General features: G+C 36.4%; 4 protein-coding genes and 1 non-coding gene across 8 annotated transcripts; 4 read left to right on the top strand and 1 right to left on the bottom strand.

The window, feature by feature from the left end:
* Nucleotides 1-24,059: 24,059 nt before the first annotated feature.
* On the top strand, nt 24,060-49,270 carry LOC129276009 (uncharacterized). 3 transcript variants are annotated; one of them, XM_064109794.1, is made up of 8 exons: nt 24,060-24,252; nt 26,677-26,769; nt 32,835-38,847; nt 40,499-40,593; nt 41,130-41,484; nt 42,161-42,550; nt 42,958-43,443; nt 43,668-49,270. In XM_064109794.1, the coding sequence occupies exons 2-8, from the start codon at nt 26,722-26,724 to the stop codon at nt 44,366-44,368; spliced, it is 8,088 nt and encodes a 2,695-aa protein (XP_063965864.1). In that variant the 5' UTR covers nt 24,060-24,252; nt 26,677-26,721; the 3' UTR covers nt 44,369-49,270. The 3 variants fall into 3 exon arrangements, with proteins under 3 accessions (XP_063965864.1, XP_054768430.2, XP_063965863.1); XM_054912455.2 differs by having other exon boundaries at nt 43,665-49,270; XM_064109793.1 differs by having other exon boundaries at nt 24,213-24,508; nt 43,665-49,270.
* A 4,856-nt stretch (nt 49,271-54,126) lies between these two features.
* On the top strand, nt 54,127-70,722 carry LOC129276746 (beta-mannosidase-like). Of its 2 annotated transcripts, none has more exons than XM_064109240.1 (17): nt 54,127-54,466; nt 55,448-55,566; nt 56,349-56,495; nt 57,308-57,456; nt 58,159-58,358; nt 58,769-58,836; nt 59,612-59,811; nt 60,650-60,806; nt 61,260-61,564; nt 61,867-61,946; nt 62,539-62,729; nt 63,580-63,759; nt 65,178-65,275; nt 66,223-66,367; nt 67,003-67,208; nt 68,153-68,353; nt 68,840-70,722. In XM_064109240.1, exons 2-17 carry the CDS (start codon nt 55,461-55,463, stop codon nt 69,068-69,070), a joined length of 2,664 nt encoding a protein of 887 aa, XP_063965310.1. In that variant the 5' UTR covers nt 54,127-54,466; nt 55,448-55,460; the 3' UTR covers nt 69,071-70,722. The 2 variants fall into 2 exon arrangements, with proteins under 2 accessions (XP_063965310.1, XP_063965312.1); XM_064109242.1 differs by having other exon boundaries at nt 54,359-54,466; nt 55,493-55,566; nt 68,840-70,651.
* A 723-nt stretch (nt 70,723-71,445) lies between these two features.
* On the top strand, nt 71,446-80,948 carry LOC129276011 (inhibitor of growth protein 4-like). Its single transcript, XM_064109358.1, has 8 exons — nt 71,446-71,565; nt 73,466-73,537; nt 74,017-74,183; nt 75,168-75,273; nt 75,490-75,601; nt 76,572-76,716; nt 77,844-77,905; nt 78,610-80,948. Exons 1-8 carry the CDS (start codon nt 71,529-71,531, stop codon nt 78,647-78,649), a joined length of 741 nt encoding a protein of 246 aa, XP_063965428.1. The 5' UTR covers nt 71,446-71,528; the 3' UTR covers nt 78,650-80,948.
* Nucleotides 80,949-85,854: 4,906 nt separating this feature from the next.
* TRNAP-UGG (transfer RNA proline (anticodon UGG)) lies at nt 85,855-85,926 on the bottom strand. Its single transcript has one exon. It is a non-coding gene; the product is annotated as a tRNA-Pro (tRNA).
* A 284-nt stretch (nt 85,927-86,210) lies between these two features.
* LOC129276747 (neuralized-like protein 4) lies at nt 86,211-123,956 on the top strand. Its single transcript, XM_064109233.1, has 28 exons — nt 86,211-86,415; nt 91,493-91,838; nt 93,156-93,715; nt 94,095-94,206; nt 95,082-95,170; nt 96,717-96,857; nt 98,856-98,970; nt 99,499-99,595; nt 100,035-100,183; nt 101,136-101,254; nt 101,966-102,128; nt 102,724-102,993; nt 103,604-103,682; nt 104,166-104,335; nt 104,877-105,005; nt 106,241-106,386; nt 107,090-107,302; nt 107,739-107,837; nt 108,263-108,403; nt 109,172-109,336; nt 109,973-110,131; nt 110,952-111,131; nt 111,886-111,961; nt 114,150-114,260; nt 115,050-115,194; nt 115,824-115,939; nt 116,517-116,658; nt 117,865-123,956. The coding sequence occupies exons 1-28, from the start codon at nt 86,215-86,217 to the stop codon at nt 118,067-118,069; spliced, it is 4,638 nt and encodes a 1,545-aa protein (XP_063965303.1). The 5' UTR covers nt 86,211-86,214; the 3' UTR covers nt 118,070-123,956.
* The last annotated feature ends 18,449 nt before the right edge of the window (nt 123,957-142,405 follow it).

Below are 142,405 nucleotides of genomic sequence, written 5' to 3'. Positions count from 1 at the left end.
ACACACATATTTTTATACAAGGTTTTTTTTTTATTCGTAATTTGGATTATTTTTCTTATATATTCCTGTCGTGTCTTTGGGATGAAAGGCTTGATCAGCTGAGTATGATTAGTAAATTTGCATTTTACCTTGTGAAAATTTATGTAGTTAGGTGAATTATAGGAATAGCAATACTCTCTCGAATGATAGCTTGACGGGCCGTTTTAATCATTAAGAATTGATACATAATATGAGGTATAATAATATTATTCTTGCCTATTATTTTATCATTGTGATTTAAAATCCAAAAGTGTACTTATAGTTATAAATCATAAATTACATAATTAAAGATTCTTTTTTGGCCGAAATTCTATGTTTATTGTAATAAAGTTCGTAACAGATATATAAGTTCTGTTTAAATACTAATTTATTATAACTTGAATTATGTGGGGGGAAAATGATTATGCGTGGAGTTAAGAGTACAGTGCATGAGTCGGAGAATGGGATGGTAGTTGTGTACCAGCATAAGAGGAAATGATATTACTGTAGGCATGATGAAATAATGTTTAGAAGTTATGTGTTTCTTGAAGAAGAGTCTCTTGAAAATATGATTTACACAAACCAAAAGCAAGTCTGTTAAAAAACTAAAAAAAATGTCTCCAGATTTATTCTGCATTATGCCATCTGGATATTCAGTACCACTTCAACGTAAAAAAATGCCATTGACGTGATTGATAATGTGATTTTCATGATCAATCATTTACAATAGTCAATAAAATCAATCATAATAATCAGCTCACCAATCAACATAATCATTTCTTTATGTCGCATGACCCTTGATGTGTTCTGCTCGGCAAATTGCCAATTCGTCCACTGCCAATTCGTCCACTCACCACGTGGTCTACCATCATTTAGTCTAATGCCAATCCGTCCATCAACAATTAGACTAAATGAAAGTAGACCATGTGGTGAGTGGACGAACTGATGGGAGACCAAATGATATAAGACGAGTTGGCAATTGGACGAATTGGAAATAAACCTGCCCCCCACTCAGTCTCTTCTGTCTCGATGTTAATAGCTTTATGAAAGCAATGTCATCTCGTCTCCATACTATAACAGCGAAATGAGGATAGTTTAATCTAACACCTACATGTAAATGAAGAAAATTTCATTTTCCTTTAAATCAAATGAAGATGTTCCTTTAACAACTGGAAGAAGATAAATCCATTTCTTCTCCTTTTTTTTTCTCTCTCTTTTTTTTTAATTCACTCCGACAGTTCTCTCTGTAGTGCTGATTACCAGTGGGACTTGCCCGGCAGACAGTATTTTGTTCAACTCGTTCTCAAGTAGTAGCCCCACTAAGGGACGGATCCAGGATTTTCCAAAGGGGGGGGGGCACATTTTTCCGAGGAAAATTTGACAAGAAAAAAAGCTTTTTAACCAAAAATTAAGGATCTCTCGTCCCCGAAAAAAGTTTGACAAGCAAAAAAAAAGGTCTCCACTTTCAAGGGGGGGGGCAAACTCTTGTTTTTTACACTATTACATTACAAATTTCAATTTTGCTTCTCAAAGGGGGGCACGGGCCGGTCCCCCCCCCCCCCGAATCTGCCAGTGGCCCCACTGATCTTTGAACCAAATCCAGTATCTGAAGTAACAAAAATTATTTTCCTAATGAAATAAAAAATTAAAAAAAACATGCAATGAAAAATAAATTTATAGTGGATAGGACCTATTTTATTTGCTGTTCAGAGGAGGGGGGGTCGTAAAAAATCACACTCTTGGAACTGAAATTTCTATGAAATGAGAGGATTAAGATCTACATGGCTGTCTGCAAATAATGGGGGTCTTCGATAAAAATGACGCCTAACATGAGGAGCATAGGAACGGAGGAAAGCGAGTTGGCCAATGAAAAGAAAAAGGGTGATCTGCTTGGGAACGGCTGCCAAGGCGTGAAGGGGACTGGTGGTGGTGGGGGGGGATAAGGGTCGCTCATACTCATACTGCCAATTAATACGTGAGTGCCCCCCCCCCCCACCCCGGTCCAGACTACAAGGATATCACTTTGAGTAATCCCTGATCACTTTGGCCCGTATTCTGAAGTCAGATTTAACTTAGCCCACGGTTTAACTCTGCTAAAATTATGGGGAGCCAAAAATAAAATAAAAAATTGTTTACATTGTATATTTTTTGTTTACTATTTTGTTTCATTTTGCTTTCATAATGACAAAAAAATACTTCAGTATCATTCCAAGATGATTATGAACAATTTGGGTGTCACATTTGGGATTTGTGCCTCAATTAGCTCTCCATATGTAAACAACTTCAGTATTTAATTTAAACCCGATTTCAGAATAGTCAATACGGGCCTTTGAGTTGAAACCAGACTGCCAGATCACGCTCACAAAAGTTCCTCCATATACCAGTTAACATTTTCTAATGTCTGAGGTTTAGTTTTGCCCCGTTGTTATTTTTTTTTTTAATGTTAGTGAGGGCCATGCACTTTCATAGCATGGATCCTACCAACACCCCCATATACAGAACCGATAAATAATTTATTGAAAAAAGGGTTATTTTTAGATGCTTCCGAAATTGCTACAGACATTTTTCTTCATTAACCATCTGAACATGATGATATAAATAAAGAATGCACTCTTATTGATATTTATTCGGTATCAAATTTTCGTGGAAGTCTGGTTCCTAGTCAAAGTTTTCCATGGTTACTTTGTCTCGAAATTGAAGGATTTTCAGCCGATGCTTCACCACTTCGGAATCTGTGTCACTTAACCATGTTAACTCGAAGTTGAGGTAACCCCTAGCTGGCGCTATCCCGAATCTATATTGACACCGCATAAATCTCTCTTTTTTTTCCTTTCCTTTTTTTGGGGAGGGGGTAGAAGCCGTAGAACCAATGTTAATCAGGGGCCTGGGACAGTGGGGAACGATCGATCTTTTAAAGGTCAAGTCCACCTCAGAAAAATGTTGATTTGAATATAAAGAGAAAAATCAGACAAGCATAATGCTGAAAATTTCATCAAAATCGGATGTAAAATAAAAATGCTATGACATTTTAAAATTTCGCTTATTTTTCACAAATAGTTATGTGCACAATTTAGTCACATGCAAATGAGAGAATCGATGATGTCCCTCACTCACTATTTCTTTTGTTTTTCATTGTTTGAATCATACAATATTTCAATTTTTACAGATTTGGCAATAAAGACCAACTTGACTGAACCATAAAATGTTTACAATGGTAATTCATCATGTTCAGGGCGAAATAAAACTTTATTTCACAGGACATGAGAAAATTAGAATATTTCATATAATAAAATACAAAAGAAATAGTGAGTGTGTGATGTCATCAGTTCCCTCATTTGCATACCGACCAGGATGTGTATATAACTATTTTGTGAAATTAAGCAAAACTTTAAAATGTCATAACTTTCTTATTTTACATCCGAGTGTTATGCTTGTTGGATTTTTCTCTTTTTATTCAAATCCACTTTTGGTTGGGGTGGACTTGTCCTTTAAAGAACAAACTGAACAATGTTGTCGTTATTTTGATCGTTGCATATTTACTTTTAACCAGTATTATAATGAATTAAGGCACGAGATAAGATGAAGAATACAGTTCAGTATAATGTGAAACAAGTCGCGATGATTACAATTTCTCAATGAGACAGGGGCGGCGGAGAGAAGTTGAAAGTGGGGGCAGTAAAAAAGGGTACATTTTCTTTCGAAAAGGGTATATAAAAACAAAGAAAGAAAAAGATTTATCGGCCAACCTATCTGACTTTTTTAAAACGAAAATCCAATTTTGTAATAGATTTTGACATATCTTTTCAGAAAATAATATCATATTTCACCCTTTTCTCTTTCCTCTTCTCTTTTTCTTGGTCTTGGTTTTTTTTTTTTGGGGGGGGGTAGCATCTGTACGCCAATATCTACCCCACTCACATGACTCAAGAAACATAAGGCACGTAATATTCTTACTTGTTTTTCCCCTTCATAATTACATGTACAGTAACATATAAAAAATGAAAATATTCGTTTCTTGTTTCAAAGGGGCGCTCATTAATGAAAATACGGGTCCTTTTCAGGTGAAAGGGCACAAAAAGTTCGTAAGGGGCACTGATTCGAGAAAGGGCACTTGCTCACATATAAAACGGGTCCTTGTCAGATGAAAAGGGCACAGTACACGTTCGTGTTGGGGCATTTTTCTTATCATAAAAAGGACACCTTTCTTGCGTAAAAAGGGCAATTTTCAGTGCTTCAAAATGTGGGGACACTGTGCCCACCCCCAGGATCACCGCCCCCGCATTATAGTTTCCTTTCACTGGCGGATCCAGCCCCCCCCCCCCCCTCCCCTGCGAGCCAATTAAAACTTGTAATGTAAATATTTAATATACCGCTTTTACCCAAGAGTGCCCCCATTGATTTTTTTTTGCTTGTCAGATTTTCTAAGGAAAACGTGCCCCCCCCCCCTGGATCCGCACCTGCTTCCTGTTTATACTTCCTGTATGAGTATAGGTTAACTACATTAATTAGGTATTGATAACATTGTGTTATTGAATGTGTGAGTTAGGTCTTATCATCACCTACCAAATGCAAGTGGGATAATTTAACACTGTATGGCTTAAATTTTTAGCGTTGTCTTCCTATAGACACAGGGTATAGTTTTGACACCATGTTTGCAGGGATGCTATCAGCGATCTTGCTTTGCAAGGGAGGAGGGGGTGTAGGGGTGTAGGTAAAGAGAGAGAGAGTGGTTGTACATGGAACGGGTTTGAAATGAGGGGGGATTTAAGGGTTGATTTAACACCATCCCAATATCTATATCGGTCCACACCAGAAAAGCGTTGAAACAACACCAGTTAAGAATCAAACCGATAGCGGTTTAACACTAGTTGGTGTTGCTCAAATGCTGCTGTTAGCCTAACGCCAAACAACCGGTGTTGTACGTTTCAACACCTCTCTGGTGTGGACCGATATTGATACCGGGCTGAACTGTTGGACGGCGTTTTTGCAGTGCATGTTCTCATTTTTGTATCATTATTGAAATAGGAGGGGGCTCATGCCCGAAGCCACACCCATATAAACCGCAGTTCCATGGCTCCTGAGACAAATTAATGGAAAGTGAAGGGGAGGGGTGGGTTGGGACTATATAGGTCAAGCGAATGTTAATAGTAGGTATAACGGAGAGTCGTTAGGGTGGATTTTTTTTTCAAACTGTGATTGAAAGCAGCTGCCTCATTGATTGATACTCGAGAGTCTTTGCTGACACTTAAAGGTCAAGTCCACCTCAGAAAAATGTTGATTTGAATATAAAGAGAAAAATCAGACAAGCATAATGCTGCAAATTTCATCAAAATCGGATGTAAAATAAGAAAGTTATGACATTTTTAAATTTCGCTTATTTTTCACAAAATAGTTATATGAACGAGTCAGTTACATGTAAATGAGAGAGTCAATGATGTCGCTCACTCACTACCGGTATTTCTTTTGTTTTTTATTGTTTGAATTATGCAATATTTCAATTTTTACAGATTTGACAATAAGGACAAACTTGACTGAACCATAAAATGTTAAACAATGGTAGTTCCACATGTTCAGTAGTAATAAAACTTTGTTTCACAGGACAATGGGGAGAAAATTAGAATATATCGTATTTCATGTAATAAAATACAAAAGAAATAGTGAGTGAGTGATGTCATCAGTTCCCTCATTTGCATACCAACCGAGATGTGCATTCTATATAAGTGTTTTGTGAAATGAAACGAAACTTTAAAATGTCATAACTTTCTTATTTTACTTCCGAGTTTGATGAAATTTTCAGCGTTATACTTGTTGGATTTTTCTCTTTCTATTCAAATCAAATTTTTGTTGGGGTGGACTTGTCCTTTAAAATGAATGAATCCAGAAACATTATGCACCCCGGATGATATCGTTCATCTTTTATCTTTTATCCTTCATTCTTTTACGAGTTAGTATTTTGGTAATAAAGTTTTGATAAATGAAAGTGAGTTGCCTTATCCATCGAACAGTCGCCAATGGATGCATGGGTCAGGTTATCGACAATGGTCATGGGAATATAGACGGAGATTATTTTGTGATGGGAAAATGTGGGAGAAAGTTCTTTTTTATGATTGTCTTAAATATATATACAATGGCAAAAAGAAGCTGCTGAAAACTGCTTATCTAATAAAAGAGAGCCAATGGAGTAAATTAGAAAGTCAAAAAGGGGCCTAAGCTTTCGATCCTAGCAGAATCTTCGTCGGAGGCAAAATATATATATATATATATATATACAAATACATGCCATGCAACGATTATTTAGATTCCAAAATCAGAGATGTAAGAATTATCTATTGATCATACTCGATATCTTTTTTAAAAACACCTTCATTGAATGAAAAAAATAGTATTATGTAGAAGACCAAAGAGAAGAAAATAAATTGGCAACAAAGATGGGGACTCTAACAATCCATTAATTCTCTAAATTGGAAAACTTAAATATTAGACCAATAATAGGAACCCAGAGCCAGTCATCCACCGGATAGGGGATGGGGGGGGGGGGGGGGTGTTTAGGGAGGGTCGGGGGGGGGGGGTGGTAGGTAGGGTTCAGGGCCGAGATTATGTTGTTAGGATATGAAATATCTGAGTAAAGAGGCCGAGGTGGTGGGTTTTTCTGAATAAAATATTTGTTAATGGCTTCAATTCGTCTAGATAATATGGATTTGGCCTCGTCGCGTCCGCCGCAGAGATTTCCTTGTGAGCGCTATCAGCTGCATTTCTTCTCCGATCATCTTCAAATGTGGCATGAAGGTTAAGTGTGGTGTAGCAAAGCCGCCTATCGATTATGGTGCGGGCGGAGACATCGTTGCCATGGTAACGAGTTATTGTGGAAATAGCAGAGATGTCCTTGTGAGCGCTTTACCAGCTGCATTTCTTCTCCGATCATCTTCAAATTTGGCATGAAGGTTGAGTGTGGTATAGCGAAGCCGCCTATCGATTTTGGTGTGGGCGGAGATATAGTTGCCATGGTAACGAGTTTTTGTGGAAATAGCAGAGATGTCCTTGTGAGCGCTCTACCAGCTGCATTTCTTCTCCGATCATCTTCAAATGTGGCATTAAGGTTGAGTGTGGTATAGCGAAGCCGCCTATCGATTTTGGTGTGGGCGGAGACATCGTTGCCATGGTAACAAGAGCTTTTGTGGAAATAGCAAAGATTGCCTTGTGAGTGCTCTACTGTCTGCATTTCTTCTCCAATCATCTTCTGATTTGTCATGAAGGTCCATTATGGTAAAACAAAGCCGCCTAATGACTTTGGAGTGGGCGGAGACTTGGTTGCCATGGTAACAATAGCTTTTGTGGAAATAGCAGAGATTTCCTTGTGAGTGCTCTACTGTCTGCATTTCTTCACCAATTATCTTCTGATTTGTCATGAAGGTCCATTATGGTAAAGCAAAGCCGCCTAATGACTTTGGAGTGGGTGGAGACTTGGTTCACCGCCATGGTAACTATCTCGGCCCGCCTAACCCAAATTCAATATTTTTTGCTCCAACATATAATCAAGAAGTTATTGATATCGTATCTGGTTTGAAAAATAAAAAAAGCCCTGGCTTTGATGAAATTAATAATTTTATTTTAAAATCCGTAATAAATTCTATTGTTTCCCCACTGGTGCACATATTCAACCTTTCCTTAGAAAATGGTACAGTTCCAAATCAAATGAAGATAGCCAAGGTAATCCCTTTATTTAAAAAAAGGTGATAAGTTGGATGTCGGTAATTACCGACCTATCTCTCTTTTGTCCACATTCTCTAAGATCCTTGAAAGAATAGTATACGTTAGAACCGAAAATTTTTTGTCAATGCATAATATTTTATCTGATGTTCAATTTGGGTTTCGCGAAAAGCACAACACCACTCATGCCCTGATGAATTTTGTCAACAAAGTAGTTAATGCTCTAGATAAATCTAGTCACCTTGTGGGTATTTTCCTGGACTACTCCAAGGCCTTCGATACCATCAATCATGAAATCCTACTTAAAAAAATGTCTCACTATGGTGTGCGAGGGAAGGCCTTGGAGTGGTTCAGGAGTTACTTATTCAACAGACAACAATACGTGTTTGTTAAAGATCATAACTCCAATTTAAAATATGTTAACTGTGGAGTCCCTCAGGGTAGCTTATTAGGCCCACTTCTTTTCACAATTTATATAAATGATTTCTGTAGATCATCCAAAATATTGTCCCTTATCTTGTTTGCAGATGATTCGACCTTATTTTTTTCTCATCAGAATCCACAAACTTTAGTTGATGTTATCAATTCTGAACTGATTAATGTTACTGAATGGATAAGAGCCAATCGATTATCTTTGAACCTTAACAAAACAAAATACATGTTATTTAGTAATTCCATAGACAAGTTACCGATGAACATTATGTTTGATAATACCTTATTACAAATGGTACCTTACACCAAATTTCTTGGTATAACAGTTGACAGTAAACTTTCTTGGAAAAATCATATTGAAAATATATCCAAAATAATTTCACGAAATATAGGTATTATTAATAGGCTAAAATTTTGCATTCCCTCCACATCACTAATCATGCTCTACTCATCCTTAATCTTGCCTTATTTAAACTACGGGATTCTTATTTGGGGTGATACCCATCAATACTTATTAGACAAATTGTTGCTTTTGCAAAAGAAAGCACTTCGTATTATTTATAGTACATGTTTCCGTTCTCATACGGACCCACTTTTTCTAGAAAGTAAACTGTTGAAAGTCAAAGACCTGTATTTACTACAGTTAGGGCACTTCATGTATAGTTATAATAATAATGCACTTCCCCATATTTTTGATGCCATGTTCCCTAAAAATCAATTTTATCATAACTACCCCACGAGACACTCTGACGAACTTCACATTCCACTTTACAGAACTTTACTGGCCAAAAATACATTCCTTTTCAAACGGTCCTAAATTCTGGAACTCACTAGCTAATAATATTAAAGACAGTGTCTCCTTAAATTCATTCAAACATAAACTCAAAATTATCCTGCTTAATTCCTATAATTCTTCGCAACGGAACTAACACTTCATTATCTTGATTTTAATCATTACATTTTTCACTTTTATTGTTTTATCTTTTTTCATCTGATATTGTCCAGTTATATCATCTTTTGTCATTTCACCAGATCAAGCTGGTTCGTGGTCAGCCCTTTCCCATTCTTAGTATTCCTCCTTTTATAAAGTAGTTATCTTGTCTTGTACTGTCCTGTCTTTTGTCTTGTCTTGTCTTCTATGTCTTGTCATCCCCTCTCTCTCTTTCTGTTATTTTTTCTTTCTTTCCTTTCTTCTGTCTTGCGCAACACATCCTTTACTACGAAGACCTCTTTGTGTGAAAAGCTTTGCATTAGTTCAGTAATTATATTTGCATCCGTATGATTTCTTTTGTTCTCTTTTTCTTTCCTGTAATACATATAATTATGTACGCATAATATCAGAATAAGTCTACTATACTTTTTTCATTTCCAAGGGGGATCCACACTTTACAAGCTTTGCTTTTTAGTGGATCCCCCTCATTTCCATTTATGCTCTATATTATACTGTTTTTTCTGTTTTTTTTTTTTACGAAGTAAGAATGCCCTTCTGTAAAATTGTACTTGATTTGTATTACTTTATATTACTTTGTATTATGTTTTTTGAATGGAAATGAAATAAAAAAAGAATTGAACCATATTTTTGTGGAAAATTTTGTAAAACCTGTAACGTCTGCTTTTTTCCAGTTTGTCATAACAGTTGGCACACAGAAGCAATATTTGAAGGTGAAGCGAAGATGCCTATTATTTTTGGTGGGGGGGGGGGGGGTCTTAGGGTTAGGTTTATAAAATATATCCAGATTACTCTATAATTGTATTCCCCAACAGGTGATACTGGACAATATTTTAGGTTCTGCAGAGTCATGCTGCTACATCATATTATTGTCATCAAATTTGGTACCCACAGTAAAAATGTGGGCAGGGTCATTGTCGCCATGACAATTGTATTTATTTGTCAAATATCTGTGTGAGCTCTATATCGCAATGACGGATGACGCGGTGGGTTCAGGGGATACATGTGCTCGGCCGCGCGACCCGCCGAGCATCTCTAGTTAATTATTCATTTTTGTGTATTTGGAAAATCTCTTTTTTATGTTTTGTTTTGACACTCGAAATGAAAATGAGTATTTAATTGAGTTTATAAGTAGAGTTTACACTTATAAAATTATTTCCATCATTTAATTTATAATCATGTATTGGAAGATAGTGTGATATTGTGTTTTTATTGTATCACTCAATGATGTGATACAGTTTTAATCCATACATAAACGTATTTAAGAATAAAATATATAGCAAGTTAAAGAAAAAAATGTAAGTGCTTCCAAGAAGAAAGAACAGAAAATGAAAAGTGTTAATTATATGAGTTGTCAATGTATGAGTTGTCAATTTGTAAAGATCATATTTTATTTGCTATATGTATTTTATTTGTATATATCAAGAATTGAAGTTGTTATCAAATCTTGCCAATAGGGGGTCTACTTTACTTTTTTTTCTGAATCACGCCAGTTGAATTCTAACTTTATGACATCAATAAACTCAATATTAGGACATTTATGTTTCTGTATTATGTTTTATAAAATAGGTGTATTATTTCAAGCATCGCGATTGGCCATACGCGTCACATGGCATCCAACTTGTTTTGTGCATGCACGGCAGTGCAAAAGGTGCGCAACGAAAATTGACATTGCACGCTCAAGCAGACCAGCCCCGGGAGAAATCCAACAATCTGTGTTAATTGCTATTTTATAAAACAAATAATGCACTTGCTCTGTCGTGCGTAAAAGTAAATGCAGAGAAAGCTCGGTTTCTTTAGATGGTGCACACTGGGCACTCGCCGCCAGCGGCTCGTGCACAGTGCGGCACCTATATAAAGAAACCTCGTGTACTCTGCATTTCCACTAACGCACTCGGCTGCATGCATTATTTGTATATTCTATCCATCCATTCATATTTTATTGTTCGAAGTAGACATGAAATTAAACACTCCGAAAAATTTGATTTGCACAAATGAGCTATTCCGTATTTCCTGTGATAGCTCATTTCATTCATATTAATCGAAGTCATTAATAGAAACAATGTTGATAGATAGCGAAAAACTCATGGAATATCAAAATTTAAAAAACTAGTTCATCAAAATCGATAAAATAATTTCATCACTTGATGAAAAACTTAGTTTATGAAGAAAACTCTGTTTATAATATGTTGATGAATAGATATTTTCAGGAAAAAAAATATGTTTAGGCCTATATCGAGCAAAAAACTGAGTTTATCGAACGAAGAACTGCTGTTTCGGTCAAACCATGGAGGCAGAAAGATGGGACAAATGGCGCGCCATACGCTGCGCGTACGGACATATGCGTAACGGTGCGTGCGTACCGTGCGTACGTACACGACACGTGCGCGCCAGCGCCCGCGATCGATCGACGCGTTATATATCGAATTCAGAATTTTCAGACGGAGATATTTTGTTGAGGGGGAAAAGACGTGTTCTACGGCGGACTACGCTCAGACCGTTGAAGGATTTTTACTTTTGGAATAGATCCACATCTAACAAAAAGTTACGGTAAGTGCAATCAAACCAATCTTTCATAGCTTCATGTGCCTGAATTCCGATGCAAACTTTGATCTAACGTTACTAGATTAACCGACGGTTCCTTCAAAAACTTCACATTCGAGCGCGGCGCGGCGCGAGCGAATATTGGGAGACAATAACCCCGTCACCACCGGCACCGGGCACCGGGTCAGCTGCTTGTGGTTGGCTGACCTGCTGGACTGACGTTTGAGCTAGAAATGTTGCTCAAGCCCACCTTTTTATTTTTGCTTGTCATTGTCAAATTCTTGGGACAAATATCAGGATCTCTTAGGATCAGTTTCAGGATGTGTCAAGTCAGCTTTGCATTTTGTTGGACAAGAAGAAAAAAAAAACAAGATCCTGGATCTTGAAATGTAGTAGATTCGCCAGGCCAGCATAATATTGTTATGAATATGCAAGATCAATCCTCAAGGCTCAACCTGATCACCTAATATTCAATGAACAAGGTTATGATATAACTTGATGAAGAACTTGATGAAGAATAGGAGTTATAGTTATTAGAGGATGTAAGTTACTATTGACTATTGTAAGTTCTTGTCAAGTCACCTTTCTCTTCTCTGCTTGACAGACAATGCCTCACCATGTGATGAGACCAAGAAAATATGAAGATGAATGTTGACTTATTTTACATGTACATTGTTGAACTTAAAAACTTGTTTTATTTTTTTTAAACTTGATTTAAAATCAGAATAGATCTACATGTAACTGTAAGTGATAATCTTTGTCATGATGAAGTCCAGAATTTGAGTTGTTGACCTTTTTTTTCTTCTATTTTCTGTTATTGATGTGTAGGCAAATCATATCAGATTATCAGTACAGTTGTTATGTATCTCGCATTGTTGGCTGTTTGACTTTTAGCCTTCACCCTTTGATCCTGGCATTCAACTTTTCAGTGCTGAACTTAAAGTTACATGAAGAGGTCCATGGGATGAAAGTCATTTACTGTGTGTGTAAACAGGGGAGTGATGTAAATAAATGTATGTTTGACCTCTGAGAATGTTTACTCTTGAAGTTGGTTGTTCGTTTTCTCAAAATAAATTTTAAAAAATTGAATTGCCAATGCAGTCTCAGGTAAGCCTGGTCTCAAGTTGTGGCATTTTCAGATGTGAATGGGCGTTATGAATGATAAACATTTGAAAGGATTTTATTTAGGTAGGTCTGTACTTGGTTTTTTTTTTGTTGTTCTTTTTTACAAAATTATATTTTACAAAAGGCATCATGGTTTTATTGTATAGCTATGTCTTCTTTGATGAAGATAGAATTTGTTTGTTGATGTGACAGTTTTTTTTTTTAAATGCGAATAGACAAATTTATTCACAGTGTAAAACAGGGCAGGACATGTTGCTCAGTTTGCGACAAATTGCAAGACAAATGCCAGTACCATATGATTTGAAAGAGTTATTAATAAAATGATGCATATATCTGGGCCCGGTCTTACAAAGTGTTGCGATTGATCCTTGGAATCAACCACAACTATGGAAAGCAACATAGAAAATGCATGTTCGAAATATTGTATAGATATGCTGTGTATTCATACATCCTTTGCTTTCTTGAAAATTTAGTGTGCTTCTCTTTGTTTACAAAGGACAGTGTGCAAATTTCCTTTATAAAAAAATATGACATTGATGGATTTCCATACAGTTGAGGGCTTGAGGTTGATCGGATCAATCGTAAGTTGTAAGATGGGGCCCCTGAGAAGTTGAGACAGGGGTGTTTGAGACTAGTCTGCAAGCACTGCATGTGCCTGTACTAAAAGCCCTGGACCTTTGGTTTGCGCATAGTGCATAATGCATATTAAATGCAGAGTCTGAAGTAGTGAGACTATATTCAATCATGTACAGAGGCTGTTGTGTTGGCCTGTATTCTGAACTCGGGTTTATAAACCCTGGTTTAAAGTATCGTGGTTGAACTATGGAGAGGCAATTGGGGCACAAATCCTTAACAGTACACACTACACATCCAATTAAACTCATATAACACCCAAATTGTCCGGGAATGAGATATTAAGTATTTTGAAGTATTTTTTTTTCATTACGATTTCAAGCGAAAATATTTAACATATTAAAAAGAAATATACAATAGAAAAATAATTTTTGAATTTCTGGCTCCCATAATTTTAGCACAGAGTTAGATCATCATTCATGGTCTATAAAGTTAAACCTGACTTCAGAATACGAGCCAATTGAGTTTAGAGTTTAGTCTCCACACCAGAAAATAAACGGTGTTTGTTAAACCAGGGAAGTCTTCCCTGGTAAAACTGTCAAATTTGAGTCTGCGCATAATATTACAAACTACAAAGCCTCCCTTGTATTTCCATTTCAGCACAAGTGAAGTGCCTCCCACTTTTTGTTTTGAGACATGTTTTATAGAAGATAAATCATGAAAGGAATGTGATCGGTCAGCGAATAAATGGGAGAGCTGATTGGTCATTTACCATCCGTGTACAAGGTCATTTCACTCAACTGATCGTGGATGCAGACACTGGTCTGGATTGTTCCCAACGCATCCTCACCTGTATGTCTGTACATAAATATTCCCTTTAACCATGTGTTCAAAGCTCCATGCTTTATTCCTTCATCATTATGCCATGAATGAAGATGTGCGGAGTCGATTTCATTTTTCGCCACCGGATTTTTTTTAAACGGTAAAGTGCCGCCAATTATATAAATCATGTCATTGATCTGTGCTAAGTTCATAGTTAGCCCAACTCACTGCCACTTCCTATATACAGTTTATTGTAACCCCGTTCCATCTCATACATGTTTATCATATCTTTATCATATGATATCTCTATATGTTCATTCTTAATACAGGCTTAAACATTTTCAATTTTTATGCATTGATCTATACTAAAAAATGCTTGATTGAGAGGCTTGTCAAACATCGCAACTATCCGGGGCAACAAGTAATGTTCACCAACTGATTTCAAAATGTTACAGAGTTACATATGAATAGTTGAATACCTTGCCCTAGGTAAGAATTTCATGACTATTGTTGTTGTTTTTTACACAAGGCATTTGTAAAATGGGATTCGATACAATGGATATGTACAACACGCCTATTTGACTCTTTTTGCAGACTGTTAATCTTGCATCTCAGATCTCAGTGATATTGTCTGTTTTTCTCAATAAATTCTGTCGAGGACATTGTACACGAAAAATGCAACTTTGTGTTGACGAATATGTGGTCTCTTATTTTTGTTTATCAATGCATCTTTTGTCTTCAAATGTACGCCTTAATGAATAACCACTCAACAAAACAGCAACGCTCGAAATACGTTCTTAGACATTCTTACAACGTATAGGCCTTTTGTTTCTTTTGACGCAAGACATCTGTAGGTGATTACAATGATCTCTGCATTTCCTGGTGTCCGGAATGTATGGAGATATATTTGCGGAATGTTTATGATTGTGATTGCGTAACTCATGCCATAGTGACACACTTCAGTGAGTTCAGAACTCGTTCGTACAATTCTTTATGCTCTGACTCTGAGCTCTGGCTGCTTCTTTACATTCTTTCATGGAGCTTTAAAACACAGAGCTTGGTCCATGGTTTTCTCGTGCACAACGAACTAACTGGTTGGCATTCATGGTGCCCTCATGGGATATCGAAAGAGATTTTCATGCTCTATTACATCATGGACCTACCATGATTACATTTACAAGGAGCTCCGAAACAAAGGAAGGATGAGCGGGATGAGCAACATCTACCGTACGTCTTCACAAGATGAAACTGCCAACTCCGTGATACCCCCATCAGGAGTTTGTGATGAGCGATCTTCTTTCCTGTCTATTTTTCAAATGTTGTAGATCCATCAGCGTATTTAAAGGTCAGTTGCAGACGCAAACCGCTCCGTTTGACGTACGTGGTCCGTATTCCCGAAGTAAAATCAGTAATTGTGAAGTATGTAAAAAAAAAAACATGTATAAAATTTGTAAAGGTTTTAATACAATTTAAGCGTGGGGCCTATATTGTATATTTTACACTCCACTTGGCTGATATCAGCTGTGACGTGACCGACCGCAAGTACATACGAGTAGATTGTTTAGTAAATAATTTAAGATTTAGGCTCCTTCGTGGTTTTCTTTTTGGACAAGATCCTGCCTGACCCCCACATAATCAAAGAGAGGGGGAGTGGGGTGGGGGCGAAGGTTTGATCCAAAGACGTTTTGTAGACTTCCAAGTTCCAACATCCATGTTCTCTGCGTGGACTAAAGAGAATTTACTATTTTCATGTGATACTGATAGTGGTACTCAAGTCGTCCAATATGTACATGTAGGGATGGGGCTGGATTATCAGGAGTCTGGGGAAATGTGTTTGCATCTAGTCCATGACTTTAGTAAATATAATACATGTAAATATTTTCAATTACCATTGATGATTCCGTATTTACATGTGTCTGCTTGTGAGTTCATAAAAAAGGTCCATCGGGAATTGTTGGCAGCAACGTGCTGGGAGAGTGGGTGAAAGGGTTGGGTGTACATGTCAAGCGAATGTTTTAGTGGATGCGGGACTGGATGAAATATGCGTTTCGACTTTCAACACATGCTTCAAAATATCAACGGAGCTTAAGCTGGAGAAAGCTTTCTTTGTACTTGTAGGCGAGGAGAAAACACTTGTGGAGAGTTCGGTCATGATTTTCAAAGAAACTGCATGAAAGTCATCGCGGTGATGGATGATAATGGGATGCGTCATACCGGGCGTCATACGTTTGGGTGCGATGACCGATTGCAACGCTGGTTTGTGTAAATGTAGTACTAGTAGTGTCCATTGCGAGATCATAGACGAAGATACCAAGGAGGATTCTGTTGGGGGAGGGCACTGGCGTACCTAGGATTTTCCAGAAGGGGGGCAAATTTTTTGGAGGATATTTCGTTCGCGAACATTTTTTTGACAAGCCCCCCCCCCCCACAAAAAAAGGTCTTCAACCCCCCCCCCCCCAAATGATTTCTTACCAGAAAAAAATTTGACAAGCAAAAAAAAAGGTCTTCAACAACAAAAAAAGATTTCTTACCAGAAAAAATTTGACAAGCAAAAAAAAAAGGGGGGGCAGGGATGCGTCCCCTGTATGAATTCAATTGTGACTCGTCAGGGGGGCAGTCTGCCCCCCTTACATGTAGGTACGCTAGTGGGGGAGGGTCGTGCAATAAGCCCGAACCTTGTAAACTCAATTTGACGGGGGGGGGGGTGGGTTCTAAATTATTATTTACATGTACACGTTCACTTTTTTTTTTCTTTCAAAACAATACCCTTCATATCGCGACTTACAACACTCGAGAACATGCAAAACTCTTCCAATTTCCCTTGACTTTTTTGCAACGTTTCATATTAGGCATGCCTAATTGGATAAGAGAGAGAGAGGCCAAAAAAAACACGGACAAAGTACTTGCATTAGGAGCGTGTTATAAATTCCACCCTTTATTCCGTTATCTCCCTTGCCCCTTCATGCCCTTTGCTTGGATTATGCAAATCAGAGATTGAACCGCATGAAAAGGAGTGTTGTCTTTGTGGAACATGACAACCGCTATTGCGTAACTTTTTGAACCGTGGATAGATATTTCCCAGCTCCCTCATGTTGCAGTAAAATGGTAAATAACCCCCCCCCCCCCCCCCCGTCGTTCAGGTGATGGCAAACAGCTGATGAGGGTTTATTTGCCAGGCCGGAGTCGATTCATAATAGTATTTCATCGAGTTGAATCTCCGTGTTTACAATATATATCAGTATTCGTAAAACAGGGAGTTGGGAGGAGCTCCGACACCAACCATGGAGCTCCATGCTACACTAGCTTGGGAGATGGCAATCCGTGCTGACACCTGTTTAAAAAGTTTCACTTTAGCCCCGTTTTAATAGACAGTGTCCCGGCAGAGGGCGGGTAGAAAAGGGAGTGGAATTCCTCAATGAGGAGATTGCTCCGTCACTTAAAATCCTACCCTTGTAAAGTTTCCATGGTAATGAATGCCCCCCCCCCCTCCAAAAAAAGACAGAGACAGAAGAACCATCTGGAAAATGGGAGAAGTAAAAGAAAGAAGGGGAGAGGGGGAAGGAAAGAGGAAAAAAGTGAAGGAAAAGAAAGAAAGGGGAGAGGGGTAAGGAAAGGGGGATAGAGAGAGAGAGAGAGAGAGAGAGAAGGAAGAGAAAGGTATGGAAGATGGGAAAGAAAAGGAAAGAAAAAGAAAAAAAAACATGAAAGGGGGAGTGGAAAGAAAGGAAGAAAAGAGAAGGGAAAGACGGAAGAAATGGCAAATGAGAAAAGGAGAGGGAGAGAAAATAAATATGAGAGAGAAAGAAGAGAGGACGAAACTATTAAAGGGAAAGAAAAGGAGAAGTGAAAAGTAAATGGGAGTGAAGAGGAAGGAAAGAGAGGAGAGGAAAGGTGAGGGAAGAAAAACGATAAGGAAGGGAAGAGGAAATGAGGAAGAAAAATGAATGAAGGGAAAGGGAGATTTGGAATTTCAAAAAAAGGAAAGATAAAAGGGGGAGAGAACGGAAAGGAGAAAGGGGAGAAAAGAGGGGTAAAAAGAGAAATGAGAGAGGAGGCAAAAAGGAAGAGGATAGAGAGAGAAGAAGAAACATGCTTTAATAAGAGGGGGAAAGAAAAAGAGAAGGGAAATGAAGAAGGGTGAGGAAATTAGGAATTGAGAGAAAAAAGGAGAAAGGAGTGGAAGAGGGGAGAGCTTTTCAGACAGACTGCACCCCGATCGCGTCTTAAAGGGATGGTCCGGGCTGAAAATATTTATTTCTTAATACATAGAGTAGAATTCACTGAGCAAAATGCCGAAAATTTCATCAAAATCGGATAACAAATAATAAAGTTATTGAAGTTTAAAGTTAAGCAATATTTGGTGAAAACAGTCGTCATGAATATTCATAAGGTGGGCTGATGATGTCACATCTCCACTTTCCGTTTTCTTATGTTATTACATAAAATCATAATTTTTTCATTATTTCATACTTGTGTGAATAAATGTCTCCCTTATAATGAAATAAGTTGCAGCAATAAATATCTAATGCACTAAATCAGTTGTCATTCCAATTTTTCTACTTCTTGGAGGAAAAAAATTCAATAAACCTCATTTCATATAATAAAATACAAAAGAACAAGTGGAGATGTGACATCATCAGCCCAACTAATGAATATTCATGACGACTGTTTTCCCCAAATATTGCTAAACTTTAAAATTCAATAACTTTGTTATTTGTTATCCGATTTTGATGAAATTTTTGGCATTTTGCTCAGTGAATTCTACTCTATTTATAAAGCTATAGATACTTTCAGCCCGGACCATCCCTTTAACAGAACATGCGTTCTGGCATTAGCAGGGTAGAGTTGTTTTGCTACCTCGCTTCCACCCTGGTCTGAGCATCTGAGCAGGCCGAAATTTGGAAAAATCCATCCGACACAGTCCTGCTTTTCTCCCAGTGCGATTTCTTTCGCCCTGCTTTTATCGCGGTAGGGCAGTCAGAAAGGTGTCTGTTAAGACGGGGTATTTCTCTGGATTTTCGTTCTTAAAGGCATACTACATGTACATCGATTTGACTTGAAGTTTAAGAAGAAAAAAAAGGAAACATGAGCCGCAGGTCCCTCTTGTCACCTGTGTCTCTGTGATATGTTTGGTATTATGTAGTGTACTGAACTTTTGAGGGACAGCCAAATGTTAAAAGATATAATAAGCTGGTGAATAAATTTTAAATATAGCATGTATAAAAAGCAAGGTGAGACCAATTAGGGCAAATTGGGAAGGGAAGACAATTTGAAGCCCAATGTTTTTAAACCCCAATAAAAAAGAATAAGTAAAAAAGTAGCACCGAGATGAACTTTAAAGTTGGTTCTTATACAATATTGGAGAAGCAATGATCCGATTTTATTGGGTTCATGATGCGCTCAAGGTCCATTGTCATAATGTTGAAAGATGTATTGAAAATATTGTTTTCGCATATCCCCGTTTCTAATGATCAGATTGAGTTTGGGAACAACGAGTTCGAAGCTCAGAGGTGCCATTATCTTAAATGTAATAGAAGTTACGTACAGGAATATTAATAGTAATTGCGGATGAATAAATTCCGACTGCATCCGTGCTGTTTAGGACCGGGGTTTATAGGACCCCGACCAAAGAGAGAGAGGGAAAGAAAGAAAGGCGCAGTACATGTAGTCATGTACGCCTATGTACTTCCTTTCCTCCAATTTCCTGTACCTTTTTCAGTACCTTAATATAAAAAGGCCTCCCCATGTTGCGTTCGCGAAGATTTTCCCGCCAGGTAAACCGACAAATCAATAATTACACAATATTGTGACTTCCGAAAGTGTTCTAGGTAGAACTTATCTGCGCCAGAGCCAAGAGGCAGACCGTGTGATCATAAGTTTTGCTATTTCTTGCCCGTTTGGGACGATTAGTGCCCTTTTGGAACTTGATCGTCACCGAACAACTATCCCTGGTTTTCCTGTGATAAGGGATTACATGTAGTGTAGTCTCTGTGTTTATATCCGTGTTCCGTTTATTTATTTATTCATCATGATAGTGATAGTTCATGTACTTGATAATCACACATGCAAATGTACGGTCATTATTAAAACCAGAGGGAGTTGAGAGGTAATTCCGTGGAGGTAACTCCGTGTAATAGAACCATATTGCAACTGTATAAGCCCGCGGGTTTTCATCTCACCGGAATCATGTAGTATTGACGTCATGCACGTTTACGATCGTGATTCTGATCAAACGTTTTAATACAAAAGTTTACGTACGATCAGCGTTCTGAAACGTCGTTAAATGAAAGAACATGTAAGCAATGGACGCAACCGTGTTTTTGTGTCACCTGCGAAGCGGAGTGAGACTATATAGGCGCCGCTTTGGCCGGGGCGAAACAAAAGTGCGCCAAAAGTCATTTTGGGCAATTTCAGATTTTTAATTTTTGTCATGCCCAGCTGAAAGACAACACTTTGAAGAATACTTCACCAAAATATTTCGTTCGGGAATTTGCATAAAGGTTGTTAATTTCCTACCTCAAATCGTAAAAATAATGTGACATTTTGCGAAATGCCGCGTGTATGACAACTTAGTTGAAAAACAAGCAATTTCACGGGAGATTTTTCATGTAGGAATCTGAAATGGCACCCACATAATCCTGATATATTCTTTTTTTCGTGTGAAATGGTTCAAATTAGATAAAAGACACATTTCAGGAGGTTTATAGAACAATTATTCCTCGAAATAAGCTGATAATCCATGTTTTTACCATTTACATTAGAAACGTTTATATTTCCGTGGATTTCCGTTTAAATTCTATCATCATTTTGCCAGATGTCTAAGCTTTAAGTCGATACCAAATTTAGCTGCCCGTTTTTGCCCGTTTTCATGTTAGAGCCGATTTTACTTGGCACAACACCCCCAAAACCTGTTCAAAAACGGTCATTTTTATACCGCGCAGTCATCGCAGCGCACCGTGTGGGGTGTACATTGCCGTTCATTTTTGCACGGCGAGGACGATTCCCCCTGGCCCCTTCCATTCCATGAAAAAGACATGAATTCCGGGCATAATGCAAACAAAATAAAGGTTGATAACGCATATAAGGGCTACCCGCCCCTCTTCCAGAGATAAAATTTACTTGTAGAATAATTTCAGCCAAAAGCCCTCCTCACAGTAAAACATTTGTGGTCCTATATACTCTGCGTTTTACCCAAGTCTACACCGCTTGATAAAGCACGGTTAATATTTTTCAGATTTTTAAGTATTTTTTTAATCTAATGATCACTTTGATGCCATATAATTATTTTTCAGGATCTCATACACACTTGTTAATAGGCATGTGAGAAGCATAAACCAACAACACATATTACACAAAGTTTATATACTCCACATTGTTTAGCGTAATTTGTCTTTTCACAGATAGGTTTTAAGTAACCAATCAAAATTTGGTATCAAAGTGACGTCATATCGGCTTTAAATTATGTTCAGTCGATTCTACGCCCAAAATTACCCTTAATCAACATGTTACAGTAAAAATATAAGACGGAATATAATTTTGGCGCACTTTCAACTCATTCTGGCCCACTGTGCGGCGGCGTCAACACCAAATCTTAACCGAAGGTTAAGTTTTCGAAATGACACCATAACTTAGAAAGTATATGATCCTAGTTCATGAAAATTGGTCATAAGGTTAATCAAGTATTACTGAACATCCTGCCTTAGTTTCAGGTCGCATGACCAAGGTCAAAGGTCATTTAGGCCATTTTAGGGTCAATGAACTTAGACCATGTTGGGAGAATAAACATCAAAATCTTATCCTAAGGTTAAGTTTTTGAAATTTCATCATAACTTAGAAAATATTGGACCTAGTTCATGAAACTTGGACATAAGGTTAATCAAGTATTACTGAAAATCCTGCTTAAGTTTCACGTCACATGACCAAGGTCAAAGGTCATTTAAGGTCAATGAACTTTAGCCATGTTAGGGGTATTTGTTGAATTACCATCATATCCGTGTAAGTGTATTGGTCTAGTTAATAAAACTTGGACATAAGAGTAATCAAGTATCACTGAACATCCTGTGCGAATTTCAGGTCACATGACCAACGTCAAAGGTCAATGAACTTTGGCCATAATGGGGGTATCTGTTGAATTACCATCATAACTTCAAAAGTTTATGGATCTGATTCATGAAACTTGGACATATGAGTAATCAAGTATCTTTGAACATCCCTTCCGAGTTTCAGGTCACATGACCAAGGTCAAAGGTCATTTAAGGTCAATGAACTTTAGCCATGTTAGGGGTATTTGTTGAATTACCATCATATCCGTGTAAGTGTATTGGTCTAGTTCATAAAACTTGGACATAAGAGTCATCAAGTATCACTGAACATCTCATGCAAGTTTCAGGTCACATGACGAAAGTCAAAGGTCATTTAAGATCATTGAACTTTGGCCATTTTAGAGGTAATTATCATATTGCGGTCATAACTTTCAAAGTCTATAGATAGTGTATAAAATGTGGATATACATGTAGGGGTAATCAAGTATCACTGACAAGTTTTAGGTCACATGATCAAGGTCAAATATCAATGAACGTAGTATTGTATCATTAAATGAATGGAGTTCTTTGTGAATAATTATTTTATAGTAGTTTTCAAAGTCACCACTGCTGCTATATTGAATCGCGTGATGCAGGTGAGACCGCCAGAGGCATTCCACTTGTTTGGACTATTCACGTACATGTATGAAAACGCGAATTCTGGCTAGAAAAGTGGAAGCATAAACACGCCCTTTTGTTGATGTACCATGGAGATGATACACAATATACAGTGCGCCAGCGTGGGTGTACTGTTTATTTGAATAGAATACTTTTTTTAAACTGATCACGACTTGCAGTACTTTTTCTTTATAAATATATATATTATAAAATAAAAAAACACACACACAAGGCACAATCGGGGACTATTATAATTGAGTACGGTAGAGTACGGAAGAGCAGCCAGAATCATCTTTCCATGGAATTGTTACACCCACGGTCTTCCTAGTCATGGTAGGGTCCATGTTCTAATGAAACGGGCGTGGGTGAATGACGACCTCTTCCCAAGTTTATTATGGTCAAAAGTCAAGGAATGAACTGCTTTCTATTATGGGAGAGAGGTCGAGAAGGAATGGTACTACTGTTGAAAGTCTGCAGGGACAGTCCTTCATTCACCATGCCTTGACTGATCAAGACCCACGATAATTATGTAAACCCAATCCAGATCAGAATAGGCAATAGCGTGGACCTGGTAACAAAATTTGTGTTTAAATTCGAAAAAAAAATGAAGTCTGCCTTATTTTTCTGAATGCACAAAGAAATAGTTCAGAATATCGTCATGGCAACATGCCAACAGCGAGTGATTAACCGGGGTAATTAAGCACCTAAAAGATTTTGAACAATAGTTCAAATTATTTTAACCTTTTTTTAAATGGAATTCATGAAAGAGTTACCGGTACCCACTTTAATAATTGGACTGTGATATGAGTTCATATTCAAAGGCTTTTCAGAGGGATTCAAAATAAAGTACACCTGTACCCTGTGAAAATCATATTTTTGCAAAACTATAGTGTAACTTCATATTATGTCATAATTATCAGGCGGCGTCCTTCAAAGGCCTACTTTTACAGTGTGTTTTAGTTTTGAAAAAAAGCTGCTTGAGCCTTTCTTCATTCCAAGGCTCAAGGAATTAATGTGTTAATTTCTATTTTATATAAAATCAAAGCTTATTTTTTCTCTAGAAATATTTAATTGTCTAGAGCTCACAATACATGCAGAAGTGAAACATTCCTCAGTTGTGAAATTCAGAGAAAAGAAGAATAAAACTAAAATGTCATACAAAATTCCTCTGAGGTCAAACCACTCCTTGCATTGAGTCACATTTCTTAGGAGTGTCCCTCAAATGGAAGCCTTTATACAGTATGACCATAAAATGTGAGGAATGTGATTGTTTACTATACACTGATGCATCCACCTTGGTCAGCCATTTCCAAGAAGGGCATTCTCCCACCCTTCTGTAGTCTGAGGAAGTGAAAGTTAATTCTTGACCAATCAGATGTAAGGGTGAGTAATCGGTGACCAGGCAAAGGCCAATGATATTTCGGATGCCATAAACTTTCTTGGATTTATTATTTCTCATAAAAAAACTCTTGACCATTTATTGTCAGAAGAAAATCACTTGAGCTCAAGTTGCTCAAACATTGTAACTCAGAAGTGTACTGCGACAGAGAAGATCTGTTACGTGTTGTTCATCGGAATAGGAAGCAGCATACATCAATAATAATACAAGTAAACACCAACAGGGGGAAGTTGTGGGACTGTGAGTGTATACATGATCCTGTAATATGATATTATATCATGTATGACTTATTTTAATATTGATATTTTGATTGTTTTAATTCCATAATTTTAATGTCATCTAGTGTAAGGCCTACTAGTAATTATATATGTATAATGTTAGTATTATAATATGATATCTGACTGGGTTTCAATGTGCTAAATTTGGTTGTGATTGTCATTGTAATTTTGTATGCTGTGTTTTAACTTTTGATTTAAATTTCATCTTGAATATTACTGCATGTATCATACAGTATGTTAAAAATTTAGAAGTTCCCCACCATCCTGTAACAAAGTGGTTGCTGGGAGGAAAATAATCAGTTTGAACATGACAATATATGTACGCCTATTTGGGTTTACTTCAATGAACAAATCTAAAGAAGAGAAGAGAAGAAAGGCGGTGCTGCACCATCCCGAGTTTGCTCAATCTCAAGATTTTAGCCCGATTGACCCTCGATTAATCTCGAGATTCAAGAAACCCCGTCTCCACCATCGCAAGAAGAGCGATTCCTGCTCGAGCGAGGCATCGATGCTTTATGGTCTGACGCCGTGAATAAATAATCCCGAGTGCGTCTGCACCTATGAATTAGCGTGATAATTCGTTAAATAGCGCGCTATTTTGCAAATAATCCCAAGATGACTTGGGATTGCAATCTCGAGATTAATCCTACGAACTAGCGCAATAATTGCGTCTCCATTGCAAATAATCTCAAGATTGTTCAGATCAGGATAATTTGCCAGATCAGAAATAGCGCGCTAATTTGAAAACTCGGGATGGTGCAGACGGCCCTGAAGAGACAGCTATTTGGGTATAATACATTTGATCTAGGTCTGTTGGGGAAGAGTACCATGAATTGGTGAGGCATTGGCTAATAATTGCTAATGATTTTATGAATTCTTTTTTTCAATGTTTGTACATTGTTTACAATGCAAACATATTCCTTAAACCCAACTGATGTGACTTGGTATGTTCTAATGATAAGTGTACAAGAGACTGGGAGTGGAACCATACAAATGTATATGTTCACTGCATGATATTGATAAGTTTGTTTTTCACGTTGTGTATCAGGATTTTTGTTTTCAATTCTATTATTAGTTAACATTTTTAGTCTTCTGCGTACATAATCCGAGTGATAATTATACAATATTGACTGGCCTGAAGGGAACATCAAACATATTGCCCGCAATTGAATCATATCGGTCTGAGTCGTTAGACGAGTGCAATATGGTACTTGTAAGGGCAATATTTTTATGTTCCCTCAGAGGAAAAGCCAGTCAATATTTATATTATTATCCAAATCATATCTAGAGCAAAAATCGTGAAAATTTACATATTTTACAGTAGAAGAATGGGAATTTATTTTGTCATGTTGAGCAGACTGGGCCTCTGAACTTTACCATTGAAATGACGCGTTTGTGCCATGATGGGGACGCAGTAGGCCAGCATTGTCTCAACTTGATCAACATTATGACGTATAGCACTGCGTGGTTCAATATGACGCGTAGAATACGCGGATGGTAGCTTTGCGTTATTGCCCGCTACATTTCCACGCATTTTCTCGTTGACTTTCCTGAGCGGGCAATAAATTTGGTTCGTGGATAAACAATTGGAAACTTATTGACCGACCACTCTTGATCTAAGTCATCGCAGGCAATTAAAGTTGCCCTGCTCAGATGTCTGATGCGGTTAAAAGTTTCATATACATGTACATTCAGAGTATAATGTGCATGTTCATCCTTAACTATTGAGGAAACCAAATTGTATTTGTTCATGTGTAGGTCTATTCATGGTCAGTACTCTTCTGTTAGACTCAATACATTAAGTGACTTGATAGCCTACATGTATGACTTATATTGTTTTGAGATATTTATTAGAACTCACAAACTGATGATTTTATAGCCACTGGAAAGCCTACAGGTTTGTTTGGTCTACCATTTTATCTATTTTGTCTGAAGTCTCAACAGGGACCTGTTTCACAAAAATTCTACTGAAATCATGCAATTTGATTAGCTGATACCGAGCTGATGTGCATTTGTTTATATGAAACAGGGCTGACTTGTGTCTGTCTGTATTTTGATCAAAGTGATAAGCCTCTATAAACTGATAATATTTTTCATCTTTCTATCTTTCTCTTCTTTTCATCTATGCAGGTCAGAAGATGCTTTGATTATCAGTATATCATGTAAGAAATCACCATGACTGCCAAAATCAACTTTAGCAATGATCACCTAGAAAAATTGAAGGCAAGTATTTTTATTGAAGATCTGAATTTGTATAATTTGTGTTTGCACCATGAGATCATGGACCTACATGTTCTAGGGGCCACTTATAATGATGAAAAACCTCAATTGGTGCTTCGCCTTTTCAAGGGGTATCCAAACTTTGTAATTATATTATTTTATAAAGAGGATAAATGAGGATTAACAGAATGGTGAAAGCTTGAAACTTTTAAGAAAACAAACTCAGAGTAAAAAGGCATCAATTTTTAAACATAAGAAAATAATGACGACATTCTGTGAATCAAAGTAGCAATTTGGTGATGGAGTTCAACTTGACTATACCGTATGTGAATGTAAACCCAGCCAGATCTGGATGTATAAAGTTTCCTCAAGCCTGCATCCAGCTATCAATACATGGGTGCAGAGATAAAACAATCATATCATAAACAACCCTAAGCCTAAAGAATAAATAAGTTTTCAGGGCTCTCCCGAAGAATGGAGAATTTCATAAAATGTTTTTTTTTTGTAATGAAAGGCTTTTATTCGGGCTAGTTTTATTTTTGTTTTACAGTAGGTTATTAAAAGCCTCTCCCTACATTTGATGGGAAAGGGGTAACCAACAGTCCACATATTGGTGCATGTGGATGGAAGTTATGAAACACATGTGGGCTAGAAGATGGCCTTAGCTTACAATTACAGATTATGATGTAAGATGGCTATTCGGATTCCAACCAGTTACAGTTTCTTTGAGCTGAATGGGAAGGGGAGTAAACAATGCTGGAGAAAGGAACTGAAACCATTTTCTGCTACATGTACAAAAGCTATGGGATGAGGTCACAATCGGAAAACTTTCAACTCTCTCACACAGATCAATGGCAAAACTAAGCTTACTGTAAGTGTCCAGTCAAAATACATGGAATACCATTGGAGCTAAACTTGATTACTGGCCAGGGGCAGTAATTTTCAGATAAAGGCTTTGAAATCATGGTTAATTTTTAATACACATAGCAAATGCTTGTGCCTCAGTAAAGATTGATGAAGGCTACATCGGTTTATGTAAGTTTGGTTTATGTGCTTACTGTATTAATTGTAAACCAATTCCTGCAAAATTCAATGAAGTTGCAGACTGAACCCAGAGTACACTGAAAAAAGTCATACATTGGTGTGTTATACTTTTAGTTGAAAATAAGATAAAAATTACAATAATTTTTTTTAATGGATTGAAACTTTAGAAGAAACTTACTTCAATATTTCAATTTGGGATAATTTAAAGTATTCATAATTATGAGAGAAACTATTGGGTTACAAATAGGCCTGTTACGATTCAGTCACAAAATTAATGAAAAATTGATAAGAATTTAAACTATAATTTTAGTCAAGTCTGAACTCATTGTGTTCAATGTGTTGAGAAGAAAGTCTATCCCAAAAGTAGAATTAATGAAGAAAAAAATCAATCTTTTGAAGGGAAAGTCCACTCCACAGTAGAATTCAAATTAAAAAAAGGAAAATAAAAGACACATATTTTAATAGTTTTTATGAAAATCCATGAAACTAAAAGAATCACATGTGGGTTACTGGGTAGCTCCCATGTACATGTAAATGTCTCATATTTTCTTTTTAAAAAAAAGAAAAAAAGTTGAACCACAGTATACATGCAAGACCATACGCCATACACACTGGTTTAAAATGTTTTATCTGATCACATCTTGTCACAAAATCAAAACTTGGTTTTCTTTGATGAATTTTCATCAAATCTTAATTGTAGTAGGGGACCATGATATATTAGACTTTGAGGCTCGTATTATGAAGCCGGGGTTAACTTTAATAGACCACAGTCTATTAACTCTGTGCTAAAGTTACAGGGAGCCAAAAGTTACAAAATTATGTTTTTATTGTATAGTATTTCTAATGTTTACTATTTAGTTTCATTTTGCTTTCATAATGAGGAATAATACTTCAAAATGCATTCAGTTATCATTCCCAGACAATTACGAACAATTTGGGTGTCAAATTGTACTTGTATGGGTTTGTCATTTGTGCCCCAATAGGCTCTCCATAGTTAAACCACAACTTTAAACCAGGGTTTAGTTTAAACCCTGCATTCAGAATACGGCCTATTAAAGTATTCAATGTATTGTGTGAAAACAGTTACTTCATATCCAACATTATAGCAATGCATTTCCATTACAAAAGCACCATTTGAATGTGGGAAAGCGAATACAAAGATCACATGTAAATTACATGTGATCTTTGTATTCGCTTTCCCACATTAGTTTCATCCTGTTTATATAAGAGGATCACAGCTCATTTTGTGGAATAATGTCATTGTTACAATGTAGCCCTCAGCATTATTTTTGTGCCAAGTAAAGCAATCCACATGAACTAATTCATAGAAGGGATTAGTCTTTAATTGTTTCCAATACCTATTAAAATTGATCATGAAAAGAAAAAAAACAGCTTAGTGGAATGATAATGCAGGCTAAATGTGTTGCATAGGGGGATAAGCAGTTGCGTGACCTGTAATCCAAAACAGTTTTATGAATGTATCTCTTCAGGGTGAATGTGTTCGTGGATAATGAGGTTGTTAACCTGCATCTCATGTATTGTAGTGAGTATGTAAAAAACTACCGGTACTGTATGGGGGTTGCTAGTACCAGATCAAAATTTCAACTCAAAACAGTATTTCAGGGAGAGTGTTCATTCTACAACTTGCCCCTTGATTTAAGCACACACCAGTGACTCAGATCAGTGAGTTAACCCAAGAAGTAGATGCCAGCCTTGGAGATTGTGTCTGAACCAGAAGGATGATTGAGATCACTGTTACATTCGATCAATTTTTAATGTCTGAGCTTCTGTATACATGTACTTGCTTTCTCCACCTTTTTTTAAAAGCATTTCATGTTTGGATATAAACTCCTCAAAAAAAGTTTGGAAATCTGACTTTGATCAATAATCCCTCCTCAGTTTTTAGTAAATATCAATGTGTAATTAATATCAATGGATAGATCATTTAATTTTCTTTAATATGACACCCTACATGATATGATTATGGTTCACATGGAGGTGCAGTGCCTTGAAACGTGGGGCAAGGTCAAAATTCAAAAGCTGCAAAATGACACAATATTGAAAGTCACTGTTCCCTTTTCCGAGGTGATAAATGAGTTTCTCAGCGATTTCTTTTGATTCTGATCGATAATCCCTCCTCGGTTTTAGTAAATATCAATGTGTAATTAATATCAATGGATAGATCATTTAATTTTCTTTAATATGATACCCTACATGATATGATTATGGTTCACATGGAGGTGCAGTGCCTTGAAATGTGGGGCAAGGTCAAAATTCAAAAGTTGCAAAATGACACAATATTGAAATTCGCTGTTCTTTTTTCATTGGTGATGAAAGAGTTTCTCAGCAGTTTCTTTTAATTGTTTTCATGCACCTTAACATCAACATTAACATGGAATCAAACACACCTCTGCACAAGCAAACTCATAACAAACAAACCATCACTACATAAACCATAGCAAAGCATAAAAAATGAAGAAGCAGGGGCTGCCGCTAGCTTGATTTGAATGGATTTTCATCTCTATTGACACAGACAAAAGAATCATGTTCTGTTGACCCTTCATGACGAGTATTGCTCATTTTGCAGCTTTTCAGTTCAGACCTCATCCAACACTTTGTAATCCTGCTATTTTCGTGATGGCATGATCATAACAAGCGTGGTATCATTTTAAAGAGAATTAAATTATCTTTTGAATGATATCAAATATGCATTGTGTATTGGAAGTTGGGAGATATTAATGGCCGAACTCAGATTTCTATAAAACTTTTTTGCTCGTTTTGCAGCTTTTCAAATCATACCTCATCCAACACTTTTGAATCATGCTCATTTCATGATGGCATGATCATACAAAGCATGATATCATTTTAAAGAATATTAAATTATCTTTTGAATGATATCAAACATGCATTGTGTAAAATTGGGAGTCGGGAGAAATTAATGGCCAAACTCAGATTTCCAAACATTTTTTGAGGGGTTTATATACTATTTATTTTCACATTCAATTAAAATTGAATTTAATTGAATTCAACAGTTATAAATGTTTTTGGATACTTCAAGGATTGTAATTTGATTGATTGAACACAGCACCTGCAGATCACGAGTATCTGATGGCTGTTGTACATGTATGTCATTGCTTTAATACATGGGAATAAAGTCATGTGTTGTGATGATATAACAATTAGATGATAAGACATACCTCACATATGCAATAATATTACAATACTTAATCAATACTTCTACAGGAAGTATAATAACAGGAAATCACATGTTTACCAAGTATTACTCATTCTTCTTCCAGCTAAACTGCTGATGCACACACATTTTATGGGTTTTTTATTCACTACATTCCCCCTTCTCACTAAAAAGGTCCACTCCCCCCCCCCCCCCCATTGAGAGTAAAGTTATGACATACACTCTACAGATTGGTCAAGCATCCAAGGTTGACCGACAACACCTGTTTGGCTGTAGAGTCTTGACCAGACCAATATAAAAGGAGTTCACTTTTGCACCCAAGTCAGATTGGTTATTGAATAGAGATTGGAGTTAGATTTTAGAATGGTTTAGAGAGAGCTACAGAAGAGTTTAGATTTTATATTACATCAGTTTGCAGGGTCTATACTTCAGAGAAGAGTCACCATTAGACTTACTCATGTTCCTGTACTGTCATCATCAACATATTTATAATCTTCAATAAATGTATGAACTGTACATCCTGCCTTGCATTTTCTTCATTTAAGACTGGTTGAAAGTAAACTGCAATAGACCCCAATGACAACATAACACATGTATATATCACAAAATTTGAGACTGAGCCTCTTGTATTTTCTGAGCCCTCATTTTTTTCATTTTCTAAATTTATCTGAATCTGGCACAATATACCCTGTACATATCAATCAAGCCATTTGAAGCCTCTTCCAAAGACTGTTTCTATGTTCTGAAATTGAAATTCACGATTGCTATCAATTTTTATCTCATTCTTGCTCAAATTGAAAGAAATCGGTGACAACTAGGCATTATGTTACCCTAGAAAATTTAACCTAATCAAACTCATACATGTACAACTCACCAGGCCTAAAAGCAAGCGGTTGAAGTGTTGTAGATATATCAACCTAAAGTACGTATAATTCAATATCAAGATTTGTGCAGAGTATTGATTACATTATACAGCCCAATTAACTATACAATTCATGTAGAGTATTGATTATACAGTACATGTATTTACCTTTTTCCTAGAAAGGCAAACACTTCATTTTAACTTTATTAATGTTTGTTTTTCCCTTGTACGCTTTTGTCTTTGTATGTTCTATTTTGTATCCCTTCTTTTTCTTTCTTTACTGGGCTGGAACTTCTAAGATCCAACAGATCTTTAATGCCAGTCCACACTCGAAGCCTGTTTTGTACACTAATACTGTATTATCATTTTTTGTTACTTTATTTTGTTCTTGTCATTATGTATTTCTTATTTACCTGTATATGTTATTTTTATCGAGTGAAATAAATGAATTGAATTGATATATTTCTCTTTCTTACAGTATTTACTGATAATATATTTCCCTTTCTTACAGTATTTACTGATATATTTCTCTTTCTCACAGTATTTACTGATATATTTCTCTTTCTTACAGTATTTACTGATATACTTCTCTTTCTTACAGTATTTACTGATATATATCTCTTTCTTTCAGTATTTACTGGTATATTTCTCTTTCTTACAGTATTTACTGATATATTTCTCTTTCTTACAGTATTTACTGATATACTTCTCTTTCTTACAGTATTTACTGATATATATCTCTTTCTTTCAGTATTTACTGGTATATTTCTCTTTCTTACAGTATTTACTGATATATTTTTCTTTCTTACAGTATTTACTGATATATATCTCTTTCTTACAGTATTTACTGATATATTTTTCTTTCTTACAGTATTTACTGATATATATCTCTTTCTTACAGTATTTACTGATATATTTCTCTTTCTTACAGTATTTACTGATATATTTCTCTTTCTCTTCAATCTTCAGGTGTGGTTTGACATCAATCCCAACCCTGGAAGGGTGCAAGTAGATCACATAGCATCTCAGATTGGATCCTTGTCAGCCCATGTGTGGATATGGTTTCATAGACAGCGCAAGAGAGTGGAAGCCAACCCGGAGGCCAGTCCACTGAAAGCAAAGACAATATCCAGGAGTAAAGGAACATCATCCTCTTTGCACAATACAGACAGCTTAATAAGTACTAGATCTTTCTCAAAGCGATTGGAGAGTAATTCCCGTAGAGATCAAGATGTTCGGAAACATGGAAAAGAAACAGTGGATCCCAAATACAGGAAACAAGAGAGGTTGAAAGCAAAGAAGGGGGTCGTAAGAGGGATACAGAGAAAAGCAGATACAAGGCAACGGGTTGGTCTACGTTCTGCGGAAGGTTGTTTTAAAGGAGCTGAGAGAGAAGTTGGGAGAAGGCAGGGAACGCATGTGACATTCGCTGAAGATGTAGAGGTTAGCAGAATGCAGGAATCTGGTGTGATGCAAAAACCTGACCCTGTGCAGAATTGTAGTGAGAGAATTGACAAAGTGGTAGAATCTCTGGAACACAGAATGTTAAGGTCTTCACCAAGGAAGAGCACAACAACACCAGTAATAGGAGATCGCCAGGAGCTCTGTGATACAAAACTATGTGAAGAACATGTGTACACAGGAGACAAAGACTCCCATTATCAGGGTTCTGCAAGGAAATCGGCACCAGGCAGCATGAGCAGGATAGTGAAGGAGTTCGACAATCAAAAGTCTATGAGAAAGAAATCCATGCCCATGTCTGAAAAGAAAGTACTCAGAGAAGCAGATTCACAAAACTTTGGAGTTCAAATGAGCAAAGTGAGAAGAGAAAACATTGAATCCCGGGAGCATTATCGTGTTAATAGGACGACTCAGGATGGCTTTAGCAGGGCAGAAAAGGTGTTGATGAAAAAACATAGTGCCTTAATAAACTTTAAGAAAGCAGATCATGTGAAACAGTGCCTACCCTCTGACAAGACAAAGGCCAAAGTTTTTGTGAAGAAAATGGATGCAAGTGGCATAAATACTCATGGTGGCCACAAAAGAGTTATAGAATCAGAAGGTAAACATAGAAAAGGATTGATCACTCGTTCAGCTTGTATTGATGAGACAAGCAAAGCTGAGAGAAAAAAAGAAAGACAAATGAATGTTTCAGTCAGAAGAAAAGTCACAGAAAATTTGAAGTCTCCAAAGAGTGAACATCATAGAGCAGCTGAATTGAATTTGAGGCACCTGAAGCCTCAACAACCATTAACAAAGGTATCCTCATCCTCCAATAGCAGAGTGAAAAGCAAATCTAAGACAATAAAAGAAAAGGCAATCCTAGCTAAGAAAACAAATCTTTTGAAGAATAAGATGAAAGGTGATGATGTGTGCCAGGCAGCCATAGACTCAGGAAAGCCAAAAGTACCTTCCATTATGCCAGTGGGAAAGCGTAGGAGCCGTGAAGGACTATTTTCTGCTATTTCAATGCCACAGGCCAAGGCTCAAGGCGATCTGTCTGATTCTTCAGATGCCGAAGACTTCCAAGATGATCGTTATAAGAAAAATCACAAGTTGAGCAAGAAAAAGGTGGTCACAACAGATTCTTTGAACAAAGGCAAATCAATACCAGTTCTTTCAGGGAAGAGACAGAACATTGCTCTTGCGGATTGTTCTAATAGGGTGACAGCAGGTAGGAACTTAGGAAGAATTCCATTAGAATCTGCAAACCAGATGCATTGTGCAAATAAGAAGAACAAGAAAACTGTATCACCAGTTAAGTGTGGTGTAAGTTCAACTGTGTCTAGTCAGTCATCTGTGATTTCTTCAACAGTAGAGGAAAATAGTGTTCCCCGGAACTGCTGTGAGGATACTTCCAAACCTCCATATCCTCCAGTTAGCATTTCTGTTGGAAAAGACAAACCATGTCTGTTGCAAGAAAAGAAAATCAAACCAAAGGAAACTGAGGAGGAGTTTGTAAAGAAAAGTGGTCCTGTAATTTCTTATGATAAGATCTGGAATCCGTACAGTGGCGAATTTCTATTCAAAAGGGAATTGTCAGTCAATTTGATCAAAATCAATCTTTCCTCAAACTCGGACGAGAGAGAGGTAATGGTCTCTAGCAAGATGAATCCCACCAATCAAAAGGAAAACAAAGAGGACGACCAGTTGTGGAAAGATGACAGAACTGATATTAATTCTAATATGTCTGAGAACATGTCCACCCAGCCCAAGGTAGTAGAAAGGTCCATCTGGAATTCCATTGCCTCCTCTGTTGAAACATCATCAAAGATATGGCAATCAATTGCATCTTCAACAGAGGCATCACCCAAAGAGATACCCTTCATTGATGGTTCATCTTGTCTCGACAAGAAGTCAACAGACTTGTGGAGTTCAATTGCATCATCGGTTGAAATGTCCCACAAGGATATACCATTCATAGAGAGATCAATATCACCAGAGGGGGAATCAACACCGTCTTCATCTCAGGATACTGTAGCATGTAACGAGGACCCCTCTAGAGCAAAGACAAAGGGCATGTTTGATGAAGACAGTTGTGAAGTCAGTTCTTCTGTTGATCTTGAGAAGGTTCCCTCAGATTTGTCTGAAGATGTTGATAGTATTGAGGAGTCAGAGGAGACTTCTTCGTCAAATCTGGTGGAAACTAATGAAGGTGAGGATATTGCAGCAGCTGTGATGGAAACTAAAGAAGACAATGTAGAGTTTTCTGAAGGAGATACAAAATCCATTAACAAAGTTGAGAAGATTTCAGCCTCTGAGCAAGAAGTAAATGTGGAAGAGCATGAGAAACCTGCTATAGATGTATTATCAGATAAATATGATAGCAGCAAAGTTGATTTGCTGAAAACCAAGAAAAACTTTGGAAAAACAACATTGGCATTCATTGAAAGTAGCGAAAAAGCTGAGACAAGTTCTAATGATAAAGAATTTCATGAAACTCCTGAAGAGTCACCTAAAGTAATGGAAATGGACAGGAAAGATTTGCTGAAACCGGAGAGAAATGCAGGGGGAATCAAAAGGACTGGAACACTCGAAGAGGTATCACCAGTGGAATGTAACAAAATGTCTGCAAATGTGATGGAGAACTCTGAAATTAGTCCTGATGAAGAGAATGCAAGTGCTGGTGAAAAGCCTGCAAGTCCAGTAGATGATCTGTACGAAACAATAGACTCCCCTGATTATGACATAGGTTCACCCTTTGTGGTGGTAGATGAAATTGGTGGCAGTGATACAGAAGAAAATAAGTCAAATGGGAATGGAAGACAAGAGGAATCTTCAGAAGATCTTGACTCTTTGAATATTTCTGTAAAGCCTATTCCAGAATTTGTGAACATAAGTACGAAGGTAAGTGAAATCATTGACCTTGATAGTAGCGATGATGATGAGGTGGTATTAGTTTCATTAGTACCACGTAAGAAAGCAAGGAGGATTCCTATTAGAGATAAATTGTTGAAAGGTCATTTGTCCAGCCATAATAAGAATCAACTTGAGGTCATAGACCTCGACTGCAATAGTGAAGATGATGAGATGCAGGTCTCCACAGTGGCCCCAAACACTCCAACCTCTCTGGAGATTAAGACTTCAGACTGCTCAAATGTGACGGAAAAGCAGAGCATTCAAAATGATGTGCCATCAGTGGAGGTAAATGGCACATCACCCCATCCTCCAACTGTGGAACACGAGCAATCAAAGGAACAAGTTGTATCACAAAGCACAGGGACAGAGAGTAGTAAACATGATGCTGTGCTTGACATGACCTGTGAAACTGTATCAGTTGAATCCAATGGTTGTGTTGATAAGTCACCAGATATTTTTTATGCATCAACACTGAACAATGAATGTAATGAGAGTCTGGAAAGTAAAAATTCATCATCAGATGAACTTGTCGTAGACATGGAAAAATGTGATAAAATGGACTGTCCATTACAAGAACAAGACGTTCCAACTTCCCTAAAAGATGTTCGTGATGAACCGGTAGACCAGAGTGATGGAGGTAAAGATTCATCATTAGATGAACTTGTCATTGATATGGAAGCATGCCGTAAGATGGACTGTCCACAAGAAGACCAAGGTGTTCCAACTTCCTTAAAAAGTTATGTAGGTGACCCAGTGGAGCAGAGTGTGGGACATAATAATTCACCATCAGATGAACTTATCATAGACAGGGAAACATGTAATAAAACAGACTGTCCACAAAAAGACCAAGGTGTTCCAGCTTCCCGTAAAAATGCAGTTGATGACAAAATAGGACAAACTTCTGGACTTAAGGATTCATCATCAGATGAACTTGTCATAGACACTGAAGCATGTGATAAAATGGACTCCTTGCAGTTAGACCAAGGTGTTCCAACTACCTTAGAAAATGCTGTTAATGACCCAGTAGTGCAGAGTGTTGGACATAAAGACTCCTCGTCAGATGAACTAGTGATAGACATGACACCTTGTAAAAATTTGATCTGTCCCTGCCCAGACCAAGGTGTTTCAAATCTAGAACATGATGATGCTGCAATCCTTAATCCATCACCGTTGGGCATTGGAAATAATGATTCATCAGCAGATGAGCTTGTCATAGACATGGAAGTATGTGAGAAGGTTAACAATACCATCCAAGACAAAGGTATTCCAGCTTCTCTCAAAGGTGCTGATTTGCCTGATTATCCATCACAGGAGAGCGTCGAGTGTGATGATTCCAACTCGGATACACTTGTCATAGACATGAAAGAATGTGATAAGATGGACTCTCTGCAATTAGACCAAGGTGTTTCAACTTCCTTAGAAGATGACCCAGTAGAGCAGAGTGTTGGACGTAAAAATTCATCATCAGATGAACTAGTGATAGACATGAAACATTGTGATAAGGTGAACCGTCTCTGCCTTGACCAAGGCATATCAGCTCCTCTAGAACATAATACTACAAGTCTCAATCTATCAGAGCTGGGTGGTGGACACAGTGATTCCTCAGCAGATGAGCTTGTCATAGACATGGAAGCTTGTGATAAGATGGAATATCTCCCCAAAGAACAAGAGGCTCCAGAAGGCACTAATTATTTCCCAGTTGACCATTTAGAAGACAATATCCAGCACAAGTTGCCAGATTCATGTGAAAGTAATCCTGGCTCTTCCGCAGATTCGAGACTTGGGGCTTTAGAAGGTTTTGTTAAAGATAAATCAGACAAAGTAGAGCAAGATGCAGAGATGGAAAAGTCAGACGAGAGTGTCAAAGGGGTGAAGGTATGTGGGGAGTTGATAGGTCTCCTCAAGGCTATGGACTCTCCAAAAAGAACAATTCCTACTTTCTCAAAAATAAACACACCTCAATGGGGGAATGAAGTTGGGGACTCAACATCCACTAAAGGTGGACCAGTGGAATCTTCAGTCACAGAAAACACTCCTTCAAGAAAAAATGAAGCCACATCCTCAAGTGATGCTATTGAAGATAAGTTGGACCCAGCCAAGCAACCTTTGGTTCATGATGATGCAACATCTGACGACGATGTCCTCATAGATGTGGTCACAGCTGATCCATCTGAGTGTCCACTCAGCATTACCATGTTCAAAAATGGTGCAGACACATCACCTGACAGTCTCATTCCATCAGCAGCCAAGACAAGTGCTTCTGTTGAAAACTCCAAAAGTTTGGTTGCTAATGTACTAGATAAGGATCGGATGGAAGATCCTGTGACAAACCGCTTGGAACCATCAATAAATAAAGAGACTCCTGGAAATGACACTACAGATCAGGGTGAAGATCAGGATCTTACATCTACCAAAGACTCTGCTCTTTCATGTTATGATTCAAAGTGTCAAGAAGGAGACTCTTCTTCCTTAGGCTCATCTGCAACCATAGGAGGTGGTCCACCCCAGGCAGTTCTCTCAAGAGACACTCCAGAAAAGCAGCTTCCGGAAAGTGGCATCCAAATCAAATCTGAACCTGATGCGGGAGCAGTGGAGGACACCCCATCTGGAAGCATAACTCCTGGTAAATATAATTTTTTTTTTAATGTTAACTCAGAAATGTTGAATTTCTGAGTGCTTTATTGAGAGTTAGACCTTCGGGGGAAATGTCCAGTTGATTAAAAAGAGAGGACAGAGAGAAGCAATTTAAAACGAAGTTCAATCTATATCGGCTATGAAATGAGAAGCTATGCAGGTTTGAAATGTCTAATTAATATCTTTGTTGATCCTCAAATTTGCAATGCTGCCTTAAAATGGCAGTTTTATCAGCATTATTCTCAGTATATTTTATTTAAAAAATACATAATTGTCAATTATCTCTAGTATATAGTTGGTTTTTTTGGTGAAAATATCTAATGTATCAAGTACATTTTTGCATTATTTTTCCTAAGGTAAGGATTCAAACTTGGCTTTATTTCCGTCAATTTTATTTATCTATTAGTTTGGAAGGGTATTTAGCCCCAAAACTGTTAAAATTTTCTTAGAAATACAAGGTACCCATGTCTTGGGATAGTGAAGGCTTCCAATGAAACTTTCTTGTTCGAAGTTGTACAGTAAATATACCCACCAGTAACAATATGCTGTTCTGAACTATTCAATAGCAATTCATACTTTGTACACAATCTTTTTGTCTTGTACCAGTACTCCATGATAATCCATCCATGCATGATAATGAGACCTGATATAAAATTTGCAGGTGATATTGTGTCAAGAAACTTGCTATTGAATGTGAATGCCTGAACCCCAGAGCATGCTTATTACACTGTCTGGACTCTGGGGATTTGTTCATTCTTAAAGTTCCAGCCATACAAACACCTTTTATGTCTTGCACACAAGAGGCATGACTGGTATGTTTATTGTTTAGCTGAGCTTATGCTCATACAAGATGGCATGTGCTCATGCAAACTCTATAATATCTTCTCATTGTCTTTGTTTTCTTTGTGAAGAACATGGTACCTACTTTGTTAGTGTTCATGTATTAAACAGGTGATTGATCACTAGCTGTTACACAGAACCAGTTTCTCAAAATGGCAGTTGATGATTGATGAATGATCTCTTAAATGAGGAAGTTATTTCTTGAGCATTGATTTTACAGAGTTATAGGGGAAAATATTTAGTTAAATCCATTTAAATGCTTTCAGATGTTAACATGCAAAACTAAGAGATAATGAGCTTGAGAATATCCAACTAGCAGGAACTGATTTGCATGTGTATGGCAGGGGCCTTGAAAGAGATTTGGGGCCCTTTTCACAAAATATTGCGATTGATCAAATAAATGCTACATGTACAGTAAATATGGAGAGTCATATACTGTCATAATTCTTCACTAAAGGTCAAATTTTACATCCAATTTTCTATGGCATTTCCCTTTTTGCTGAAATCAATATCTCGGAGTGAACTGTAAGACTCCATTCCAAGCAAAAGGGATCCTGATTGGTACAACGTTGATATACACGTAACCATGGGTTTTTGTCACAACTGAAGAACTTTGAAAAGACAAACATGTATTTCAAGATGATGTCCATAAATGTAGCTCTAGCTTTCCATAATTCAGATTATTTGATTAATGCCAACTCTTTGAAGATGGCCTGGCTCTGTATCACTATATAATTAGTACACCATGTACCATTGTTTTCTAATCTTGTTTCGTTCATTGTTTTATCCTTGTGTTCTAGATGAAGATTCAAAGCAAGCAAACAAAGAGAATCCCCAAGAAAAGATGAAGCGTCCAAAAAGTCTTAACCAACTGGTATCTGCCCTTACGCATAGGGTATGTCGCTATATTTCCATTTACATTTTTTTTTCTACATTTATATATTACATGTGCATTTAGGCAGGGTTAAAGTGATATTCTGTTTGTTTTTAAACCAATCTAGGAAACTGTGCCCTCTTAGTTTCTTTTTATTATGGATTCAACGCTGATTGAAAATATATTTTAGTTACACTCTTAAATACATGTTATCAAATCCTGGATTTTTCAAACATATTTTTTCCAGTATGGACTATGGATTTAGTCATTAATTATAGTGCTTAGTATCAGTACAGTTCATTTTGAATGCCTGCTTGCAAATAGAAGAAGTAGGCTGATTGAAATCTGAATTATGAATATGGATATATGCTCTTTTGATAGAACCAGTGGCAGAAGTTGGAATACCTTTCATATTTTCAGTTTTATTCATTTTACATTTTTTTTTTAAATATAGGTATATATTTTGCATCCCTGATTCCTGTATAAATTACTGTGAAGGTAATATTTACACATGTTGGTTCCTAAAAATAAACCTGTCTCCATATTTTCAAACACAGCTTGGCCTTATAGCCAAATATGTAACACCGTCAACAAGTAACTTGGACCTTCCCAGAAGCACTGTTGGCATAAACCACAAGGCCTCCCATTCCAAGCCATTGTCATCCTCACCTACAGAGGGAGCCCTCCAGCCACCCAAACCCATACAGGAGCCAAAGCGGGGCACCAAGCGTCGCATGATCACCAACAAGAACCTGAAGAGGCCCCCAATACCAGAGAAGGTACAGATGAGAATCCAGCAGTTGAACCCGTTCCCGTGTGATCATGGGTGGCAGCATAATGCTGCCGTGGTGGAGTTAGCACAGAGGGAGGTTGAGCTGGATTGCCAGCCAGGAGAACATATTGCCTTGACAGGTAAGATCGGCAAGGGGAAATCTGGGGGCCTTTTTGTAAATCTGTTCCTATTGTTATGTACAACTTTTTACACAACCAGTGACCTTATCTTGTGTTAGACAAGATATCTGTGTGTAGATGAATCCAATCGTACGTAAAGTCTGGTGTAATTTTAAGTACAGCTGTATGAAAGAAATGCTACCCGTTCGGCTGTTGCAGAAAGAATTGCATATTAACACAAACTTAAATAAAATCAAGCACAATTTTCAAATACGTACTCTGACCGATTAAACCAAGTTGTGATTGATAACAATTATTTTAGCAGCAGGCCCCTGGGTCTTGTGACATGAAAATAAAATGGAATCAAGTTTACAACTGATTGTATTTGCAACTCTATGCCAAACCAAACCAAAGGAAAAGAAAATATAATCTATTGATATTATTGGTATCCCTTGACATTACAGGTGCATAGAAAGAACATTTCACAAATAGGTTTTCTGTGTGTCGCAATTGTTAATTATTGAAGACATAAATAAAAGCGCACATGGGACAGTATCTTCTATTAATGGATAGACCTTGCTTATTGCCTGCATGTTGCAATTTATAAGGCCTTATTGTAAAAGTTATTCATAATTCATCATATCAAGATTGTCTATTGATATTCATTTTTCTTTATTTCTTTTGTTATCGATTTCAGGGCCACCCATTGAGCAGTTGCTTGGTACCAGAGGCTCTACCTCTGGGAATGTGAACTTCTGTTATCAGCCTGGGATGGACCCAGTCAATGCTACCTCTAGGGACACAATGACTGAAGATCTCCTTGGAGTCCCTGTTAAGACAAATAACAATGAGTCAGGTAGCCTACCTGTGTCTCAGGGCAATAGCAGCCAGGTGGTTGAGTCACATCCACTTCTCACAGGAATGCTGTCAGGAGCGGATGCCAGAGGCACTGAGCCTCTGAAACGGAAGCGATCAAGGACCGCAAGTGGCAATTCCAAGAAGGGCAAGAAGTCCAGGAGGAGGCGGAGAAAGTCTTCTGATGACGTTGCTTGGGAGATTTCATCCAGGGCTGATGCACTTGCAAATGGTGAGTGTCATAGTATAACACTGGTCCCCAGTGAATAATCTTTATGTTTGATACTGAATATTTTGCCTTTGTGAATTACAAAAAGGGATAATGCTTATCTCTTCCCAAGGGAAGAGAAAGAAAATAATACTCCCATCCCCATTCTGTTATAATAAGAAGCTTCGCTCACCTTTCCTTTAGGAAGTATGGACATCCTCAATGTAATTTGCCACCATTGAATTCTTCATCCTGGCAACTTATTAATTCCTAGTAGAAAGAAAGTAATTTCATTTCATTTATTGCTTTGGTCCATTCACAGGGAGCTAACCCAAAGATTGGTAATCTTATGCTATGAACACAACAGTTAGTCCTCCTTTATGTAAATGTACCATAATTAAAACACTTTTCATCACATTTTATCTGCTCAGGAACTTTTTCTGAGAAAGACATTCGGGAAGAATGGATGCAGTTGCTGAAGGTCATGGAGGAATCTACACAGTCTGGAAATGAAGAACAACTGTCCAACTCTGAAACTATACTTCCTTCATCATCAATACCTGCATCTGCTTCAGAGAGGCTACCTGGTCACCAGGCTGATGGCCCTGTTGAGGGTCTACCTTCTTTGTCTGTCCAGGAATCAGATACATCCTCAATTACTGACACTGCATCTGAGAAGGATGACCTCTCTGGTATGCCATTGATCTTAAGGGTATTCTCACTGCGAGACGAAGAACCGGAAAATAATCTTGCTCTGGAATCGACGGGTTTTAGTAGTTTCGATCTTGATTCTGCTAGAATAATTGAGACTCAGGATGCATCTCAGGTTTATTCTATGGCAGCTACTGCTGCTGCTGCTACAGCTGCCAGAAGACATTCTCAGGAATCCTCCAACCTCACTGTATCTTCCCAACAAGGTAAGATTGCAAACAAGACAGTTTGTTAAGCAATACATTACAGAAAAAATAAAGAATAAAAAATCGGTTTTATCATAGCCTAGTCACAAGGATACAGTATAAATGATGACTACATTTTTGTAAAGCTTAGATTCTTCCCTTTCTTTGATGCAACTTAAATGATGTATATTTCAAGATTTTACAATAATCCTGATTTTCATTTTCTCCCAATTTTTTTCCAGAAGTGATCAGGAAAAGACGTTCATCACAAACATTTGGTTCTGCTGATGGTGTTCCGCCATCAAAAGTGGTAGCAGCAGGATCGAATAGTGCTGTCGGGCAAGTGATACAGACAAACCCTATCATAAGCTCCCAACAAGTGCCATCTAGGGTCTGTAATCAGAGTGGCAACTTACCAGATACTGTACAACCCATGGCTGCAAGTGGTATGTCTCAAACTGTGTTGAACTCTCCTTTGATGAGCCCATCATCCTCAGGGATGCAAAACTTGACAGTTCTGCCATCGCAACCTGCTTCCATGTTCATCCCCGTACAGCCAAAGCCTTCGCAGCAAGTGTCACAACAGAGGAGAAGTAGCCTTGAGTCACTTCTGAATCCCCTGATACTCAATCAGCAGATACAAACCTACAGACTCAGTGCCAGTCCTCCCCTCTGTACCCCTTATCCCACCACCTCTGGGCCTTTAGTACGCACTGTCTTGGGCCCGTCTGCCCCTTCAGGAAATATCCAAAACCCTGGGATTGGATACCTTGGTGGGAGCATAACGCTTCCAACTGCGAACGTCCAGTGGACAGAGGCGCCACCAAATGTTCAACTTGCTCCTGTTACCACACAGTCATACACCAATGGTGTGGACAGTCGGTCAACTATTTTCTACACTCCTCAAGTTTCTACAGTTACCTATCTCACAGGGTCACCACAGTGATGTCATCAACGAAGTTGTATTGTCAGCATGAAGGCTTGTGTTTGACTGTCCAGATGTGATACGTTATGTTTTATGGTCATATGTAAAACTATGACTTCTTGATAATCCGTGCTACGCCGCTTTACCGTGGCATTAAACAACTTCCTTTTAAAACATTTATGTGATATCCTTCGACTTAGACAGTAAATTTGATAGCACTTCTCTTTCAGTAAAACAGTATCATCATTTGATTCACCTTGATGAAGGCATACCTTGAATATCTAGAGTGCATACCTTGCATCAGGATTTAATTATCAGTACTTGTATACTTGGATTCCACCAAATATCCTTTCTAATGAACATTGTATCCCAGTTGTTTTCTCAAGCCATCTTGTAACTTCAAAGACCTTGACAGTTCTTACTACTTTTATGTCATTTGAATAGGTAGTACTGAACAGTTATTAGTACGTCTCATAAAAAGCGAATTTAGTTTATACATTCCTTGGCCCCGTGACATAAAGCTTAGCGATTGATCACGAGGCTGATTTGTACGATTGATCATTACACCATTATCATTGCAATCAATCATAGATCCAGCCCCTTGATCAATTTGCTAAGCTTTATGTTATGAACCCTTATATGTACATGTATATACCTATTGATACTTGCCAGTGTAAAGGGTGAATAGTTTTGTGCTTGTTTTGCTAATTGTTTATTTATTCTAAGAATCTTTTGGTGTGTGAAGTTTCATTGAGATCCATATGTGAAAAAAAGAAAAAGACTGAGAATTCTAGAAGTGCAAAGAAGTGGCATCCAAATTGGTGCCAAAGTTCTTAATTAGGCAGATAATAGGAAGCAATATTGGGTGGCAAAGTTTACTGAATAAAAAAAACCCAACATATTCAGTCAAAGTTGGAATAAGCTGCAATATACTGGTCAATATATATTCACAAGGTACATTTCACTTCTTATGTTTTATTTATTTCAATACAGTGACTCGTACCTGCTTTCAGCTGCAAGTATATTTTTTTTCCATAATGTACAGGTATTCAGTTGAATATGGATTACACAACGGGCAATTGTTGTTGTATATACAAATGTACATGACATGAACAGATATCTTACTTAATTTACCAGATAGTGTTTTCTTTTTACTTCCAGCATTATACCTTGTTTACCTCAGAAATATATTATTCAATAACTGTACATGTGAAAGTATGATAATGTATTCCAACATTGCTGTAACAGATGGAGGATGTTTCAAATATTATGTCTGTTCTGAATATTGTCCAAGATTCCCAGTGAATTTGTAAAAATCAAACTTAGTCTGAAACAAAGGTATTTATTTTTTATATCATTTAATATGGATGGTGTTCAAGTAAAAGTTTTTTTTTCTTTGTCCTCAATACATTCAACCTATGCTATTTGAGTGACAATTATAGTAAGTACCTTCTTCGTTTATACACTCCAGACAGTCGTTCAGCTGTTGCTTTTTTTAAACTGAACTGAACAAAATTCATAAAAGTTAAGTTATGTTTTTACACTTAAGAGATGTTTCTTGTAATGTTCAATGTTTTCTAATGTTATTTGCAGATACAATATGAATGATAAAACTCTAAAATGCCAATATTTTTGGCTGAAGTAGCCCACGTTGCAGGGATAAATAGGGTGATTTAAAGTTTGAAGTTTTAAAGTTGATGTTAGTGTTTGGATATTGAATTGGGCTGCTAAGCTTGGCATCAACACGGGTTTGCAGAAGTAATACCAATCACATTATTGAACACTCAGTCTTACCAGCTCCAGCCTCTATTTGGGTTTTATGTTGTGATTGGTGCTAATCCGACACCAGATTTATTGAAAGAATTCAATGTTTTACGTGTAGGCTTGATTCTATGCAATGACCAGTTTGTTACATGATGGTCAGTAAAATGTGAATGAGGGACTTGACATTCACCCATGTGACAATTGCTCCTACCTTAGTACCTTGATTTCTCAGAAGATAGCCGCAAGGTGTAGAGTTAGGTGTCGGGTTAGGGTTTTATAATTAATTATTTTCAGAAGAGCAAGTTACTGGAGAGAATGGCATGGAGCCATTGTACAATGATAGTATGAAACCATCCTTTGATATGACTGATTTTGTATACACACTAAAAATAAAACTGCATGCAATTCATTGAAATAAGTATTACTTTACTTTTCACCAGATAATTCTTCTATTGCAGGGCTTCCCTTTTGAACCTTTCATTGAAATCCTTTAAAGGGCCATGCTGAATTGGATGTTGACCCAATCTCAGTTTCCAAAGTAGCTAGTGTTTACCATATTTGCTGCGATGTGCTGATAATGTTTGATAATGTGAATCTTTATTTATTTTTGGTAGTTTTACGGTTAAGTTGGATCTTTGATATTCAAAGAGGGGCATATTCTAAAGTCCTTGCGAGCATTTCATGAAGCACCTTGTCCTTGATTACGAAATTCCTACCAGCCAATCAGGTGCTTGGATTTCAGTAGCTTGTAACAGTGGTCACTGAAAAAGAAAAAGTTCTTAAATGTCATATATTTCATGAACAAGGTATTTTGCTAATTTGCTTTAAGGTGGATAGTTCATGAGAGGATATTTTTGGTCCATTAATGTATTTTCATTCACTTTGTATATGAATGCTATGTCAGGAATTAGAAAAAAAGTTAAAGTTAGATATTTGCCAAAATTTTACCTAAAAAATGTTCAGCTTATACAGTTACTCTTTTGTGATACAGATGTTATTTATGGTTGTGCTGATTTTAAATGTGTTTGATAAGTATTCTTTATGTGTCATGTGGCATAGAGTTTGATTTGACATTGAAAAAGATGTCATCTGTTCCTGTTCCAAGTGTTCTTTTTGCAAGAACAACAAAATGATACATACCAGTAAATCTGCCTAAGTCAATTCTCTGGGGACCAAAGAAATACCTTTGGCTTTGGCAAAATTGTAAGACGATTAAATGATTAGATTTGGACTGTCTATCATTCCAGTATTTTGAAGCTGACGCAGTAAAGTTCTATCATCGGCTAATGGGCAAGTTACTGAAAAAGTGAGATGGAGACGGTTACTGGCTGATCTAGTGGGTATTTTCAGATAGAGGCTGTTCTCACTACGTTCCTAAAACTAGTTTACTGGAAACTAGTTTAGTGTAAACTAGTTTAACGCATAGTGAGAACGGTCGAAGCGGTCTTGGAAGCGATCTTCCAAACCAGTTTGGAAAACCACCTCGCGATGTAGTTTTCAAGATCGCTTTGCCTCGTTAAACTGGTTTTAGCGTAAGTGAGGACACAACCGTTCTTCGGGAAGCGATCTTCGCACATTTTGAGCGCGCTACTCCACACGACAGGTGTAGAATGCCTATGCTGCGGTTTCGAATTTCGCGCGAAACGTGTCACCCCACTGAGAGCGTTTCCACAGCAACTAGAGCGCTTTACATAAAGTTATTTTGAAAATCACTTTCGTGTGATCAAGTGGGAACGCTAGCAAAGCGATCTTCCAAAGTGGTTTCCTGAATCGGTTTCCAGTAAACTAGTTTTAGAAAGCGTAATGAGAAGGGCCTCTTTGTTACTCTAATACTCTTAAGATATAGCGTTTCATGAAAGGATTTTATCCGACAAGTCCTGTTTTATCCGACAATTACCATAGTAACAGTACCTCTCAGCCAATCAGATTCAAGGAAAGTTGTCAGATCTGACAGCTTGGCGGACTAAAATGTTGATGAAACGCTCAGTTCTTCAGTTCTTGATTATTTTACCACGGTACTATGCAAATTGCTTTTCCCTTCTGATATATTCATACCAAGTTCTTCCCACTTATTAGGAATTTTTGTCTCTTGTTTCCACTAGGAAAGGTGGGAAGAGGAATTATCTGAACTAAGTTTTATTTTGATATTAATATGATCTTGAAGCATAATCCATATGATGACAGGAGTCTATGTTTTACCTAAAATCAAGTTATTTTTAACTTCAGATGTCCTAATAGGAAAATAAACTTTGTGTTCTACTGCTTTTTGTATAGAATCACAAGTTTGTTTTATGCAATAATGGCTGAACTTCCATTTCACTAATCCTGCCTGTATTATCCTGCCAACTTCAATCATATGCTACAGTTTATTATGTTTATTAGTGATGTATCTGTGTACATGTAAATGTTCAAAGTTTATAGAATATCTTTAATGATCTAACTAATTTTTCTTTCATCTCTGATTGAAAAATCATTGAAATGCTTTGAAAAATGTTCTGCAACACTGCATTGAATTTCTATTTTATCGCCAAGGACCAAAGAATCAATATTGTGAATGTTCTTCTTTGTCAATATTGGTTACCAAATGAAGAGTCAACCATTCCACTTTGCAGTGAATGGACCATTGGCAGGGGGGGGGGGGGGCTAGGCCCTCACTCTAAGGTTGCCCACCACTGTATGTACTATGCAAGTGAAGACATCACCTTTTCTCATACATAAAAAACAATTTCTTTTGTAATAACCATTATTATTTTTCAGTATTTTGTACTTTTATTACTTTAAAAATGTTATGTTATTTTGTATTTACACAGTATTTTCATGAAAAGTCAGAAGTCTAGACTGTGCGTGACATTTTCATGTTCAACACTCTTAAATACCAAAGCTTATTTTATCCATTATCCATGATACTGCATATGATATTTTTTTATTACATGGTATTATAGGATTTTGTAAGAAGTCTTACTCAAATTTCACAGACGTATTACATGATTTGGTAAGGATTTGAACTCGACTTACACAGACGATTGCTACAAAAATGGATCGCGACAAATGATCGCTATGACAATGATGTAAACAACGGTTATAGAAGTGCCTTGTTTTGAAGGCTTTTTCATTGTTTTTTGAAGAAGTTTCATTAAAACTTTTATATACAAAGTTAAAGTGAATTTGCTTTGAAGTCGGTTATATCTTGCGTATTGATATTGTTGAGAGATTTTGAAAATGGTGATCCTGTAGTGTGTGCGTGGCTATATAATAGGCCTATGCATTTGGGGCAGTCAACTTGCACAGAATAGCAAGGGTTGGTGACAAGATAGTGACATGACAGTTTCATAAGTAAGGGAGGGAGGAAGAAGACAGAGGGGGGAGGGGGGGGGGGTCTGAAAGTGCAGATGTGCTGGAAGCATATTTTCAAATGTGTTAGATACTGCATTGCCATGACATTGACAAATCAGGAGAAAATGCCAGTCTAATTTGAAATGTTCTTACCAAAAGGCCAACTTGATCCGGTAAGGGTAAACATTCTGCTATATTTCCCTTTTTACCTCCCATTTTTTTTTCTTCATTAAATTGAGATTTGAAGATGGTTAGATTGTAAATAGCTTGTAGGCAGTTAAAAACCTAGCCCCAGGGGCGGATCCAGGATTTTCCAGGGGGGGGGGGCATTTTGTAAAGGACAAGCAAAACAATTAAAAAAACACAAGAAAAGGGTCTTCACTACCAAATCGAGGTCATTTTGTTACAAGAAAAATTTGAAAGGCCAAAAAACAAGGGTCTTCACTTGCATATGCGCATGGCATATTCCCCTAAGTAAAATGATATTGTTGGTGCCTCTCAAAGGGGGGGGGGGGCGGGGATTCGCCAGTGCCCTGTCCTCTCCTTCCTTGACATTTTTCACTTTTCTTTTTTGAGCCTGCATATTGGGATGGTGGTGTGTGCATCATAGATTCACAGTGAAGCGTAATGTAGAGTGTAAACACGGCACGCCAATAGGCTGAATTCGAGAAAAAATCTAAGGGCAAAGGATTCCGAAGGGGTATAGGTCCGACAAACAAATGGGTTTTTCACAGCTCTAATGGTTTTTTTTTATAGACTGAATGGCAGAGCAAATGGATAGATATGTCGAGAATATTGCAGTGCCCTGGACATTCTGTTATTGAAAAAGAGCAGGTGTCTGTCTTTCAGTAGTATCTCGACAACAGAGGATAGAGAGACTCCAGTGTACCCACGCTGAGGCGCTGATCAGGCAATGGGATATTTTCTGTCATATATTTCCCTTTTCCCTCCATTTTTTCCAGTTAAAGGTCAAGTCCACCCCAGGAAAATGCTGACTTGAATAAATAGAGAAAAATCACACTAGCATAGTGCTGAAAATTTCATCAAAATCGGATGTAAAATGAGAAAGTTATGACATTTTAAAATTTCGCTTATTTTTCACAAAACAGTGATATGCACAACTAGGTGAGTCAGTCGATGATGTCCATCACTCACTATTTCTTTTGTTTTTTTATTGTTTGAATTATACAATATTTCATTTTTTACAGATTTGACAATAAGGACCAACTTGATTGAACCATTTATTATTAAACAATGATAATTCCACATGTTCAGGGAGGAATTAATCGTTGTATCACTTGACAATGAGGAGAAAAATATAATATTTCATATAATAAAATACAAAAGAAATAGTGAGTGGATTATGCCATAGTCTCCTCATTTGCATACCGACCAGGATGTGCATAAAATGTCATAACTTTCTTATTTTACATCCGATTTTGATGAAATTTTCAGTGTTATGCTTGTTGGATTTTTCTCTTTTTATTCAAATCAACTTTCTGTTGGGGTGGACTTGTCCTTTAACATATTTAATTGAGAATTCGAGGATAGCGATTTGAGAGTTTATCACGTTTAGAACACCTCGCCCCTTCCTACCTTGATATTTATCACTTTTATACTCATGATATTGTAATTGACAATCAAAATTTCACCAAGACCTTGTCTCATAAGGGTGTGTGATTGATCCATTCAATTGTAAATAGTAAGGGCTGACACATCGAATCTGTCATAATATAGTTTTCTGAAACGTATATATCAGCAGATCGAACCATATACGCCTTTTGACTTGAACATGTGAAAAAGCTCTCTGTTGCGAGAGAATCCACTGTCAATCCCTTCTGTAAAGATTATAAAAAGAACCAAATGAAAAGAGACTTCCAAGAGGCCTGATTAATTTATTTACCCGAGTTATTAGTGTAATCTCTGAGTGTACGTAAAATAACCAGGGTGGACAAACCAGAGTGTTTGCATACTTGGAAATTGAATAACCGCGGTTCAATTAGGAAAGTTCTAAGTAAAAATCGATGAGAAAGGTGAAATACACGCTTTGTTGAAGAATTAAAGTGAAATAATGAAAGAGATTTGGAATTTTCTACCTTTGCCTATAGTTTACGTGTTAATGTGGCTAAAGCTACTGAAATAGTACGTTTGTTACTTTTTTCCGGGAGCGGAGGGGGGGGGGGGGTTCTATTTTACAACATGAAGAATCCAATTTCAATTTTTATTTTGCGCATTTGCCCATACTTTATTGAAAAGAAAAAAAATATTTAAAAAAAACAACGAAAAAGCCTATTTTTTTTATTTCAATCCACGAAATCCTAAACAACTTTAAGTATTTTCCCTCATTAAATGCTCTGTGCATTTATCACTTTTATAATTACCCTGCCCTTTCAACAGTAATTAGATATTCTCATTCAATAGCATCTCAAAAATTTACTTTCTTTTTAACCATGAGGTAGGAGCAGTGGCGTACCTAGGATTTTCCACAGGGGGGGCAAAACCGTCCGCTAAAAAATTTGACAAGCAAAAAAAAAAAAAAAAAAAAAAAAGTCTTCGATCACAAATAAAGGATTCCGTACCAGAAAAAAATTGAAAGGAAAAAAAAAAAAAAAGTCTTCGATCACAAATAAAGGATTCCGTACAAGAAAAAAATTGAGAAGCAAAAAAAAAAAAAAAAAAAAAAAAAAAAAGCTCGTCAGGGGGGGGGGGGCAAAAAAGGTTTTTGGAGCCCGTCAGGTGGGGCAAAGATACGTCTTTTGCATTGGCTGTGACTCGTCAGGGGGGGGGCAGAGTGCCCCCCTGCCCCCCCCCCCCCACCCGTAGGTACGCTAGTGGGTAGGAGTTTTAAGCCTAGAAGTTAATCCTATCACAAGTTGCAACAATCTGCTCATGGCTTATTTTGTATCATGGATTATCCTGGTGGTTGTGATCATCATTTCTCAGTGTTATTATTTTTTTATTTACCACTCACGAACAACAATGTAGGCCTAATTACCTTTCCAATGAGAGTTATTTGGAGAGTATAGGGCTCTACAGCAGTAGATCTAGGATTGTATCGCTTTGTATACGTGGAATTCAAGAGGGGCACAGTAATGTTTTATTGTTGGAACTGTTATGTTGTCGTTGGATCTAATGTTCTTTTATTTTCAACCAGTCTTAAATGAAGACAACGCAATGCAGGATATACAATTTATATATACATTTATTAAAGATGATTATAACTTGATGATGATGATGATGATGATGACAAATACATATATAAGTCTGATGGTGACTGTACTCTGAAGTATATGAAATAGACTCTGCAAACTAATGTAATATAACATGTAAACTCTTCTGTAGCTCTGTCTCTAAACCATTCCAAAATCTTAACTCCAATCTCTATTCTGTAACCAATCTGACTGGGTTCAGAAGTGAACCCCTTTTATATTGGTCTGGTCAAGACTCTACTACCAAACAGGTGTTGGTCAACCTTGGACGCTTGACCAAAACAATCTGCACGTTATAACTTTACTCTGAATTGGGTGAGTTGACCTTTTCGGGAGAACATGAAATGTAGTGAATAATAAACCCATAAAATGTGTGTGCGTCAGAAGTTTAGCTGGAAGAAGAATGAGTAATATAAAGTTGGAGTTGGTATACTTCCTGTAGAAGTATTGATTATGTATTGATATATTATTGAGTATGTGAGATATGTCTTATCACCACATAACAGAACCATATTGAGAAAAAAAAAGAAATAAGATACGCCCCTCAGATTCATATAGGCCTATACCCTTTCGATCATTTTGGGGGAAAAAAACAAGGGCCAGTATTCCTGTCTACAATTGACTGTATATCGCTCCTGAATATGCAGTGTTCAAGTTTTCTCTGTTTGTACATTACCCCCCCCCAAAAAAAAAAAGAACGTGGAACGCGTTCGAGCTAATAAATGATTTTACATAGAGCGAGTATCTAAACAGAAAATTACAACAAAATATGTGAAAATGTGATTGCATGATCTGCTTGATGAATATATGGAAGGAAAATTTTCAACATTTTAAAAAGCCACAGAAGATTATGAACTAAATGTGCCCCATCAATTCTCATCAATATTTTTTGCTCACATGAATTTAGAAATCCATTAGCAATTATGTTTCTAATAAATTACAGGTGATAATATTATTTACTTTCATATAAGAACGTAAAATAATTCAACAAAAACGAGTTATCCGACATTCACAATAGGAACTGTGCCTCTCAGCCAATCAAAATCAAGGAAAGTTTATGAAACGCCCCCTGAATCCATCTCTAACTCTTAAAGGAGAATGAAACTCTTGGAGCAAGTTAGCTTTTGTGAAAGCAGAAAAATCAAAGAATAAGATCAACAAAACTTTGAGTAAAATAGGACTAGCAATAAAAGAGTTATGAGCATTTGAATGTCGAGATCACTAATGCTATGGAGATCCTCCCATTGGCAATGCGACCAAGATCTGTGATGTCACACACGTACAACTCTCCGGGACACTGAAAATATACCCCAAAACATCTCTTTTTGCTCATTCTAATCATATGACAAACGATTCATCAATGATATAATGTTGTGAAACCTCTGTACTTGTCATCTCATAAAGAGAACACCTCACCTTGTGATAGACTCTATAAAAGTGAGAATATAAGTGAAATAAGTACTAAAGTAATGAGGGAGTTGTACGTGTGTGATATCACAGATCTTGGTCGCATTGCCGTTGGGAGGATCTACATGGCACTAGTGATCTCAATATTCGAATGCTCATAACTTTCTTATTATTCATTCAATCTTCCTCAAACTTTCAACAATATGTTTCTTTGATTTTTCTCTTTGATATGGATTCAGCTGGTTTCAAGGGTTTCATTCTCCTTTAATTACTAGTATCATGTGACTAGTCACATGATAATTATTAAAGTCGGAGATTGATTTTGAGGACTTGTCGAGAAACCAAGCAAGGGCAAAGTCGGCAAACCATCAACATTTGGGAATTAAGTTCTCTCAGCTATCACATGGTGAGTAAGCATAGCTTCAGTTTGGGAACAATTGCAGAATACCCCACCACTTTTAACGGTTAGAACGATATTGTGGCGCTGACAGTGACACATTACACTTTCGCATGTTCTCGATCTCAGTCTCGGCTGAATTGAGCCGCCGATCTGCACAGCGCGAGCAAGATGGACGTGGAAGGTGTCAGGTTCCAGGCGTGGTGCGAAAGTGCACTTGTGCCACTGTTGTTAATTTATTAATTTGGGCCTGCTAGTGCTAGTGCCAATCGAAACCAAGGTCAAGGTTTCAGTTCCGTAATGAGGCCATTTGAGTTTCATAACTTTCAAGAAAGAAAAGGAAAGGAAAAAGGTTAAATATTTATCTTCTGAATACTGAATATTGTGTCAAAATCTATCACAAAAATTCAATTTTCATTCAAAAAGGTAAAAAATTTAGCTTGCTTGTGTTGCATGCTCATGATTTTTGATTTTACTAAGTGCTGATCACTTTTAGTTTTGGGAAAGTCCTTTTAGTCAGTGTGCCACATATTTTTATTTTGACAATTTTGTGGCTGTCGGTGAAAAATAACACAGAACCCACAGTAACTTTCAGTCAATGTTACAGATCGTTTGTGTACTCCATCCAAACCTCGTAGGACTAATGGGTGATGGTGCCAGAGAGTATGATGGTCACTGCAACAGTAAGCTTAATGGTCAATGTTTCAGGATATTGTTTACAGTTTACAGAATGATAGGAAGGATAATGTAAACACTGTTTGATACACAAGTGCTCCCAAACAATCAGCCTTTCATTGTTTGTCATAAGATGACACATAACAGGTGTACTTGTATATTGATGAAATTGGAAGAAAACATTGAAAATTTAACTGAAAGTTTGCTTGGTTACAACACATTTTTTTCTGAAGAAGATTACAATTAAATATTTACAATTGAAAAAGGTCTAAAATGAGCTACTATTCTGTTTATTTTTCAAATATTTCTTACTAGGAGGAGAAGAAGGATGCTTTTCTTTATTTTAATTGTTCTTGCCAGTTGTTGGCTGCAGACAAATGGAGAATTGACCTTTGACCTCAATGGGCAGTGGAAGCTGACCAATTCAAATGGCAGTAAGTAGAACTTTAATATATCCATAATCAATTCTAGTTATGTCTCAATCCATGCATGAAGTTTCAAAATTTTCTTTTTATTTCAAGGATTGTTTTCCTAGATTTCCTTTTATGAAGAAAAATATTCGCATTTAAATATACATAGTGGAATATACTTGTATATCAAAAGTTAGTGTATTTTTTAAAAGGACATTTTCAAAAGTAGAAGGAATAACAAACTTGTTTTACAATGAAAGTGTGATTGTTGAAGGGGTAGTAGCATTTACATTCACTGACAGGTTTTGCCCCCCCCCCCACGCTCCTTTTTTTTTTTTTCAATGTTGAAATGGCAGCTAATATTTTAGTGTGCTTTATTCTTTTGTTTTAATTACCATTTTAATCAATCAAGTGAATTTCCTACCCCAAGCATACATTTTAAAGCTTATACTAGTATTTCAGTTATCTTATTTAAGTGTTCAAGGTATTTATTTTAATTTTGTAAAGGAAAAGTGGTATGTAAGAATAAACATGACGTCGTAGGTATCGTAAATAAAAGCAGCGAGTTGGAAGCTAGATAGGGTACTTTATTGTGGAACAAATAAACAAAAATATAGTATACAGGTTTTGCCTTATATTTTTGAAGGAGAGGAGATTAAAAACTTTTATTTTACAATGTACATGTAAGTATTTGTTTGTGTGATGTTGAAGGGTTAGCAGCTTTTGCATTTGCTGGCAAGTTTTGTTTCATTTTATTTTGCTTTTTTCAGTGTTTTATTTTCTTTCTTTAACATGTTGTTTTGTAGGTATTTCCATTCCTGGTCAGGTTCCAGGGAGCGTTCACACTGACCTCATTTCATCGGGTATCCTGTCTGATCCATACTATCGATTCAATGATGATCTCTATAAATGGGTAGGCAGGGAGAACTGGACCTACACTCACAGCTTTACTGGTAAGCTTGTAGAAACTACCGAGCAGGGAAACAATTGCATGGGGGATGATTTTGCTCCCAAATGCTCAAAATAGCCGTTAAAAATTATTTTTTAAAACCATTAAAATACCCATTCACTCCAATTTATTTAAGGTTATCCAATGATTGCAGATTTAAGCTGTAGGTTTTTAAAAGTAGCCCCCGAAATAAAAACTTTGCCTTCTTCTGAAAGAGGGGTTAGATAATTAAATTGATCCAAGGCCATTGAAAGCCATTTCACCCACCCTTCTCTCTTCTCTAAACTCATTTAGATTATGTAATCATTTTTTTCTGATCTTAAGAATATTTCATGTATATTATATTTCCTAGTGAATTGATGAAGAAAACCAATGTAAAGCCAGTGAGCAAAGGGAAAAATCGAAAGTGTGTGCCTCCTTTTTACAAATGATTAACACCAATTACTTATAGTCTTTACAATTAGTTGAAAATATTCTGTTGATTCATATTAACCCCCGAAGTATTAATGATTTTATATTTCTTCATGCTTTGTATATTTGTATACCCACTATTTTGATACTTATTATTAAGTATTTCTGTAGATATGTTTTATATTGTTTTTTTTTAATGTAAAAGTTCGTACAATTCAGCTCTTGCTGCGAAGAGTCTTGAAATAAAATACCATTAGTCAAGATTTTAAAGCAGTGGCTGAAATATTTGAATTGATGAATCATTGGGATCTCATTCCATCCCACCGTGTCCGCTCTCTTTCATTTGGACCTTTTACAATGTTAATTTGTTTTAATCTGATGTGAATATTTTATGTTTTATTTCAGTGCCGAGTGAATTGGTGAAGAAACACAATGTAAAGCTGGTGAGCAAAGGCCTTGATACGATTGCAAACATCACTCTCAATGGCATTCCAGTTGGTTCATCAACAAACATGTTTGTACGTCATGTGTGGGATGTGACACCTGTATTGAAGGTTTGTTATTTATTTATAAATCAACAATCAATTATACTGTCTCCGTAAAATCTCATCTTCTTACATTACAACTCTATTTGCCATTGTTTATTTGAAGTAATCCCATTGTTTATGTCATAAATATTAATATTTCTTTATCACTTTCTATATGTATTACTCAAGTAAAATGTGTAACAATTCAGGATTGAAAACAACTTTGAATTAACTTTTTATGTCAAATTCATAGTTCTATTGCATTGAGTGTTTTGTAGCAGCCTTTTATTAATTTTGCATGGAGAAATTGGAACCAGGAAGACTGGAAGGGAAATCATGCTGAGCGGGCTCACTATTATTTTAGGCTCCTTATGAATTCATAAAGATAAACTGCATCTTGTGTTGTGCAAGATGTAGCCATTTGCTGCCATTGATTGCTAATAGGGAGCACTACAGTATCTTTATTTTGTGCTGCACCAAGAAGTCAAATTCAAGTTTATTCAATTTACTGGAGACTGTTTTGATGTTCAGAATGATTGAAAATACTTTATTTTATATCCCCCTGGGGATTGTTTCATGAAGCATCTCATTGATAATTTTCACTGACAAATTTTCTCTTAGCCAATCAGATGCAAGCATTTTGGTACCTTATAACAGTTGTCAGTGTAAGTCAATGGTAATCTGTTTCATGAAATGCTCCCCTGAACTAAATTTATCCCTGAAAAACAGGTTGGTGAGAATATCATCCAGGTTGCGTTTGAGTCACCGATCACCTTCTCGGCTACCAGGTTCAGCTCATACCCCTACGACGTACCCCCTGATTGCCCTCCTCCCGTACAACATGGGTTCTGTCATCCAAACTTCATCAGGAAAGAACAAAGTTCCTTCTCATGGGATTGGGGCCCAGGCTTTGCCCCTATCGGCATCTGGTGAGAGGATGTTTCTTCACATTTACCTTGAATGATCATTGGTTTTGTGTATTTTATTTAGCCATGACTTTTAAATGGATTTCAATGATTATTAGTGATATGTTTATTGCAAATCAATATATGCACTAAGTTATATCAGCCATTACTCATATAGGCCCTAATACTTCATTTGTTTTATACCAAAATTTGTATCTTACTTTCTCTCTATTATTGTTTTTTTTTATCATTACAAGAGATCTCTTTGTTTCTTTTAAAGCTGCCTCAGAAAATGTTTGCAAACTTTCAAGTATAATTTCAGTTTGATAATGGTATTATATTTGATGTTGTCACCCTAGAAAATTGCTCCTTATGAATTTAATTCAACTGTTCTCTAATTTCACATATATTGTTTGATTTGTTTTTTTTTCTAGGAAAGACATTTATTTGGAAGCATTTGATGATCCCATCCTCAGAGATGTGACTGCCATTTCATATGAATGTAAGTTTGAACATATATGTACTTAAGTGTTGTCAGTTGTGAACTTTTTTTTTTATAAAAAAAGTATCACTGTCAAAGTAGTAGTGTTATTATGATTTTATTTGACATATGCATGTTATGGTCCTGTGGTAAGTCTCTGGACTTTGAATCACAGTTAAATACATGAATTAAAAACAAGCGTGGCCACATGTTTCAAGGCAACCCCTTTATTTTTTCTTATCAATTAATACAGTGTAACACTTAAAATACATCCTCAAAGTAAAGAATTCAAGTTGCTTGAAAATCCAGTCCAGGTTCTGTTAAAAAGATAAATGTCATTTGATCAACTTATTAGAGAATGATGATTTTTCTTGATTTTGAGACCTTTCAGAGACATAGTATTGTACCATACTTATTTGACAAGTTAAACTCAGGAACCAGGAACTACTGTTTTGTGTCTCAATCATAATTAAGAAAACATTTATATGCCACAATATATTCTAACACAGTATCTGTTTTCCTTTGATTTATATTTGTGGAGGCGTGATAGCTCAGTCAGTATAGCAGGGGTTTTGGATCCGGTGACGCAGGTTCGATTCCCACTAGGTGCGCTAGTGCCATTTTGTAAGGCATTTAAATCCTCATTACCAGGTCTCTTGGAGAGGACCTTTATAGCTGTCGGTTCTCTGGTTGCTTGCTTACAAGCATTCATGCAATCAGGTAAAAAAAATAGCACCATCTTTCTTAAAATTATTGATTAATAACAAATCACCACTTACTTTTTATCTATTACTAGCGGGAAATTCTGTCTCCGAACCCCCAAATCCAGGATGGCTGAATATCACCATGTACTTTGATCTTGGGAACCTTCCCTCCAACGAGAGCATTAATGCCACAGTGCTGGTGTGGTTTCCTACCATGAATTATACAAAGATATTTGACATTGAGATTGATATTGACCATGACCAGATCAGCAAGCAAGTCTTTGTCCCAAAGGTAAGTGAGGCTGATTATTTCCTGATGGTAGATTAATCATAGAGGGTGTTTGATAAAGCTGTTCATTTACTAAAGACTTTAGATGCAACTTTCTTGGGTGCTTAATCAAATCTTCTATCTATTTTACCCACAGCATAAGTTAAAATACAATCTTTAGATGAAAATTCTTGATGTTAACAAGCATCTAAATGCAATGCTTATTATTTCTTAAAAGTTGGAAATTCAAACACTCATTAAAATTTTTGGTATCTCCCTAGGACGTATACTAGAAATCGGAAGTCTATGGTAATACATGTACAAAAACCTGCAGTCATTTGTAAATGTTACTGGGTAAGCTTATCTTCCAGTTACGGCCACACATAAACCTTGTTAGCCTAACAGAGCTATAACAGCATAGCCAGTCACATCTTTCAGAAGTGATGTCAAACGTTGATCCAAGCTGACGTTAGGCATCGCTGCAACATTACTGGTTGTAACCTTGTCTCTGTTAGCCCATTGTTAGAGTAACAATGTTTCTATGGGGCTGGTACAGGTCATTAGTTGCAAGTGAAGTTGTGTGGAAAGTTGATGATGATGGTGGTGCTATTATAATGAGAATTTTTTTACTAAAGAAAATCAGAGATGATGTTAGATATAAATATTCAGTAAGATCTGATTATGAGTGTTTGTATTACCCATTTTTTTATTTGATCCCTGGCATACGTACCTAAAAATCTCTGTTTGCAAAAGCATTTCATTGAATGGGGGGGTTGGTTGTATTTTGTTTATAGTTTCATGTTTCATCTTGACTTGTTTTCAGTTATATACTCACATTCTTAACACCTGATGTCTTTAACAGGCAGAATTATGGTACCCTCATGGGTATGGCTCCCAGACCCTATATCCTCTCAATGTCACCTTGAAGATTTCAAGGTCAGGTGAGACCAGCTCAAGGTCAATGAAGGTCGGATTTAGAAATGTGGAGCTTGTGCAAGAAAAGATTGCTAATAGTACAGGTAATGGTATTTCTTTATTTTATTTTATTTCATGAAATGGAGTGTGAGTTATGCTTCTCTTTTCCAAGATGCATGCTACATTGACCATGGAAGAGAGGTTGTTTATGTATGCATATTGGAAGAAAAATTTGGGTGACAAGGTCGCAGGTCGCAGAGGCCGGCACAGAGGTTATATGAAAAGTTTAGTAGTTAAAGGTGTATACTGTATTTCTGATACGGCAATGGTGGAAACGTAAGTTTTGACTGCGCATTTAAGATTTCATCTACTTTTTCCCCCCAATTTTTCTGAAAAGATTCCATGATGAGAGCTGGCTGTGTAAATCTTGAGAGACCATTTAATACTATCACAGCAGCCATGTTGAAAGGATCAATCTCCCAAGGAGTTCTCTGTGTCAGTGTAGCAAATAGTTTACTTCTACCATTGCACAATTTCTCTTTCTACCCCACTTCCAGGATTGTCCTTTTACTTCAAAATCAACAACATTCCCATCTTCATCAAGGGTTCTAACTGGATACCAGCGGATGCATTCCAGGAACGAATCACCCGCAGCAACCTGACCGGCCTCCTCCAGTCGGCAATTGATGCCAACATCCACGCCCTAAGAGTCTGGGGTGGGGGCGTCTACGAGCGAGATGAATTTTACGAGCTCTGCGATGAGCTTGGGATTATAGTATGGCAGGATTTTATGTTCGCCTGTGCTATGTATCCAGTTGATGAAGTGTTCCGTTCATCAGTTGCTGAAGAAGTCCACTATCAGGTAAGCCTTCTACCAACTAGGGGACCTATTACACAAAAGTTTGCAATCAAACAACTTCAGATATCGAACGCAACTTGATTTCAACCAGTCAAAAGAGCATATTTGGGATCTGCACTCAATGTTTTTGGTTGCATTCAAACTGTATCTGCAACAGATTTTGCAACACTATCATTGCTTAAATTGTTTGCTCAAGACATCAACATAAGTTTTGCCTTTAATTTGTCATATTTTGGTCATGAGTATGCATCTAAATGATTCTCTTTTCCTGTCTGTACTTATTATCTCTTGTCTTTGATTTTCAGGTGCGCAGATTGAGCAGTCACCCATCTATCATCGCATGGAGTGCAAATAATGAAAATGAGAAAGCATTGAGAAAAGATTGGTAAGTGACGTAGGACTTCTGAAGTTTTTAAATTACAGGAATAAGGTTCCCTTACATTTCTTAAGTTTGTTTCCAAATAAGCTCTGTGTAGGAAGTAAAACATTGCAACCTAATCGTGCTATGTATAGTTTGAAGATTGATCCATGTTTCATCTCTTCGTAAAGCTTATAATGAAATATGAGGAGGAGTATCGTGGTGTAGTGGTTCTGGCTAGCATTGCTTCATGAAAGGGTTGTGGGTTCAAATCCTACCCAAGGTATTAAATTCATTTTTTTTATGCTTGACTCAAGCCAGGTGAGTTACATGGGGACCTGGCGGGAATATGTTCCTCGATATTCAGAGAGTATAACTGCTGCTCTTCTTAAGCCAGGGTTATTGTGTTGTTTTATTGTAGAGCACTTAGGGAATTCTGATTAAGTGTTAATTACTATATTAGCAAGTAAGATACATGTAATTACCACAAATGAGATAACATCTAGCTTGCCATATACCAGCCATTCACAAAGTCATGCCCAACTTCACAAGCACCTTTATGAATCAGTCCCTTAATTTCCTTTACCTTGGTCTCCGTCCCATTACCTCAAACTCTTAGGTATGACACCAGCAGGAATTTCACCAGATATGAGAATGACTACATAGCCCTCTACATTGGGGTGATAAGAGAGATAGTCCTCTCACAAGCAACTGGTCTACCGTTTATGAGTTCTAGTCCCTCTAATGGTCTACTGACTGAGATGCAGGGCTGGGTGGCCAAGGACCCGTCTTCTGTGTATTATGGTGATGGTAAGAAACTTGGCGAAGGGGGGGGGGGTAGAAGTCTACTGGGCAAACCCGTCACTCGAGTTAATGGTCTGAATGTGCAATCTATAATGCCTTGTGTACTGAAAGCCCTGTCAAAACAGCAAGTCTTATATATGTGCTAGTCTTTGCTGTGAGACCCACTTGTTGATCAGGGTTTCAATCAGGGTATGTGCCTGCCGACTGGGAGGGGGAGTGCCATAAATCTGATTGTAAGTTACAAATGACTTTACAACGACTGATGACACTTCCTTATAGAAAATCATAAACTCTAAATTGTCATTGGAGCCATGATTTATCAAAGGAGCGAGCCTATTAAAAAAAAAATTGGAAAAAGAGAGAGGTTATCACCACCCATATGAAGAATTTGCCTGTGTCCTCAATGTTCCTAAAAAAAGAAGGGGCTCCACCCCCTCTGAATCCACGCTTAGTTTTAATCAATCAAACAGATTGAAGTTTGAAGCAAACAGACTTTTAACAACATAATAAATCAGTGAAAATCAAACGGTTAAGTGGTGTAAGTTATGGTGTCTTGGAAAACCGCAGACTCACATTTGAAGAAATTATTTTGAGGAGAATCATGATCAAGAAAATCCACTACAAGGGAAGGAGGTATAAAGAAAGGGAGGGGGCATTGGTAAGGTATGAAAGTAATAAGGTTTAAGTTTGAATAATTTTTTTTAGAAAGAAACAATAATCTTTTACAACTTATTGATGCAATTATAACTCCTGGGAGATACAGGTATACCCTGAAAGAAAGTGCACCTTGTTATTACCAAATGGTTTATTTTTTTTTCTTTTTAGAAATATGATTTGTTTTGTCTTTCCCCGTTAGTCCACTACTACAACTATAGTGCAGATTGTTGGGATGTATCCAGCTATCCTAAACCACGTTTTGCCTCAGAGTATGGAGTCCAGTCCTGGCCGTCGTTCAGGACACTCGGTCCTGTTTCCATAGCAACTGACTGGTCCTACTCCAGTGCATTCAGTAACCACAGACAGCACCACATGTTTGGTGAGTGATATCTGATATTGGAGCCTAAAACTCACAAACTTAGCTTTCAACTTCAGCCCCTCGATACTTAAGCTTGCATTTTTTGGATACATTATGTATAGCTTTCTTCGGAATAGTATATTGTTGCAACAAGTTGCATTTTTTCATAACTATATGTTGGAGCCATTAATTTGTCTCGCCTGCATAGCGAGACTATAGGCGCCGCTTTTTCGACGGGGACGGTGGCAGTGGCGTCGTCAACATTGAAATCTTAACCAAAGTTAAGTTTTTGAAATGTCATCATAACTTAGAAAGAATATGGACCTAGTTCATGAAACTTGGACTTGTTTCATTTTGTCATGCTATTTTTCAATTCATTTCATTATCCACACTGTTTTGAATTCATGTAAATTCATTTAAAATGTATGTACAAGTGAAATGTGGACATAAACTGAAATTGAAACTGAATGCTGAAAACAGAGCTGCCAACCAGAACAAGAACATTTCAGTATTTTCAAAGCTGAAAATCAGTATTTTGGTGATGAAATCAGTATTTTCAAAGAAATACTATAGGACAACACATAAAACTGAAACTTTTGCAATCAGTATTGTGCATGAAAGCATCAGTATTCTCATCTTCAGTACTAAATACCCCATTTTCAGATCACCAGTCTTGTGTAATTTACTTAAAGGTCAAGTCCACCCCAACAAAAAGTCAACAAAAAGTCAATTTGAATAAAAAGAGAAAAATCCAACAAGCATAACACTGAAAAATTTATCAAAATCGGATGTAAAATAAGAAAGTTATAACACTTTTAAAGTTTCGCTTAATTTCACAAAACAGTTATATGCACATCCTGGTTGGTATGCAAATGAGGAGACTATGACGTCATCCACTCACTATTTCTTTTGTATTTTATTATAGGAAATATGAAATATTCTAATTTTCTCCTCATTGTCAAGAAATACAACGATTAATTCCTCCCTGAACATGTGAAATTAGCATTGTTTAATACTATATGGTTCAGTCAAGTTGGTCTTCATTGTCAAATCTACTAAAAATGAAATATTGTATAATTCAAACAATAAAAAACAAAAGAAATAGTGAGTGATGGACATCATCGACTGACTCACCTGTTGTGCATATCACTGTTTCGTGAAAAATAAGCGAAACTTTAAAATGTCATATCTTTCTTATTTTACATCCAATTTTGATGAAATTTTCAGCATTATGCTAGTTTAATTTTTCTCTATTTCTTCAAGTCCGCATTTTCCTGGGGTGGACTTGACCTTTAAATTCTGAAACTCCAATAAAAATTGAAAGATGATATAATTTCTGTTCAGGCCTCACATTGGCTGTTTATGCAAGGTATGCCAGTTGGAGACTACATCCATCTTTGAATTTTCTTCTGACATTATTTTCCATTTTTTTCTCGAAGGTCAGGCCCAGATATTGGCTCAGATCCAGAGACATTTCAACCTACCATCATCAAAAGATCACCTTGTTTACTTCAAGGATTTGCTCTACCTAACACAAGTATGTTTGGATTCAATGTTTAATCCTTTTTCAAAAGCTTTGGGATCATGGTCTTAAATCCATGATGTCATACTATTCAAGAGAGGGGGATAGAACAATAGATCATCCCCCTGAACAATAGGTTTACCGCTTGGATTTACACCAGTGTTAGCGATTCATCTTAGCATCTCTCTTAAATATGTATGATGAAGAGAAATAATAACAATAAAAAACAGAGAAACAGGGAAAGAATTGAAAAATCTAAAGTAAAAAAACAAACAGATGAAGAAATACTATTAAAGACTTTTAATCCCCTATGCTGACCGTGAATGGCATCTCAAAGCACTTTATATCTCACAGAACAGATGCTATAGAAATACCAACTATTATAAATCAATATAATGAATTTTTGAAGGGGGCAAAAGCAGAATATCATGAAAGACAGGAAACAGAAATCACAGGGAAAATGGTTTTTGCTCAAAAGAATGTAATTCCTCTCATAGAATTTGTCCAGCTGTTATGAAGTTAGATTTTCATTTTGTTTACTATTTGTGTGATAAATATAATATACTGGTATCTTACAAAATGAGGTCATCAACAAAAGGTATTTTATGAGTTACCCAACAATGCATGTAGATGCAATACTGATATGACAGTAGATCACTTTTAACAATAACATATGCATACTTTTCAAACAAAGGTGTTCTCAACATCAAGAAAACTTTCCAGAGACTTGTCAGACCTAGCAACAAATAAATTATACATAAAACTGGATCCCAAGTATTGCAGCTTCTTAGGTCTTTATTATTACTAAAAAGGTAAAGGAATACCTAAGAAGATAAACATCCATAACTTTGTTTCACTTTGTAAACAGCCCTATTATAGTGATTAATGACATGTTTAATAGATTTCTTGTGCAGATATAACCCAATATAGGTATTAGCGTGACTGATTTGTTTTTTGTGTAGGTATCCCAAGCCTTGTGCATCAAGTTTGAAACAGAGCATTATAGACGGCTTCAGAGCATCTTGGTCGATGGTCAAGGTCACTGTATGGGGGCGCTCTACTGGCAGCTAAATGATATCTGGCAGGCTCCCTCGTGGTCATCAATAGGTCAGTCATTTATCACCCACATTGTAAACATAAAACTTATATTGGCCCAGAGACAGATTGTCAACAAGATTTGTACGTAATAATTGTGAAAGAGCATTCCCTCACAACTGAACCATTTCCCCCATTTCCATGAAATTTTGAGAGAATAACGGATGCTTTGATGAAGTTTTAGCCAGCTTATACCAGCATACATAATTTTTTCGTGTAATAATAATTCTTAATACCAAGAATCACCTTTTGAAAATAATACAATAACCATTTCTTGTATACGAATGTCAACATACTCATGGTAAAATGTCAATAAGTGATGTCCCTTTTGAGGGAATGCAGGAATTATTCTTGATTTAGATACATTGTGTATATTCAGATACTTTTGTGATACAGTGATTTTCAATTGATATTTTATCAACTTGTCAGTTTAAGGATTTAGTGATGATACCTTACTTTAGTAAGATATTTTCTTTTTGTCTTATTCCATAAAAAAAAGAATTTGGGATGTGCTTGAAATCATCTGATTATTATTTTGCAAATCTCAGGAAGAAGTATTGAAAAAAAGACAATTAGCATTGGTATGTGGTACACACATTATTGATATTGAATATTAGCAAGCACTGATTTGACCTCTGACCCCACAGAATATGGAGGCCAGTGGAAGATGCTTCATTACTATGTGAAGGATTTCTTCTCTCCCATCCTTGCCTCGGGCATGATACAAGATGAAGAGCTGTATGGCTACTCAGTCACAGAAACAGACAACCTTGTCGATGCTAGCTTCGTCACCTCCATCTGGTCTTGGACAGATCTGAAACCAAAGTATCAAGTTACCAATCAGTTTTCTCAGGTAAGTCCTTTGAAATTGGACATTCAATCATTTATTTCAGTCATCATAAAAATAAAAGGAGAATTAGCATAGACAATCAGAGGTAAGAAAACAAGAAAATACAATTACATAAAACGATTTTATGGGAATTGGAGACAACAAAAAAGAGAAAGAAGCCTAATAAAACACTGACTCCTGTATACAGACTCAAAGCAAGTACATTGTATATATTACAAAATAAACACATTTAACCGACAAACAGAGGGGGAGGGGGAGAAATTACTTTACTAATGTTGAGATTATATGAAGAATATATTTTCAGTAAAATTTTCATTATAGCAAAAAATTACTCTGAATTACGGTTTCCTTTTGTCTTTTCTGGGATTCACTGTATATCATATCTCTATCATGAGTTGGGACAAATCAATATTGTTCAAAATATCAATATTTTATACACTAGTAGATGAGTACTCTACAGGAACTAATTGTTATTATATGACACCAAGATAGATCCTTGTCATATGATTGGTTGTTTGATATCGATAATTCAACCCATTTTACATTGACATCATCAACTGTTTAATTTTGGATCCATACAATTTTGTCCATTCCACGCGCGCACCACCGAGACTGCAGGCACCACAAGTAAAACCACTCCTGTTTGCAGTGCACATGTTGTATGTACGTGATAATCAACAGACTGAGCTCCCATTGCATGACCATAGTTTGCATCGAGATTCATAAATTCTATATGAAAAAGAATCTATTTTTAGGTGTCATATAAACAAATAATTAATGTTTATGAGTGCAATAGACAGAAAACTTCATTCGGTGAAAGATGAAATGAATGATCCATTCAACTCGGCTACACCTCGTTGAATAGATCATTTCATCTTTCACCTCCTGAAATATTCTATCCATTGCATTCATAAATATTAATTATCATTTCATTTCATCTTTTCCAGAATGCACTATCATCTAAGATGGTCCTCAGAATACCCCTCGATGACCTCCTTCAGAAAGCAGCGTGTGGTTCAAACCCTCTTCCCACTTGCTTTGTAACCATGGTGATATACCATAACAACTCCACCCAACTCTCACCAATCAATCCTCTCTTTCTGTCATCCTTCAGTGATGTGATTGGACTAAAGAAACCAGTTATAAGAGTAAGTCATCTGTCTTGTTTTGGTAAATTACCAATTTTTTTCCTACTTTTTGTTTGGTCTCATCTCCATTGTCTAATCCTAGTCTCCGATCAGGTTGTCTAACAAAAAGAGAAAGAAAGGAAAACCATATTCTATATATACTATGATCATATGAATTGCCTCCAAATTTCGTTATTTCATTCATTGGTAACGGATATTTAAAAGAAAATGATCATTAAAAATCTGTTAATTGGCAACCTGATGTAAAATTTCAAAATCACTGTCTCTCCTTGCCAACCTGCACGTTTCCTACTTCAAAACATGATAACCTTTATGAAAGAATGTCAAGTACTTCAGGTATATATATTTCCTTTCTAGTGCAATGATGAAAGAAGAATTCTGGTGTTGCCAACTTGAGAAATGAAATGTGTTCACCTCCAAGTATGTTCTTTTCACTAATGGTTTGACTCTTTTTCTTCTCCTTTTTTTGTAATTGTCCCTATGTAGATCTCTTCTGTCAGCAAAGTTTTAACAGATGAGTTCCTCATTACCCTCAAAACCAGCAGCATTGCTCCATTCACTTGGCTGGACAGCGGTGGTCTTAGAGGGCGCTTCTCACAAAATGGCTTCCTAATGATGACGCCCTCGATATCGGTGACTTTCTTTGCATGGGAGTCAATGTCTACCGAAGAACTTGCCAACTCACTCACAGTTTCATCTTTAATGGACTTGTATTGAAGAATGATTTTGGATTGAAACTGGTTTAAAGCTTTTGACAGTCTTGTCACACATTGCATTGTAGGAGTTTTTAGAGATAAACAAAGCCTGTTACAAATCGCAATCCATGCCTTGCAGTGCAATTTTTTAATACTTTTTCTGAAGTAAAATCCACTTTGTGCAATCTTTACTCTGATCAATGGATGTATGGGTTGGAAATGATTATAACTATGTTATAAAAGTAATGAATTCCACCTTCAGAATTCAACCCTTTAGACTTATTTGTTTTCAAACTAAAGTAGAATTTTTACACCATTTAAAATGATGTTATTGTTAATGGTGTGTAAATTGAAATCTGAATTAAAAAGATTAAGAAGTAATGATGTTAAATATCTTAGCACTAATAAGTTTACTTGTACAGATGTCCAGGCTCAAATCCCTCAAATATTGTTGGGATGAATTTTGTAGCATTTTGATAGAAGATGATGATATTATTAAGCATGTGTAATCGCAGTATTCTTTCATCTAATGTAATTGTATGTTTATTGTTATGCAAGTATTGTTTATTGTTGCCTACTCCTGGTCAAATGCTTCCAAACAATATTTGGCAACTATTTTGTTTAGTCATTAATCTGTGGATCAAGTATTATTGTTTGAGACGGGGAAGCCACTAGAATTATGTTTCTAGTATTTTATCTGTTTTTAGTCTGCTTTCATAATGAGTTCAGACAGAAGAGAAACTTTGATAAAGCATTATTTACCATCATTTTATCATCATAAAATTTGATAAAATTCTATAATTATTTGTTGTTTATTTGCTTTATCGTGGAAATTTCAAAATTGACCCCTTCAGCATGTGCTGCTGGTCAACATATGTGAATGTATATATACTGAAATATAATAACGCATGACTATTTTTGGTATATTTCACTATTTCAGATCTTTTTATTAATCTCTTTTTTTTCATACATGTGTATAAAACGATCTTCCTTGTTACAAAATTGATTACAGCAATGGTGTTGGCAGTCTAAGTTTTTACACCATTGAAACATAAAATGCGAATCATTGTAATTTCATATGATAAACCAAAAAAAAGATATTGAGAAAAGACATCTGCTTTCTTATTACATATTCATAATGGCATGCATAGAAATAAAAACCTTTAATAACTTTGTAATTACTCATCTATCATAATGAAATGCTCATATTTCCATTAATTTCCATTGGAAAATTTCTTATTTTTAAATTCAAATTTAGATTTGAATTATCTTGAATTGTATTTTTTAAACAGTACTAAGTTGCCTGATGTGACTTAATAAATTAATATGCAGATTGATAGCATTGTGTGTTTTACCCTACTGATTTTAAGTAAATATTATAGCACTTCCTTTTTTGGTCCTACGTTTTATTAAAAATGGTATAACCCTTTTTGACTTGGAGCCACCGTTTGCGCTTGTCAGATAAATTCTAAAAGATCCAGTTTCAAAATTAACAAACTTAAAGTTTCTCTTCTTTTTTCAAAATCTATGCTTTTAGTAATTTGATTGATTGATTTTAAACATATAAAAATAAATTACACAGGGCAGCCCAAAGGCTTAATATAAATCTCATGAGTTTAAGAAATAGAAATGAAGTCAGCTACAGCTACATTTGTAGTAATCACAATAAAAAGGGAAAACATTCAATGCATAATTCATATAAGGACAAAGTACACCTTAAGAGAATAAATGAGAGGTTGAATAATGATTGGCAGAGGGAGATAGAGAGAGAGAGAGAGCAAGAAAGAAGAGAGAAAAAAGGAGGAAAAGATAGAGATGGTATATATGCATTGAGACAGCTGCTAGAAGGAATGTAGTTGAGACAAAGTTGTGAGTACGCGAGAAGGAAAGTATGAAGAGAGAAAGAAAGTGTACAGACCTGGTAGATCAGAGAGAAAAGTGAAACCATACATAATATTCAAGGTATAAGAAATATCTTGCGTTAAAAAATCACTTGAAGTAAAGCCTATGTATTTTTTTAAAAAGATGCTATAATAATCATATTACTATAATCGTATTCTTGTTTTTATTCTTATTCCTATTCTTCTGTTTCCGCCTCCTCTTATATATAGCTCCTCATCCTGATTGAATTATCTTAACTTTGGAACTTTTACCAACTTTATGTTTTCGTCCTCGTTCCTAAACTGAAAATCTTCATTGAATGTCAGTGAATTATCTCTGTTACATTAATCAATTATTAAAAATAACTTGAAAACAAAATGAAAGGAAATACGAACAGCTCTGTAGATATATACCTCCCGTGTATATTTCTATCGACAACCCGGAAGTATCCTGAGACCTCGATTTATTGCAATTATGCACGTGACGTTTTGAACAAGCCGCCAATCCGAAAACACAATGTTAATCAGTCACGTGACACCGGCATCGAAATAAACTCGACTCCGACATGATTTTATTACGCGGGAACTCATTTGACAACCATGGCTACAGCACTTTATCTCGAACAGTACCTCGACAGTAAGTGGAAAATTTCGCCTTTTGTAGGATTTGACGGAATTTGATGTGTGAATGGTTTGATACTTTAGAATTTTCTTATATGGCGTGGTTGAATTGTTTGTATGTCCATTGAAGAGAAGTGTGATTTTATTGGTCTCAAATGTGCCTCATTATGTATTCAAGAAGGTGGTTCGCATTCCTTTAGACGAGTGTACGGTGCCCGTGTATACTGCACAATGTTTGTATACGAACTGTGCTGAATGAATGAGTCATGGAGCGATATGGGCGCCGTGTGTTCAAGTTGTGTGTGCGGCTATTGCCTATGCACTGATGCTGTGTGGAGCGATGGGGCCCCTGGCTGAAGCTGACTTGGCCTTGCAGAATCATGATTGTGTGTTACGGAGCTGTAGCCCTCGTTCATCGGGGAGTTGCCCCGTGTGAATACGACTACGAGTGCCTGCTGGACTATTGCTGCTTAGCCTTAGGCTTTAGCATTGCAGCATTAAAAGAAAAATGAATTCATAAACACGATGAACGTATAATTCAAATTCAAAGAGCAAAGCTGAAGCAAATCCAGACGTCAGATTCAGACAATATTGATTGATTTTCATGATTTTTCTTTTTATTTAAAAATTAATGAAAAAATGAAATTAATTTTTAAAAATGTCCTCTTATTCGGGGGAGGGTTTGTTGCCCTATAATTTTCTCACATTCCAGGGGCTGCAGAACATTTTTGAAGGGGGGGGGGCACCGGGGCTGACCATGCAAAAAATCACAATTGAATCTAGAACTTAGAGTTAGACTGGGTGGTAATTTTTACGTTTTTGGAAAAAAAAGTGTGGGGGGGCTGAGGGGCTTCAGTCCCCCCCCCCCCCCCCCCGGCATGTGGCCCTGCATTCCTTAGCCTTTTTTTCAGATCTGTCAACTTAAATTTGAAAAAATAAAGAGTCTGCAAGGGCAAATTTTAAAGAGGGGCACACAAAGAAAATTAAAATTTTGTAGATTTTATTTCAAAATTTTTTTCAAGCATGTTTATAAGGCAATTCTTGTTAGTTTCACTTTCAACAGGGCGAGAAGAAAAAAAAAGCAGTCCCCAAAACCTGACTTTACTTATCCAGACTAAGCTTATATGCTATCAAAACGGGGTGCCAGTCGAAAAATGAGGATCATCTTTGATTCTATGGTCATCTTCGTTTCTGGGGATTTCTCCACCCAATAAATCTAGGAAAGTTTGTTCACTTTTCAATACCCTAATTGAGTGTGCTAGTCAAAGTAAACCTTGGTTTTCATAACAAGTTCCTGGGGAAAATTGCAAGAATTGAAAAAGAGATCAAACTATTGGGGTATTTTGCGATACCAGGAAAATTATTCCCTGAAAACATGTGTCATGGCTGCAATTAAGTGAAATTTCAAGCATCTTTGTAAGAACATTGTGGTAAGAAACTGGCCAAAGTTTACCAAAAATATACAACTTTGATATAGCCTAATCTGAGCCATCTTTAATTGTACAAACCAACAATTTTTACTTGTGTACCAAATTTGTTTTTCAAAAGCAAAGAAATAAATATATTTAAAAAAAGTGCTCACCAAGTAGCTAACCCTTGCTGTTCACAACACGTTTTGTCTTCATTTAAAGCATTGGTGTGTTATCCCAAACACCAAATTGCTTATGGTGGCTTGATTGGAACTACATTTAGGAGTGGTTTCAAACTAGATTGGCAGTTATTGTCTAATAGAGAAAGAGGCAGGTCGCATGAACCAAAAATGCCTCCACCTTATTCGTATCCATTTCAACTATCAATAATACCCTTTAAGTGGCTCTAAGTTATTGTATTTCTTGAAGTTGTGCCATGTGACTTGAATTTAACAGTAAACCGTAATACCGTATATATCACAATTTATTTGTTTTTTTTTCTTCCAGGTATTGAAAATCTTCCTTTTGAGCTTCAAAGGAACTTCACACTGATGAGAGATTTGGACCAGAGAACACAAGGTATTAAAGAAGGAAGCTTAATTACATCCAAATGTGCCCCCCCCCCCCCCGTATCATAAAACTGGGTGACTAATCATGATGATTTCTACGATTGTTGTATTTGTGTAATATGATCAAACTTAAGAGCCAGACCCACATTCAATTGCTAAGCTTTATGTAAGAGAGTCAGGGTTATGAAGATTCAGAAATGTATGGAATCACTGGCAGAGAAATTCATCATAAAGCATCCGTGAAGAAGTAATGATCTTTGTGTTTAGCATCTATAGGCAATTGTTGGATTTGGAAAGTATAGAAGTCCATGTGCATAATAATACTGATAATCAATGATATTGATAATTTGATTGAGATGAGATAAAAACCAACAAAGATCTGGAATTTCTAAGTTGGTATTCTTTGCAAAATGGCATGCATTGAGTTTGTGATGATGTCACAAGCCCATTTGTGTGATATGCCTCTTTATGTGCTCAATTTTTCTCCAGAACTTGCCAAGAGTATAGACGAGGATACGGTGAACTACTTGAAGAATGTCAGGGATCTGAAGCCAGAACAGAGAGCTGAGAGATTAAAGAAGATAAATCACTCTTTCACAAAAAGTAGGGAATATGGCGACGACAAAGTACAGCTTGCTATGCAGACATATGAAATGGTGAGAGAATAGCTTCTTGCATTAATTAAGTTCACTTGATTCATACCAAGACATAAGAGAAAACTAACTTTATTAAATAAGAAAGTTATGACATTTTAAAATTTTGCTAAATTTCACAAAATATGCACATCCTGGTCTGTATGCAAATGAGCAGACTGATGACATCATCCACTCACTGTTTTGTATTTCATTATATGAAATATTCTAATCTTATTGTCAAGTGAAACAGTAATTCCTTCCTGAACATGTGGAATTAGAATTGATTTATACCATATGGTTCAGTCAGGTTGATCCTTATTGTCAAATCTGTATAAAAAAAAGAAATATTGTACAATTCAAACAATAAAAAACAAAAGAAATAGTGAGGGAAATCATTGACTGTCTTATTTGCATGTCACTGAATTGTGTATCTAAAAGTAAGCCAAATTTTAAAATGTCATAACTTTCTTGTTTTACATCCCATTTTGATGAAATTTTCAGCGTTGTGCTAGTTAGATTTTTCTCTATTTATTCAAATAAAAAAATTTCCGGGGTGAACTTTACCTCTAAGGAATTTTTAACCATTTCTGGCATCCCATGGGGCAGCTCAGGTCATTGTTTAATGTCAATCCATTTTCATCTAGCCATTGTGTATGGATTTCATTTGTGAAACCTGTGCCAATTTTAACTACAAGTGCTATAATTTTGAGATGAAAATTGTAAATCAGCAGTTTTGAAGGATGTGGACAGCTAGCTTTAAAGCTGGAGTGGAATGATTACAAAATTCAACTAGATTTTGAAGTGGTTAAATTTTTTTTTGATATCTCATGGCCACTTGTATTGCTGAGTTTCAGTAGCTTATAACGGTAGATTTTTTTCTTTTCTTTGGTGAAATCTTTATGAAAAACCCTGTTTTTGCATTTTACAGCGGATGCTGTTAAGCATTATTTCTGAAATCTATCTAGCAAATTTGCGTATTAACTATCCAATATCCCTTTTTTCTAGGTTGACAAGCATATACGACGGTTAGACGCAGACTTGGCGAGGTTTGAACAGGAGCTCAAAGAGAGAACACTAGAACAAGCCACGCCCATAGAAGGAAGAGAAAAAAGTAAGATCTTTCACATTCTTGATCATATTAATTATAGAAGGCTTTCATAAAGTTTTACATTTACTTTGATCTCTAATATGAAATTTGCCTGAAAATTAGATTAAATAGAATTCAATACAAGTTCTCTTTTCATGGATGTTTATCTAAATTTTAATGAAAGCACAGGAAAAAGTGTTATTGTTTGATAAAATATATTTATCTGCTGTCATTCTGTAGAAAAGAAAGGAACTGAAAAAACAGCGAAGAAGTTGAAAAAAGCTGGAAGATCGTCTGATGATGAAACACCAAAGACATCAAGAAAGAAGATGAAGACTACTGCAGTAGAACCGTAAGTTTTGAATCAAGATAGAACCAATATTTGTCTCATTTTTTTACCCAAATAGAACATAAGGAATTTACTGCAACATACAAAATTTGCAAAATATAAAACATCGATAACTAGCACAAATTATCGATACAGAAAAGCAGCGTCCACATTCTTGCCTGCATGTCATTTCGATTCTGGCAATTTGATGCAGTTCAGAGAAGACAAAAATATGAATAGTTTGATCAGTTCTATCGTATTTTCTGCCAATAGAGAACCATTTTTACGCAATGACATGAAGGGAAAATAAGAAGAAGTTACCAACTGATTTGTTTAGCGATTCAGGGAATGTTGTAAAAATCTGATTTGCGATGGATTTCAAATTTCAATTTGAAATTGAAACTTGCATTTGGTAGATCAAATCAAGCTATTGTGAATCAATTTTCATCCGATCAGTCCAGGGAAAAAAATACACGGGGGCTCGGGGTGAATTTGCCCCCGAAATGCTCAAAAGAGCTCTGGAAAATAAAAAAAGAGCCCCCGAAAATCTACATTTACTGCAATGTTAAAGCTTATCCAAAATTGGAGTTTAAAGCAGTAGGTTGTGAAAAGTAGCTCCTGAAAATAATTTTTTTTTTTTGCCTGGATCAGTCAATTACGAGACTGAGTTGAGATTGACTTGGGATTAACACAAAATTTACCTGAAATCGGGTTTCTCACAGCATTACATTATAAGATGTACCAGGGAGTGAAATTAGTTTAGTTTAGTTTACTCCAACGATGTTGTCGGACTAAGCCTGTTCATCGATCAAAGTAGAACGTCTATTGCTGCTCTCCTTCAGACAAAATTAGTTGCACTAATGTTTGCAGGGAGGGGTGGCAGGGACCCAACTACACTCCACTTTAATCGTAAATATAGTAGACTTGATTAAATTTTTGCATTATTATTATTATGTGACATTTCTTATACATTTAATTTGCTTCATCTTTGCAGTGTTGTAACACCCATCCTCACGTTACCATCAGTTATCAACTCACCTTCAGATGTCCTAGACATGCCTGTCGACCCCAACGAACCCACGTATTGCTTATGCCACCAAGTTTCCTATGGCGAGATGATAGGCTGCGATAATCCAGATGTGAGTATTCAAACAATGTCTCTATTATACGTATGTCATTTCTATGACCCCTGGGAATGGTGCTTCACTTGTCTAACGTGCGTTGGATTTTGTAATCTGATTGGTCCAAATCGGATCAAATGATATTCAGCGAATCGCACTATTGCATCCAAAATGCACTATCCTGCACTCTGACGTCATACCAAAAGTACTATCCTGCACTCTGACGTCAGAGTGCAGGATAGTACGAGGTCTGGAATTATCTAGAATTTAGATCAAATACAGCATTCAGGGTAACTCAGTAACATGGGGGAGGAGAGGGGTTGTATAAAACAAACAATGCACGCATTCTTGTGCATAGAGGACCTAAATAATGAACTCTGTGCTCGACTCGCCAAATGGAAATACCGCACTCGGTCCTGCGGACCTCGGTGCGGTATATCCATTGGCTCTTCTCGCACATCGTTCATTATTCGGCCCTGCATGCACTCGCTTACGTGCATTATTTGTATACTATATCGTGATGCACGTGTGCGTCTTATCACTGATGGATATTTGCAGACTATGACAGACACCCTCATCAAATTTATGATGTACCATCTTTGGATTTTGACGCACCAAGGTAAAGTGACTGACGTTGATGCTTACAATGATTGCGTCCTGTGTCACTTATATGATGCAAATGGCCCAACCATGATGCACCTTTCCCTAGGGGGGGGGTTCAAACAAATGACAGGTGTATACCAAGCAGAAAAGAGACAGACATGCTCCTTTTCAGACAGTGGTGGCATTAACATCATTACAGGCCATTCGACAGTGATTATCAACCGCAAATTGATCAGAATTGAAATGTCACCTTTTAACGAGTCTAACGCTAACAAAATATCAAGTGGCAATGACCTCATTATTTTGCGCGTACTTAAAATAATTTTTAACGTGTAATGTCTTCTTTTGCTGAAGTGATCAGTGGAACATAGTTCCATCACATTGAGTGACCAATAACAATGTTCTTAGTATGCAGGATATAATGCAAAATGTCAGACAGGTTCAGCAAAATGTCAGAAAGGTTAAGGACCCCCTTTCTATTTTTATTTGCTGTTCACAATTTATTGCTGAAATGTTTCTCTATGTCTGTTCTTTGTTTCCAGTGTCCGATAGAATGGTTCCATTTTGCATGTGTTGGTCTCGTCACAAAACCAAAAGGAAAATGGTGAGTCACAAAAAATATTTTATATATATCAGTAGGGTGATAGATCCTTGTATCTTAGAATTTAAAAATTGTGAGGGCATCTTATTAAGAAAAAAAAAATTTTTTTTGGAAAGACTCTTAATTCCTTTAGACAACTCTTTTTATGCAAAAGAAGGATGCTACTTGATTCATAATTCTAATCAAGCCTTTTTTTTATAGCTTTCTTCAAAATTTTAGATAAAGATGTTACAACACTTGTAAGTTCTTGTGTATGGATGGTATCTGGTTAGGATATAAAGTCACCATCATTTCAATGTGGTTCTCATTGATTTAAATACTCAGACTTTGAAAGATGGAGCATCTAGCGTTAAAATAGTGTCACATCATTCAAATTCCCATTTTAAGTCGTGTGTTAGGTTATACCTTTGTTCAAAATAAACAAACGGGATTGTCATTATGTTCAGTAGGTACACAGATTCAATATTGAATTGGCACATTTACAACAACATTTGAAATATACATATTATTTTTATTTAGAAAGAATTTACTCCTCTTACATATTTTGGGGATAATTATGAGACCACTTTCCTTCTAAACTCCCATACATTTTGGTCTTATTATTTCCCAAGCTGTGAAATGGAATTTATTTTATCAAATAATGTGTAAATCAGTTTCCAGATACTGTCATTTTTATTTTCATATTCATCTTTTATTACCATTTACAGGTTCTGTCCGAAGTGTTCACCGGAGAAGAAAAAGAAATAACACCAGCTGCAATATCCTTATTTATTATGATAATGTTTTCCATTTTCACATCTGTACATATTTTGTAAATAGACAAAGATTAATTATTGAGGCTTATTAGCAAAATATTATTATTGTTTAAGTGAAGTCTTATTTCAGACATGGCACAGCAAGTCTCAGCAACATTTTTTGCGGTCTTCAGACACATTCAAATCAGCATTATGCCCTCCCCATCCCCCCCCCCCCAAAAAAAAAAGATTAATAAGAAAAAAATGAAAATGAAAAATAAAAGAAATTGCCCAAAGTTTCAGAATTATAGGTCTAATGGTCATTGTGATGTTGTGAGTTCCACGCTTAGGCATTATCTCAACTTTGATTTTAAAAAGGCCCGAGAGTAATTTCTGTCATTTACAAGTTAAGCCACTATGACAGAGAAATCTCTGTAAAATGTATCCTATGCAATTGGTTTACCAGCTTGGGGTTGATACGGTGGAAAGCTGTGTTGCTGAGTTCCTACAGGAGTTACTTAAACAGAAAAAACCTTATACTGTCATCTACTTTGTGCAGAATTTATTTGCTTGAAATTTTAAGAAATTGAAAAACGTCTCCTATGTTTGTGAGACGTTTTCCGATAGCATTTGCATTCCAAATTAATGTTGATAATGCTACGGGTTGTTGCTGAGCATTATTGCTGAGTGATGTTGCTGAGCAATTGTTATTGAGCAATGTTGCTGAGTGTTTTTTTTAAGTGATGTTGAGTGTTGCTGAGCGTTGTTGCGCCATGTCTGAACAAGCCTTTGATATAGCTTATTAGTATCCTAACAAGCCATACAAATAGTCTATGCAAGCTGCACGTTTCAAGAATGATGAAACCCACGGTGCGAGATAGATTGTCAGAAAAAGGGTTATGCATGGGAGTTGCAATGATGTCGCAGAGTTTTTTTATGGTACACAGCACACACTGTAGTTGATTATATTACTGTTTGCCTGCACTGCGAAGATCCCAACTATCCAAAAACAATGTTGGTGAATTTATACAAATAAATGTTATGCATTGAAATTGTATTGATGAATAAGAGTTTCCTATACACAACACACTGTAATTGGTTATATTACTGTTTGCCTGCACCGCAATGTTCCTTATTATATGTTAAAAGGGCATTATTGGTGAATTTATGCAGGTTGTGTATGGAAGTTGTATTGATGTATCAGAATTCAAAAATCTTATGCACAACATACATTGTAGTGGATTGTAATATCACTTTGCCTACACCCCAAAGTTATCAACTTCCAGGTTTTGTTATGCAGACTTGGTTGTTTGTGACATTAAAACAAGCTTGTGAACATTATTGAAAGTGAGTTTTCATGAGGACTGACTCACAAAGATCATTGGAATGAATCCATTTTCAGAAAAAACACTTTAATGTATACCAAAGAAAAGTAGGTTATTTTGCACGTATACTCGTATAGGAATCGATGTGATTATTTATGGGGAGTGCTTTGATATAATTGGGAAGCTTTCATGACACAGGAATGCATTTTTGTATGTAAAGGGATAGTGATTCTTTTAGTATTATATTGGAAAGAAAAACGAAAATAGAGGATTAAAAAAAAGGAGATTTCAAAGGAAAAAAAATGGTTTAGGTCAGATGTCAGTATTTCTATTGCAGTCAAGAGGAAGTATTTCTATATGTTTTTACAGTTCTTTAAATAGAAGATGTACCATTAGTGACAACTGCATATTAAAGTGGCATAATATTTATTTAGAATTGTGAACAAGCTTTTTAAAAATTGCATCTTTTAGTTGATGGCTTATATCCAAAGTTAACAGATGTTTTGCTATTCAGAGTAGGAAAAAAGTCAAACAGGAAGTTTATTCTGTAAAAGATACACTTAATAATCTAGAATTTTTTACTATAAAAATTGAGAAAGTTGACAAATATTTATTTTGTCCACTGGATTTAATGCTGACTGGGTGTTATAATCACTTTGGCACACAAGTCTTACACTATTATGATAATGAAAACTTATTACCTGTACAAGCCGCATAGAATCATTGTTAGCGCTATTGACAGAGCACTAGCAGTAGGCCCAGTCACATCTCTCAGATTTTGATGTCAATCATTCCAAGATTCAATTGAGGTTTGACAATGGACATTGTTGCAGCATTGCCGGTTGTAACAGGGACCTCTGTTACAGCGCTAACAAATTTTGATGTGGCTGGCACAGGTCTAGGTGATATTTTCCCTGTTATCATTTTTGCATTTTTTTTAATGTCAACTTGAGTTCATTGTGAAGTATGGATTCAGAATTGTATCCCATTTTCTTCATATTTGATGGTACTTTGTCAATTGATTTCTATGTGTGCTTGCCTTTAGGGAAGAAGGTTAAAGGAGTATGAAACTCTTGGAGCAAGTTAGCTTTTGTGAAAGCAGAAAAATCAAAGAATAAGATCAACAAAAGTTTGAGTGAAATAGGACTAGCAATAGAAGAGTTATGAGCATTTGAATGTCGAGATCACTAATGCTATGGAGATCCTCCTATTGGCAATGCGACCAAGATCTATGATGTCACAGATGAACAACTCTCCCCTTTTGGACACTGAAAATATACCCCAAAACATCTCTTTTTGCTCATTCTAATCATATGACAAACGATTCATCAATGATATAATGTTGTGAAACCTCTGTACTTGTCCTCTCATAAAGAGAACACCTCACCTTGTGATAGACTCTAAAAGTGAGAATATAAGTGAAATAAGTACTAAAGTAATGAGGGAGTTGTATGTGTGTGACATCACAGATCTTGGTCGCATTGCCAATGCAAGGATCTACATGGCATTAGTGATCTCGACATTCAAATGCTCATAACTTTCTTATTATTCATTCAATCTTCCTCAAACTTTCAACTATATGTTTCTTTGGTTTTTCTCTTTGATGTGGATTCAGCTGGTTTCAAGGGTTTCATTCTCCTTTAAATTATCATGTTTACATATTTTTAATGATGCTTTTCCCTACCATTGTTGATAATCACTTATCTTAGAATATACTTAGAGTTCATTTTTAGGATTTTAAATAATGACTACTTGTTTACTTTGAATATTTTGATGCAATGTACTCTTGTATAATTATGATCAAATTTGTTCTACAAGGTTGGAATTTTCAAAGTTACTCTAACTCTAACCAAGGTAACTTAAAGACTAAATTAAGCTAGAATTTTTGGTTAAAACTTTCATTGAATGCTAGGTTTTATTTCATCTTCTTTATTCAATCGAAGGTGGTTATTCTACACAGCCCGTGTAGAATGCAGATTTGGCCATTTATGAAAAGCTTTGTAATTGATATTTTGTTTGTTTTAAGCATTCCAACCAAACCTTTGTTCCCCTTTTTGTATAAAAACTTGTATTTTTCAAACCTATTATGTGAATGGTATTATAGCTATACATGAGGTAATGGTTAGAAATCACTTTATATGATTACATGTATACTCATCATATTTGTTCATAAGAACATGAAGTTGTGACCTCACCCTGGCCTGAATATTACCCTCTTTTCAGAGTATGTGCAATTGATTGCACATGGATTTACAATCATCGATTAGATTCCTATGTAACTCCTTACACAAGATGACATATCACAGGTCTTAAAAGATAAATTAAAGCAGTTGCAGTAATCACTGATCTCATGAGAAAGTCTGTAAAATAATTGTAACTAAATCATTGTAGATCTAGATCTGGTGCAGTTACATTAACTGAAGTCTGTAGAATCATGAACAGATAAGCACACATGGGACTGTGTATGATTACCGGTACTTTTTTGGTAATAGACAATGCTTTGCAAAATTCTCAACAATAACACAATTATTTCCGGAATCCTTTGGCACATATTTTTTTAATTATATTCATATAGCCAAACACTTGGGTTGTCATTTTATTGGATGCCTATGAACTCATTTTGAAACCGTTACCATAACTGGCATTTATCTTTAAGCTTTTCTGTATTTATGTGTACTATTGGTTGCTATGTTAAGGCAGTGTTTCCACAGATCAAAAACAAATTTCCCGAAACTGAATCTCAAATTTCCTGAAATTCATAGACATTTCCTGGAATTTTCAAATTTTATTTTTCAACCAAAATTGGACAATAAGAAAGCGAGCCTGAACTTGGTCCAAGTGACCGAAATCAAGGAATTCAACCTTTTTTGTTGAATGCACTTTTTACAAGTACGGTAGCAACAAAATGCAAGCGCGGAGAGCGAGCAGAAAATTTTGAGCTATGAATGAGGCAAACAATTCTTTGAATTATATAACATGAATATTGAAAGTTGTTACGTTTAATGGAAGTTTAATTTTCTGATTTCCAAGAATTTTTTCATTTCCCGAAAATTACCTGAAAGTGATCCAGAATTCGGGAATTTCCTTCAAAGTGGAAACACTGTGTTTAGGGTTAATTGGGTTTGATTGTCCTGAGAGTGTGTAAATTAATCATGTCAGACATCTTGAAAACTACATATAGCCTTGTTATACATGTCATTTTTAAAGTTTAACTGATTTGTCCTAGATTTCTTTTTGTAGATTTGCCAAAAACCATTAAAAATATATTGAATATGTTAGGAAACCATAGTCTTGTAATGCAAAACATGCAATCAATTTTTTTATGACATGAAATGTAATTCGTTGTAACTTTGTAAGTCTATATTAGACTGAAAGTGTTGCATTTATTCATAACACTAATTTATCTCATCTCAGAGGGTACATGAAAATACAATGAACAAATATCAGAGACTTGACACTTCATTGAAATGAAGTGAGAATTGAACAAAAATTGGGGTCCAGGGAATAATTTTGCTTTACAAATTTGAATAGCATTTTTGGTCAGAAGAGAAAAGCTCTCAACTAAGTAATGTACAGTTCTATGTAAAAATATGCTATACAAAAGACTTTATGCATAGCAGTCTTTCAAAAATGGAGCAAATTGCGATGCGATACCAGGAAATTTATTCCCTGGGGTCAGATTTACAAATGGATTGATTATTTTATGGGATTGGCCTTCAGGAAAATAATAATAATCATAGCAGGAATCCCAACTATCCAGTTGGATTGAACAGGTTTTGGACCAAAGATATTAACCATGTCATATCAGTGCCCTGATTGAAATCAGTACAATTAAAATCTACAATTGATATTAACTTGTAATCAGGGGTGTGAGAGTTCAGATTTTTATCTGATTTCAGATTTTTTTGTTTTGATTTTCAGCTTAATTTCAGCTTATTTTTGGCCTTCCTCTGTACAAAAAGTATGGGAGCTCTTTCTATTTCAGACTTTTTCAACACTCTTCAGCATTTTTCAGATCTTTTTATTTGTGACCACTCACACCCCTGCTTGTAATGTGGTTTACAAAAGACTAAAGTTATAATTAATTGCACAATTGCTTGTATCTTGAATTTTATTGGGCCCTGGAATGTGTGCATAGGATAGAGAAATTAAAGGAGAATGAAACCCTTGAAACCAGCTGAATCCACATCAAAGAGACAAATCAAAGAAACATATTGTTGAAAGTTTGAGGAAGATTGAATGAATAATAAGAAAGTTATGAGCATTTGAATATTGAGATCACTAATGCCATGTAGATCCTCCTATTGGCAATGCGACCAAGATCTGTGATGTCACACACGTACAACTCCCTCATTACTTTAGTACTTATTTCACTTATATTTTCACTTTTATGGAGTCTATCACAAGGTGAGGTGTTCTCTTTATGAGAGGACAAGTACAGAGGTTTCACAACATTATATCATTGATGAATCGTTTGTCATATGATTAGAATGAGTAAAAAGAGATGTTTTGGGGTATATTTTCAGTGTCCAAAAGGGGAGAGTTGTTCATCTGTGACATAATAGATCTTGGTCGCATTGCCAATGGGAGGATCTCCATAGCATTAGTGATCTCGACATTCAAATGCTCATAACTCTTCTATTGCTAGTCCTATTTAACTCAAACTTTTGTTGATCTTATTCTTTGATTTTTCTGCTTTCACAAAAGCTAACTTGCTCCAAGAGTTTCATTCTCCTTTAAGTTAATTTGTTACTCCAGAGTAGCCCACCGTGATTAATGTCAGAAAATACTGGAAATCATGAAAATTAAAATCTAGATAGATTAGTGACTGCTTTTTTGGAATTGGATCAATTTTGATCACCATTAACTTCAATTTTTTCCAATTGTCTATATTTTTTAAACGAGGTTAAGATTTTTTACTAACCAACTTGGAATACTGGTAATGAGATATAAGTAATATTTTCATATGGTCATAAAATGGAGAAAGCACTTGGGGGGGGGGGGGGTATTTGTATACAAATCAAGTACCGGTAATAGAGTTTTCTCGATATTGATAAAGTATGCATATACTAATCATAATGATTAAAATTGAATTTCTATAATCGTTTTTTAATATTCATCCAGTATATTACAAAATTTTATCTGTTTTGTTAATCATATTTTCTGCTTTCATGCAGATATCTTGTTCTAAGGGTTTTATTAGCCTGTTGTGTGCACAGAAGAGAATAAAAAAAAATGTATGGTCGGAGGATTTATATTAATGTTGATGTTCTCATTAAAATGAGCTATATACCTGAATCCCCCTTGTCTTATTTTGTTTTCTTTGAATAAAATTACTTCTACTACTACTTTACTATTGCTACTTGCCTATTGTCTTTACTACTACTGATCACAAAACTCTAGCCTGAAATTAATATGAACTGAATATAATTATAACGGTAAACAAGAGCAATTTGTAGATGTTTTGCAGTGTACTGTATTTTGTAAACTGAAACATGTTTTTTTTTCCAAGCTTTTTCCTCCTCGTTTCTGAAAAGTGTTCAGGTTCTTCCCGATTGTGGTATTTTAACCAAAGACGTCTGGTTAAAATACCACAATCAGGAAGAACCAAAGACGTCTTTGGTTAAAATACCACAATCGGGGGGCATGCAATACCCATGAATATAGTTTTGTTTAAGTAGATAAAACTTGTTTAGGGGTCATTATTTCTGGCGACAACTTGTTTAGGGGCCAAAATGTGTAAATGAAGCTCGCGAAACACTTGTCTAGGGGGTTATTTTGCACACTGAAAAAAACTTGTTTAGGGGGTGTTTGGAAATAATTTGGTCATGCATGTGTACAGCAATACATTTTACTTACATGTAAAATCATTGGAGAGAAAAAAAAGATCACGGGGCTTGTCCGGGAATCGAACCCGGGGCCTCTCGCACCCAAAGCGAGAATCATGCCACTAGACCAACAAGCCTCAGCTGATGAAGGGTGGAGATTTATAAATTATATAGGACATGCTTGGCCATGTTCGTTGTGATATTGGACTAGTCCATTTTTCGATAGGATTCTGAAATTATTCAATCAAAATTGTTCAATGATCAGATAATCATGCTTCAAATTCAAGTATTTCCTCAATTTTTTGAAAACTAAGAAATTCGACAACACGATAAAATTTTCAATGAAAGGTGTTTATGGACTCCCTTATTATTACATTTATTATATTCAAATGGCCGAACCCAGCCCTTACTCATGAATATTCATCATGGATATCGCCGGTGAAAACATGGCGAGCCATCGGAGAATCCATCCATTTCACAACAAATGTGGATCCTTAATTTCATTGAGTGATGACGACAAAACAGCAAGACGAAATGACTCCAGACAAGAATTCAATAACGGGCTAGTATTTAGCAAGAGACCTCTGAAAGACGATGAGATTTATGAAGTCAGAATTGATGAGAAGGTGAGTAACCAATAAAGATCTCGAGATCGCTTGGATCGAGCCTCCATTCGGAACAGTGGCAGTTTCACAGCCGGGCTCCGTACGGTACGCTACGAACTCCGCTCCGGGGACGATGGTGCATTGTCAATGATCCCGATGGCAGGGGCAGGGCCGTGACCAATTGGGCGCTATTGCACTTTCGCATCTGGCAATGTTAACAAATTAATTTCACCTAAAAACTTTTGTTCAAATTTATTCCCAAATTATCTAATCTGCTCGACCCTTAACCGGCGCGCTTTATATCCAGTTGTTGTGTCCGGACCACTCACACTAGTCTAGTCACGTATTGCGAGGTAAATATCATTTGCTATACGAACCTCGCACAACCACCGTGTTTTTGTAGTGGATTTTAGAGTTGTCGTTAACATCGCATCATAACGTGAATGATGTTAGCCGAAACCCACTCCGCTACTCACCAGGGCTTTTTCTGGTATAAAGCGTTCCATTTTCAATTTTTAACATATTTTTTTTATTTAAAAGAACACAAAAAAGAGCACAATCGCTTACCTATGCCTGGAAAGTGGCTTCGCACGTCTCTTCCACGGAAATGAAAAAGAAGGTCGTTGGTGGCGCTAATACAGTTCACAACCTTAATTCAGCTTGGTGGTTTTTTTTAAACTAGATTCATGATTCATTGTATGCGCAATTCCAATAATTGTTTGATAAAATAGAGACCCCAATAAATGCAATAACTTAAAAAACATACTTTTTTATTATTTTTGCTGACGATAATACTTTTTGGAAAATATTCAAAACGATGACAAATTTAACAAAAAATATAGAAAATTCTATGTACCTTGAACAAAGCCCCGCAAGTGCTACCGTTCGTTTGTCAATTAACGTTCCACCAAAGTCTTTACAGTAAAAAGATTGAACACTTTGCCAACTTTGCGTAACGCTTTGCATCGATTTACGTGTAAGATAATTTTTGTGTCTAGTCTTTCCCTTGTAGTGTCTTTGATATGAAGATAAATCGCGCGCCCTCTTTCGCTCATTAGACGAAAAATTTGAGAGCTAGAAAGGTGGCTTTCGTATTTTGTCAACGAGAAGAAAAATCAACGCTTAAATGACGCATTTTGAGGGATATTCATCAAATTATGAGGAATTGACTTCACATCGTTAAGTAACTTTCTACTAGGCCTAGGAGGACTTCATTCTGTAAGTCCTCGTATTCATTTTTCAGAAAATAACGTTATTTGTTGAATGCGCCGTGCCTTCAATTATTCTGTAGTCGGCGGCTGAGATGTAGCCATGGGTGTGTCCGGACAGGTTATGGATGTGTGTCCGGACGATCAATTTTAGAAAGTCATTTGCCATTTGGAAAACTTTACAAGCGAAGTTTCATCAATTTTTAGTATAAAATGTGAGGAAATATATTATGGAGAACAAAATAGAAGATGATTACAACTATTTAATTCACATTTTTACTGTAATCCAAAGACCAAAGACAAAAAAGAAGGCTTCAAAAAAAAGTGTCCGGACAGGCGGACACCCGACCCCCCATCCTACCGTATCATCGTACGCAGTTGGGCACCGCACCGACCGACTTCAAGAAAAATAATGTCCCCAGCATCATTAACCCAGGGAGCTCCGACCCGCTTTGCGGGCCGGAGCCCAGGAGTCGACCGTGCAAAACAAGGGATACATGAGACTGGGGTAGTCTTGAGGACTCCATGTCCATGATGATGTTTTAAAGGCCATTGAAACTCGATGTTGAGTTTCCCGTCCCATATTTTCCAGCTCATAATGAGGAACCGATTTCATTATTTTCCAGAAGATGAAAGTTTGACCTTTTGTAATACCTTTTAACGCACTTTTATTTCTTAATTTGGACATTTTCTGCAATACACTCAATAAATATGTAATATCTCGACATATACACTGTTTATATCTTCATTTGAGTTATGTTTGAAATGGAGTGGATTGTATTGCTGTTTCATAATTGTAGATCTAAGGTAGATCTTGGTAGTGGTAGGGGATACGTCACATATTAATACACAACACAGATTCTTTGCTTGGATGTCCCTTTAATATTCCTTCTCACTGAGAAATAAATTAGATTTTTGGCATTTTGTATTTAAAGTATTGTAAGTATAGTACAATAAATGAAATAGGAAATTTAAATCAGACAAACATGGATCTAAACATGAATAAATCCATGTATATTTTATCAATAGACAATATCGAGATTCTGCCTGCACCGTACACGTATCGTACATGTACGTACATGCGTACTATCGCTGTTGCATGCGTGATTTGTTCAAAACACGTACTGACCATGTAAATCTTCGTGCATACTTGCTGGAGCGCGGCACGGGCACATTGCTGCATGGCCATGGCTGGGTTGATTCTACGAGTTTGACTATGGTTGAGCATGCAGTGTCATTCCATTCACAAGAAAAAAAAAAGATTTACAGGTATTTACAAGATATACAAATAATTGTGTGAGTGAAAAGCTTATATAAATGTTTTATATCAGTTTTGAATCTAGATCTATGTCAAAATAGTAAAATAATGAATTATTTTCAGAATTTGATTTTCAAACGCGAGCCAAATTTAATAACGTGGGCGGGCGACGGGAAACTCAACATCGAGTTTCAGCGGCCTTGCTATTTAGACATATACTTCTTCATCATTGGAGTCTTGAACCCCCGGTCATATATGTACATGTATAAGAGACTGACCAAAACAAAGATGGATTTCCCTAGGAAATCCATCTTTTAATATAAAAATCACGTAAATTGTGTTGATTTTATTTATTTCTACACCTTCCTACGCCTACATATTTCTGTTTCCACATTTTATTGAGATTACTATTGAGACCCCAATCTACCCCAGTCCCATGTCTCCCTCGTTTTGCACGGTCGACTCCTGAGCTCCGGCCTGCTTCGCGGGCCGGAGCTCCCTGGGTTACAGCATCATCAGATGAGATGGCATGTGAAGTGTCATTGACAAGTCTCAAAATGATTTCAAATTCAAGGTCAATATGCTGGCGCTATATAATGCAGTTTCGCACTGGCCGACTTCGAGCAAATTTCCCAACAGTAGGTCTAGAGCTAGAATAGAATCGTTCCTGAATGTCATAGCAAGTCCGTCAATCACATTTTAAGGTCAATCTGCCCAATACTAACGTTAGAAAAATATTGCAATCGAGAACGGCTGTACATGAGATGGATATATATATATTTCTTTCAAATTTTCATAAGTATTTAGCACTCTTATAAGAATATAAGGAACATTATCAACTGAAAGATTTTGTGAAATAGAAAGAAATCCATGTTGAATCTTAATTTATCATCATTACATGTGTAGGTGTGCAGACATGGCCCCCCCCCCTTCAAATGTAAAATGTGATACCATCCAATTTTATAGTATTTTTCCTCCATCTGATTCAAATACCTCTCCTTTGTCTGCTTGACTTTTGTAGCTTTGCAAATCTATCATGTGCAAATTAAGGTGACACTTTTTATGACACTTTTTCAGCCATTTAATTGTTTAGATCACGATATCAGCGAAACTCTTGACCAATTTTATAAGTCCATTAAGCGATTGTGACTCTAGGATCTTGCATTATGTTTTGTATGCTAGTTGATTTTGTATGAATAGTGAGAAATTTTTCATTAAATATCAACTTCGTAATAATATGTGCTCAAATTACACATGTATAGGCGTCTGAACCCTCAACCATGTCCATGGTTATGGAATTTGAAAAAATGAAATCATAAGCAATGCAATGTAGACTGATATTATTAATGATTTAAGAAATTGTCATGAGTTTTGCTTCTTTATTGTCTTTCTATCGTAGTGTACTATGCTACTTAAGAAAAACATGTAGGTGTGCCTGAATATTCTCATGTAGATTTAGATGAAATCACAAAAAAGGGATCTGGGCTGGAACAGACAGAATACCCCACCAGCATGACCAGTACCATACATGTATGTTTGCACAATAAAAACCCTACACCTTGGGGAATACTGGTACATTGCTCAGAACTGTGATGGGATACTTTACACAATTAGTTAGGGCATTCAGGTCAAACTAAACTAGTGTGTCTGAAGTCACACTGAAATTAAAGTGACAGCTTGAAACTAAAAGCATGTTAATCTCTCTCTCTCTCTTAGGTGATCCCTCCACTGTTTTGGAGATTATCAGATGAGGTGAATTCATTGTCATTCTTTTGATGCTAAAACACACAAAAAAAAACAAGCAAAACAAACATAAAATAATGGGTCTAATTACATTTTATGACCGCTACACAAAATTTCACTTGTGTAGCAATTTTTTACATAGAACTGTACAGAACATCGTTGAAAGCTTTTCACTAAGAACCACAAATTCTAATCAAATTTGAGAAGTAAATTATTCCCTGAGCATCCATTTTTTTTGTACAAAAAAGTACACTCTTTCAAGAAATACTAAAATTGAAATTTGATCTTTCTGACCAAAGCCACTCTTGATTCTGAAAATTACACAGTGTAAATTATTGTGGGTTTGCCTAAAAGATTCTGATTCGGAATTTGCAAAGAGGATTGACTCTGGGTTATAGGTAAGGGATTTGGGAATTAGTCCTCATTTTTTATGCTAGCTTTGGAAAAGATAAATGTACTGTACTGTAGCTTCCCTCTATCAATGTCCAATCTCGACTAGGTTTTGCTATGCTTGGTCACATGTGATGATTAAAAGAAAGAAAGAAACATGTATGTAGGGTAAAGTATGGTGATAAAGGCCAGGCAAGGGAGACATGAAAAGTGACCTTTATGAGCAGGTGACGTGTTCTTTGTGGAGAGTTTCCTATAAATGTATAATACATATTTCAATGGAGAAAATATTCCAAGGGAAACCAAAACTCTTTCTATATGTATTGTACAATTAGGGCCTATCTAGAAAGAATTTGGGTTTGTTAGTATAAATACATGTACATGTAAGTCCGTACAGGGCTCTCTCAAAAAAAATGTTTTTATATACTGAAGAGACCACCCTTTCTAAGAATATAGCAATGAATAAATAAATAAATAAATTCTTGTACATGTATTTTAGGTGGAGACATGGAGTGGATCCATTGAAGTAGGAGTGATCTCTCTGGACCCAGACAACCTAGAGCTTCCCCCCAGTGCCACAGCACTCTGCGAGGGATCCTGGATCCTCTCCGGATGTACCGTTCTGCGGAACAGTGAGTCCATCCTGGACGAATACGCATGTGACCTTGATGCTTGTGCCCTAGGAGACAGGGTGGGTGTGCAGAGGAAGAGGAATGGTGAGCTTCGGATCTACCTGAATGGTGTTGATCAGGGCATCGCTGCGTGCAATCTACCCAAGAAGGTACACGCTGTGGTGGACTTGTATGGCAAGTGCACAAAGGTCACTTTGGTATCTTCCCCTAGAGGTGAGAACAAAAGAGATTGAAAGTACATGTAAATACCTACATCCTTTCAAAACATTTTTACTTACAATAGGGACATTCATTCATATCCTACACGTCACTCATCAGACTTTCATAATTTGACAAACCCGAAAATAATTTAAGTACATAAAACAATTAGACACCACGGCCCAGATATATGGAACGACATACCCAATCATATTAAACTCACTGCATCTGTCTTTTCTTTTAAAGCTTCATTGAAAAAATACCTTTTATCCAGATATTCATAAATCTCTCACCTGCACTTGCACCCACTAGCACACACTTCATTTTTCAATTTCTACTTTTTTTTTCGTTCTTTGATGATTCGTAACATTAATTTTTTCTTACAGACACAATTAATTTCTTAGGTTTCCATGTAACCTTCCCTTTTTTGGCTGCTATGCTTCAAGCATTTATTTGCTCATATAGTTTGCCTCTGCATTTTACTCATTAATTTTTTTTCTATATATTGAATTAATGTCTTTCTCCAGTCACTATATATACGATTGTCACTTGGTTATGTACTTTATGCTATATTATGATTATGTCTCACGCATTGTAAATTTGTTTTGTATATTATCTCAATAAATGCAGAAAATCCTGCCAAAAAAAAAAAAAAAATATGGGTGCGTTCAAGAGATTTTCTTGTGATGGAGTCACAAATCAAAGCGGCAAAACAAAATATGTTTACTGTTGAATTTGATATTGCACTTTCCACTTTTGATGAATGTGACATGGATTTTGGATATAGGATATTGATTTGCATAAATTTATCTATTAAAAGAATCAAGCCTTTCGCCTTTTTTGTTATTTTCGAGCCCACTCCAAACCAGGTAATAGTTTGAATTGGGCTGGCAAGTGGTAACCATTTGCCAGGTAGGATGTGAAAGCTATTGTTTGCTTTGTAATTTTAATGACTTCACTGCACATTGCTGACATATTTTCCAGGGAGTTGATATATTATTGTGCATACATGTACACTGTATGCAGGCAAACCAGAATCAAATGTACAATTGCACATGTATATCTGTGAAGTACTTTGGTTTAGTTTTCAAGCCAAGTAGCAAATGGGTATTGAATGGGTACCTGGTAGGATGTGAGCGCAATTGTTGACTTGACTGCTCGTGAGATTGTGTACACACTATATGCCAGGCTACGATAATCCAGACAAAGTTTTAGAGACATCAGGATTAAGTAGCATGATATGAAATTGGAATATGATTATTATAAATACTGTTATAATTGAATTAACCATTTGTACATGTACTTATATCCCTTATATTTTGCCTTTAACAGTTATAGAAATGAACAATAGTGAAATGGCCCTATCCAACCAAGAAGTAGATTCCTGTCAGGATTCAGACTCTGATACCGATGATACGTGTGGAGAATACATCGACGACTTGATACATGTAGGGGAGGCTGAAGAAGAGAACAATGAAAATGATGACAATAATAATGACGATGGTGATGGTGATGTTGATGACGATGATGACGACGACGATGATGACGACGATGATGATGAAGATGACGATGAGGAGGATGAAGATGAGGAGGAGAGTTCAGTTGGCGATGAAGATAATGACTCTTGTGATGACGATGACGAAGACAATGAGCGTGAGAACGAACAGGAGAATAATAACATTGATGCGGATGTGAACAGTACTGATTCCGACGAGCCTGTCGCGGCTGCCGCAGCATCGCTTAATTCGCCATTGTGTTTCCACTCAAGACACGGGTCAATGATAAGGTTAAAGAACTCTGGGAAAACAGCAGAGAGAACCAATGCAATGGACGAATTCAACAATGGTGTGGTGATCACAAACAGAGCTCTGAGGTGCAATGAAATATTTGAGGTGAGTATAACTACATGAATCAATTTGGAGAATATTGCTTTTAAAAGGCATTTTCACAATAAAGAATAAATTGTTGGGTTTCTAAAATAAATACTCTGATAAATATCCATTTCATTTGCATTCTTCCACTCTCTTATTCATTTACTAATACATTATTGGTGGGATATTGTAAAATTGGTCTGCATTTGTTAACAATATTTATCAAATCCCCAAGCAATGCCCGCATTACTCCTTACAGAATAACCCTTTGTATGATTTTACATAATTATCAAGGAGAGCTGCAATTATTTGTAGACTAATGGGAGAATGAACAGTTATAAATATTGCGAATTTGTGAATTCCATTTAAAATCTGTATTCTTGTTCCCATGCCACCACAGATCCGTATTGATGAGTTAATAGATAAATGGTCTGGATCTATTGAGATTGGAGTAACAACACACAACCCTGATACTCTTGAATTCCCAGCCACCATGACAAACCTCCACACAGGTAAGTACTGTGATATTGTCCCTGATAATAATCACCCATACTTAATACCAAAGTGATGACTTTTATTGTATTTCAGCATTATTTATACCATAGCTCGGCAGGGCAAACCCAAATTCGGTGGGAGTTGGACCATGGAGATATGACTTCATGAATACATACAGCCTCATTGAAGTCAAAACATTGAGAACCCGGTTTATAATACATTGAGCTTGTTGGGGTTAATTATGCATTCATGAGGTCATATCTTGGGCCCTTATGGACCGATTCCCACTAAATTTTGGTTGTGGAGGTACCGTATTACATCATGATCTACCGATCATGGTATAAAGAATGCTGAAATGCAAAATTGATGGCGTCATACTTTGGTAGTCTATAAGCACTCTCCCATGTACTTGATTTGATTGATACTTATTACAATATTGGACGGATAGAATGTCAAAACTACATGTATGGCGGGGGATTTTCACTTTGTGCACATATGTAGGCTAAACACCACAGTAAATGCATGCACAATTCATAAAGGTTGATTTTCTTTCTTTTTTTAAAGACAAAATCCTTATACTTGTGTTTATGGTAGCATTATATAGAAACTGACAAGATATTGGAATAGCAGATTTATCTTCTAAATTTTTACAATGAAAATAAATATATTGGAATTATATCACACCAAATCCACTCTGTAGAGTGCTCAAGGGGCTTTTACATTTTTTTTACAAAGTCACTGCCAAATGTTACTCTTTGGATTGAGCTGATGGAGAGATGTTTGATTGAAATCTTGTATGATATCAGAACTGTTAGACTTGAAATTTCTTTTAAATATTTCTTGTTGTTAATCTCGTTTATCCATAATTCATTGTTTTGTTTTGATTTGATAGGAACTGTTATGATGAGTGGAGGTGGTATCTTATCCAATGGGAAAGGAACAAAGAGAGAGTATGGTGAATGCACATTAGATGAATTAGGGGTGAGTAGACTTCTTACAACTTCTTACTTCTTACGGAGCGTTGTGGCTCAGTAGATTAGTCTCCGGACTTTGAAACAGAGGGTCGTAGGTTCGAATCCCAGCCATGGCGTAATTTCCTTCAGCAAGAAACTGATCCACAATGTGCTGCACTCAACCCAGTTGAAGTAAATGGGTACCGGTTGGAAGTAATTCCTCAAGAAGCTATGTGCGCAGCTGTGAACGCCTAGCTTAGCCGGGTAATATAGGAGCGCCTTGCGCACCTAACAAGGTGGATATGTGCGCAATATAAATACCCTATATTATTATTATTACAAAAAATATTTGTTTGAAATAAATCTCCAAAATCAACTATCTTCAATTGCTTTATTGAATTTGAAGAGTTAATATGATTTGTTTTAGCTATGTCATAAGCAAAACAAAACAAATATTTTATACAAATATACAATGCTGCTCTTTTCTCTGAATCTCTTTCATATTAATCAGTGAATTGTTGTTTTTTTCCAGTGAAGATTTTGTCCTTAGATATGGAAAATGACCTTTGTGATTTCTGATGGTGAGCTTCTTAAAGGACAAGTCCACCCCAACAAAAAGTTGATTTGAATAAAAAGAGAAAAATCCAACGAGCATAACATTGAAAATTTCATCAAAATTGGATGTAAAATAAGAAAATTATGACATTTTAAAGGTTCGCTTAATTGCACAAAACAGTTATATGCACATCCTGGCTGGTATGCAAATGAGGAGATTATGCCATCATCCACTCACTATTTCTTTTGTATTTTATTATATGAAATATGAAATATTCAGATTTTCTCCTCATTGTCAAGTGATACAATGATTAATTCCTCCCTGGACATGTGGAATTACCATTGTTTAATACTATATGGTTCAGTCAAGTTGGTCCTTATTGTCAAATCTATAAAAAATGAAATATTGTATAATTTAAACAATAAAAAACAAAAGAAGTAGTGGACATCATCGACTGACTCACCTAGTTGTGCATATCACTGTTTTGTGAAAAATAAGCGAAACTTAAAAATGTCATAACTTTCTTATTTTACATCCGATTTTGATGAAATTTTCAGCACTATACTAGTTTGATTTTTCTATATTTATTTATTCAAGTCAGCATGTTCCTGGGGTGGACTTGACCTTTAATTAAAGTGGTATTCCAGTTTTTAAGGGGGGAATGAATATTTAGGGGAGAATGTCATGGGAAGTGGTCAATGTGTAAAAGATAGCACATTCTTTCTTTTTTTAAAGCTAAAATTGTTGGGCAGACAATTATTTGTAGTTTCATATATTCATTTCTGTGTGCAGTGCAATGTGACTCTTGGTAGAACTGTATCAAACTATTATTATAGTTAGTGATTACATGCAATCAAACGAGATAAGAGATGCATTATAAACACACTGTCCCAGTTACTCTCAGAGTTTTTTGGTCACAGTTCAGCTCATGATTTATATTTGATTTCTATATTAGAGGTAATTTGTAACAATTCTCATCTATCAGTTGAATTACACTGTGTTTTCATATTTTTTGTAGGTTGGAGATCACATAGCAGTTGTACGTAAGACTTCGGGTGATCTTCATTTCTTCATCAATGGACGGGACCAAGGCCTGGCGGCTCCAGACGTGCCCAGTACAATCTATGGAGTTGTGGATCTCTATGGCATGGCTGTACAGGTAAGTCCACTCTCCTTGCTACTGTTTACTACGATACCTCAGCATGGATAATTTAACAAAGGTCTGAGGCACTTTCCCCTGCAGCTGTTATAGGGAATCTGCTGGGCCCAGCTTGATTGATCGTGAGTCTGATTCCCCCTTCCCCATTCTTTCCTCCTATCTCAATCTATGTATGTATATCATAATCTCTCAATTTTTGTCCCTTTTCCAGTGCTTCCTTCGTAGCACATGACCAGAGTACCATGTTAGCAACCCAAGATAGATGCCTTATGCATCTTACCTTAAATATTTCCCTCTATAACAATAATAATGACATCATATGTTACCCAAGGTAGCCACTTCAGTTCAGAAAACTGTTCTCCCAGCGGCCCTGCTTAACACGATAATTTTATTATAAGCAGAGTTTAGAAGGCTACCTTGTTCGGGCGCTCAGGCATTATATTAATTTCTTCCTACCAGGTACCCATTCACCTCACCTGGGTCAAGTGCAGCACAATGTGGGTAGATTTCTTGCTGAAGGAAAAAAATTCATGGCTTGGAATCTAACCCACCTCCCTCAGATTAAAAGACAAGAGTTGTAATCACTAAACCATGACGCCTCTCTCCCTCTTCACCCCATCCCCTCTCCTTCTGTCTATATTTTGATATAATTATCTTTCTGTTTTTGTCTGTATTATGAGGTTTCCATTGTCGAGCTTTGTAGACCAGACTACCATGTTACGGATCTAGATAGACATAACCTCCAATCACTCCCTCTGTTAATCTCCCCCCCCCCCTAATGCCCTCCTCCTAATGCCCTCCTCCCTCCTATCTCATTCTATGTATGTAGATCAGAAATTATACAACACATACAGAGATCCCTGACAGCTGATTGGATAAATGCACATCACATGACATTCAGATGAATCATCTATAGCATGCTTAGATATGAAAGCCGTGCTATAGTCGACTATAGCACGCTCCTGCTATAGTCGACTATAGCACGCTGAAGTAAATGAGCCAGCACTGCAAGATCCCAGGGCACACTAAACCCATGGACATACCCTTTACAAATTAAGTGAATTAGCTGTATACGCGCATACGTAATCACCTTTTTCGTAACTCCGACCGATGTATGTGGCACGTTGCTAAGCTGAACACAATGCGCGTACGTACGTTGCTAAGCTAATCATTCCCAGGGTATGGCTGCGTACCTAGACGACGCGCTTTAAATAGTGCAGTGTTGGTTTTATCTCGTTTTTCTTTTCCAATATCAACTTTCATTTTCATGAGGACTAGGCCTACTCTAGACTATTCTAGAAGATTCTACCAACTGGAATTGGATATTTATGGAACGAAATTCAAGAGTTTGTTTATTGTTGAAGTTTGACTTGGTATTGGAAAATTTTGTGTTATGAGTTTGAAATGGATTTCCTTCTGGATTTTATGGAATTCGTTCACAAATTGGACTTTATGGATGTATGTTGGAAGTAGGTCTACCGCGGTACTTGACTCTACTTTTACTGGAGTAAATCTACTGACGCTCAAAAGACAACGTTGTGAGCAAAATAAGACCTAACGCACGTTAGTCATACATGTAGACTAGACCGATAGCTCTAGCCTATCTAGATCTAGTCCTAACTTAGATCTAGACCTTATATAGACTAGATGTAGATCCATAGTAGTCTAAACTGTAAGCTATCAGTGTTGTATAAAACAAATATTCAATGTTGTATTCGTGCGACGTTCCGAATATTACATTCGTTACAAGTTGAAACAGTCTATTCAACTTGCACACTCATGTAATATTCGGAACAATCGCACTCATCAACAGTGAATATTTGAATAATATTTTACTTTGTTCTTTTATAAGTTTTTCATTGTAGATCATCACCTGAGTAGGAGTAGCATGTTTGCCTAGATACACATTTCGTGCATCTTAATTACCTCAAATCCTTCCTATTTCTTTCTCTCTCAAAATTTATGGAATCATCTCTTTGTATTTGTCTCTGTTATAAGGTTTCTATAGTAGAACATCACCAGAGTACCATGTTAGCAGCTCTAGACAGACGCCTCATGCATCTTAATTATCTCAAATCACTCGCTGAACAAGAGCTACCTTTCGTCTTTGGAGGTAAGTTGTTTGTCTATTCTCCTGTACATAATTAAATCCAGTAAAATTGTGTTCAAATTTTTCTTGTCTATATGTTGCATATATTTTATTTATTTTAGAGGATTTTTTTTTGAAGAAAATGTCATTTGTTTCTCTGAAAGAAGCCATAGAAAATTTCATGTTACAGATATTTTCATAATTTTGACTTGATACACCTTTGCAGGCAACATATTCAATGTTTCCTTGAAGACCACTCAAGAGTGATTTTATATATTACTGTTATTTGTGTTATCTTCATGCTGATGAATGCAATATCTGATATGTACTACGATATTTTTGATATTTCGCGTACAAATCACTTTCCATTCTAACAATATTGCATGCCAGCAAGCAAACATCTCGAGCAAAATTAGTACAAGGTTTTATTTTATTGAAAAAGTGGCTTGTACATGTGTAATAATAGAAATTAGAGATAAGCTTCCCATTATACTCAACTAAATGACTTCTCTACAAACAAGTAATCAATCTTCTTAATATTTATCCTTATAGATGGAGATAGAATGATGTCAGAACCACTTCTTTTCCATCCTATCTGTGGGGCACATGCTGAGATCATCAACGGATACAAGTCTGCACATAGACCAAGGTGAGATTTCGTACTTCATGTTTTGTATATAGTCAATGTTTCTTGTGCTTCAAAACGGTGCACACACCTTTTGGGAAAGGGAGACCATACAAGATATTAAAAGGATCAGTGAATTCTGTATAATTGTAGCAGCTTTTAATAAAACAATAGTTTTCACTTGTCCAAAACTTATGAAGCATCTGTTGATGACTACATTGATGCAGTGACATAGACTTATAGATCTGTGATGGGAAGTGAAATGTTTTCTCTTGTAATTGATTTTTTAATATCTGTTATTTATTCACATCACTATTTCATCCAGGCTTTTTGTGTTTTTGTGACTTTGGCAATGCTACCTTGCTGACATATAAATCTTTCTATTTAAAAGAATTTTATTGTAAAGTCAATTATAGAATTAGCTTATATTTAATCAAATTTCTCTCTTTTTTCTCTCAACCAGGGCTATGGATGACTTCAACAATGCAGTAGTCTTGACAAATAGACCTTTGAGAGAAAATGAAATGTTTGAAGTTAACATTGATAAGATGATTGATAAATGGGCGGGGTCTTTGGAGCTTGGCGTGACAACTCATTCTCCATGTAATCTAGGTGAGAAACATATACTCATTCTTTGTCTATCCTTTTCTCTGCCTCTTTCTCTATCTCTCTCTCTTCCTCTTTGTCATCATCTGCTTCCTCTTTTTTCTCTATCTCTTTTTATTCCTCGTCTCTTTCTTTCTCTGTCTCTTTTTACCCCTCTTTCTGTTTCTCTATTTTCTCTTGGTTTTTCACTCTTTCTCCCTTCTCGTTTACATTATCTCTCTTTCTCCTCTCCCTCCACCCTCTCTCTCTCTCCCACACAAACACCCACATTTACTCTCACATGCCTCTTTTCCACTTTCCCTTGCTTTCATTTCCTTTCTATCTCCTATCTTTCTATCTTTTAGGGTATTCTTTGATCTTATACCCTTCCGTTCACTTGTATATGTATGAAGTACAGAGAGAAATCTTATCTCCAATCTACTTCATGAAATTGAAAGACCTAGACCAGGGCTTCATATGCAAGTGTGAGGCCCCTTGAGGCCCAATGAAATTGTTTATCAGCAAGCCTGCCTTTGACAGTGTTTGGGGCATGCATGTACGTATCAGATTCCACCAGGATGTCTTTCAACCCTGGATCACCCCAAAGCTTTCCAATAGAAGTGATGAAGGTTGCAACATTATGGAACCCTCCTAGTCTGATCAGAAGATTGGGGAAATCTTGAATGTGGCTGTATTTGACTATCTGCGCTACAGCATAGAGCTGTTGGTCAAACGTGTACACATGTTTGACCAAAAATGCGGACAGGATTACAACGTACACATACGTTATAATCCTGCCTGCATTTTTTGGATAGATCCTTCCCTTGTTTGAGAGTTGTGTACACAGTTGCTATATGAGAAGGAGAAGCTTCTATGATGGTCACTTCATCTTGGCGATCCTCACAAGCAGACAGTAAAGTCTCTAGACCTTAGACATTTACCCTATTACTCTATTGTTTTCATTTTATTTTTTTCTCAGACTTTCCATCAACGATGACCAACGTCAGGAGTGGTACATGGATGTTGGCTGGTAATTGTGTTATGCACAATGGCACCAACATCATTGATGAGTATGCCACAGATATGGACCATTTGAAGGTATGCTAATCACCACAGGCTTCAAATTTTGATCCTTTTAGGGGAAGGGCATGCCAAATCTCAAGGTCAATGAGGGGGGAAATTAAAAGTGCATCCATAGTCATGACCTTCAATTATTTTAAGCTGTGACTAATCACAATCACATAAATGTTTGAGTGCAGTCTGGGCCCCATATCCCAAAGGATTGCAAATGTGAAAGATCAATTCTGATTCGTTGTTATTGTTCTTCTGTTTATATAATCTATTTGTCGAAAAAAAGTAATAGAAACAATATCAAAAGTAACTGATAAGGGGAATATATGCCTTATGACCAGCATTAGAGATGAGAACGTAACATGAACATTGACTTTGGAACGAGTTAAGATGGAAGAAAACATGTAAAAATTGCCTTGTTTTTAACTCTGAATTGGTTAGCAAGGGAGGACCTTGTACGTGTATGTGTTTGAGTTTTTGTAGATGTGCATCAATCAGATATGATTATATACATCTGGGACCGACCTTTAACGTCACCATCCGAAAGACATGATCAGGGCTCGAACCCCAAACCTCTGAATCAATTTTTAACTTCCCAACACAGCTTGTATTACAGGGGCACGCCTTAACGCCTATTAACACATAAATCTATTGCATCTGTGATACTATTTTTAATTGTGAAGCAAAGCTTCCAAGTCTCTTTTTGACCTGACATTTTGCACTTTTTATTCAACACAGAATGGTGACAGGGTTGGAGTTGTAAGAAGACCAAACGGTGATCTTCATTTTTTCTTTAATGGCGTGGACAAAGGGGTCGCGGCTTCACATGTGACCTCGAGTCTCTATGGGGTCGTTGATCTGTATGGTCAAGCGGCAAAGGTCACCATTGCTGATCCTGGAGGTAGGTCATTTGGACTATCTTAGTCATGTAATGATTTGAAGAAAAAAATAGAAGCGTTTATGTCTTTATGCAAAAGGTACAGTAATTAATGAACAGGGGTGTAGAATTCAGCAGATTCAAGTTTATTAAACAGTAAAAATAACTGAAAAAAGAAAGAAATGCATTTAAAATATGAAAAAAAGAACTACATAAGAAAATTTGTCTTTTGCACTTGTGATGGAAACCTGTGGAAATTTGCCAACTTGTAATCAAAATTTCACCTGCATTTCAGTGTGATTTATCTCCCCTGAAAATCATCAAAACTTGACTGTTATTTTTATATTTACTGTATGGGACCAAATTAAAGATGGTCATGAAGATGGATGGGCAGGTACAATGCTAAACCCCCTACAGACATTGTCTCCGGGGGCATGAAAAATCAGCAATGCAAAGTGCTGCTGATGAATGGCATTAATTTATCAAGTGAAATGCTCTTTGATATCCAAACGTTTGTTGCACATAACTTCAAATAACTATTTCATAGTATATTATTCTATAGACTTGAAGTTGATTTTAGCTGCCTCTAAATATCTCTCGTCATTTCTCCTCATAACAGAGAGGATGCAAGCAGAATCTGTGAGAGATGGCATCACCCCATCCAGTACTTTCACCGTTGAGAGCCCAGCCCACCCACAGCAGAGGTTTCACGCGAAGCATGGCAGGAACGCTACCATCAGCAACAATGGGAAGAGGGCATTCCGGGCCAATCCAGCGGGCGAGTTCAATGAAGCTGTTGTGATGAGTTGTTATCCACTCACCAACGGAGAGCTTTTTGACATCTGTGTGGAAAAGATGGTTGATAGGTGGTCAGGATCTATCGAGATTGGTAAGATGCGTTATCTACCTACCAATTGAGAGCTTTGAGATTTGTGTTTAGAAACTGTCAGTGGGTGGTCAGGATCTATCAAGATTTGTAAAAAAAAAAAATATTTATCATACACAGCCTCTTTGTACAAGGACCCCATTGCATAAAAGTCATTATTTAAAAAAAAAAATTGCTATCCAATGGTAATGGTGCTCAAAGCCAAACAGAATCAAATATTAAATGGAAGTTACTGTTAAATGGCAAAAATACCATATTTGTAATTTTTTATGCAATAGAATGGGGTCCAGGAGTCTCACAAAGTGTATGTTATCGGCTCATCCATTGTGAGCTTTCAAAAATCTGTGTAGAGAATTGTCAATAGGTCATCGGGATCTGAAGAGAAGTATAAGAAAGCATTTTATTTTACGAACTGTTTTTCTCAAATCTTGATATATCCAGACTTCTCATTGACAATCTTCTCAACACAGATGTAGCCTTTTCACTGATTCAACACTGATATTTAATTCAAGGCAAATGTATTTGTTTGTTGCGATGGCCTGAAGATTGGAATAGAAGCTTATGCTACAGACTGGCCAGTGACGCACACTGTCAAACAATGTTTTCTTTTCAGGTGTAACGACTAAGAAGCCAGAGGATATGGACTTTCCAAGTACAATGACAGACCTTGCATCAGAAACATGGATGCTCAGGTGAGTAGAACGGTAAAAAAGACCAAGTTCACTGCAGGGAAATAAAAAAATATAGGGTAAAACCAAACAAGTTAGTTCTGAAAATTTCAGTCAAATGTAAAATAAGTAAGTGTTGACACTTCTAAGTCTCACTTATTTGCGCTAAACAGTGAAGTGCACTTCGTGAGAGGTTACTGTGAGAAAACCAAACACATTACACCCCATGCTAATTCTTAGCATTGATGTAGTCGAAGCCGCCTTCAAGGCCTCGGAACGAGTCATGTTTTTCAAGTCAGTGGGAGGAAATGACTCAGAACTACTGGCCTCAACTACATCCCTGATTTTAAGGTTCATTTTAATCTACGTTTCCTACTTGAAACTGATTCTTCCATTCAGTTGTATAACAAAAAAATTTCTAAAGTTTTAGATGTGATGATAATCAAATACATATAGTATGCACTGCCATGCAACACTGTATTTGCATATTTTTGTTCTGTTTCTCAGTGGGGCTTCTCTGATGCAGGAAGGCTTCACAGTCAACCACACGTACTCACTTGACCTTGACACACTCCTTGAAGGTCAAAGAATAGGTCTCCTTAGGACAGAAGAGGGAGCCCTTCATTTCTATCTCGATGGGATAGACAAGGGCGTAGCTTTCACCAACATTCCCGAAGGTACTGTTGCTTTTTAAGTTCAATGTGTTCATTTTTATCACATTGCTGTTAAAATGCAGTTAAAGCCATGTTTGATAAAGATGTTCGTAATGGTCCTCATGACTTCATACATGATTTGAAAAGTCCAAAGTTTTTTCTTTAATTTTTTGACAAAGTGTGACACTTTTTGCATTCATTATTTGTTAATTTTTTTGTATACACTTTTATTATGTGATTTGAATGCATAAATAAATCCATCTCAAACACTTCAAATTCAAGTCATCGTAAATCCATTTGTAATCACTCGCTCGATCCGCTTTATGCAACCCAGCTTCCCCCCAACCCCCACAGGAACTATTTTTCCTTTCATGATGATGGATACTTTAACTGAATATTTGGATTTACTAAAGTTCTACATACTCGATGAGTTCATCCCAAATTACATTTCGTATCGAACCCAAATGGGCTCATTTGTAAGACTTCTTTACATTAAAGAGGCAATCATGTTTGGCCTCTGGCTGTTTTTATTGTTTTGTACCTACCTTATTTGTTTTTCTGACAGATGTTTATGTAGTGATAGATCTCTATGGACAATGTGCACAGATATCTGTCTATGATTCATCAATGACACTTTCTGAAAACCAACTCATCTTGCCTCCACCAACAGTACCGATTGAAACAATTCTAACAGGTAAGGCTTTGTCTTTATCGTTATCATCATTATCATCATCATCATCATCATCATCATCATCGTCACCACCACCATCATCAGCGGCCGCATCAGCATTATCATCGTTATCACCATCATTATCATCATCTTCAACATCATCAAAATCATCATCATCACCATCATCATCAAAATCATCAAAATCATCATCATCGTCATCATTACCATCATTGTTATCATCATCATCACCTTTGTCGTTGTCACCATTAGTATCATCATCAGCACCATCACCATCTATATCATCATCATCAACAATATCATCATTATTCAAATTCATGCTGTTAATTTTCTTTTAGAAATGGCAGGAGCATGATCTTGTTTTTTGGACATGAATATCCTGTTTGTCTAACCTAAAAATCTTTTTACTTACATTCATATGTATTTTTTTCAAAACATGAATCTCATTGAAAGGGTACTAGAAGCATTATATTATCTAGGTTATCCATCCTTTAGCCCAAACAAACTTTAGAACTCAAAGAAACAGTTTTCACATCAAGTCAAATAAAAAATGTGTTTATCATGTTTAAAACCAGGCCATTAAATACATAGACTGTAATGGGGCTGATTAGGTTCTCATTAGTCATATTTTGGGGTATTTTTTTAACCATTTACTACCAAATTTGGGCTGTGGATGTTATTCATTTTTCTCAGAGATACACAAGAAATTATGAAATGCGAAATTTGTGTTTCCTTATGACGTCAACTTTGGTACTCTACAGATGTAAGGCAGACCTGCCAACCATTACGTTTTAGCCGTATTTAGTACGTTTTTGCAACCAAAATACGGCAGTACGTTTTTTTTTTTTTTTAACTAAATCGTAATTTATTGAGAAAAATAATCTCTATATGTCTCTATTTCATAAAACGTGCACAAATATGGTTATTAGATCAATGTAATTTCAGGTAACTTGTTTTTTTTTTCAATCATTTTGTTCAAACCAGGGTGAAGATATACACATGTTTAATGTTTTTTTTTTTCATCTGCAAGAGCAGTGCGCATTTTAGCTTGCATGCAGTTTGAGCGCAGCGATGAGCGAGTGCGCCAAGCATTTTATTATGAAATACACTTTTTTGGGGAAAAGTACAGTTTTTTTTATCACAGAATACAGTTTTTCATTCCCAGAGGTTGGCAGGTCTGGTAAGGCTGTCAAATATTTTGACCTTTAACCAGCATTGAATTCTTGACATCCATTCCACAGTACCAGGTCTGCCTCACAAGTTCCACCTTTGCATCGGTTGCAACGTCTCACTCTCTGAGGACTCCTCAAAGGCCACAAGAACAGATGCCTTCAACAACGGCATCATCTTCAGCTCTAAACCACTCGTAGAAGGAGACTTCTTTGAGGTAGGTCTATCTGTGTGAGACCCAAGCACATTCTGTAAGATGTTTTTGATTAGTGGTTATGTCCTTCGGCTCTGAACCATTAGGTCCTGGGATTGGCTTAGATCCCATAGATGCATAAGTGTCCAGTAGCAAGTTATTGTTGTACTTGCTTGTATCATTTTAATACATTGGAAACAGATACTGAATGGATATGAATCTACTTGAATTGTACTGTACAAGAATGGATCCTGTAGTCAACTTCTCCTGCAGAATAAGTGTCCAATAGCAAGTCATTTGTTTTTGTTTATATTAGTTGAAAATAACTTTTTAAAACTGATTTGATATGAATTTAATTTTGCTTTACAAAAATATGGTGTTATCATCATTATTGTGGAATCATCGCTATAGTAGTTCTCACCTGCGTTTGTAATCAGAGGGTCATGTGTTTTGAATTCCTAGGGTCCTTTGGTTAGGCATTAGTCCAATTTTTGCCACTCTCAACCCAGGTTTTAAATGGGTACCCAGTAGGATGTGAAAATCTGTGTAACATGCCTAGCAGTTGAGTTTAGAAACTTGTCGGAATGCTCCACAGGGAGTGGAGAAAGTTCATACATTGTATGCTGGCAAGCTAGGATCCAACATATTATATGCTCTGTAAGCATTAGAAATTCATTATTACTACTGTTGATTGTTATTGTTTTATTTCTCATATAAACAATTTCAGGTACAAATTGACAGACTAGCCAGGCATTGGTCAGGTTCCCTCTGTATTGGACTCACCACGTACCATCCCGACGATCCGCTACTAGCCGAGCCACTGGTCGCCACCACCTCTGAACTGAAGGCTAGGGGTACGTGGGTCATGCAGGGGTCAGATATCAGGAAGAACGGGGTCAACATCAGGTCAAATTACGGCCCAACGTTAGAAAGATTAGAGGTGAGCATCAGTGGAGCATTTCGTAACATAAATAATGTTATTTATGCTACTGAAAATCCTTGTATCAGCAAATTTATCTGCTGATTTATGTTTCCTTTATCAGTATAAAAACTGTGGATATGGCTACTAATCAAGTGATGGGCTAAAATGTATCATGTGAAATTTATTTTAAGTGCAAACAGTAAAATATGATAATTACTGGTTACAATTATTAGTTCTGGTGACCGGTCAAAGTTTTTAGATTAGGCTGGTTCAACATATGTAAGGATCTACATCACTAACTTATAAAACATATAATACGCATCATTTTGCTAGGGCATTAGAATAACACACACTTGTCATCCTTTGAAACAGTATTAGATAATGGTTTGTCATGCATGTGATTCTTACTAATGCACTACTTGATGTGTATTTATGGTATATCTCATTGTTGCAGATTGGTCATAAGGTCGGTGTAAGGTTAACAGCTGATCGTTGTATGCACATGGTAGTCAATGGAGAAGACCTAGGCCAGGCTGCTGTAGACATACCACAGGTAACAATAAGAGCCATGTAACATAAAGCTTAAGGATTGATCATAGAACTGATTTTTACGACTGATCATACACAATTATCAATGCAATCAATTGTAGAAAACAGCCTTATGATCAATCGCTTAGCTTCATGTTACGGGACCCTGGAATATATATAAGTAAATAGCTTCGATTAGGATGAATTTAACTTTTTATCATTGTATTATAGAATATAAGGTTTGACCAGAGCCCCACAACATAAAGTTAATACTTCACCAGTCTCTTGTCAGTTAGATAAACACTTCTGTCTCTTTTTTGTGTGTGTTTGTGTATTTGGAGATTTCAAGAAATTTCTGGCAGTGAGAAATGTAATTTTGTGATGAATTTTCACTCTTATGAACCAGAATATAGCTTAACTTTTAAAGTGTATTTCTTTTGATATTTCCAGGGTGTGTATGCTATCGTAGAGCTGTATGGTCGAGTAGAGAGCATACATATCATCAGTTCCTCAGTCAGTCTCCCCAACGAACCCCTTCGGGCGCCCTCAATTTCATCAATAAGTGATACGGAACCAGACTCAGAAAAAGAGGTAAATTTGGCTAAGATATTGAGAATGGATTAATTTGATAATGATGATAATAATAACGGTATATTTACCCAGGGTAGCCACTTCAGTTCTGAAAACTGTTCTCCCAGCGGGCCTTGCTATTATTATTACCCTGGCTAAGCTAGGCTACCTTTTCAGGTGCACACAGCTTTTGAGGAATAACTTCCTGCCAGTACCCATTTACCTCACCTGGGTCGAGTGCAGCTCACTGTGGATGAATTCCTTTCTGAAGGAAACTACGCCATGGCTGGGATTTGAACCCACGACCCTCTGTTTCAAAGTCCGGAGACTAATCCACTGGGCCACGACGTCCAATATCAAGTATCCTTGTAGTAAATGAAGATGTTGATTTAACAATGTATCTTCTAAACAGTTAATCTTAACTCCTTCTTTGCTACATTACAGAATTGTATGTCTCCACCCAATGTTGGTACAAGTAGTTGCTGGAGACATTTTGGTTTTTCATTATCCATCCGTCTGTGTATGTAGTGCCTGTAATATATTTTTCATTGGCAAAGGCAGAGGCATAAATTACGACTACGTGAAGTAAAGATATCCATCCAGTCTGTTCATGTTTCATTTTTGCACCTTCAAAGTGTATAAGTTTCTTTACAATTTTCTCGTAAAAAAAGAATTCTCTCGGTACTTAATAAGGTCTTTGTTTCAATTTCATTTTGGTAGGTTGAAGTTTGTTGTTGATTTTTAGGGAAATGTGTGATAACCTTTGAAATTTGAATTTCTTTTCTAAAGGATGCATCCACAACATCAGAGAAATCGCCATCCATCTGTTTCCATGACAACCATGGGAAGAATGCATCGCTGTGCAATAATAACCTGACCGCCCGTAGGATAGGAAGCTATCATCAAGGCATCGTACTCAGCACCAAACCCTTGCCAAGAAAACAAACCTTTGAGGTAAGCAAATAGAAATCTTTTCTGAAATTAACATAACACAAAAAGTGAGTTCTCAATCAAAATGGCATAATGTTTTGGGGCTGCTAAAACCTGATATCTAAAATTGTATTTAAAAAAAAACTCTTAAGACGGCTCAGAAAAGGCTCTATTTTATGACACAAGTAGCAACCTTCTTTTGCCTTCAAATATTTCTCTATATTAATGAATGTTTTTTAGACAGCTCATAAACAAAGTAATGTATTATTAAATGCCCATCAGATTATTTAGAGTGCCTAAGAAGTCTGTCAAAAATTGCTGGACAGGAACAGCCCCTTTAGCATGGATTTAGATCCAGCTCTTAAACAATTTTCTTTCAGAAAATTTTGAAAAAATATTTGTTATGAAGAAGGGAACTTGTTATATGCTAGCCTACATTCTATACTGTTGCTTTACTTTGTATTCTTGTTGTTTTACTCTCCCACAATTGTTTGTGTTTGATGATAATATATTCAGAAGCAACAAAAATTGCAAATATTTCAACTGTGTATGGTCAGCATATTGAATTTTATATCATGAAAATAAGATTTGGGAATATATTATCAACCTGCTCAGTCAATTCACAAATTAACTGTTTCTTAAAATTTTGGTAATGACCAGATCCAGATTGATAAGCTGAACGAGCATTGGACAGATTCCCTGAAAATTGGAGTAACAGGAACATCTCCTGATAAACTAACATTCCCGGCTACCGCATCAGCCATCAAGAAATGCTCCTGGGTTGTACAGGGAGAATCAGTCTTCCATAATGCCAAGAAGGTAAGTGAGCTTGACATGAATGGAAGAGGCTTTTAGCAGTGGCAGATCCCTTCTTCCCCACCTCGAGGGAAAATGTGAAAACTTTGGGGGGAAAAAAGAAGACAATAGATAAGTTCCTAAAAAATGATGAGGATTATAGTTGTGATGGTGATTGTGACGATGATGATGATTATGGCGATGAAGATGATGATGATGACCCGGGGGGGGGGGGGCACTCAGTATATAATGCATAGTAGGAATGTGCCGCAGAGGGGACCCCCATTTTTACACTCACATTTCCGTTCCAAGGCATAGCTTTTTTGTCTTATTGAGAAAAAGAACAAATAAAGCCGCTCCAAAGCATAGCATTTTCTTCTTATCAAGGAAAAAGAAGAAAGAAATCCGCTCCAAAGCTTCGCATATTTTCCGTTACGCTGTTCCGGACGTAATAATCTGCTACAATGAGCTGCAATTTTGGTGAAAAGCGGCCGCAAAGCGCTGCCCGACCATCGCCTCTGCACTAGCGCACCCGGCGCCCGTGCCGCCGGGCTAGCTGCATGCACGTATGCCCGTTCCATAGGGATGAATATGCACTCACACACAGGCGACCCGTTCCAAGGTCCCCCGTTTTCGCCCGCGGCACAGACCTACTACTTTTTTGGTCGAGAACCCCCCCCCCCCCCCCCCCCCCCGGGGATGATGATGATGGTGATAATAATGATAATGAAAATACAAGAGTTTATGAAAAAGGGAAATTTACAAATACCACCACCTGTCCCATATTATAACATCTGAAACTGAATTGATTACATGTTACCATATTCTCAATCTTCTACAAAAGGTTAAAGGCAACTACGGCCCCAATTTAGACAAGTTAAAAGAAGGGAGCATTGTTGGCCTGGTTGTAAGCAACGAAGGCAGTCTTCATCTTCATGTTGATGGAAGAGATTATGGGATAGCAGCTGAGGACGTGGCTACACCTTGTTATGCTCTGGTAGATCTCTATGGACAATGTGAACAGGTGAGGGACGGAGATATACAGCAAATATTGTGAATGCTATAGTTTAGAGACCCCAGTTTTTCTGTTTTCTAAAATGCCATTTCTGTGTACTTCAGTGTTTTAAACATCACATTCTTTGTTTTCTAGTGTATAATGCATGATGTAGCAATTGTATGAACATGTTGTGAAAACCTTTGAAAAAATGAAGTTTTCATGAAGATAAACCTTTGGAAACACATGCTGAATAATTTTAGTATTTTTTTTGCAGGAGTTTCTGCATTTATTGTAAAGTCAAAATAAATTTACAATACATTAACATAATCGTAGTATGTCATTAAAGTACATTGCAATGTGGCAAATTTATAACAGTGTCATAATAAAATTTAGACAGGAATACAATTTAAGGATAAGACAAAGTAGTGAAAAACTAATGGCAAATTATAAAGCAAAATAAATGCTTGAGTAATAGCAGCCACAATACTATCAGACATGATGTGCAGAGTTTTTGTTTTATTGGATTTTGCTTCAATTGTATGAACTGTATTTCACTGTTTTGAGGGACCTGAAAAACTTCTGTTTTCTGTGAATTCTGTTTTTTTTCCTGTATTCCGTGATTTTCTCCAGTTTTCTGTGGTATCTAGGAAAAATGGGGACTCTAATAAAGATGTGTATGACTTTATAGCATTGTAACTTATGGCGACTAAAATTAGGAGGCTTCCAAAGGACAAATGCTGAGATGAGAATAAAATGCAATTATTTTCTTTTTCTTGAAAAGGTTACCGTGGTAACTGAAGCATTAGCTGCATCGGGAGGCTTACAAGATGAACGAGAGAAGGCAGTTCTTGAGAATGGTAACCATCCTTAGTTTTATCGAACCTTCCGAAATGTTTGTGTATATGTGCTGAAAATCTTTCATATCCATGTGTTTCATTGACAAATAGATATCAATCTTCGTTATTGTTGGTGACAATCACTGGCGTTGTTATATCTCCACCGTAGGTATTGTCATTGTATGTTCACAATAATTTGGATGAAGGATCCAGGGGTGGTATTCTGGAACACTGTCATAACTTGTGTCATAAATTTTGTCGTTTCTCTCCGAGATGTGACACCGCTATAATTGTCACAATCGGTATTCTGAACATTGTCTTTTCCCTGTCATATCTCTCAAAGTTTCCGCCCATCTTTTCGGAAGCAATCCAATCAAAATCATTGTTAGTTTCCTGTGGGAGCCATTCTAGCCAATAGGAAGGCCCCCTTAACAGATTGGGCGTATCCACAATACAGTTGCTGGCATCGCGCAACTACGCGAATATTGATGCGCTTAATTACAAAGAGAGACAGGGAGCTGTGAAGGATTTTAGAGAAGTAGAAAAAGAAGGAAAACAGAGAAAAAAAAGGGGGAATTAATATGTGGGGCCTAACTAATTGTAGCATGAAAAAATTATTTAGAAAATTGTCATGGATGACGAGTGAAAAATAATACCACAATCTAATCTAAATAATATCATTATATGCTTGACTTTCAGTCAGCAGGGTATCGGCATATTTGGTACTAAAAGATATGACAAAATTTATGACTGCTTACCCCCCTGTCATAACTTTTGTCATATCTTTTCCTTGTAAAAAAGGATTATGTGCATTTAAAGCCGCGTATTTTTGGTGCGCACTAAAGAGAAGAGACAAAATTTGTGACCAATGTTATGACATCCACCAGAATACCAATTTTGTCATATCTCTGAGATAAGATGAAATATGGAGAAAAGACAATGTTCAGAATACCGCCCCTGGATCATTCAAAAGATGGGCTACTGAAATCTTTTAAATTTGCTGACAAGCAAAATAATGGGGAAAAGGGCAATTACCTCAAGATGGGAATTGGGGGTTTAGTGACATTTTTTTCAGACAGTCTCCCATTCCTAGGACCCCCTGATCCACCACTACTACACATTTCTAGATGCATCATGTATTCTGTTTTGTCTCATGATTTTTCAGCATGTCTCAAAGAAACTTCCCCACTACTGTCCTATCATGTAATGGTCATTGGTCATTATAATCTCTTCCCTGCCTACCTGCCCTGCCTCAGATCTACCACCACCAGATATTAGACATTCATTTTCTGTCTTATGTGTGTCTACTTTACTATCTTGATGTATCATTCTGGACCCCGTCTTACAAAGAGATACGATGGATCCAATTAATCGTAACTCTATGGAAATCCAACAGTGTCATAACTTTCTTCAGGAAATTTGCAATATGTCCTTTGTAAAAAAAGAACACACCAAATTGTCAAGATATCAATGAATTTAAAAATATGCATCATATCTAGTAAGAAATTTGAACAAACATGCATTTTATATGTTGACGTTGCTGGCCATTAATAGTTGCGATTGATCCAGTCAATCGTAACTCTATGGAAATCCATCAGTGTCATAATTTCTTCTATAGGAAATTTGTAAAATGTCCTTTGTAAACAAAGGAGAACACACCAAATTGTCAAGAAATCAATTAATTTATGAATAGACATTAATATCTAGAAATTTTTTTGAACAAACATGCATTTAATATGTAGATGTTACTGGCCGTCCATAGTTGCGGTGGATCAGATCAATCGCAACTCTTTCTAAGATGGGGCCCCTGATCTGTTTAACCCTTTGCGCGCTGACGTTGCAATCTTGCACATTCATACAATTGAATTCTACAATCGTAATACATGTAATTAGTTTTCTCCCCTATTTTTTAGATAAGCTAATAAAAGGCAAGTTGTAGGATAACATCTATATAAAAACAATAAGTACCAATGGTGCAATATGGAAATCTTAATGGAAGCAACTGTCATTATTATCCCCAGAAAATTAATTCAGCGTGCAAAGAGTTAATGACTTTAATTAGGAATGAAAGAGAATTCCCCATTACCACCTTATTATCCAATTGCAATAGTAGGCCCCCCCCCCCCATCAAATAATTTGAAATGCCTATCTATCATCCCTCTGTATTTGTATCATCATTCTGTTTTATTTATTTATTTTTTTTCATTAGGTTTGAAAGAGAATTCCCCATTACTGTCCTATCATCCAATGGCTATTACAGCAAGAGATTGTGACTATCAGAAACTGTGCAATAGATTCAAAGCATCACTCGGCTTGCCAGGTAAGGTTTCCATGATCATTGTCATTGACATAATCATCATTGTCGTCGTTATCATTATCAACTTATCGGTATCGTTTTCAGTACCATCACTATCGGCATCTTGGTCATTGTCATCATTTATTAATCAATAACATTACGTTCTTCATCATTGCTGTCCTCATCATCATCACCATCATCAGCATTATAAAAACCATCTTCATCATCATCGTCATTTACGGCATCATAATCACAATCATAACCATCATCTTAAATATCATCATCATCTTCAGTCATCATCATCACCATCATCGTCATCATCATCATTATCATCAACACCGTCATTATTATCATCATCATCATCATTATCATCATCACCATCATCTTCATCACCATCATAATCATCACCATCATCATAATTATCACCTTTTATCATCATCATTATCATCATTACCATCATCCTCATCACCATCATCATCATCACCATCATCATCATCACCTGTTATCATCTTCACCATCATCATAATCATCACCTGTCATCATTATCATCATCATCATCATCACCTGTTATCATCATTATCATCATCATTGATCCTATCATTATTACCTTCACCATCTTCATTGCAATCATTTAATTAAAAAAATTATTCTTCTAGCAAGAGGTTCAAATTTTAGCCCCATGATAAAGATACTTTCTCTAACCCTCCCCCATCATATCTCTCTATATGTAACAACTTGTCATTGATGGGTTGTTCCCATAACCCTTGTTTTTTATTTACATGAACCACATCTAAATTTTTCCCAATCTGACAGCTGCTTACTTTGAAGCCAACACCCGTTCAAGTAAATGCTACTGTGAGGCGTGTCATAAAGTCCATGGAGAGGAGGCCTATACCACCAAAGGTGACCCGCCTAGGGGGTACACCAGACCGTTAAGATGGTGCAAGTTTGCCCTAAGGTATGTCATCCATTTTTGAAGGGGGTTTCTCGTCTCCTACCATCATTAATCTTCATAGTCCATATTCCTAATTCTGAATTTATTCATTTAATCCATTGTCTAAGCCTCTGCTAAAATTATGGGAAGATAAACGGTCAAAAAATTATACACCTTATTTAATTCATGTTTATTGGGCTCTGTGCTCATGAATTTAAATATGAATGAAATCATTTAGGTATCATTCCCAGGCCGGTTTTTTTTTTTTACAGTTTGAGTGCCTAATGTGCTGTCGTCGTTGATTTTTCTTAAATTACTGTTAGAGAGACTTGTCTCACTTTTTGCTACCCAATGGGCCATTTGATGTTACCTGAGTGGCCTGTGCGGGAATTATTATTATTATTTATAATAGGTCAAAGCTATACATATAGTTTAATTAAATTTTATTTTCTGTCTTTAAAACCAGCATACTTTGTAAATGTAACATAGTATTGACATTGTAAATTGTAACCTAGTATATAGATATATAAATGGAGGGATACCATTAATAAGCAATAATAGTTCCTTTGCACATACAAATTATTATTTATTTTTTCCTGGCAAATTAACATAATCCATATTTCTTTTTTGACTGTATTTTTTTATATTCATAGATTACATAATCTTGCTGAGGAACTGAATGTTTTTGAAAGCTGGCATGTAGCATACCATGGGACGTCAGTGGGATGCGTTCGGAAGATCCTGGATAGAGGAACGTTACTTCCTCCAGGTAAGAACACATCCTTCATAGGGAGAATTTCATGAAATAAATTATAAGCTACTGAAATTTTTTCTAGCATCTGAGTGGCTCAGAGCATGAGGTATGATAATAGCTTGTTAGAGAGGATACCAAAAGTAACTAGCCATGCCATAGCTGGTTGGTGTCTTAACTCTATGAAGACTGCTGGAAAGGGAGGCTTGTTTACCACCCCCCCCCCCCCCCCCCCCACTTTGAAATTTTTGTGTTATATCTGTAAGGTAACAAAGTCTCTCGCAACTTTGAGACCAGATTTGCGATGGACATGATATCATATCAGTTTTTGAAGGGAATGTTTCCCATCACATTAATGCAACATTGGTGATTGCAGCAAAATCATGGTCTTTCACTGTCGGGTAACACAGGTCACAAAATGGTTTAGCATAATTATATTGCTGTATGTTGCTCTGTCTAGGTGATAAAAGATTTGGATGTTTATACCGACTAGAGACACTCAGTACCATCAACAAACCATCCCAAGTACCAGATCTCATGGAGATCTTTGTCTCACCAACACATTAATCACATCTCTTTCTGTTACACCCCTCAGGTGATACGAGTCTTGGACAGCTGTACCGGCCAGAGACACTCGGTACCATCAACAAACCATCCCAAGTACCAGATCTCATGCAGATCTTTGTCTCACCAACACTGAAATACGCTGGGTGTGATATCTTCTCTCACAGATGCAAGTAAGTCACATATGCTCTTTCTTCAGTTTATTTTAAGGCCTCTCTCTACACTGTAGGTGGTTCCCAGAGGCATTAATTTTTCAGGTCATCCATCCATCTCTCCTTCCCTCCCTCTGTTCCTTTTTCATCCATCCCGGTTTTGTTCTCGCAATAACTTAGAAATTGTCTTAAGGATCAATCTTTAACTTGGTCCAAGTATACATAAAGGAGTGATTCACACGGGGGCTTGGGCAATTTATCCCTGAAAAGGTCAAAAGAGTCTTAGAAATTCCCCATTCTCTGCAAAATTAAAGGGATGCTCCGGGATTGAAATATTTTATTTGAATAAATAGAGTAAAATTCACAGAGCAAAATGCTGAAAATTTCATCAAAATCGGATAACAAATAACAAAATTATTGAATTTTAAAGTTTATCAATATTTTGTGAAAACAGTTATATGCACATCGTCATAAATATTCATTAGGTGGGATGATGATGTCACATCCCCACTGTCCTTTTTCTTATGTTATTACATAAAATCATAAATGTTTCATTTATTCATACATGTGTAAATGATGTGTGTCTCCATTATGATGAAATAAGTTGTGGCAATAAATAACTAATGCACCAATGCACCAGTTGCCAATACAATTGTTTTAGTTCTTGGTATAAAATTTTTGAATAAACCTAATTTCATATAATAAAATGCAAAAGAACAAGTGGGGATATGACACCATCAGCCAACCTAATGAATATTCATAAAGACATGCCTAGAAGTGTTTCACCGGAATAATGCAAATCTTTAAATTCAATAACTTTATTATTTTTTATCAGATTTTTAAAATTTTCAGCATTTTGTTTTGTTAATTTTACTCTATTTATTGAGATATAAATATCTCCAGCCTGGACCATCCTTTTAAAGCTTATCCAATGTTTCAGATTTACGCAGTAATTTGGTGAAAAGTAGCCCCCAAAATTGAAAAATATAAGTTCTTGCCTACCATGATGTGATTAGATTTTAGGGTCACAATGTCAAGGTCATTATGCAAATGTGAGAAGTAAAGTGTATAACTTTGTCTTGATCTGGCAAATGTGGAGGCAAAAATGTGAATTGTGTGCATTCAAGAATCCATATAGTCAGAAATGTAATTAGGATAATGTTAGCTTGATTGATGTTTCCAGAGGGTTCAAAGCGTAACCATTATGTCCTTTTTTTCTCTTGGTAGATTCATCGACTCTCAGACGCAGAAAGAGCACTTTGCTAGGGTCGCGTTCCAGGTCCGAATCAGGCCGGGATGCTACACGGCGGGTCCGCAGAGCATCGGGGCCAACCACACGATAGATCCTTACATAGAGAACAGCCGAATAGAGTGGACTACAAAAGAGACTGCATCCATCGTCCTGTGTGCTCTTCTCATATCGGTAGAGTGAGGGTACAGAAATATTGTATGTAGTTCCATGTATTTATTTTGCTGCTGGAATAGGAATGTCCATAGAGCAACTCACAAGCGAGGTGGCCCGTGCACGGAGAATAGCTTCTTGGAGTCCGCACTGGATGAAGAAGCATCTGTTATCTTCTGAAGGCTCTATTTGAATGTGTTTGTTTGGATGTATTGCCAAGTATTTTGCTGCCGGAATGGGAACCTCTGTTGAGCAACTTGCAAACCTAAAGTCAAATTTATGGACATTGGCTTGGTGGAGTTGACCACAAAAGAAAAGGCATCGCGGTATTGCTACTATTAAAGCGTTGTGTGTAGTTCCAAGTATTTATTTTGCAATACTGTGTATCTATAGGAATTGCAACACTAATTTTGTGAATTGAGCTCTAAAAATGGTAATGCACATGTGAAAACAGGGATGTGTTTGTAAAGACATTGCCAAATTGTCCAAAATTTTACAAATTTCAAGGAAAGAAACAGTTTAACATCCAACCTGTATTTTCTTTTTCCAATTTTATGACAGACACTGTAAAAGATAAATAAGAAATTTCATCAGGTTCCAAACTTTTGAGGCAGTGGTGAAACCTTTACTTTGTTTCACAAACTTTAATATCAATTTGTTGCAGCTGTATTCTGTCTTTCTGAGTCGGAGCATTTTTCCAACAGTCAGGGCTAAAACTAGTACTTACGAGACATTTCATCTTCAATGAGCACAAAAAAGAGGGTTCATTGTTTCAGAGGCATAGATGAGTTGTGACTCCCCTTCAGCTCCTAGGCCCTGTGGCACGAAGCTGAGTGACTGATCATACAGTTGATTTTATGATTGATTGCAAGTTATGATCAATGCAGATTACCATCAAAATCAGAAATTGATTGTACGATTGATTACATCTTAATGATTGATGCATTCGACCACCATGATCAGGCCTACAATCATAAAGTTGATATTTGTGAATGATTGCACATGAAGATTGATACATTCAACGATCATGATGCAGACCTATGATCGCAAAGTTGATTTTCATGGTTGATTGCACATAACGGTTGATACAGTTGGCCTTCAAAATCAGGCTTTTGATTGCAAAGTTGGCTTGCACAAATGATTGCATCTAATGATCAATGCAATCAAAATTACCAAGTTTAGTGTTACAAAGTCTAACCTTCATTCCTTTTAACATCATTCCACAAAGCGACATGTATTCACAATCACATCATTCACACTGTCTTTGCAGGGTTTCCTATGAAGCAACCTATGATTAACAAAAAATAATGGTAATTCAATTATTGTTTATGTCTATTTGAAAACTTTCATATATGATCACATTTGACACTCATAAGTGTCTTGGAATGATAACTGAGTTTGGTCCACCAATAAAACTTGAGAAAAGATGAATGAGTAAACAAAGTAAATGTTCAATCAACACAAGATTTTGACATTTTTGGTTTCCCATAATTCAAGCACTGAATGTTATACCATTGCCAAAGGTAAACCATATATCTGTATATGGGTTCTGGTGTTTAAACACAACCTTTATATGTACGTTGGAAGCAAGTGTTAAAGAGCTGCGAGGCAAAGTCATTGCAGTTTCATATCTCTGTTAAAATGACAATGCAAAGATGTGTCATTGGCACTGGAATCATAGACAAAATTATAGGCACAAGCTGTTGTGTCTGAATCAGAAGATTCTGGTTCCTCTGAAGTCTGAATGTGCAGTAATTCTGAAATCTTTACCAAAGTGGAATTTGGTTATATGACATGCTAATGAACATAGCCTTTCCGGTCGTCATAAAAGGGAGAAGCAGGTATTAGTTTGAGTTTTTTTTTTTACTACGAAAACAATGGTGCATTTGATATATTTATGATTGTAAGATACTATTAGTTGTATATATTTAAAGCTTTATCCTGTAAATGAGGCAGATCTTTATTTATTTCTATGGCTGATTGTTTACAACGAAAAACACAAAAAGTATTGATTTCTACTCCATCCAACACGTATGGGCTGGTCATACAATAACAGTTCACAGTGAGCTTTGTGATGTCACAATGGAATAGGTTAAAGGTCATGTGCCATGGAAAAGCTTGCAGACAAGGATTGATGAGTAGCATGCTGCTTCACGAAACAGGAGCCTGTTTCATAAAACTTGTCAAGTGACTAATTCTAATTACAGATTAAAGCTAGTGAAATCATTCAGTTCAGTTGGCTGATAGAAATCAGGCATTTGTTATTTTAGCAAGTCTTAATAGAGCAGGACCCAGATGGATGTTTCATGAAACTGGGGCCCATCTTACAAAGAGTTGCGATTGATCCGATCAACCGCAACTATGGAAAGCCAGCAAATTCAACATATAAAATGCATGTTTGTTCAAAAGATTTTCTAGATATGAATGTATATCCATGAATTTATTGATTTTTGACAATTTGGTGTGTTCTCCTTTGTTTACAAAGGACATTTTGCAAATTTTCCTGTAGAAAAAATTATGGCACTGATGGATTTCCATAGAGTTACTCTTTGTAAGATGGGGCCCTGTTTGTAAGTTACAAGCAAGTTTACGAGAGACTGGTGATCCTTTCTTGTGGGAAATGATACACACCAGATTTTCATTGGCGTTGATTTAGTTACAAAGAAAGGATCACCAGTCGTTCTTAAAGTCTCTCATAACTTACGAACAGCTTTATGAGACACCCACCAGGCCTGGCAAGAACTTATGAGCTGAAACCAAGGTTGTGTAATGCCTCTTATGATTAGCTTGTGACTAATTTGTCACTTTTCATTTTAGCAATTTTTTGTCTTTGTCTTCAGGCCTCATTGTAGCTTAAGCACTGCTATCAGTCTACAACGTTGCTTTAATTATGATAAAATGCAAGGATCAATGTTGGAAAGACGCTTGGATGATTCTGCAAGAAAGACCTGGTTCTGACTTTTTGACAATATGTGTAAAGCCCACTGTACCCTTTAGATCACTGAAAAGGCCACTCACTGTACTCTGTATGATCTTAGTGATCTCCGACTGGTCTGTTACATAGTGAGAGATGAATATTAACACAGCCACTAACAGTGACACTCGAAATATTATGATCCAACCATTACAGCATTTATTCCTGGGGATCATTTAATAAATTAATAGTCACTGACTATTGTTATAAGCTACTCAAATCTGATTGGCTCAGAGCAAAGATGTCGGTAAAAACCACTGACTATTTGCTTCATGAAAGAGTCCTCTGTTGTTTGTTCAGCTGAACCTCAGATTGAACCTGAGACCCACTGGGAGAACATTTTTCGGAACTGAAGTGGCTACCCTGGGTAAATATACCGTTATTATTATTAATTGTTGCATTTTAAATTGTCATTTCCTTATGGCTACCCTTAACATTTTTCCTCTGGGGCCCCTTAACCTAAAAAGCTACTATGAGAGATAGTATTCTTGATTGTGATTGGCTGTTGAGAATTGTTGCCATGGTAATTGTCATTGGGTAGTTTTTTGTGCCATAGACCCAGGTATATTGAGGTATGACAAGAAACTTGTTTGCAATTAATTGCAGAGATCAGTCACTGATTGCGATTGAAAGATCAAATCCAACCATGGCAAATTTATTGATGCTTTACCAAAAGTAAACTTCTATTTCAGTCAAATGAAAGTTAGCAATTAATTGCGATATTAGCGATTGATTTGACTTGCAATAGATTGCATAATTCTTGCAAATCCCCCTATCTCTCTTAAACTGACAAAAACTGTGACAACGTGATCTCTCACTTTGCTTCAGACCAGTCACTTAAGCATCAGATCTTCCCGTGTGCGAAGGGCTTGTATTGTCTTTGTATATTACATGTCTACCCAGATTTGGATTGTTTTTAATAATGTGTAAATATTGCTGACAAATGTGCGTTGTACATATTTTCAAAAATTTATAATTGGACTTGGTACTTTGTGTCATTGGGTGATTTCAAGTTAGGTGTTAGGTGTTAGTGCTGATGTTGGTGTTATATGCACAACTTAGGTTGCCTTCCATAGCACCAACACCTAATATCAGTTTATAAAGCTGATCCAAATTACATTACTCCTAGAGAGATTCATCTCTTGACCAGTTTCATTATGTTTGGTGTTGTGCTGGTGTAAAACTTGACTTAATACCAAATGTTAACACCAAACTTGAAATCACCCACTGATTGCCCCAAAAACAGGTTTAAAAAAATTCATAGAGGATGACATTTTTATGAATACCATGCTGGGTGCAAAGAAATAATGTGTTGTGATCTTTGTGCAATACTGAAATTAATAATCATTATGAACAAAGCGATATATGTTAGGAAATCAGATAAATAGTGCACTTTTATATGGAAGAGTAGGAAATTTGTAAGTTCTTACAAAAATTAAAAAAAAAGTTTGTAAGTTCTAAGAAGATGCTGAATTGGATGTGAGATTTAAAAAAATTATTATTCTATAATTAACAGGTCATACAAAAGAAAAAAATGGCTTTGCTTTACAGAAGAGGAGTTATAGGAATCTTCTTCCAATTGGTTATTATGTATAAATTGCAAATTAGAAAAATATAGAGTCCTTTATAAAAATAGCTGATAGATATGTTTTTTGTCACAAGAATCAGATCAACAATTAATTGCAACATTAGAGAAAAGTAATTAGGGTTCCTTTTATTCCACCCCTTCATACCATGTATAAAAAATAAAGTGTGACCAAGTCACTTGTTACTTGACTTTTATTCAAAGACTTTATTATAACAGTAAAATATATATTAAGAAGTCACTAATAACTTTTATTATCAATTTGAAAATATCAGCATTTGTTCAGATCTCTTTCAATCATGCCTGTTAAGAGCAATGTGTGATGGTGCCCTCTTTAGGCCATTACAACACAGCTTTTCTTGGCTGAGGCATGTTTCAATAATGAAAGGGAATTCGTTGAATTTCACTCACATGAGATTAATGTCATTCACTCTTATTTACGTCACACTGCCCTCTCTGTTGCAAAGTTGTCTACCTGTAGATCTACTCTGAATTTGTTCATTATACAAATTACTTAAAGGGGAAGTTCTCCCTGAAGAAAAGTTTGTTGTAAAAATAGCAGAAAAATAATTAAAAATATTGGTGAAGGTTTTAGGGAAATCCATTAAAGATTAAGAAAGTTATTAGAATTTCAAGTGTTTGATTTGTGACGTCATAAACGAGCAGCTGCCCCATATGTTATGTGATAGAAAACGCATAAATTTCAGTTTTTCAATGGTTCGTGATGACTTATTTTTGTTTTCTTTTTAGGAACGGGTGTGAAATTATTTGTCTAGTGTTATACTGAAAGTACAGTAAAAACCATTTTCAATTTTCTAAAAAAATGACATTTCATTGAATTTCTACCATACGATATGTAGGAAAGCTGCTCGCATATGATGTCACAAATCAAATTATTAAAATTCTAATACCTTGTTTATTCTTTGATGGATTTTTCCTCAAACCTTTGGCAATATTTTCTTTTATTTTTTTCTGCTATTTTTAATAATGAACTTTTGGTCAGGATCAACTTCCCCTTTAATATAAGTTTCGCTCGTAGTTAGCTATATACATGTGAATATGCAATTTTACTACCGAAGTAAATATGTCTTATGATAAAACATAAATTATGATATTGAGCTTTCTAGATGTATGTATGCATTGTTCATACTGCTGTTAAGCTATCAACGTGATCACAAAGATTTTGTGAATGTATGTGCATATTTTGTTACACATTTATAAATCTTGCCTGCTTTGTTGTACTGTATATCTTGTGCCACTGTTAGAAACCGTCTCCCCCAAAGATTCCGAAATATGTTATCGGTGCCATGTAGACTATGACGTTGCAGTCGATTAAATCTATGCTGTGTCTTTCGTAAGTGCAATGTCTGGTTTTTGTTCTTGTTGAGGTAAAGTTCAATATCTAGCTTTGACGCAATACTCTTCTCATCGAATTGTACCAAGTGCTGATCTGCCAAAGTAGCTCTCCAATTGTTTTTTTAGAGTGTTGCTGAAGTAAAGCTATTTGGAAGGAAGATGCAGCAACAATTCTTTGAGAAAGATAAACAGAAAGAGAGGGCCACTAGCAAGTCTGAAAGGGGATGGGGAGTGTGTTAAGTGCCCCCCCCCCTTTATTACATGATTTTTTTATCCCCTATTTTGAGGGGGGAGGGGGCTTTCAGATCAGAAGTGTTTCCTAAAATGGCATAAGACCTCTAAACAACTTAAGTTTTAATTGTCAGAACCCCTACCCCGATGAGTTCGAGGTTTCCTAGGTTTCCCACTGGAGATGGCAAATGATAGAATGTGATGAGGGGCGTGCTGATAATGTCATGTTCTAAAAATGGGGGATACGTAAATTAGCATAATGTGCCCATCAACATTTAATTAGAGGTGTACGTTACAGAGACTTGAAAATGAAAGGATGACGTTTTGAAAGGTCTGCATTCAATCATGACAGAAGCCGTGTAATTGTAGGATGTTTAAGTGGTTTAGAATGGAGGAAGGTCGAGTCGAGTATGCAGTTATAGAATGAACACATATCAAGTGATTCTTGCGTCATAATAAGATGAAGAGGATACACGCGAAATTAACTCAACAGAAAGGGATGTCGGATAAATAATTACATATTTACATTACATTCAGTGGTACGTTTGGCTCCCCGTCCTAAAACTGGTTCGTACGGGATGGAATAGCTTTAGAGAGTGAAGAATGGGGAGCAAACGTAAAAGAGGGAAAACTTTGCACACCTGAGGGTTCAATTTCCGCCCAATTCTTCACAAATCATTTCTTTTATATGTAGCAAATTGAGTTGTTCATATCGTAAGGGAAAGATGGAGAAAAGGAGTGATGATGAATCGAGAGATCGGATGAGTATAAACACGTCCTGAAATGCAATTACAGTATATGTATATAAACGTACAAAGAATGTGTTTATAATTATAGTTGCCTCTCGAATCCGCTGGCATGTGTATATATTTTTCGTTGTTTCTTCAAAGAATCTTAATTCAATCTGATTGTGATTTGAGAGGTTTCTTTTTAAAAAGATAAATACTTCATAAAACAGCAAACAATCAAAATGAAATAGGAATAGCAGAATCGGTTATGCTGCTTCATTATACAGCCCAACTTTGGCAAAAGGAAGCAAGTGACACATCAGTCAAATTTTAGTTCTTGTTGTTTCTGAAACACCCTTTGTATGTTGCACGTTCAGGCAAAATTTGGGGAAGAAATTATCGTTCTATGGAAATATATTCAAGAAAATATGTTGTTAAATTGCATTGACGCCTATGTAAATGGCGAACACACATTGCTCATTTACAACGAATGATACTTTTGTAAGTTGCTTCCTTTTGCCAAAGTATGGCAGCATAATTATCTTACGTTTCTGAGCTAGATTTCTGAAAGATGTTAAAATTATGAACTTGCTACTGCCCCTCAAAATACTAACGTCTCCTAAGGATATACGGAAGTGTCATACCAAAAGAAGCACACCTTACAAAACGACTCAAGAAAAATGGCATTGAACCAACAAAATAATGTACTGGTTTTGGGATGTAGGCAATTGTGTGTCCCCATTCAGTGTTCAAGTTCAAATTTCAATCGATCCGTTACGTTATACTTGCAAAAGCAACAACGGGAACAAGAGAGCGGGCGGGAAGAATTGATGCCTCAAACAACACGAGCTACTATTGTTCATCGAATACTCCACTGAGCTTATAACTATTCGAAAGTTCTTTCTTCTTCTTTTGATGGTGGTTTAAGAGAGGGGGAGAAGAAAAGAAGCGGTGGGTTTTGGTTACATGTTTTTGAAAATAGGCATAGAAAAGAATCCGAAGGTTATGAGCACAAAACGGATGTAGACTAAATACAGATGACACAATTTGAACAACTTTTATTTGAGCTCCTCTCCTCTTCCTTCTTTTTCTTCTTCTTCTTCTTCTTCCTAGTACTGCAATCAAACTCCACAAGCGGCATATAAATTTTTTCTTCTTCTATTTCATCTTTTCTTTTCTTCTTCTTCCTCTTTCTCCTCCTCTTTGTCTTCTTCTTCTTCACTTCGTTCTTTTGCATTAGGACTACATTTAAATACAGTGGATTTTTTAATATGAGAATTTCGGGTGTCATGTTGTAAGATGCCTATACTGTTTTTATGACCTATTCACAAATATGTATTTTCTTTCGACCGCGGCGAGTATACAATCGTAGATTTTCATGTGATTTTTTCAATTTCTTGGAGTTTAGACGTAAAATGTAATATCTTATCGCTTCGACAAGTTACACAAACATGATAAACTATTACCTGTAAGCCCGGGAGGAAATATCACAAGGATTATCCTCCCCGTTCATTTAAACTTTAATAATAGAATTAAATCAAGATTGGGGGCTTACAATTCAGAAATCAGTTAAATAAGGGTGTTTACAAATGTCCCTTGTGACCTTACAGACATGTTATTAATACTAAGGAGGGCAATAAACTCGAAAATCAATTCAACACAATTGTGAGTAGATTTCAGCGCCAAAAAGGATGAGAGATTTGTTAATTACGCATGGGAATTCTCATCTCCAGCCAATTTCAGCTGATTATTAGTCATACGATCTCGATATCTTGTTCATTCACCTTCGGTCGAATATTACTCTTTCAGTTATTATTGTATTTTTTCCCTTAATCCAATGAAATGAGGATTGTTTGCGATCTCCAATCCCATTTCCTTATTTCATTTTTCGACTTTTCTATTTTATTCAGATTATTTTCTTTATCCCACTCCTCATTTTAATGTTCTATTTCAATACATAAATCGGATAATGTTAATTTCGCTTCCAGTTCATCATCACTTCTTATTCATTGCGTGTTTTTTACAAAGATAATTTGCACTGGTTTATTTTTGCATTTACCCACGAATGAATATATAACATATGATCTAATGATTACTATCCGACGACTCTATATTATTTAGTTTTATATCATGAGGTATCAGAAAGAAATTAATCAAGTTTATGGGGAAAAAAAATCCCTCCTCAATAATTTATCTGCTATTCGTAACATTGTTAAAAGGGCGGACCTCATCGCGTCGATTCATTCCATTTTATAAATGATCATAATCGCGTTAAAATAAATCTTATTACAAACTGCTTGTTCCTTTTACAAAAAGATCCTTGAATTATAATCAAACCTTCTAATGTCCATAATGAATTTCGTTATTTAATAATATCCAGGGGAAGTGGATTATAACAGACTCTATCAGTTATCCTACGTCATAATATCTCAACAAACAAAATATCTATTAAAAAATCTCCATATAATGCATGATAATAAAGATATCAAAAATATTTGATTATTCAGAATGAGCACATACGCTCCTGTATAAGTGGCTTAAATTAGGCAAAATTTTAAGTGCGCTCAGTTTGGGATTTGCTGCAACGTTTGCGAGCATAGCGAGTGAGCTAAAATAAATCTTTAAAAAGTATTATTTTCTGTTTAAAATACATTTGGCGTGTGAATAGGTCTTATTGGTCAGGTTATTTAAATGGTAACTATGATGCTACAAACTTCAATAATTGAAAGGAAAAGAAAAATTACATGTTGTTGTGATTTTTTCCGGGGGGCAACCCCAACTAGGCCTATGCCTTCCAATCTAAAGACAAATATGCGAGTATTGTGGAAAAATAATGAAATTCGAGATGCACTCCTAATTACGTGAATAACTCTCGATTGTTAGAATCCCTTTGATTTATAATTTAAGGCTTAGTGCTAAGAAAGATGTTCGAAAACCGTGTCTGCCAGAGCATAAATCTGTAATTGAAATGGACGATGATGCTATAATACTGTCATTATCAGATGTATGATGATGCGAAAAAATGCGAAGTCTCTTTTTATTACATATTAATCAGTATGAGCATTAGCCTCTTGTCGAGGCCCTGGCGGCTGCTTCCCGAGAGAAGCGAGAGATCAGAAAAAGGGACATTTTTAAGGACTGGTTTTAGGAATTCATGAAGAGCAGACATATCTCACCAACCCACTAATGCGAACATAAGCACGGACAAGAAATGTTTTATATTAAAATGAGGCAATCACTTTAAGTAGTCATGAAAAAGAAGCAAATATCACTACACTGTAAAACAATTAATAACTCGAAGTGCGAGGAAATATATTTAGCATGTTTAGTGTGTATTGACTTGAAACGGGAGATATTTATCTCGTTAAACAGACAATGCAAGCACCAGGAACAATGAAGACATAGGCCCTGAGCAAATTATGTTTCATGAAGTTATGAAAAAAAATGTTTCTTATGTTAATATAACATAACATGATTATAATATAATCTAACATTATAATGAACAATAGTTTCTTCTTTCCCACTACGTTTCTCTTCCTTTCTCTGTCTTTTTTTTCCTTTCCCCGTTTTTTGCCAGCCGATGGGGGGGGGGGGCGTGTCCCCCATGCCCCCCGTAGTTACGTCACTGATGGTGGGTATTTTCTTGGACTTCTCCAAGGCCTTCGACACTATTGATCATCCTATTCTTTGGGGCAATACACACCAAAATTAATAACAAAATATTATTTTTACAAAAGAAAATCCTTCGTATTATTTCATTTTCACACCCCCGTTCTCACACTGATCCGCTTTTCCTTGATTATAACATTTTAAAGATTCAAGATTTATATCGATTTCAGCTAGGACAGTTTATGTTCATGTTTAAGAACAGTATGGTTCCTTTTGCATATCATGTTTTCTCAAAATGACAATTTTCATAGGTATCCTACCAGACACACCGATAACTTTCATTTACCTATCCTAAGAACTCATTTTGCTCAAAATACTTTTATTTTCACCGGTGCAACATTCAACAGGCCCCCTCCTTCTACTCCTTTAAGAGAAAACTAAAAATATTTCTGTTACTGTCTTACCAAAGTAATTAATTAGTTTGTATATTTTTAGTATCATCTAAGCACGCTATTAAGTCACACTCTCTTTGATCCACGTTTGCACTTTCGTTCTTGCCCCCCCCCCCCCCACTCTCTTTTTATCCTTTCTCTCTCTATATATATCTGTGTCTGTCTCATGTCTGTCTCTCCCCACTTATCTTCGCCCTCTCAGCCTCTTCCTCTCTCGCTCCCCCTTCAGTGCTTTATTCCTTCTCTCTCCCCTCTATTCTTCGTCATGTCTTCTTTTGCGTTTTTAGTATCGTCCCGTATCTGTGTCATCTTATTATTATTTCTCGCCTTTACTCATCATATTATTATTCCCATTATTCTATTTCAACTTATTGTATTTTCTTACGCCTACACTTGCGAATGAATCCCAAATTTTCCATTGTTTGATATATTATCTTAAGGGATCCACGCTCTACAAGCAATGCTTTTTAGTGGATCCCCTCATTTCCATATAAGATTTTGTTAAAAGTATTTTACAGATGTTTTGGAATTCGTAGTTGATTTGTAATCATTGCTATCATATTTCATTTGAATTTGTTTATATCCATGATGTATGTTTGATTTGTATTTGTTTATTATGTTAATAATGGAAATGAAAATAAAACTTGAACTTGAAAAACTTGAACTAGATATAGAAAAGAGACGGACTTGTCCATAGATCTAAGTTAAGAATTCACAGGCCAAAGTTTTGTAGGGTTTGGGAGACTTTTCTAGCATAAACCCGGAGATGACTCAGGTATAATACCGCTTTAAAGCTCACCTCCATGTAATTGACTTTTACATGATTCTTCCATTGCGGCTAACTCCTACTTTGATCGCACCGCTCAAAAAGTCTTATAACTCGAATCCTTTTGCTACTATTCTAGTATCTCTTTTATGTCAAGGGGGCTAAATTACAAAGTGACCGTAATATCCCGGTCACTTTTTAAGGAGAGAACAGAAGAAAGGATATCAAACGGGGTTAATAGGTCTTAATCCCCCTGGTCAAAGAAATGCTTGGTCGAATATTGGACAGGAGTTGCTGATGAGTAAATCAAGTTATTATCGGAGTTAAGAATTAAGGTCCATTTAAACAAGAGCGGCTTAGTGGGCGGTCTGCGTTGTTCTTTAATTCTATACGAAGAAAAGGTAGAGAAAGCAAGTGCCCATTTTATGTGCATCACCCGGCGGAACTCTTTTCTTTCCAGACTCAAAAGAGTCGATAGAGTTAAAGAGGGTTGTTTTCTAATCGAGAAATTATAGGGGAGTTTTGAGCTCTGAGGCGAATACACAAAAAGCCATCCTTTCTATTTTATGTTCCCAATAGTACTTTTCTCTTCCTCTCATTTTCCTCCTCTGTTCTTTTTCCCTTGGTTCGCAATTTCTATTTTCTCCCTGGCAAAATAAAACATTTTTTTCGAGTAAAGTGAATGGGGGTCGGTTTTGTGATTGTAACGTCACACCTAACAATAACTCGAGTGGGCTATCTATTGCAGTACTATTGTTGAGTTGTTAGTGGTTGTTATTGTAACGTCTTCTGATATTGCTACATAAAGAGCGTGGTTACGACTCCTTCAGGGGGCAATAGTCTTTACTATTAGCCTCTATCATAGGAAGAGACTAATCCAAGCAGAGGTCATAATCAATTTACTATACGTATTTTTTTTAAATAAAAGCATGAGGTATTGTGTCGTGGTCTAGTGGTTTATCCACTTGAATCTTAATCCGAGGGATGTAGGTTTGAATCATTGTCACTTTCCACCAATGTGTAGGCACCTACTGGTACAATAGCAAATATACATGTATGGTTTCAAACTTTCGATGAAGAACAGTTGCCTTGGTTTCCATGGTCACTAGTTAATGCCCTTGTTCGTATTAAAATTTCTCACTATCTTATTAGGCAAGTCTTGATTAGTTAATCAAACTTTTATCACTACGAAATTTATTGAAATAGTTGAAAGGTTGCCACAATATTGACACAACAAACTAGACTCATTGAAACTTTTAAAATAAATAATTTTGCCACACAGATATTCGTGATCATTACCCCCACAGACTATTATAAGATTAAAAACGAGGGTATAGGCCCCTGTGTATTTTGCAGGATCGAAGAATCAAAATCATCGTCAACAAAATATATAGATATTTATTTATTTTAACAGTAGCATGACGAAAAGGAACGACCCCCATCATCATCATCAAACTTCCACCAGTTCAACACGTTTGTCTTTGTCAACACTCTTAGTTAGATCTATACCATCGTCACAACCATGCAACAACAATACAACCAATATCATCACCACAATCACAGTCATCATCTTGTTCATCATCATCATCACCATCATCATCATCACCATCATCATCATCATCATCATCACCATCATCATCATCATCATCATTATCACCATCATCATCATCATCACTACCACCACCACCACCACCACTACCATCATCATCATCATCATCATCATCATCATCATATTCTCTATCAGCGTCACCACCACATCATTATCACGCTCATCATCGTCGTCGTCGTTGTCGTCACCACTACTACCACCACCATCATCGTTATCATTACGTCTTCTTTGACGATATATTATTCGAGAATATCATAATGCTCCCTTAAAAAAACAGCACTTACTTAAAAAGACACAAATTAAAGTGAGTGAAGTGAGAAAGAGATGAGGGGTCTCTGATCCCAGTCTAGTTCTGTCTCACCCCAACTTCTATTCTCCGAGGGGGGCCTTGTAGCCTAAATTGACTTAACTCGCAAAATAAGAGCGATAGAGAGAAAAGTATGAATAGCAATAAAAACACAACCAACATCGTAGAAAGAGTTGGACCGAAACGATGGCCAAAGAAAAAAAATGAAGAAACAGAACAAAACAAAGAAATCACACCCAAGTCTTTTGACTGATTTTGATCCGCCTCCAAACTTCGGGCGGTCGCCAGGATTTGACACATTGTAAAAGATGCTGGGATTAACCTGCCAATAAACTACTCTTGACATTTGAAACTGACTCCAAGCGAGCAAAGTGAACCTTGTTAATTCACAAGTCTTAAGGTCAAATTCATACACACCATCTCCCTTTCTCTTACTAGCCTCAGGGACCTGGGAACGATTTTTTCAGTGGGGGTGCTGAAATCTCTCTCCTCAAAGGTGGGGGAGGGCACAATTGAGTTTTCCATTGTTCGTTTATACACACACCCACCCACACACATATATATACACATATTCATATATAATTATGACAGTCACTTCTTAGCTTTATTCTTATAAAAGAACATAAATATATAATTAGATAATTCGAGCGCGAAACGCGAGCTATTTTTTTTTTGGGGGGGGAGGAAATTTCATATATTTTGTCCTGAAAATTTAACATTTTGAGCAATGTTTGTGGTCCTGAACAAGACGCGTATATATGTAACAAATAATAATAATATATATGTAACAAATAATTATATGTAATAATAATAATATTTTTAATATACGCTCGGCCTGATCGAAAGGGACCTATCATAAGGACTGTTTGCAGTTACCCATGAAGACGATACATATATCAACAATCAAATAATGCGAGAGCGAAGCGCGAGCTAAAAAATGACATTTCTTCCTAAATGCTGGACATTCTAATCACTTTTTGTAATTATGAACAGGATAAATATATAACTATACAATTGATGCGAGCGCGAAGCGCGAGCGGAAACAAAATTGAGATTTCAGACCTAAAAATGAGACATTCTAAGCACTATTCTAATCATGAACAGGATGGGTATATAACTATACAATTGATGGAAGCGCGAAGCGCGAGCGGAAACAAAATTGAGATTTCAGACCTAAAAATGAGACATTCTAAGCACTTTTCTAATCATAAATAGGATAGGTATATAACTATACAATTGATGCGAGCGCAAAGCGCGAGCCGAAACAAAATTGAGATTTCAGACCTAAAAATGGGACATTATTCATGTTTTGTAAATCAAGAAAATAATGGGTAATTTGGTATATTCCTATATTAATAATGCGAGCGCGAGCAGAAAATCTTTGATATTCTGATTTGAAACTTTATGATTTAAGCACGTTTAAAGGGGTACTCCAGAGAGTCCAGACTGAATGTAATATGGTATGAACAGATAAAGAAAAATCAGATAAACAAAAGAATGAAGATTTGATCAAAATGAGACAAGGAATATCAAAGTTATTGCATTGCCGATGAAACAGTTTTAGGCATGTCTTCATTAATATTCAATGAGCAAACTGATGATGTCATATCCCCCACTTGTTGTTTTGTATTTTATAATATAAAATTAGATTTATTCAATATTTTCCCTTCAAGAACCGAAACAATTGAATTGACAACTGATTTAGTCCATTTGATATTCTTTGCTGCAACTTTTTTTCATTATAAAGGAGAATTATCATTCACACTGGTATGAAAAAATGAAACAATTTAGATTCCATGTAATAATATAAGAAAAAGGATAGTGGGGATGTGACATTATCAACCTACCTATTAAATATTCATGACAACATGCATATCACCGTTTTCACAAAATATTGCTTAACTTTGAAATTAAATAACTTAGCTAATTGTTATCAGATTTTGATAAAATTAGTTTATTTTGATAAAATGTATTTGAAATAAATATTTTAAGCCCGGAGTACCCCCCCCCCCCCAAAAAAAAAAACAAGCTGCGTATCTGAATAAACATGCGTTCGCGTGTTTAGATTTAGACCTAGTATCTGGACATTCTAAGTACATTTCTTTTTATCATAAAAATCTAAAATGCGAGCGCGAAGCGCGAGAAGAAAATAATTGATATTTCGATCTGAAAAAGGTGAATTTAAACGCTATTTCAAGTACTGTGTCGGACAATTCTGAAGGGGGGGGGTTTCTACAAAACGTCGTTCATTTTCATTACATTTCTGTCCGTTTATCATATACCTATATACCTGTGCCAGATTTCCAGGAGGTGGTGCCTATGGAAACACACGCAGCACCCCCGTTTCCCAGCAGGGCCATGGAACAGGGCGAAAAAGACTGTAAAATTTGGTTTCGATTGTCTGACTTGTAATTGTTTATACAAAACACGGGTGTTCGGGCGCGCGCACACTTGATTCGACATAAAACCTGGAAGTTTCAAGTCCAACCACATAACACCCATGTCCCTCCAATAGAGATATATTACGAGTTTGCTAGTATCTCTGGTCCCTCCCTGCTATCGAGGAGTGTATATGGGTTATCACGTATACCGCGTGCGACCATGTCTGTATCGGAGTGCCGGAGCTTGATCTGTTGATTAAGTCGCGTTAGGAGGGATACATGTTATTGGAATATGGGGGAATATGTGAAAGACAGTAGTAAATGATTTGTGATTGTCGGATGTGATTATTATGTACATTATAACATATAAAAAAAATACAGGGGGAACCTGATTTCGTGGGGGTGCTGTCTATGGAAAATAATACACGCAGCACCCCCAGGAAAATTTATGGGTGTGCTTCAGCACCCCCAGCACCCCCGCTTCCCAGGTCCCTGACTAGCCTATATTATAGGTTTTACCTTTTAGAGTCTGGTGGGAAAATACTGAAAAGACATTTCACTTTTGAAATTCCGAAGATTTTTCTACTTAATTACATCCCAGTTAAGACGATTTCATTGACTCTTCAAGACACAAATTAAGGTATATTTCATATCAAAATATAGTATTTGAGTTCTTGCAGAAAAAAAATTGGGTTATAATTTCCTCGAAAAATGTCTTAACCCTGATACATATAATGTCCGTCCAAATGCCATGAAAACAATACGATACTACCTTTAGTGTATATTTGAGTTGATGTTCATTCAGACTTCCGACTTTATTTCATGTGCCGACTTGCTTTGCATTCCCAATTGTACATTTCATTTGGTGAATTGCGTACGGAAGATAGATATACACTTGAATGGGTGCATTACTTTTTTTTTAATACATGCACGTATGCGTATCATTTTGGACAGTAATTTACCCGAAGTATATCATTGTATATCATTGTGTTTCATCTGGCTTTTTGATATCAACTCCCTAGACTTGTATTTATAAACCCATCAATCAATTATACTCCAAATCGATTCTTATTTCCATCATCAAACTTGACGTGATGGTGACAATTCACGCAAGAGCAGGGTATTATAAAATTATACAAGTCGACACAGACCTGGGATAAACTACATTCTTCGGAGCGCATCTTCATTGGTTGGTGTCTATAGAGAATGGTCTTTCTCAGTCTTCACTGGTGAGAGTTGAAGCAAGTCCTGCAATACCACTATGACTGAGAGACGTCTGTGAATCGGTTAGTTCTGCGAGCCCTTTCATTCTCTTCGCGTCCGCCGCTCCAGCAACATCGCTCAGTAGTAGATCTCACTCATTTCTTTCTACTGGACAACACTCGACTCAAAAACCTGAACATCGTCAATTCTTTGGTCGAGCACTCAACTCTCTTCATCATCTCCTTCCGGAGAATATTTGAGAATATCAAAGTCGATAAACAATTTCCATCGCTTCCCGAAATAATGTGTCACATTGTGATGCGAAAAAATCTGTGAATGTTGTCAACTGGAAACTTAGAAGCGTTCTAGTGCTTATTTTTTAATCGGAATACATTTGGATCAAGCTTTCATTATCACTGGGCATCTCAACTATCTTTCCGAATATCTGGATCATCGAAATATTGTGGAACTGATTCACCTGAATTGCGCTTGGGCTTTAAATTGGATAATTAAATTGGAATTTAACAACATCTTCGATTTAATCAAGTGCTTCAAATCGTCTCTGAGAAAGTTGAAATTTTGACCATCTGGATGTTTGCGAATTTGTGATTTTTTTTTACTTAGAGGACAAGAGTGAGACAGCAAAATGCAGACGACTTTGTTGCATATCATTTTGACGTCATTATTTTTCCTGCACACGTGTGTCATCTGTGGCCACGCTAGCAAATGGTTGTAAGTATTCGTTAATCGTTATGTTTAATTTAAACTATATTTACTTATACATCATTTACAAGTACGAAATCATATTTCTGATCACAATTTGATTACAATATAATGTTTAATCTCGAGAGATACATGCACCCTCTTTGTGTTTTTATTATTGGACTGATATCATATCAGAAGGTTCAATGAAGTAAATTCATTTATTGATTTCATTCAGCCGTCAATCACAATGTAGGCCTATGAAACAAAATGGCAGGGATGTATTAATTCAAAGATCATTATCACGAAAATGTGTATCACGAAAATGTGATAAACGAATAACAAGAGCCAAGCTAATAAACATGAAAAATAGACATTCGAAATTGAAAAAATATCATAGATGTAGACTAAGATCAGTATGATGTATCCTAACTCCTATAAGACCTAAGTAAAATATAATCGACAAGCTATGCATTCCCTTATATAGAATCATCATGGCTGTACACACGATTTTATTTTCCTATTGGACCAAAAATAAAACGTTTAATAATATATTTCAGCGAGGGGGAAAAGCGAGCGAGCTGATTATATAAAAACATGGTTTTTATCTTTAAATTGGTATTCAGGGTATGACGGATTTTGTTTACAATTTGAGTATTTTGCAAAACAGAAAGTAGCTTTGGAAATATCGAAACTATATTCTGTAGTGCAATTTTCTGTAAAAGGGAACTTCAAAAGTAATTGATTTAAAAAAAGAGTGAAAGTTGCACTCGATTTAAATCATCTCCAGTCATTCGGTTTTAACTTTAAAATGCACTTCAGCAAAAAAAGAAGAAGAAGAAGAAGAAGCAAGCTCGCTCCCTTGTAAGTTATACTTGTAAGGAAAGTGTTCTCGAACATGTCCTACCATGCCTATATACCTGTCCATGGAGAAAAGAACCTTACAGACGTATATCTTGCCGTTCATTATTGCTGATCATTATGGGATTAATGAGAAGAAATTAGCAACAAATAGACCTTCACGATTTTTTATAGACATGGCTATATTTGTTTACATCAACTCTGTCTTACAATGAGCATACGAGCTCATCGAACACAATCAAAACACTATGCAATATAGTGGCATGGATTTGGAAAAGATATGTTTGAAAAAAATAAAGAAATAAAGTGTGCAAGATTGCCAAACAATATGGCTATCAACTATTTTCATCAATTCATCATAATAGAGCTGAATTGAGCGAGCGTGAGCGGTCAAGAACACACAACACAAAGTATTATATTTTGAGCTGCATGACAATCCCCGTCAATTTCATGGGCGGCCCTGAAATCCGCCCCTATACCAGAATAAAGAGATTGTGGTATGTTATGAAAATACCACACAAAGCCCCTGGAAAATGAAGCCATTTGATCGAGTAATACAATTTGTTAAAGAAAGGTGATTGAATCGTCACGATTGTGAAAAACACTTGTATCATAGCAAGATATACAACCAAATATGTCAGTAAATAAGGTTTTCATTTTCCGATTGCTTTTGTATAATTATGACGACAATAAGCATAGATATTTGCGTGTATGACGAGTTTATAAAAACGTGCATATTATTTTGATTAAGTATCTATAACAACAAGAATGGTTTTGCATCGTTATATCTTGGTTATTATAATTTAAGATTTTTTTTAGAATCTTAAATTGGACGAGAAACTCATGGGGGGGGGGGCTGGAAATAACTTCGGCCCCTATTCCCTTAATCGTTCCATAACCAAGAAAGAAAAATGTGAATACAAAGAAAAAGTTAAAAATCTATATTTTCAATTTCATTTAGAAAAAAATGACCATTCTTTTTTGGGCTAGGAAAAACAGAGCCACTGAGCAGAGTGATCCATCCGTATCTTTTAAGTGTTTATTAATCTAAATTACGTTGTACAATGCATTTACACTGCGGTAAATAAAACCAAACCAACCCAAGCTCGCGACTTTTTATGATTTTTCTCGATGTCATGTTGTAGCCCTCAATAAGGGTAAATATGATATAAATAGGCCTACACTTTTTATTGTAAGAGTGATGATATTCTTTGAACAAATAACGAAAATTGGACATTATATTACCTTTCACCGCGGCATGCTCAATTGAAATCTCAATATATTTTGTCAGAAACAGATTGACTGTTTTCGTTAAAAATATGGACAATTTATAGGATCTTGTTTCATGAATGAAATTGTACACCAAATTCCAAACTGTATAATATTTCGACAAGGCTTACTTATATTATAAGTAAGCCTTGTCGAAATATAAGTTTGATATTGGTTATCTTATACCCTTTTTACACAGGATTTTCTTAACCCCGGACTATCGCTAACCCCGTACTATCCTTAACCCCGTACTATTTTTTTTCCTTTTTACACATGCCAAATTGTTATTGCTAACCCCGGATAAGGAATGCTTGCTTTTTACACACGAAACTCGCTAACCCCGGACTAGTGGTTTTTGTCGATCATTCGTAGTACAAGTACTTCACTCGTACCATTTTACACACGCTACAATTTCCTTAACCCCGTACTATAGGTGGGGCCAAATTGCCATTTAGCCCCACCTATAGTACGGGGTTAAGCTTAGCCCACTTTCGTTTTACACTAGCGATCTTAACCCCGTACTATCGCTCTTAGCACCGCAATTGCTGGGATAACCCTGCTTTTTTGCAGGGCCAAATAATCCCGTACTAAAGGTGGGGTTAGCCCACTTTGCAAAAATGCTGTGTAAAAAGAAAGTGGGCTAAGCTTAACCCCGTACTATAGGTGGGGCTAAATGGCAATTTAGCCCCACCTATAGTACGGGGTTAAGGAAATTTTAGCATGTGTAAAAAGGGTATTATAGGCCCTATTTAACCATCTTAGGGAAAAGGGATGAAAAGATGATATTTTTACCGCATGGGGTTAGCGAACCCAGTATCCGATCATTCCTCTCGATACGGCGGTACGTATGTTACCAATTAACGTTAAAGGGCAACTCTTGACTGGACCCGTTCTTCATTTATATATATATATAACTTTATAGATACAATTATTTACCTTAATATTCCTCTTTTGTTCTATACATTTTGCTATATTGATATAGATTTTTCAAATGTTAGCTTTAGTTTTTTGTTTTAGAATTTAATGTTCTAGAGACTAAAACACTACTTTTAACGTGTTATAATAATTGTATTTTAAATCGACAACTAGAAATAATTTTAATGTGTTCACCGAAAAATCAATTATCAGCAACCCATTGACCTTGAGTTACTTTTCAAGAAAACGTCTGAAGAAAAAAAACAGCCATAAAGCTGATATATATAATAAAGACCATGCTATTTTCCGCGGATACATCTGAATTGAAATGATTACGGAAACTGTATCAAAACTTTCACGTGGTGCAGACCTCTATCCTTGAAATGAAACATTTATTACCTAGTTTCGTTAATGTTACTGTTTCATTTTCACCGGCGGCAAGGATTTCAAGTTGCACCCCTATATTAGCATTGTATGAGGTTGATTACATTTCATGGTCATGTTTTATTCATTCATCCATTCATACATTCATTCATCCCCTTCCTTCCTTCCTTCCTTCCTTCCTTCCTTCATTATTCATTAATCAATCCATCCATCTATATATTGATTTAGTTATCAATTATTGATTAATTCATTAATCATTTTATTTATCAATTTTTTAAAATGTATTTATTCATCCATTCATTTGTTTATTCATAAGAATAATTTCTTCGTGTAAGAGTTTGAATTAACTTATTCATTTGTCAATTTATTGATCCACCCGTTAATTACTTACTAATTTATTACATAATCATATCATTATCATTAATCCATTAATTCATTCGGCCATCCATCCATCTACTTATTTATTTATTTATTCATTCATTCATTCATTCATTCATTCATTCATTCATTCATTCATTCATTCGTTAATTCATTCATTCATGCGTTCTTTTGTTTATGGTCGTACATGTACGTGGTGTATTAAATTCATTCATTTTTAGATATTGAACGATGAATTCTGAAATGATTTGAAAGAGTGTCTGGAAGACGTATCAATGGATCACATTTAAAATTCTGTTTGACTAGTTTATAGGGGACAGGTTCTGCAATAACAAAACGAATTTCAAAATGCTCTAATCGGGCCTTGTCCTCTAAAATTGAAAACAAATTCATTCATAAAAGGAACCAAAAGGGGCTATTGGAAAAAAGATCGAAATTCAGTTCCCATCCATTTTCCTTTGATACCTGACAGGCGCCACGAACGGTGTACTTTCTAAAGAAAATAAATCACAGAGACTGGCGAAGCCGAGGAAAGAAAATATCCCATTCCAAAATCGTTCTGAAGAAAACAAGATTTAAACCGTAGCTCGGACGGTGTCGTATAATGGTGGATAGATTCGCAATTTAAACCTGTAGGATGTTATTGCTTTTCACTGCTTTTACTCTTTTTTCATTGCTTCAACTTTCTTTATGCTGGAAACTTTTAGGATACAAGAAAATAGTGGCGTTTTTTTTTTTTTTTTATGGGGGGGGGGGGTAATCAATGTCCTACTCCCTGGTGTATCTAGTCTGGACTAGATATGGACGTAAGGAGTTATTTGTTTGGAAAACCCTACACTCACTCGCACACCAATACATCATTCATCTGACAAGGGGCCGCGGAAACGGGGGGGGGGGGGCGGTTGCAGGGGCATCAGCCACGCACTTCCTTCCAAAACTGTGTACAAAAACGTAAAAATGACCATCTTGTTATGATTTTTTGGCACGGTCAGCCCCACCCCCCCCCCCCCCCACTTTCAAAACCGTTCCACGGCCTTTTAAGGTAAAAAGAGAGGGGACTGATGTATTGGTGTGTGAGTGAGTGTAGGGTTTTCTAAACAACTACGAACGTCCAGATCTAGACTATGGTGTATCGTGCGGTATAGTGGCGTGTTTATAGGGAGGCCGGGGCGGGGGTTCGATCCCCAGGCGACACATCTAACAATGTTAAACGAGTAGAAGTATAAAGGGGGACGATGAAAGGAGAAACGGTTTGAAGATTATATTTTAATATGATGAGAAATAAAAAAGTACATACCGCGAAAGAGCGAAGGGGACGATTTATCAAAGTGAGTGTAGCAAGCGAGCATTAAAACTTTTGCTCTAAATCATCTTCATTCATAATCCATATGGGGAGGAAAGAGTGTTTAAAGAAATCAAGCATATCTCTTTTGCTGGTATTTAAAGAGAAATTTACTATTCTGTTTAAATAAATATGGTTTATTTTCAGTTTAAAGCCAATCGCATCAATTTGAATAATCAAAGGAATAATTTGGGAATGGGGGGGGGGGGGGGGGGGGGGCGGGGATTTTGTACAGACTGTATACCCCTAAACCCTCCCCAAAAAGTGTGTGTGTGGAGGGGGGGGGCGGGGAATACGTACAGACTGTATACCCCTCCCCAAAAAGTGTGTGGGGGGAGGGGTGTATCTACATTCCCCTTCCATTGGAATTGGTGCAAGAGAAGCAAATCTGAGACATATTTAATGAAATAACTATAGATAAGAGTTTAATCTTAAAAGTTACAGTCTTAATATGATAAAAGTAAGTGTTAAAAATGCTTTCTCATCATGCATTTGACGTGCTTCCAAAGTGCTGTGTACGATGATGATGAGAAGATTGTTCGATAGCTCAATGACCGCCTATCGGATAGAGGCTTGTTTGAGTTTGTTTGGGGGGTTGTCGCTTTTTCGCTTTATAGTTGGTGATTTCCAAGATGACACGATTGCCAATAAAATAAGTACAAACCCCCAACATTACTGTATTCGATTAACCAAATCAATACTCATTATGCATCATCTTCTCTATTTTCCCTCTCATTAAACGCACATGATGAAATTTTGGTCAAGAAACGGGATCGCCCAAAGAACGAACTCCACATCATTTTGCACTGTACTTCCAAAGTTATCTGGGTGGTGTCACACAAAAGTTTGCGATCAAGCCGAGCACTTCATGAATACGACCAATCAAAATCAATGTTACATTTGCGTTATGCCCAAAACATTGAACAGAAACCAATCAGAAGCATTCTTTCATTTTGCTATCCATCGCAATTCGCAAAACCTTGTGCTACCACTGCTACGGGAGCCTAACCTGAACCATCGAACTAGGGCTACAGTATTCGTTTTCCACATCACAGTAATATGTTGAAATTCGCTGCTTCCTTTTCAATCTTATCTGTTCCATATCATACCCACATGGGAATTTCACAGTTCATTCCGAAATTTTGACTCAGAATTACTAGTTCATTGCAAGGACTTCAAGGAATAGCATGTTCATCACATCACGTTTTCAATTGTTTTGGGTGGGAAAAGGACAAAGGAAGATGGAGACGTTTTCTAATTTTAACAAAAAGTATAATACTCGGAAGATGAATGTACGAATAGCAACCATGCAGT

Source organism: Lytechinus pictus, chromosome 14 (genome assembly GCF_037042905.1).
Source record: "Lytechinus pictus isolate F3 Inbred chromosome 14, Lp3.0, whole genome shotgun sequence".
NCBI classification, from domain to species: Eukaryota; Metazoa; Echinodermata; class Echinoidea; order Temnopleuroida; family Toxopneustidae; genus Lytechinus; species Lytechinus pictus.
This window is presented reverse-complemented; position numbering and strand designations above follow the sequence as displayed.

Excerpts from the sequence above, each read along its gene's own strand:
- LOC129276746 (XM_064109240.1), top strand. The coding sequence starts at position 55,461 with ATGCTTTTCTTTATTTTAATTGTTCTTGCCAGTTGTTGGCTGCAGACA. Across the intron at positions 57,457-58,158 it reads ATGTGACACCTGTATTGAAG|GTTGGTGAGAATATCATCCA; the intron begins GTTTGTTATTTA and ends CCTGAAAAACAG. Across the intron at positions 63,760-65,177 it reads CAGACAGCACCACATGTTTG|GTCAGGCCCAGATATTGGCT; the intron begins GTGAGTGATATC and ends TTTTTCTCGAAG.
- LOC129276747 (XM_064109233.1), top strand. The coding sequence starts at position 86,215 with ATGGATATCGCCGGTGAAAACATGGCGAGCCATCGGAGAATCCATCCA. Across the intron at positions 96,858-98,855 it reads TCTATGGCATGGCTGTACAG|GTTTCTATAGTAGAACATCA; the intron begins GTAAGTCCACTC and ends CTCTGTTATAAG. Across the intron at positions 103,683-104,165 it reads TCAGAAACATGGATGCTCAG|TGGGGCTTCTCTGATGCAGG; the intron begins GTGAGTAGAACG and ends TCTGTTTCTCAG.
- LOC129276011 (XM_064109358.1), top strand. The coding sequence starts at position 71,529 with ATGGCTACAGCACTTTATCTCGAACAGTACCTCGACA. Across the intron at positions 74,184-75,167 it reads CTATGCAGACATATGAAATG|GTTGACAAGCATATACGACG; the intron begins GTGAGAGAATAG and ends CCTTTTTTCTAG. Across the intron at positions 77,906-78,609 it reads ACAAAACCAAAAGGAAAATG|GTTCTGTCCGAAGTGTTCAC; the intron begins GTGAGTCACAAA and ends TACCATTTACAG.
- LOC129276009 (XM_054912455.2), top strand. The coding sequence starts at position 26,722 with ATGACTGCCAAAATCAACTTTAGCAATGATCACCTAGAAAAATTGAAG. Across the intron at positions 40,594-41,129 it reads TATCTGCCCTTACGCATAGG|CTTGGCCTTATAGCCAAATA; the intron begins GTATGTCGCTAT and ends TTTCAAACACAG. Across the intron at positions 41,485-42,160 it reads AGAACATATTGCCTTGACAG|GGCCACCCATTGAGCAGTTG; the intron begins GTAAGATCGGCA and ends TATCGATTTCAG.